Source organism: Dromiciops gliroides, chromosome 4 (assembly GCF_019393635.1).
Source record: "Dromiciops gliroides isolate mDroGli1 chromosome 4, mDroGli1.pri, whole genome shotgun sequence".
NCBI classification, from domain to species: domain Eukaryota; kingdom Metazoa; phylum Chordata; class Mammalia; order Microbiotheria; family Microbiotheriidae; genus Dromiciops; species Dromiciops gliroides.
The window spans coordinates 436303054-436446644 of record NC_057864.1 but is presented as its reverse complement, the minus strand read 5'-3'; the positions used below and the strand labels follow the sequence as shown (position 1 = coordinate 436446644).

Sequence of the window (143591 nt, the reverse complement as noted above, 5' to 3'; positions counted from 1 at the left end):
ATAAAGGACCTCCATCCAAACCTTTCAATATCTTATACTGCTCCACAGGCTTTTCAGATCAATGACACCGACCCCATGGCTGTCCCCATTCCGGGGTATGTTCTCCTTCCTCATCTCTGCCTTCTGGTTTTCCCAGCAAGTCCCAGACAAAATCCCACCTTCTATAGGAAGCCTTTCCCGAGCCCTCTTAATTCCAGCACCTTCACTTTGTGGATTATTTCTGATTTCTCTGTGCAAAGTTATTTAAATGCTGTCTACCCTTTGGTTGCTCAAAAGATTTTGCCTTTTTTTATCTTCCCAGCACAGTCCCTGCCTGGTACATTGTCATTGTTGCTCAGTCATTTCAATCATGTCCGTGATTCCATTTGGGGTTTTCTTGGCAGAGAAATGGGAGTGACTTACTATCTCCTTCTCCAGCTCAATTTTACAGATGAGGAAACTGAGGCAAACAAGGTGAAGTGACTTACCCAGGGTCACACAGCTAGTAAGTGTCTGAGGCTGGATTTGAACTCAGGAAGATGAGTCTTCCTAACTTCAAGGCCAGCCCTCTATCCACTGTGCCACCTAGTGGTTCACTGGGAACATAGTAGGTGCTTAATATTAAATGCCTGGCACATAGTAGGTGCTGAATAAAGGCTTATTAACTAACTGACTGAGGGACCCTTCAGTTCCCTCTGACCTTCACTCATAGATGTGACAGTGAAGCCACCTCAGATTCTCCTTACTCAGAGGCAAACAGCCCTCCCCCCTGCCGATGCCAGACCCCAAATCTCTAGGTCTAGTTATATACCCAAACCTTTCCTCCTCTCGTTTCAAGTTTTCAAAAGGAATTTTATCAGGGAACTAAGGGAAAGTAAGAGAGAACGAGAGAAAGGAGATCTTCTTGAAGATGATGCCAGCAAGTACCAGTCTGTCAGGTCCTGCCAAGCCCAGAAGGTTTCAATGTCATGCTGGCTGATAGATCGTGTATGTGACATCAAAGGACAAACTTAACTAAGGGACTCTTTGTCAACTTGATTATCCCATGATGAATTTTTGGTGCAACTGGAAGACGGTCCCCTTCCATGTGTAAGAATTGGGCTCTTGGTGCCCACACTGATAAATGAAATAGCCATGCCTGGAAGCATGGAACAATTGTTAATCTCATCAGGGTTCCACTTGGCTGCTCCTGCAACTGGTTGGAAAAGTGAGGTATCTTAGGGACACTAAGAAGTTTACTGTCCAGGGCAACGGGTTGGGATCATGTAGGGAGAGCTTCCAAGCAGAATAAAAGCCAGAGTCTTCTAGCCAGGGTGTTTTGCTCATTTTAACTGCTATTATGGGAAGAGCAATCCAGGGGAAAGGCACCAGGAGTACCAACCAATTTGTTTGATAAGAGCTAGGGAACCACAATAGGTAGCAGTTGATGGATGGAAGATGTGGCTCCTTCTAAAGATAAGGGGAGGAGGGAGGAGGGGAAGAAGCGGGGAAGAGAGGAAGGGGGAAAGAGGAAGGGGGGAGAAGGGAACATCCTGCCTGGCCACTTAGCTTCTTCTTGGAGAGACAGGAAGGTATAGTGAAAAGTGATTAACCTGGCAATGTAAGAGCTGGGTACTAATCTTCCCTCTGATACTTATTAGATACATGACCACGGACAAGTCATTTTATTTTTCTAAGCCTCAGTTTCCTCATCATGAAATGGGGGAAATGTAAAATGTACAATACCAACTTCAAGTTGTTTCATAAGGGGAAAACAACCACTTAGGAAAGCTCAAAGCACTATGTAAATGTGAAGGGTTTTTTCTTCTTAAAATGCAATTTTAAATTGTTATTGATATGTTTCTTATAACACTTGATTTCTCATACGTGCTTTCCTATTCTGCCAACCAGAAAGTCATCCCCTTTAAAAAAGAATAAAATACCCCATTGCCTCACCAAAAAAAAAAAAAAAAAGATGAAAACAGAAAGATAAAAACAACCTAAAAAAACTAAAATAAACCCATATCTCGGGTTCAGGCCAGGGTACAACAACCCAACAGAGTTTTTTTTTCTCATCTGTACTTGAAAATCTCCATGACTCCTGACTGCAAAGTTCTGTTTTCACCCCCATTCCATTTCTGTCGGAGTCAGTATCCCAAAACACGTCAGTTAGCCCTTTGTCAAGGCTGGTTCTACTCTTAAGGGAAGCCATCTCTTGCTTCTTTTCCTCTCAGAGCAAGCTGGGTGGCTCAGCAGATAGAGCACTGGATCTGGAGTCAAGAAGAGACCTAAATTCAAATCTCCACTCAGGCTCTTGCTAGCTGTGTGTCCTGGGTAAGTCTTTTAAACTGCTGTCAGCCTCAGTTTCCTCAACTGTAAAATGGGGGTTATAATTATTTTCTAGGATTGTTATGAGGATCAAGTGAGATAATATTTGTAATGTGGCTGGCACAAAGCAGGTGCTGTGTAAATGCTGCTATGGTTCCCCAAGAGGCAGCAATGGGAAAAGCGTTTGATCTGGTATCCGAAGACCAAGGTTCAAAGGCTGACCCTGCTGTTACCAGACTGTAACCTTGGGCAAGTCATCTGGGCCTCAGTTTTCTCATTTGTAAATGGTGGGGACTGGGCCATCTGGCTTCTAAGGTCCCTTCCAGATCTAAGTCTTTAATCTTATCTTAACAGAGACTAGTAGCTGGGCTGATCTCCTCATGGACTCTGGAGCACGTGAGGATATTCTGGAACTAAGAGAGATAGAGTTTTGCTTGGCTGCTGAGCAAGGATGCATTCAAAAAGACACCAACCGGGACAGCTAGGTGGTGCAGTGGATAGAGCACTGGCCCTGGAGTCAGGAGGACCCCAGTTTAAATCCGGCCTCAGACGCTTAACACTTACTAGCTGTGTGACCCTGGGCAAGTCACTTAACCCCAATTGCCTCACCAAAAAAAAAAAAAAAAAAAGACACCAACCAGTCAAAGCAAGCCCCTTTCTCTTTCCTGCCTGGCTGTGTTTGGGTGAGAGAGACCCATAGATGAGGGGGATACATTAAGCCCTTTCTCTATGCAACCTGGAAATACCTGCCTCTTTGCAATGTCAGAATGGCAAGCCATCAAAGGTTTGAGAACCGGAGGCTAGCGTTTGCTGCCATTCCAGGCACCAGCAAAGCCCCAAGTGAGAGCCAAGCCCAGTAGCAGCTCAGGGCTAAGTTCATTGGTTATCCCAAATCTTTTTCTTTTTGTTTTTGTTTTTCAGGGCAATAAGTGTTAAGTGACTAGCCCAGGGTCACACAACTAGTAAGTGTCAAGTGTCTGAGGCTGGATTTGAACTCAGGTCTTCCTGAATCCAGGGCTGATGCTTTATCCACTGTGCCACCTAGCTGTCCTGGTTATCCCAAATCTGGAAGTAAACTTGGAGGGGCAAATGATTTGCAGTAATTGCTTTGGGTTTAAGCCACTTTCCCTAGGAAGTGAAATGGCATAAGGGACAGTATGCAACCAGGAATTGGGGATTATGATTGTATTCCTGTTCTTGCTATATAGGCTCAGTAAATATTCCTTTTTTTTTTTTAAGTGAGGCAATTGGGGTTAAGTGACTTGCTCAGGGTCACACAGCTAGTAAGTGTTAAGTGTCTGAGGCTGGATTTGAACTCAGGTACTCCTGACTCCAGGGCCGGTGCTCTATCCACTGCACCACCTAGCTGCCCCTAAATATTCCTTTTTAAAAAAGCTCATTGATATTAATTCATTAAATGGAATTGGGGCATTAATCACGAGTGGCTAAGGATAAAGGACACACTGAAATGGGGGCTTGAGCTATTGACATTAGAAAATCACCCTTATTCCCTCAGGGGTAGCTCTAGGGGGAGATGGATGTAGCCTTGCTCTAGGGGACCGTACTCAGCTATGAGACCGGCAGTTGGGATAAGGATCTTCAGCACTTACAAGAGTTATACTTATAATCTGCAGCTAGGTGGTGCAGTGGATAGAGTCTGGGGTCTAGGGTCAAGAAGACCAGAGTTCAAATTTGGCCTCAGAAATTTACTAGTTGTGTGACCCTGGGCAAATCATTTAACCTTGTTTGCCTCAGTTTCCTCATCTTTCAAGTGAGCTGGAGAAGTAAATAACAAATCACTCCAGTATTTTTGCCAAAAAAAACCCAAACCCTAAATGGGAGCATGAAGAGTCTGACTCAACTGAAATGACTGAACAGAATAACAAATCTTATTCTAATGAGCACCCAAACCGCGTATCTGTCATGATCTCTTGAGACTATCCTATGCAGCCAAGATCCAATGCATTTCTTTGCCACTGGGAAGCTTCCCAAATTCCAACTTAAAGTCTAAGGTCTTTTCCCCATTGGCATAGCTAAGATAACAGACATACCTAATGTCCAATAGCACCTCTCTTGGCCCATTCTTGGCTCCACCCACTTCCCAATGACTTGAGAATCATCAATAGTTATTCCTCACTCGCAGTGTTGCCCCCTGCTAGAGTCCCATTGCATTCTTTTATAGCAATCCAACACTTTACACATACACATAGGTACATGTGTTTTGCATATAATAAGAATTTAGCAAGTGTTTTTTTCATTCATTCATCAATCAACAAGCATTTATTAAACACTACATGACGGCACTGGACCAAATGCTGGGAATACAAAGAAAGGCAAAAAAACCCCAAACAACCAATCCCTGCTCTTAAAGAGAGTGCCTTCTAATGGGGCAAACCACATGTAAATAATTAGGTACCTACAAGATATGTACAGAGTAGGGGGCAGCTAGGTGGCACAGTGGATAAAGCAACAACTCTCAGGAGGACCTGAGTTAAAATCTGGCCTCAGACACTTGACACTTACTAGCTGTGTGACCCTGGGCAAGTCACTTAACCCTCATTGCCCCACCCAAAAAAAAAAAAATATGTAAAGAGTAGAAGTAGGTGATCTTAAAAGGGAAAGCCATTAGCCACTAGGAAGACCAAGAAAGGCCTCTTACAGAAGGTGGAATTTGAGCTGGATGAATAAGAGGCAGAGACAAGGGGGCAGAGTCTTCCCAATCTAGGAGACTTTTGGCCAATATAAAGTCTCAGAGATGGGTGATGGAGGCTAGTGTGGTGGTATCAGAGTATGGCAAGGAGAGGTGTTAAAAAAGCACCAGATGGGGGCAGCTAGGTAGCCCAGTGGATAAACTACTAGCCCTGGATTCAGGAGGACCTGAGTTCAGATGTGGCCTCAGACACTTGACACTTACTAGCTGTGTGACCCTGGGCAAGTCACTTAAACCCTCATTGCCCTGCATAACAAACAAAAAAGCACTAGAAAGGTAAGAAGGGGCCAGGTTACAAAGAGCTTTAAATGCCAACTAGAGGACTTTATATTTGGTCCTGGAGGCAATAAAGAGCCTTTATGACTCAGTGAATGGGAGAGTGATGGGATCATTCATACAACAGGAAATTTTCACCCACAATGAAATGGATCATTTTGTCACAGACCTGATGGTCCTTCCCACTCCACTCACCTAATTCCCCATCTCAGTCCCAATGTTTTTCACACAGGATCCTCAATAGCCTATAGTATCATTCAGCCAGGATCAATGTGTTCAAAGTCCCATCCTCAGACCAACTGATGAAGATGTAAATTAATCTTTTACCTCCAGTAGAGTGAGATCCTGAACTCTCTTCCAGAATGAGGCTGGTTGTGGATGTGACCTCAGTATTCTAAGGGGATTCAGGGGTGTCTCCTCTCTAATGCTATTGTTTTAAATCCCCCCATTCCAGTATGTTCTTCCCACTATTAGCCACCAATGATTAGTGCCCCAGTTCTGCTTAACCAGTTAACATCAATTCATTTTACTAAAGCATACCTACAAGGGGCAGCTAGGTTGCTCAGTGGATAGAGCACCAGCCCTGGAGTCAGGAGGACCTGAGTTCAAATCCGACCTCAGACACTTAACACTTACTAGTTGTGTGACCCTGGGCAAGTCACTTAACCCCAATTGCCTCACCAAAACAAAACAAAACAAAAAAAAAGGATACCTACTTCAAAGGCATACTGAGAGTACAAGTTACAAACATTTCCCCCCAACCTCTGGGGGTACACTCTCCCCTTTACCACCTTGGTTCCATGTTTGAACATAGCATTCATTCTTCCGAGTTCAATTCCAAATGTGACGTGGCTAATTGGTGAATGCGTCTGCATCTCTGCTAATGCTGGCCTGAGCTAGGCAGGCGGGTCACCGGGGACTTCATTCCCCAGTTTCTGACTTCTGGAAAATCCCACCATATACTTCAGCTTTTAGAGTCCTGGTGGCTTTCTCTTCTGACCTTTCAAAGCTCACACAGTAATAGTCATACCCAATCTTCACCTAAAAGCAAGGGGGGAAAAATAAAACCTTCATACTGGCTCCTGGTGAGCCCCTCCAATTGCCCCCTCCCCATTCAGAGGCTTACCTGGCTCTTTGAATGCATCCTCATTCAGCCACATAGCCAATCAACAGTCAGACTCCTCATCACGTGATTAGCAAACTCAAACATCTGTGCAGGCACCAAGCTGGGGGTCAGGACACTTCCATTATCTGTATTCATGACTTTCAAAAAGCAAGCTCCCCAGGCTCTTTTACATGAGATATTGCATTATCCATTCCACCCCACCCCATTAAAGCAATCATAAAACTTTTACTATCAACGGTCCCTTCTTCTCACAACGTCTTTATAAGGTACAGAGGTTTCACTTCTCCCTAAGAGCAGCTGCCTCACGTTGTAGATAATGGAGAGGCCAGTGAGTTGGGGCTGAAATATCTCCTCAGGGTGCAATCTTGGCAAAAACCACCAGGTAGCACTACAAGCACGAGCTACCTGCCAGACTCCCCTTGCATAGGTGAGATTGTTGTTTGTCCTTCGTTTATTCTAAGAGGACCATGACATTGGGGTTTTAGCATGACTTGTACTGAAGTGGATTTAAGTGAAGGAGGGCTGTGCAAAGTTACCAACCTCACTCTCTCCTCCAGAGTCATCTTGGTCTGTATGTTGAAGGCAACTGGAATTGTGACTTGGCCAGGGTCACACAGCTAGCAAGTGTCTGAGGTGAGATTTGAACTTGGGTCATCCTGACTTCAGGGCCACTGCTCTACCCACTGTGCCACCTAGCTGCCCCTCTAAGTGAGATCCAGGATGCCTGGGCAAGCAGGAACAGTCTGCTCTGGGTTCCACAGGATCCCAGTTTCCTGGTGCTTGCACAGGAATAATCTCTTCTCATTTAGAGTGTGAAATATGAAGAATATCCTCCCATTCTCCCATTCTCATTTAGATCCTAATCTCCCCACCTTTACCTGATGCACTCAGGACATCGCCAGTCATTCTGACCCATGTCTTGCCAGTGGACCAATGACTGGAGGAGAGAGTGAGGCTGATGGCATTACACAGCTCACTTGAATCCTATTCTCTTGCAAGTCAAGACATCACCCTCCTGATGTCATGGGTCCTCTTCGAGAACGGAGGATGAAAAACAAACAACAATCTGTGACTCACAAGCAGAGATGTACTCATATTAGAAGTTGGAGGTCATTTACAGGATGGAATAGTTTTTTTTTTTTAAATTACAACATCGAAATTCCTAAGCAGCTGAACACAGCTGTCCATGGAAAAGTCTGAAATCTCAGCTTCCTATTGGTCGTAGCTATTCCTGCTAAATTCCCGACTTCACTTTCAGCCAAGGGAACAGAGTAGGGGCCTTCATGCACTCTTCCATTAGCAGTCACAAAGCAGGAAAGTGTGTTAACAGTCTCACTATGGGGGCGGCTAGGTGGCGCAGTGGATAAATCACCAGACCTGGATTCAGGAGGACCTGAGTTCAAATCTGGCCTCAGACACTTGAAACTTACTAGCTGTGTGACCCTGGGCAAGTCACTTAGCCCCCATTGCCCTGCCAAAAAAAAAACAGTATCACTACTAGAGGTGGAGAGGTGGTCCTTACCCCAGCTCCTATAAGGGCCACATTTGCTTCCTGACCCGTTCTGATGGTTATCAGAGGAAGACTTCCACAACATTCTGGACTGCCCTCCATGGCCCTAAGCAATTGCCTCATGATACAATTTCTTACTTTTCTTTTCTTTAAATAACAATAATTATAAACATTTTTATTTAAAGTTTTGAGTTCCAAATTCTATCCCTCCTTGCCTCCCTCCCCTCCCACCTCCCACCTCCCAGAGGCAGTAAGCAATCAGATGTGGGTTATACGTGTGTAATTGCGTTAAACATCACCATATTAGTCATTTTGTATATGAAAACTTGAACAAAAGAAAAAAATGAAAGAAAGTGAAAAATAGCATGCTTCAGTCTGTGTTCAGTCAATATCAGTTCTCTCTTTGGAGGCGGATAGTATGTTTCATCATTAGTGCTTTGGGATTGTCTTGGATCATTGTATTGACAGTTCTTCATCAAACAATATTGCTGTCACTGTTCACAGCATTCTCTAGGTTGTACTCACTTCACTATACCTATAAGTCCCATGATACAGTTTCACTGTCCACACTTCATCTCAGGCAGTTTTTGTTCTGTGTTTTGTTCTCTGGGCCTCTTCGAACTATTTCCCAAAAAACAAGTGGCTGTCTGTTTTAATTGTTCTATTTTGGCATAGTATATAACTAATGAGCCACTTGGGCAGATAAGATGGCAGAGAAGTTGGTATTTTCCAGCCCTGAGCAGTCCCTAAACCTCAGAACAGGGAATTATGTGCCAGATATAGAGCAACTAAAGCTGACTCCACAAGAGAAGACCAAAAGGTTAAAAAACTCATTATATAATACTAAAAAACACATCTCTAGAACCCACTCAACATCCCTGCCCTACAACTCTATGCACCAGATACAAAGAATGCAAACTCGGAGTCTAGCCATGAGGATCCCTGCCCACCTTCCTCATGGCTCAAACACCCCATCCCTAATAAGCCACAAGAGTCAGAAGACCCTGATTCTGTCCAGTGACACAGAGGAAAGGGAGAGGGACTGGAGAAAAGGAAATAGAGGCTAAGGCAGTGCAGAAAAGCAATGTAGAACCACCCAGAGGGGAAAAGAACAACAGTGCCTGAAGGGAAAGGGGGTGGAAACCCAACCAGGTCAGCCCTCTCTTGCCAGAGTTTACTCTGGGCAAAGAACTGGGTCAGCCTGATCTTCATACCCACCAACACCAGGAGGATAAAGATTTTCAGCCTAGGGGGCAGCTAGGTGTCACAGTGGATAAAGCACCAGCTCTGGATTCAAAAGGACCTGAGTTCAAATCTGACCTCAGACACTTGACACTTACTAGCTGTGTGACCCTGGGCAAATCACTTAACCCTCATTGCCCCACAAAAAAAAAAAAACCCAACTATTTTCAGCCTTGGGAGTCCTTGTGGCAGTGAAAGATGGAGGGCCAAAAAATGAGGAGAGATACCACAGGCAATTATTTGAGAACCTAAGAGAAAAGCTAAAAGAACAAAGGATGATTCAGTATAGGTACTGCCTTATAACTTCTCCACCACAGTGGCAAACACCGGTAGCAGGTGTATACTGACTGTTCTGTGCCTCATATGATATTTGTGAACAAAGGGCAGCTGAACAGGGCTATTTCCATTATCATATCTTTCAAGGGATCTTGAATGTTGTGTTTTGGGTTTTTTTTGCAGGGCAATGAGGGTTAAGTGACTTGCCCAGGGTCACACAGCTAGTAAGTGTCAAGTGTCTGAGGCCAGATTTGAACTCAGGTACTCCTGAATCCAGGGCCGGTGCTTTATCCACTGCGCCACCTAGCTGCACCCCCCCCCCCCGATCTTGAACGTTTTTGATGTAGGAAAAAGGAGATGTTGATGGAAAAGAGACTTTTAAGCAAATAGTTGGCTTTACCAAATCAAAATTCCACAATCAACAAACAGCAAACTCAGTAGGATCTTATATGTTCTTTATATTTTTAGTCAATTATGAAATGTTAAAGAAAAGATCTATTTTAAAATATTGCTTGACATAGACAATGCCCTCAGTTCATTTATAGATGACTCTCACAAAGATTTTGAAGTGATTTTTTTGTGATCACCCTTTTTAGGTATTAATCATGTATGAAATTTTTTCCCTCATCCTTGGTGTCATCCCCTCCTTCAGATACCTTGTATATTAATCCTTTGATGCCTCCACAATTGTATAATCTCTAGTACAGATCTCTTTTAGATACTTAGTCCAAATCAACTGATTTTCCCTTTTTCTCCTTTTTTTTTCTCTTTAGCTCCATTTCTACCTCTCCTATAAGCACATCTAGGACTGTGGTGTTGGGTTCCAAGTGGGATGGCTCCACTATCTTTGATAGTTGAAATGTTCACTATGGCATTATTTGTAGATCTTTTCCATTTTTCTTCTGTTGTCCTCTTTCCATTTGGGGCCTTAAATGCCCTTGGATTGATTTTACTTAATTGGCTCTCTTGCAAATGTAAGGGCCAAATTTAGTATGGGAAGAGTTAATTGAGTGGCTCGCCTTAATATTAGATAAGAAAAGAAACAGCCTCTTTCAAAAACAAAACAGGTTTATTAATGGGAACAAGTTTAAAACAATATCTGAATCACACAAGTAATATTAATAATACTAGAAACAAAGTATAAATCTCTGGGGTAAAAAAGCCCCAGGCACCCGAACCTGCCTCCAGCCCAGGCAGCTCCAAAGACCTAGCTTTGCCTCAAAAACAAAACAAACTCACCACACCTGAAATCTGCAGCTCTAAGGAGAATTAGCTGTGCATTCTCTTCTGTTTTTGTCAGAAGGTCAAACACCAGCAGCTCCTCTAAATGTCTGCCTTCCTTTCCTGTTTTCCTCAGAACCCTCTCTAACTGCCTTTATTCCAAATTCCCTCTAACTGAATCTAACTGTATCTCTAACTGACTTTCCCACAGGAAGGGGAGGAGAGGTTCTTAGCCATGCTGAGTCTCCAATTGGCTCAGCATACCCATATGGACTGTCTCCATTATAATCTAGCCAGACCCACGTGGCCATGAGAAAGCTATTAGAGGAAGGCTAGTTACTTAGTTTCAATAAATGTTCCCTGTGGTCAGAGTTCCTCTTGTTTGTTCAATTCTCTTCCAAAGTACACACCCAGGCTTCTCTTAGGCTTTTCAAGCCCACATTCTTTTTTAGTCTGACCATAATAAAACAAAGATAGGGTTATGAAAACCCCAAATCACAATGAATTCCTTATACAAAGCATATTTTAAACTGCTCTCATCTTTCACCAATTCTCTATTTTCATCCATCATACCTTACTGTAATTTTTTATAAATGGATTTATATTCTAAACCAATGTTGCCTTCAGCCACCATCTGTCTTCATATGACAAGTAAGGCAGATGTTTGCTGACTAAGCCACTTTTCAGCTCTTTTGATCAGTCTGTCAATACATTATTAAGTACCTACTATGTGCCAGGCACAGTGCTAAGCTCTGGAGAATACAAAGAAAGGCAAAAAAAAAAAAAAAAACAAAACCCCTGCTCTCAAGGAGCTCACAGTCTAATGGAAGAGACAACATGAAAACAACTATGTACCAATAAGCCATATATAGGATAAATTTGAGGTAATCTCAGAGGAAAGGTACGACAATTAAGGGAGATTAGGAAAGGCTTCCTGTAGAGGGTGAGATATTAGCTGGCACTTGTTCAAGGAAGCCAGAAGGTAGAGATGAGGGGGTATGGTATTCCAGGCAGGGGAAACAGCCAGAGAAAATGCTCAGAGTCAGGAGTGGGGGTGTCTTGTTTGAGGCACAGCAAGGCCTCACTGGATCACAGAGTACAGGAGGTTAGGGATGGAAGGTACAAGAAGACTAGAAAGGTGGGGTGGTAGATTATGAAGGGCTTTAAATGCCAAACAGGATTTTCTATTTAATGCTGTCTGTGAAAAGCAGCCACTGGCATTTATTGAGCAGGGAGATTGACATGGTCAGATAGATTTACAACAATTAAAGTTCTACAACAAATATCATTAAAATTGGCATCTATATCACTTCTGTTGTCCATTTCTCATGTTTCATGACCAATTACTTATTTAATTATTTGCTTGAGTTTATATAAATTTAAATGGTACTTGATTGAGTTGTATGCTATATCATTTTCTCATTGTTAATCTTTCTTCTTGTTTTCTTTTTTTTTTTGGTGGGAAAATGAGGGTTAAGTGACTTACCCAGGATCACACAGCTAGTAAGTGCCAAGTGTCTGAGGCCAGATTTGAAATCAAGTCCTCCTGAATCCAGAGCCAGTGAATTATTCACTGTGTCACCTAGTTGCACCCCTTCTTATTTTCTTAATTCTGATCTCTGCTCTGACAAATCAGTGGTGTAATTATACAGATGCTGAGGTGGCACAGTGGATAGAGTATCAGGCTCGGAGTCAGGGAGACTCCTCTTCCTGAGTTCAGATATGGTCTCAGACAATTATTAAATGTGTGACCCTGGGCAAATCACTTAAACACTTTGCCTTAGTTTCCTCATAGGTAAAAATGAGATGGAGAAGGAAATGGCAAACCCAGTCCAGTATCTTACCAAGAAAACCCTAAATGGGGTCATGAAGAGTCAGAAACAAATGAAAATGACTACACAGGGGGCGGGGCGGGGGGGGGGGGCGGCTAGGTGGCCCAGTGGATAAAGCACCAGCCCTGGATTCAGGAGTACCTGAGTTCAAATCTGGCCTCAGACACTTGACACTTACTAGCTGTGTGACCGTGGGCAAGTCACTTAACCCCCATTGCCCTGCCCCCAAAAAACAAACAAACAAAAAAAAGAAAATGACTATACAACCCATAGTTTTGGTGGTGGTGGGGTTTTTTGTGGGGCAATGAGGGTTAAGTGACTTGCCCAGGGTCACACAGCTAGTAAGTGTCAAGTATCTGAGGTCAGATTTGAACTCAGGGCCTCCTGAATCCAATGCCAGTGCTTTATCTACTGCACTGCCCCCCTGAATAACTCATATCAATAGCAAATCTTTTCCTGTCTTGAAATATAACCTATTTTATTTTCTATGATATTATCTGTTGCTCACCATGTTGAGCAATTAGTTAACAATTATTTTCTAAAAGACAGTATTTATGATATAAAGCCATGAGGCTTCTATGTGGCCTACTCATGTTTGGCTTCCCATTCTCTACTCCTGTCCTGCGCCATGATTTTCCATGTATTTACTAGCCTCACTTTTTTCTCATCTTTCCATAACTCACCAAATATCAGAATATATGTAGAGTTAATTTTAGAGGGTCCTATAGGGTTCTTGGTAAAACTTTCTCTACCTCCTCATCCATAGCAACTAATGTTGGAGCATAAGTTGCAATTATTTTCATAGTGATCTTTTTGCAAATTACTTCTCAGTATTGTAATATGAAATGACCAAATATCCCATGAAATAGAAGAGTCAGAAACAAATGAAAATGACTACACAGATTGATGATAAAACCAACCCCAATAACTCTTATCTTTGCCTCCCTAAGGACTACCCCTGAGCCATTTTTCTATTTAGCTGCAATTTCTTTCTTACTTCTGGTTTCATTTCTATCCAGAATGTCAGAATTTTTATGATTCAGCTCCACAGCAGTACGTTCCCTTACTGATTGTTAGACAAGGATTTCAAGTACCAGCAGTCAACTGGGGCGGGGGGGGGGGGGGGGTGTATGATTAGTGAGAAGTTTCCAAGCCATGAGCTCAGAAGTCTGTGTTATTCCAGACTGGTTTTCAGCCATGGGTTATAAATGTGATGCCCTATTATAGTGTCACAAAAACGCCAAAAAACGAATACAAAGAAAAATGGAAAAATTTATAGGAAGCAATACAAAAGGAAGCAGAGTTACAACACATCAACAACAGCAACATTTTACGAATACACAGAAAAAAAAATTTGTTCTAAGACACCTATGAGTCTGAGGGTGTCCTAGAATGAGGAAGTTATTTTGCTAAAGTTTACATCTGTGGGTTTTTTTTTTTTAATCAAAATGTATTTTACCAAAGGATCAGATTTTGTGGTTTTTTATTTTGGATTCTCTCTGCCCCTCCACCTATATGCCCCCTCTCCCAACTTTGTTTATTCGATTGCATTTGTTGAATTTGAGAGATGGCATTGACAGGCTGAATAGTATCCAGAGGGGAAACCCAATGGTGTTGCCAATTGGAAACCAAACCATTGAAGGATAGAAGATTGTTGATCCTGGGTTCTTGAAGACTCTGCCAGCAGGATGCAAGCTCAAAAAAGGCTCCAAGTATGGGCCTGGTGACAAACTCTGTGACCCTGGTTCAAAGACAGGCCCAGATAAATTTGGAGAAGTATGTCACCAGGTTGGCCTCATGATGATGAAATTGTTGGCCCTACTGGCCCTCAAAGGCTGTCTATCATGTCACAGAAGGTTTTCAGAGGACACCAGATTTGGAGTCAGGGGAATTGTTTTGGAATTCCAGCCTTGGGCACTTACTTATGACCCAGGTGAGCCTTGGTTTCCTTTTCTGCAAAAAGAGAGGGCTGGACTGGAAATTAGCAATATAACATGTAAATACCATCTTAACATTTGTAAAGTATTTTGCAAATATCTCATTTCTTGAGACCCAGGTGATCTCTTTTGTTATGTGCAACTGTAATCCTACTTGAGGTTTAATTGGCAAAGATACTAGAGTAGTTTGTCATTTCCCTGTCCAGCTCATTTGAAAGATGAGAAACAGCCAATCAGGGTAAAGTGACTTGACCAGGGTCACACAGCTGGCACGTGTTTGAGGTTGGACTTGAACTCAGGTCTTCCTGACTCCAAGCCAGCGTTCTATCCACTGCACCGCCTACTTCCTAGATGAAAGCTAGTCTCTTCAAATTTTATGTCTATCATCCTTAAAGGTCTTTGAATATGAGAGCTACCTCTAAATATTTGAAGGATTATCATATGGAAAGGAATTAAATGTTTTTCTGTATCCAGAGCAGACCTAAAAATCTTTGCCAAAGTTTATAAGGAGGCAGGTTTCCCATTAATATATAGAAGAACTTAATGTCGGGGCAGCTAGGTGGCACAGTGGATAAAGCACCAGCCTCAGATTCAGGAGGACCTGAGTTCAAATCTGGCCTCAAACACTTGTTGACACTTACTAGCTGTGTGACCCTGGGCAAGTCACTTAACCCCAACTGCCTCACCAAAACAAACAAACAAACAAAAAGTCACCAGTCCTCGTCATTGGACTTCTATGACTGGGAGAGTGGGTGAGGCTGATGAGTTCTTGACTATGCCTCACTTCAATCCAATTTGGGTTCAAGTAATCACCCACGGATATCATTAGTCCTCTTCAAAAATGAAGGATGAACAATAGCAAGAATGTAATACTTAGAGCCATTTGAGAATAGAATGAGCTATTTTTTAAGGTAGTGAGCTCCCCATCACTTGTGTTGTGTAAGCAGAAACTGGATGACTTTTTTTTTTCAGCTTCCCAAGTTTTATTGCGATACTGTGGGTGATCACAGGGACAGAATCAGAATAATGGAAAGGTATCTCTCCCTGGGTGACTACTTTCTAGGGTCGCTACAGATGAATGCTCTTACCCCAGGCAAGGTTGTTAATCCTGTGACCTCTAAAAACTCTTCTAAAATGAAAGTTTTTCTATAATTCTTTTTTTTAACTTTATTTATTTATTTATTTTTGGTGAGGCAATTGGGGTTAAGTGACTTGCCCAGGGTCACACAGCTAGTAAGTGTTAAATGTCTGAGGTCGGATTTGAACTCAGGTACTCCTGAATCCAGGGCCGGTGCTTTATCCACTGCACCATCTAGCTGCCCCTTTTTCTATAATTCTGCAATTTTAATCTTTTAAAATTTAGCACGAATCTTCTGATTTTTCTTATTATCTCCTGCCTATTTCTCCTATGTATCTTATTAATGTTTTATGATATGTGTATCTATATATCCCCTTTCTTGAATTTAAGATATGTATCTACATATAGATATGGTCTAGCATCATATCCAGTTCTTCTGATTCAAGAAAGGGACAATAGAGAAGGAGGGTTATCAATCCCAACTGTGTCCCAGATCAGGACTTGGGTCAAGGGAGACCAATTTCTGGCTTAATCTATCTAGTAGAAATATATAATTTAGATCTACGAATAGCTAACATTACAATGTAATTTACATTTCAGGGCAGCTAGGTGGCGCCATAGTGCATAGAGCGCCAAGCCTAGAGTCAAGAAGGCAATTCTTCCCAAGTTCAAATTTGGCATCACACACGCTTAATGTGTGACCTAGGCAAGTCACTTAACTCTGTTTGCCTCAGTTTCTCATCTGTAAAATGATCTAGAGTAGGAAATGGCAAATCAGTCCAGTAACTTTGTAAACAACAACAACCCAACTGTGTGACCCTGGGCAAGTCACTTAACCCTCATTGCCCTGAAAAAAACAAAACAAAACAAAACAAAAAAAACAAGTAGGGTCACAAAGAGTCAACCACTGAAATGACCAAACAACAGAATATTTACAAAGCACTTTTGAGGTCTGCAAAGCAGCTGACCCATGATCTTCACAACAACCTAATTCAGAGCTAGGTGCTGTCATTATTCCCATTTTACAGTTGAGGAAACTGAGGCAAAACAGAGGTTAAGTGACTTGCCCAGGGTCACACATCTAGTGGATTTGAACTCAGGTCTTCCTGACTCCAAATCTAGTGCTTTGCTTTATCCACCTAGCTGCCTTAATTCCCAACCTCTAATTTTACAGATGAAGAAACTTGTGGTCTAGAAAGTCCCATGTGTTGCCCAAGGACATCCAGGTAATAGCAATTCAAACCCAGGGCACCTCATTCCCAACCCAGTATTCTTGCCACTGAAACCTCTTGGAATCTGGGAACACATCATTATTCAATGCTGAAGTGACTGCTTGAGCTCTGAAAGGCCAGTGGAAAATCTATGCTTTGTGGCAGTGGATAAAGCACCAGTCCTGGATTCAGGAGGACCTGAGTTCAAATCCAGCCTCAAACACTTGACGCTTACTAGCTGTGTGACCCTGGGCAAAATCACTTAACCTTCATTACCCTGAAGAAAGGAAAGGGAAAAGGAAAGGAAAGGAAAGAGGAAGGAAGGAAGGAAAGACAGCTCAGGAAGGAGCCCAGATTCCTTGGGTATGGTGTGTGCAAAGGGACAAGCATGGCATCTTCCTTATATTGTTTGTTGTTCGGTCCTTTTTCAGTCGTTTGATTCTTCATGACCCCATTTGAGGTTTGCTTGGCAAGCCTTGCCATTTTTGTCTCCAGCTGGTTTTACAGATGAGGAAATTGAGACAAACAGGGTTAAGTGACTTGCCCAGGGTCACACAGCTAAGTGTCTGAGGTCACATTTGAACTCAGAAGCTTCTTGACTCCACTCTATAGACCATGGTGCCACCTAGCTGCCCACACTTTCCTATAACAAATGTTAAATCCTGCCTCCCTGCATCCCTTTCTGGAGTCCAGGAGGCTGAGGAAGCATCTAAACTCAATAGCTGAACTTCCAAGAACACTTCACATTGGGGATTCCTGAAGGATGCCATGAAGGAACCAGGCTACACTGGGAGCAGAAACTGGCCAGCCATCTCACTGGAGAAAGCAGTCTCTAGGGAAAGGGTTGGACCATACCCACAGAAAGGGTTTGGGAAGGTGTCTCTTCCTGTCAGGGCCTGCCGGGGTCTTCTATTCTAGAGGCTCTAATCCGAGTCTACGAATTAGGATTCCCGCATCTTGATTTCCTAGGCCTCCTTCATTATCCTTGTGAATAAAAATCCCTTCCTAAAGGAGGGAAACTGAGGGCTGATGGAGAATGGGGAACAGTTGCCCAACATCACCTAGGAGATGCCTATTCTACTTTGGGCACTTTGAAGAGAATGAGGACTAGCTCCTCCCTCAGGTGCCAATCTCATGATGTAACGTGTCATAGAGAAAAAAAGTGAGTGGACTTCAAAAGATCTCCTCCCCCCCTTATTGTCTAAGTGACTTTGTTCTGGTCATTTAACCCCTTCATCCTCTGTAAAATGAGAATGACTAGAACACTGAGGTCCCCTCTGGCTCTACAGCTAGGCTAAGTGACTTAACCTGAACATCAATTTCCACATCTGTAAAATGGGAAAGGGAAAAAAAATGCATTGGATACTTCACAGGGCTGTAAACCTTAGTACTAGGAGAGAGGGTAAACTACAAGGCAGGGAGCATTTCATGTTTCTTTCCAGTGCCCAGCAGAGCGATTGGTACATAGATGTTTAACAAGTGCTTGTTAAGTGCCTGACAGCATCCTTGTCTGCAGGCACAAGTGTGGAAGCTGAAGATCTCCCAGTTCTTGGGAGAAACACAGGGCTCCCAGAAGGGAAAGTCTCCTCAGGCGACAGGATTGTGCTGACTCTTCCCTCCGTCCCCAGATTCCCCTTTGGGCAGTCCTCCTGCCACAGATGCTTCAAGGTAGGGTTCAGCAACTCTTCCCTCCAAGGTTCTATATTAGCACCATCCTCTCTCCCCCACAGCTGCAGGAGCTAGAAGCAAACTGTAAGTGAAAAGTGTGGGGAAGGGGATTGTGATAGGATTGGTTTTAGGGTCTGGGTAGAGCTTGGGCAAGGGGCTAAGGGACAGGGGGTGTGTCCAGTATCAATTCTGACAGTTGATTAGTTGTCTATAGACTAGATCTGGAGGGAAAGGGGCACCCTAAGATCTTACTTCTTCCTCCTTTAGGCTGATGGGGGTGGCAGGGAGATGGGGCCCCCGACAAATCATCAATTCTTGGTTCACTGCAGTTGAGGCCAGGCACCAGAATGCTGGATGGGGGCAGCTAGGTGGTGCAGTGCATACAGCACCGGCCCTGGATTCAGGAGAACCTGAGTTCAAATCCAGCCTCAGACTCGACACTTACTAGCTATGTGACCTTGGGCAAGTCACAACCCCAATTGCCTCACCAGGAAAGAAAGGAAAGAAAAGAAAGGAAAGGAAGAAAGAAAGAAAGGAAGAAAGAAAGGAAAGAAAGGAAGAAAAAGAAAGAAAGAAAGAAAGAAAGAAAGAAAGAAAGAAAGAAAGAAAGAAAGAAAGAAAGAAAGAAAGAAAGAAAGAAAGAAAGAAAGAAAGAAAAGAAAGAAAAGAAAGAAAGGGAGAAGAGAAAGAGAGAAAGAAAAAGAGAGAAAGAAAGGAAGGAAGGAAGGAAGAGAAAATAGGATGCTGGATGGTTGAAGGCCAGTAGTTCCTGGACACCATGGGGTAAGGGAAGAATTCTCAGTGAACTCAGTAGACTGAAGCTGATGGCAGGATAGAATCTTGGGAGTCAGAAATACTTATTAACTATCTGGGTAACCTTGGAGAGAGGATTCACATGGCAGCTAAGAGGCAAAGTAGAAGAGGCCAGTCTCATCTCACTTTGCACTACCTGAAGTAGATAACCATGGGAAGTCCTAGATCTAAGGCTGCAAGGGACCTCAGAGGCCCTCTTAGTAGTCACCCAACCCCCTCATTGAAAAGATGGGGAGGGAGGGCAGGTAGGTGTTACAGTGGATAAAGCACTGGCCTTAGATTCAGGAAGACAGGAGTTCAAATCCAGCCTCATTTGACACTAGCTGTGTGACCCTGGGCAAGTCACTTAATCCTCATTGTCCCACCCACCCCCCCAAAATGAAGAAACTGAGGCCCCGGGAAGGTTAACTGTTGTCCAAGGTCACAACCAAGTGACCAAGGTAGGATTTGAACCCAGGTCCTGACTCCAAAGCCAGTGTTCTCTCCACTATACCAAGCTGTTTTCAACTCAAAGCCTCTGTCCTTGTTTATCTCATAGGTTTGTAGTGAGGCTCAAATATAAAATGCTGGCTCTTATTTCTACTCACCTCGTAGGCCTAAGTGCTGACATAATTTATATACAAATGCTGTTATCGTCATCAGAGCAGGAAGGGAAAGGGGCAATGTCTCAATCAATTCACTGAAGTCCTGCCTCCTCTAAGCAAACCTCCCCAGCTTCCTCATCTGTCTTCCCCTCACTGCCTTCCTCATCCCCACATCTCCTCACCCGCTGTCATCCATCCAAAGCCCAATCTCAACAATCCAACCCCAAGCTCATTCTGGTGCCACGGTAGGGCAGGGAACCTATCTGCCCAGGCAGCAAGGTGTGATGGGGAAACATGGGTTCAAATCCCACCTCGGACACAAACTAATGGTGTGACCCCTCTGTAAAACGGTCTGCTCCCCACAGCCTGTCTCTTCCTCCCCTCCCCCAAAGACCACGTTACTTAAATAATCTTTATTTTTTTCATGCTTTGGAGAGGGACTAGTTTGAAACATCACATGTCACAGCAATGAAAAACAATTCCAGCTTGGCCAGTGACAGGCACCGATGGGGAGGGAGAGCAGAGACAAGAAGGGGGCCTCCCCAGGGATTCTCTCCCTCCAAGGCCACCTGGGTGAACCCGGGCCCTCCCTTCCTTCCCCTGCCCGGTGCTTAGGCCGCAGCAGGCTCCCTCCTCTCCTCTCCTCTCCCCTTCCCTCCTTACAGTGGCACAAAAAGCTACAGCTTGAGCCGGTCTGGGTAGGCAGCAAGGACGGAAGCGGCTGCAGCACCGGCGTCGAGTACCTGGCCTGTCCCTAGAACCTGAACCAGGTGCTCAGCTTTCCCTTCTCCCTGCCCTACCACACCCCGATTAGGGGCTTCAGCCCCCATCCAGGCCCCAGCCGCGGTGCCCACGGCAGACCCCTGGTCTTCTGACAAGACACCATCACGTTTGTCAGGACAAAACAAGACGAAGCCAGCGCCCAGGCCTGGCCAACCTGGGTACCCACCCAGGCAGTGTCTGTGGGCATGGGACCAGTGACTGAGGAGCTCCCCGGGCATTAGATGGGCACGGTTCCCCAGGGACAGGGTCCTCCAGAAGCACCCATCCTTGAAACCAAACGAGGTGCTAGTAACTCCCAGCACGGCTGCCAGGCTCCGACGCACCTTGGAGTGATGGGCCAAGGGAGGTGCTAGCACACAGGCTGCCCCAAAAGTGCTGGCCTGCGAGGGGCAGCACCAGGGCCCAGCCCTGGGCGTTTTGACACGTAATTCAGTCAAGAAGTCCAGAGCAGGGTCCCTGGGCCCAGTGACCAGAAGCACGTGGGCCAGCAATCCCCTACCCCAACAGGAGGTGGCACAGACTAGAGGACAGAGGCAGGCAGACATGCAGGGAAGCCGGACGTGTGGGGACAGTCAAACAGAAAGGGCACAACAGGAAGAGAGAGAGCGCAAAGGATCTGGAGAAGGCGCAGTGAGGCACCGGGCGCCTGCCCAGGCTCAGTGGGGCCCTGGGCTCAGGGGGAGTCCAGGCTCCTCAGGGATGGGCTCCAGCATCTCGCTCTGCACCGCCTGCGTGATGAGGGCCAACTCCTGGCACAATGTTTCGTGGCGGTAGCCCACTCGGATGTCTGGCACGTTGGTGCGGCGGATGTCGTTGCCCTCAGGCCCCTCTTTGGTGTAATTGGGTCCTAGCCAGTGGCTCTTCACCTGGAAGGGAGAGGTGAAAAGGACCATTGATTATAGAACCCATGGAAAGGGGAGGGGAGAGCAAAGCAGCCCCAAACTCCCTGGGTCCTCTAGGAGCCTCTGATCCTTTTCCCTTGAAAGATCAGGCCCTCCGCCCCTCTGCTTGCCTCTCCACATGTCCCTGTGTCCTTGGGGACACAAGAGCCAGGGTAGGGATAGCCTAGGCCAGCCTTACCTTATGGGAGAAACCACTCATGAGGACGCTGTTCCGGGCCAGTTCACACATGTCACAAGAGCTCAATTTCCACACCTGAGTGGCGATGCTGTACTCCTCCATCAGAGGCTCCTGGGTACAGGAGAGCCTGTTTAGGAGCCGCCCCTTGACCACCCTCCAGGCCCCACCCCCAGACGTCAGCAGCACAGGTCCCAAGCCACAGGTGAAGCCAAGACCTGGCTCTCCATCACCTTCAGGACAGAAAAGGAGCCCCCAGTTGTGGGTGGGCGAGGGGGGACCAGTGCTGCTCTCTCACAGCAGAGGGCAGCACCAGCCCTCAATAAGTCCTCCGGCCACAGGGGACAGGGGCTCTGACCTTGGTGAAATGAAACTGCAGGGGGTCATCCGTGGAGAGCGAGACCATGAGCCCCCGGGACAGGTACTCGGGCAGTGGGTTGCGGTGGTAGCTGAGAAACAGGCTGTTGTTGCTGAGCGGGGACATGGCAATGCCGATCTGAGCCAGGTAGTACAGGTACTGTAAGACTGGAGCCTGCAAGGAGGAAGAAAAGTCAGGGGGCCCCTGCCGGCCCCAGTGCTGCTGGGGGGAAGGGGACAGGAAGTTGAGGTCTCTGGTTTAGGGCAGGACTATAGCACAGTCTTGGGTTCAAATCCCGCTTTTGATCTTTACTTCCTGTGTGACTTTGGGAAAGACTCCCCCGGGTTGCAGTTTCCTTATTTGTAACATGAAGGAGTTAGAAGGGTCTGGGGTCCCCTCCTCAAACTCTATATACCTCTAAGTCTATGTTGCTGAGGGTCCAGGGTAGGGGCTACAGCTCCTTGGGATATAGTTTTAGGGGTTAGTTCTTGGAGGATGGTCCAACAGTGGTGGCTGGGGGTATTGGCTGTTGGGGGTTAGCACTGAGAAGTGCTGGATGAAGCCTGGCTGAGAGCACTGATGAGGGAAGCTTCAGGCACAGACTGTGACTGAGCAGGGTGGTAGGCCAATGGATTGTGGTGGTAGATCACAGTGGGGCTGAGTGTTGATTAAGAAGGATTTGAGGGGAAAGGGACAGGACTGAGGCACTCATCGTAAGATGTTTGTTGAAAGAGGGGAAGGGGGGGGGGGCTCAGCAGCTAGGTGGCCTAGTGGAGAAAGCACTGGCCCTGGAATCAGGAGGACCTGAGTTCAAATCCAGCCTCAGAGACTTGATACTTACTAGCTGTGTGACCCTGGGCAAGTCACTTAACCCTCACTGCCCCACAAAAAAAAGAGGATGCAATGCTGGGATGGGGTGTTGGCGGCTGTAGGGATTGGTTGGGCAGGGTTCAAGGTGCTGTCATTGGAAGTTCCACTGGTTGAGAGATGGACTGGGGTATTACTGGCTTTTGGGGGGTGTGGATTAAATAAAGTGTTGGTCATAGCAGGGCAGTTCATTGAGATGGAGCAGGAGGAAAAGGTGATATTGATTTGTGGTTAGGCATATTGATTGAGAAAAAGGAGATTAGGAGTGGAGGAATGGGGTAATGGGGGTCGTGGGGAGTACTGGTTGAGAAGGATGAGGGTTGCTGGTTGTATCGTCCAAGATGAGTAAACAGTGCTGGCTCTTGAGGGTACTGGCTGAGACAGCTGGGGATAGGGTAGTGGTCGTTGGGGGTCTTGGCTGTTGCACCATTGCCTGAGAAGACTGAAGGGGCACTGGCTGAACAGATTTGGGTCGGACTGACCTTTCGCAGCAGCAGCCCATGAGAGATGTTCTCTGCCAACATGAAGGCGGATACCAGATGGTGGATGGGTCCTGCCTCCCCACAGTGGGGCCGGAGCACAAAGGTGTGAAAACCCCGCTCTCTGTGTTGGGGGACAGGATGACAACATCAGCCTTGTGGCCACCTCCTACCTGGGAGCCAGAACTCTCCCACCCTGGGAGAAGGGCTTAGAGATTAAACCACAGAACCCCGGAACATGGCAGGGCCGGAAAGGACAAATGGAAGGGGTCCCACGGGGAGGCCCACACCAGACTATATGGAAAAAGAAAGAAATGACAAAGGTAAAGCTTTTGGGGAGAAGGAAACCTGGTGTAGGGTAAAAATGCCAAGTCCTGGTCATAGAACAGAAGATTTGTGAAAAGCAGCTTAGTTTTGTGGGAAAAGGAGGCGGGATAAAAGACCCGCGTTCTCCATTGCTAACTGGCCTTGTGACCTGGAGAAAATCTGAGCTTCCCCTTCCTAAAACCCTTCCAAATGAAGGGGGAGACATGCTTTGTCAAGCATAAAGCGCGTGGCCAGCAGTGGAAGCCCCCCCGCGGCCGCCACTTGGCACCTCACCTTCGCAGGTGATTGAGCACCGCCATGTTGGCATAGGTGTAATACAGGTAGTAGGAGTAGGGCGGGTTGTCCTCCTCCACCCAGGCCTCGGGGAGCGGGCTTTCCAGATTGAACACGTGGTTCTCAGGCTTAGATTCATCATCCACGCTGTCAAAGCCGTCCACCTGGGGATGGGGCACAGGAGAGAAGTGGGGGGGCAGGGTCAGACTCCCCACCAGTGCCCCGGGGAACCTCAAGGCGACTCCAGGACACTCACGTGCTCCAAGAAGAGATGCAGCTCCGGGTGGCTGGCGGGGTGCACTGTGGCCTCGAAGAGCGGCAGGAAGATGTTCTCCAGCATCTCCTGGAAGTTGGCCAGCTGGCCTTTGGTGCGGTAGACATCACTGGGGGGGAGGGGAGGGGCACAGATCAGAGCAGGGGCATCACACTGGAGTTAGACCTAGGACACATGCCACAAGGCGGTGCAGGCTAGGAGCCTGGGCCCACTCTGTGGATGGCAGACCCATCCACCCTCTGCTGCTCTTAAGAGGCGGAAGCTGCCCAGGGTATGTCTCAAGCAGTGCCCCCTGATGCACCCAGACACAAGGTCTTGGACCGGACAGGCCACATGGATGCCCCAGAATGGTCATTCGCAGTCCCCAGGGGGAGAAGCTGGGGCCTGGGAGCGGGCAGAGGCCGACCACCCCCTCCGCCACTTGGGGGGCACTCACAAAAGCCGAGGCACCTGCACCAGCCAGCGCACATTGGGCGAATGCACACGATGTTCCACGGCCCAGTGTGCCAGCTTGTCCCATTCGTCCCGAGAGCGCCCATACACAGAGAGGCGCAGCTCTGCGTTCTGGTACTTGCTCTCCTCCAAGTCGGACATCACCTCCTGAGGGAGACACAGAAACTGCCTAGTAACGGCTGGAAAGAGTGCTGGACTTGGAGTCAGGAAGATCTGAGTTCAAATCCTACCTCAAACACTTACTAGCTGGGCAACACTGGGGCAAATACAATGATTATTATTATTATTATTATCATTATTGCAATAATAGTAGCTAGCATTTACGCAGCCTAAAGGTAAGACTGACAAAACATTTTACTTTAAATATTATCTGATCCTCACAGCCACCTTATTATCCCCAGTGTACAGATGAGAAAACTATATCATAAAAAGATCAAGGAACTTGTCCAGGGTCACACGGCCATCATGAGCCGATGCCAGGCCTGGCGCTCTATCGGCTTCAACCTCTCAGCCTCGGTTTCCTCATGTTTAAAATGGGCACAACAACAGCACCGACCTCCCGAGGTCACCGTGAGGATCAGATAACACCTGGCATGCTGCACACACCTCACCCCAAGCTATTATTATAAACAGCACCCTCACCTTGATGATGTGGGCAAAGTATTTCCCCGAAACCCTATTGTCTGTTTTGATGAAGATCTCTCGAAGGACGGACTCCCCAATAGGGTTGTACTTGGCGTTGAACTTGTCAAATCGATGGAAGGTGTTCCGGTCCTAGGAGCCAGGCAGGTCAGAGATCCGAGGCCCCTCCGCCCAGAGCCACCCTCCACAGGCCCCGGAGCACAAGCCCTTTGGGATGGCCCGGGAGATTCTTTTCCTCGAACCCCACCCCTTCCGCCCTGGAACCTACTGCGTGCACATCAAGCGTATCCACACTCAGGTCGTAGGCCGTGAGGTTCATGCTCTGGAAGACCTCCCGCAGCGTCTGCTCCCGGCCCTGCTCCACATGCACTATCTCCTCCAAGTGCCGCTTCATGGCCCTCTTGATAAAGCGAAGGAGGTGCTTCTGGTTCATACAGGACGAGGCGTGGATGTGTGTGTCCACCTGGAGGCACCGCAGGGGGCACAGAAGGGTCAGAGTGGTAAAAGGGGTGAGGGGCTAACTAGAAATGTCCCCAGGCTTTGGGCAAGGACAGGATGGGTCCTGGTAGACCCCAGGAGGGCAAAATCCTGCTCAGGATGGGGCAGCACAGCCTCAGGTGAGGAAAAACTGTGTCTCTCCCCAGAAAGTGAAAGAGATTGAGATTACCCTGTGCTGCCCATGCCCTCTGTGCAGAGGGACCAGAAGGAGGTACACCAGGGGATAGATCTGAGAAAAGGTGAGGGAGAGGGGCAGGGGGAGGAAAGAGAGGGACAGAGAAGGGAGGGAGTGGGGGGAGGGAGAGGGAAACAGGGAGGAGAGGGAGAGAGGAGACAGAAAGAAGTGAGGGGGAGAGACAGAAAGGAAAGAGAGAGGGAGAGAAGAGAAGGAAAGACAGAGAAGGGAGAAAATAGGGAAGGGAGAGGGAGGGAGGGAAAAGGAGAGGGAGAAACAGAGAGAGAGAAAGAAGGGAGAGTGGAGAAGAGGAGAGAGACAAGAGAGGGAGAGGGGAAGAGAGAGGGAGGAGAGAGAAAGAAGGGAGGGGGAGAGACAGAAAGGAGGTAAAGAGAGGTAGGAAGTAGGGCCAAAGAGACGGGAGAGAGGGAGAGATACAAGGCAGGGAGAGAGAAGAACAGAAAGGAAGAGAAGGAGAAACAGAAAAGAAGAGAGGGAAACAATGGGTGGGGAGGAAGAGACAGGAAAAGAAAGGAAAGGGAAAGGAGGAAGAGGGGGAGAGAGAGTGAGAGTGAGAGAGGAAGAAAGGAGAGAAGGGGCCAGGCCTCTTGGCAGAGGGAGGGGACTCTGGACCAGGGATGGTCTACAGGCACGGTTGGGGGTGGGGGTGGGGGGTTAACAGATTTGCTGAGCTGCTTTTTACTCCTCTTAAAATTCTTACAACAAGGGAAGGATTTTTGGGTAGGTGAGAGAAGAGAGAGATTTAGAAATTTGGCTGCTAGGAAAACAAAAATCAAACACGGTATTGGGTGATCTTTTTTTAAAAGAAAGATGGCGGAGGGGGAAGGACGCCAGGAGACCGCACCTTCCTGATGTTGTAGAAGTCCCGATGGGGCACTTTCTTCTGTGCGGCCAGCTCCTTCATCTCATTGAGCAGCACGTGCATTTGGAATTTGGAGCTCAGGTACTGCAGCCGACGGTAGCAGAAGGACTTTCTGGGAAAGGGTAAGGGAGCCCGGGTCACTGGGGCTTGTGTGGCCAGAAGGGCCCTGGCTGGGCCCCCGGGAGAGGGTGGCAGGGGGTCTGGTCTAGGGGCTCTTACATGGGACCGTTGATGATGAGGGCCATCAGCACATTGACATCAGCTATAAACTCCTGCAGGTCGGGGTAGGGCAGCTCCAGCTCTGAGTTCCTGCAGGGAGCCCGGGCTGAGGAGAGGGAGCCAACGCCAATGGCCACCCTCCCTCCCTCCCTCTCAGTCTTAGCTCACCCCACCTGCCCCGAGCCCCCTCCACCGCCGTCCCTTCTAGGGTCCTGCACGTCTCCCTTTCCTCTCTCACAATTTGTCATCTGCCCTTTATCATCCCCTCCTCTTCCCTCCCTCCCTCCTTCTCACTTAACTGTTCTTCGGGATCCCTCTTCAGGTAGACGTGGACGACTCCCCGGACCATGCGGAGGCCAAAACCCAGGTCCGCAGGCATGGAGGCAGGCTCACAGTGTTCATAAGGATGCTGTTCTAGCACTGGGGGGTGCACTGGGGCATCTGGTACACGTGTGAGTGGGGAAGAATGCGGGGCTCAGGACCATGGGTATTTCACCTGCTCTGCCTCCTTCTTCACCCAAAGAAGGGTCTAGAGAGGGAGGCCCAGAGCTTCCCTCCGACCCCAGACCCGGAACAGCTGAAGGAGCCTGGGACCACCATGCCAAGTCCAGGGGCAGAGGGTACTAAGCCCCGAAGGCCGCTGGAAGGATGGCTGCCCCCACCCCTTCCCACTCCTATCCTTCCCCCCAAAGGCAAACTTTGCCCATGGGTCTGTCTGAGCCTAAGTCTGGAGGCCCCAGAAACCCATGCAGATATGAACGGGGCTTGGACAGGTGAAAGGTAAAAGTGAGGGAGAAAATGGGCATCAGAGTGAGCAGATGGCCTGTAACAACACAGGGCGGGCCTGGGGTGGGGAGGGTCCCAGGGTCAGGACCATGAGTCCTAGGGGCCCCTAGGATGGAAACAAAAGAGGTCGTCTCACCAGCAGACACGGGGGTATCTGGACCCTGCTCAAAGGCCCTGGTCTCCAGGGGCTTCTCGGCGAGTTGCTGCAGGAAGCGCCGAGTGGTGGGGCAGAAACTCTGAAGGGCCAAGGCCATATACTTCTCCCGGATGAACAGCGCTCGCACCACGCTCTTGGCTGCATCCAGCAGGTCGGTGAATGGTACCTGGGGATGAGGGATGGGGGTGGGGAGAAGGGCTCCTGCTGTCTCTGAGCCCTCCCTCCCCCCCTCATCCCAGGACTTAAGAGTTCCCAGATGGCCAAGCTCAGTGATCCCAGAACCCTGAGGGCAAAGCACAGAGACTAATCCCAGTGACCCAGAGGCTGACTGTGGCCCTCCAGCTCCCTCTACCTGTCTGGGCCACACTCACCCCACACTTCTCCTCTCCAGAGATGGAGACCCTCTGAAACTCTCGCTCCAGATGCCCATCTCGGTCCCTGGGCCCACGGTCACCCTGAGCTTCACTCTGCTCCTTGTACAACCTGGAGAGAGAGCGAGTCCTGAGGGGGGAGGGGGGAAAGAAGGGGGGGCAGCTCACATTCCTTTTCAAAACTTTGTACTTAGAGGGCAGAGAAAAAGATGGCAAGGAACAGGCTTGTAATAATGCCTGAGGGGAGACTGAGGCTGGTGGATCTCCTGAGCTCAGGAGGTCTGGCCTGAACTAGGACCAACGCCGATCAGGCATCTGTACTGAATCTGGCAATACAGGGAGCCCCCGGGAGTGGAGGGGCCCGGCAGCCCAGGTCCAAGCACTTGACCCATCGGGAATGGGCTCAGACCTCTCTGTGCCACCAGTCCAGGTGAGACAGGGAACCTGAGTCTCAAAGAGAAATGGTGGGTGCCTTGAGAGGAGAGTGGGGAGCTGGCGGGGAGAGGGAGGCAGTTATCCTGCCCTCGCCACCACTCACTGCAGGTCTGCATCACTGTCTGTCTTCAGAAAGTCTTGCTTGGCCCTAAGCAGAATGTCTGGTTCCAACCTGGAAGGGAAAAGGTCAGCAGTTGACAAGAGCCTGAAGTGGGTGTGGGGCCTGGAGGCAGGAAGAAACAGGATAAGCTGGAGCCCAGAAGGGCTAGGGAGCACCCACCGGGCCCAGTCCCACATACTCCCTCTGGGGAGCAAGGGTACAGGAACTGATGGAGTGTGGAACAGGAAACCCCTTCCCTCCTCCCATAGCAGCCAAACAGGGAAGGACGAGACAAAGGGGGAAAATCCCCTAACTCTGAAGACACAAAGTTTCTCTACCAAGAATGCTCCAATGGGAGGGCCTCCCTCCCAGGTCGTTTAGTGGGGCCAATGGCTGGCTTGGCTCTGGGGAGCGCTGTCGCTGGGGGCTGGCCGGAAAGGGGGAAGGGGCTCACTTGACATCCTGGCTGATCTGCCGCTCTAGCCGTTGACGTCTCTCCTCCAGCTGTTCGATGGGGCTCTCCTCTGGGAATTCATACGGGGCGCTGCGAAGCTCACTCTCTGCCAACGAGCGGCTAAACAATTCCTGTCAAGAGAGCGAGGGAGAGCAGAGGTGGCAGGAACCTCCTCCGAAGTCCTGCGGCCACGGGCAGCTCTGCCCATCCCCGGCACACTCCTCCCTGCCCGGGCTGTTTGGGAAGGTGTGGGTGAGGACCGAAGTGAACAGGGGCTGGAAAGCAACAGACGGGCAGTCATGCATCAGGAAAGGGAGGAGGGGAGCAAAGGGCCCGGGGCCGGGGTGGGTACCTCAGCGATCTCCTTGTATTTGCCATCCATGGAGGTGCGCAGGTCGATTGGGAAGTGCTTGAGGCAGGGGGGAGGGCCTGGCAGGGAGCGGGCGGATTGCAGCGGGGGTCCCCCCAGCCCGCCCCGAGCCTCTGGAGAGACAGAGACGGTGCCAGGGGTCAGCAAGGAATAGGAAAGGAGCAGGATGGAGCCACCTCCCCAGCTCTGGCTGATCGTAGGCAAGCACCAGGCTCACCACTAGTGACACAGGTGGGACTGAGCTGGAGGAGGGGTGGAGGTCACCTGCCTGAGGTCAAAGGAGAAGGTGTGTTCCAGAGTCATCCCGAAGGCCCAGCAGCCCTTGACCCAACTCAAAGGAAGAGGCTCTGGCTGCTGAGCAAAGCCCTTCCAGGAAGTCACAGCCCAGTCTCGACCCTTATTCTAGCCCAGACTTTCCCCTGTCAAAACAGACCCAAACAGTGATATCACACAGTAGGAACCAGAGTTGCTGGTTCTGATGTGGGAGACCAAGAGGCTGCCGTCTCGGGGGGTTCTGGAGCCCCCCACCCCCGGTCCCCACAAGCCCAATTCTCAGAGCCTCGGTGGTTCCCATCCCCGGCACCCAAAGAGCCTGAACATGGTGGGGGAGGGGAGCAGGAGGCTACTATCACTGGCTGACAGACTCTGAGGGGAAACCACAGTTTGGCTCCCCACATAGGGCACAGCCCACAAGGGGCAGGGCCAGGGAGGAGCGGGAACCTCATTGTGTCCCCTGGGGCCTGTCCTTTCCCCCCCAGACCCTGGAGCCGCCAAGAGGCTGCCTGGCCCCACCCCACAGTTGGCCGCCCCTCAAGGAAGGAGCCACTCAAACAGGGACCAGAGGGTTCACAAAAGGATCAGGGAAGGTCTGGGGAGCAGCTAAGCCCCTTAGAGGAGGGACTGGTGCCCAGAAGCCTCGAAGGTCCTGAAGCAGACATCTGGCCGCACACCCTGGGGCTTCCAGAAGCCCCCAACCTACCTCACTTCTAGCTCTCTGCTCCAGGGCCCACCAACTCCCTCCCTCCCTCTCAACAGCCAGACTCCAGAACCAAGTATAAAGCAGGTCAAAACTCTGGCTCCGTGCCTCTCTGAGCCCCCCCACCCTGGTCCTGGGAAAGGCCAGGGGGCACTGCCTAGAGGAGCTCTGCAGGGGCCACTGTCCCAGGCTAGCCCCAGGTGAGCCCCAGGAAGCCCAGTGCCCTCGCCCAGGCTGCTGACTTCCACTGGCCGGCCCCTCTGCGCTCAGGAGAAGCCCCCAAGCCTGCCTCACTTCCCTCGGCCGCCTGGCCCCAGCTCTTCCCCTGGCACACCCCCCTTCCAATCCGGTCCCCTACCTGCAGAGATCTGGCAGCCCCAAGCCAGGCCTCTGCCAGCGGCTGTGTGCCCCTCACTGGAGCTGCTGCCCGCCCGCCCGTATGAGGCTGCAGTCAGTCCCTGAGGACGGCTCTGGAGCCGGCACGGACCATACCAAGTGCAGCTGCAGACGGGGGTGAGGTGGGGGTGGGGGGTGTCAGGCGGGGGGCAGGCCCTGGGGGCCAGGAGTTCATCAGGAGCCTTCTGGCTCAGCAACAGCGAGAGTCAGGGCGTTGGGAAGAGAGAGGCACCAGAGGTGGACCAGCAAGGGACATCCCAAAGCTGGACCTTGGCCTTAACCCCTGGACTACCACAGCAGAAGCCAGAACAGGGCATCGCAGAGAAGAGTGGGAATGGCTGGCTGGGAGTAGGGACCAACACAGCCCGGGAGGGGCTCTGGGCATTCCTACTGAAAACTGGCTGCCCCTCGGGGCCAGGTAGCCTGGCACTGGCCCAGCCCCAAGAGTGGGCACACCTTCCTAGAGAGATGAGCTAGGCCCTGGCACTCTAGGAGCCAACCTCCCAAAGGAATCTGGTTGGGGGACAAAGAGGGGAGATGAGACAGATGCGACTATCACCTGCCCTGCACGACAGCCCACCCCACCACTCCTTCTATTGTTAGAAGCCCATAGCTTCCACAGCTGCTTCCCTGCCTCCCTGCTGGGAAGGCCCCTCAGCTATGATCTTCATAAGAGATAGAAAGACACAGAAAGAGAAAGAAAGAGAGAGAAAATACAGGGAGAAAAGAGAGAAAGAAAGAGAAGATAGAGGAGGAAGGGAGAAAGAGAGAGGAAAGAGAAAAAGAGGGAAAATAGAGAAAGGAGAGAGGGAGAAAGAGACAGAGAAAAGAGAGAAAGAGACAGGAAGAGACAGGAAAGAAAAAGGTAAAATAGAGAAAGAGGGAGAAAGAGACAGAGGAGAAAGAAAGAAAAAGAGAACACAGAGAAGGAAGGAAGAAAAAGAGAGAGGAGAGAGGAGGGAAGGAGAAAGAGGAAAGAGAAAAAAGAAAGGGAAAGAGGGGAAAGAAAGAAAAGGGAAAGAAGGAAGAAGGAAAACAGAGAGGAAAGAAAGAAAAATAAAGAGAAGGGGGAGAAGAAAGGGGGGAGGGGGGGAGGGAGAGAGGGGGGGGGAGAGAGAGAGAGAGAGAGAGAGAGAGAGAGAGAGAGAGAGAGAGAGAGGCAGGCCGGCCCTACCTGGAACTGAAGAGGAATGGAAAGATAGCCAAGGCCAGTGCCGGAACTAGGAATCTCAAGGTCTCTCAACTCTTCCCCTCTAAAAGCTCCCTGTAACCAATTCATACTGCCCATCCATCCTTCCCACACCCTAGACCACCGCTCACCCCTCACTCCCCATCCCAAGATTGAGAGTCCAGAGACCTGGCTTCCAATTCAGATGCTACCACTTGCTTAATAGAATGGTCAAATCATTTAACCTCTCTAGGCCTCAGATTCATTTGCTCTCTCTAACTCACCGAGCTACTGTGAGGAAACCTTGAAGTCTTCCCAAAACGCGAGCTATTAGCATTCTCCGGCAACAGAAAAGAGCTCCGGAGGAGGAGACTCACAACAAGAAGGGAAAATTGCAAAGCACAACTTCAGGCTCCCTGCAAGGAATAATTGCCCCAGCAATTAGCTCTGGGTGGAGGGCCTTTAATCAAAGGCTAGCTGCCCACCCGTAGGGTAGGCTATGTTGGAAAAAGGAGATGGCCCTAGGAAGTTCCTTCTGCCCCCATCCCCCTAGAACCCAAGGAAGGACAGGGGTCATTCTGAAGCCACCTCTCCAGGGTACACAACAACCTGCTTACTGAAGACAGGAAGAGGAAGAGGACTCTGAGATTCCGGATTCCTTCTGGCTTGTACCTCTCCCAGGGAAACCCCACTGGAGCCCAGAGAGGAACGAGAGCTGACCCAAAAGGCACCGAAGTTATACAGGGAATCCGGTTCCCAGGTCCTACCCCCTAAAAGGATGCATCAAAAAAAAGTCTTCCCAGGGGCTGCTAGGTGGCACAGTGGATAAAGCACCAGCCCTGGATTCAGGAGGACTTGAGTTCAAATTCGGCCTCCAACACTTGACACTTACTAGCTATGTGACCCTGGGCAAGTCACTTAACCCTCATTGCCCATCCAAAAATTTTTTTTATATATATACTGCTACTTTGAAAAAAGTCTTCCCTTTGTGGTCCTGTTAGAGCCAAGGAGGCAGGTTGACAGTGGTGAGGATGCAAGAGGGGCCACATGGGATAGTGCAAAGAATGTTAGCCTTGTGGAGTAGAGGGAAGTAGATTCCAATCCTAGCTCACGCTTACCAGCTGTGTGACCAAAAGCAAATCAATTTACCTCCCAGAAGTGGTTTTCTCATCTGTAAGGCAGGCCTAAGACTCATACTACCTACTTCAGTGTTGTAAGACATAAAGTGCTACAAAAAATTATGGTTATTATTATTATTCTCTAAAAGACGTGGGGTGACCTTGGACCCCAAGTCTACAGGATCTTCTCTTGCCTGGGACAGCTCTGAAGCAAGAAGAATCCTAATTTCCCTTAGAAAGATAAGCTCCAGGCTATGGGTCAGAGGCCAGCCTTGACCTCTGCCTTTGTTTTCTCTTCTGGGTATATCTGCTGGATCCCCAGTGCCCTGGGGCAGGCTGAATGGTCTCCTCAAAGTAAGGCTAGCAAGGCAGGTCACAGGTTGACTGGTCTCTAGGGGTCTAAACAGGCCACCGTCTCATACAGAAGCCATGAGTCAGCCTAACTGAGGGTGAATGTGAGACAAGGTAACTGCTTCTCTTCTGGGTAAAAGAATTTTGTTTTTGACAACACTGGAAGAAAGAAGCTGTATGTTGTGAGTACCGCTGGCCTTATCCATAGGCGCCGGAGATGGTGCCCAGCCTGGTAACATCCTAGGAAGTTACCCTCACCTCAGAATACCTTCTTCAGAGGGAGTTAGGGGGTTCAGTGGAGAGAACACTATACCTGGAGTCACAAGGTCCGAGATCTGGACCAGTCATCTAGCCTGTGTCAGCCTTGATTTCCCCGACTATCAAGTAGGAACAATAATAGCACCTGCCTCTTGATAGGAGAATCAAAGGACACAAATTTTGTAAAGCACTTAGCACAGTGGTTGGGGCAAAAATAATAACGCTTGTTCCCTTCCCTCCTAATGTCTGAAACTCCTTAAGGCTGTAAATTTGGAGCTGAAAAGGGTCTTAAAGGGAATAGAATCCAACTCCCTCATTTTACAGACAGTAAGTGTGTACTCGGGGACACACAGCTAATCTGTCCTGAGACCAGATTCCAAATCAGGCCCTTCTGGCTCCTAGTCCCACACTCTATCCCCTCTCTCTGTGACTCACGGAATCACATAATCTCAAGAGTGGGAAGACTAAATGTCATCTAGCCTAACCTGTATTTGAACAAGAATTAACTCTAAAGCAATCCTAACAAGTGCCTACCCATCTCCTGTCTGAAGGACCTGCATGAGAGTACCTCCAGGCAGCCCGATGGCACAGTGGGTAGAACACTGGGGTCTAGAGTCAGGAAGACCAGAGTTCAAATCCAGCTTCCCAAAAGTGACTAGCTGTGTGATCTTGGGCAAGTCACACAGCCTGCCTCTGTTTTCCTATCTCTAAAATGGGGAGGATAACAACACTTGTGGGGATAAAGAGAGATATGTCTGAAAAACACGACAAATGGTAACAATTAATGCAAACTGTCAGTTCACATGGCAATCTCTGGGCATCTACGAGAGCTACTGAAGTTTCTTCCCCAGGCTAGAAAAAAATGTACAAAATACAAGCAATACCACAGGCAAATACCAGCCCTGGCCTTCTGGGAGACCCAGCTGTCTCCAAAAACCCTGGCACTTATCCTGAGAGTTTCCTACTCATTAGGCCACCCTGCCTATTGAGACCTCCCAGGCAGCCTCTGCTCCCCATCCAGCACTTAGGCAAATAAAATCGGGCTGAAACTCAGCATCAAGCCACCTCAAACATTCTCTTGGCCGGCTTTTGGCCCCCATAGCCCCCTGCCCTTCAGCCTGGCTTCCTGGCCAGCAGCTTCTCCTCCTTCCCAACTCTGCAAGCTGACAGGCCTACAATTGTGCTTCCCAAAGACATCAGCCAAGGAAAGGGTTGTACCCTCTTCCCACACACAGTAACAACACAGGTACCCCTAGGAGCCCAAACATGGGTCAGGGATGGCCCGGAGGCTAGGTAACCCCACCCTCCACCCCTACCCCGGGGATAGCAGTGTCCTGATATTCATGGAAGATCTGTGCACCCATAGTAATGACATAAACCTGAACATTTCTGGGGGCTGGGCACACTCAACAACTGTATAGGCAAGAGCACCCTTTGGGGCTCGGGGTCCTCAGTCAACACCACGGTGACCACAAATGGGTATTCTCAGTAATTCTACAGACAAGCACATCCCAGAGGATAGCACATTCAACAATGGAAAAAAAAGGAGGCAGCTCTTTTTGGGGAGGGAGATCCTCAATAAATACGCAAATATAAGTAAATGTATCCTCTATGCAACACGGGCACCACCAAAGTGGCAGGTTGGCCAGGAACCTCTGGGCAATGTCATACATCCAGGCAGCCCTTCGTCATCTTCCCTATATGGTGCAATGGTGCCTGCCGGAGAGTATATGTCCAGCTCTATGTACACACATATATATGTTCACAGATTCAGGGAACCCTTAGGGGGCAACCGGTCCCACCCTCACACACAGAAACATCCTTCCAGGGTCACAGAAAGATATTCCAAGGGTCATCATGCCCATAGAAAGATATTCCAAGGGTCATCATGCCCATGAGCACAATGACATAGTTCCAGGCATGCCCCAAGACAGGACAGCTGCAAACAGATGGGACAATCCATCAGCAAGTACTCCTCCAGCTGTCACCACCCCTCCCCCCGAAATCCAGAATGGAAGCTGGGGGACAGAGGGGTTCAAGGAGGAGACAGGTTATGAGGAAGAAAGGGCACAAGGCCCTCCTCAGGTCCAGTCACTGCCTCCCAGTGTGGCAAGCCCTTGTAACTCAAATCCACCAACATGTCCCAGTTCAGTTATCACTCCATTCACACACTACACACTGTTTGGGGATACATACACATGGTCAGATGCACATGTGCACAATCACAAATGCCAGGATGTCATACACATAAAGTACTGGTGCAAAGGAAGGTTCCCCTGCAGGACAGTGCTTAGAATCAAACACACCACCAGCTCTCCCCCACTTTCCCCACAAACAAAAAAGCCCTGTCCCCTCCCCACAGACAGGTCTTTAAAGGTGTTCCACTGTCCCGGGACCAGCCTGGCCTCTACCACAACCACCCCCGAGGAGGCACCTGGACAGTGGGAATGCCCACTCTGGGGTGAAATGTGCTTGGCCAGGGACATCGTGGTGGGTACCTGAGGCAGGCCAGGGGAACCCCGACTCACCTGGCGCATTGGCTGCCTGCAGACTGGCCCGCTTCTTAAAGGGGTATTTGGCCTTCGGCTTCCCTGGTGACGCCGAGGAGGATGCCATGGCCAGGGCCTCGGCTGGCAAGCAGGGGCCTCGATCCGCCACATCCAACCCCTTCCTCTGCCCCGCCTCCCTCCCCAGCCTGCCCGCCCCCAATGGGGAGTGACTGATGCAGGAAGCTAAGCCCAGCTCGGCCTGGCAGGCGGAAGAGGCCCAGGCCAGGATTTCTACGGTTGCCCAGGCAACTGAAGAGTGCACTGCCTCCCTCCCACTCCCCCCAACCCCCATCCCCCAGCCCATGCCCCTGGGATGGTGCAACTGATGTCTCAGCTGGGAGGAGGAAAAAAAACAGGGAAAAAAACAGACTGTGTTGGGGGGACGGGGGTGGGGAGAGGTGAAGCCAGAGCCCAGATCTTCAAGAACTGCACCATCCCTAACCCCCAGTCCAATCCCCCCAAGCAAAGTTGGCGGGGAGGGCGGGGGGGGGGGGGGTACTTGGGCGAAGTGAGAAGCTGGTTGGCCAAGCCCCCGCTGGGAAAAGAACTCAAGAACCCACCCTCTATCCACATGCTTAGAACTCAGTCCTTTTACTGCAGAAGGATGCACAGGAAGGTATTTCCCAGGGATTCCCCACGCTGAGTCACAGCCCCCTCCCAAAGCACAGAAACCTCAGCTCTCCGGGGGATGACTCCCCCAGGTGACAAGCGACGGGTCCCTAGCCAGATGGAAAAGGGTCAGTCTGGGGGAAATTCCACAGTTCCTGGCAGGAGCTGCCCAAGACTGGAGGGAGGGGAAGAGTCGGGAGTCCACCATCTCAGGAGTCCAGCCCTTTCTTGGGTGGATGTGTTTTTAGTTTTGTTTTTCTTTTGGGGGGTTGGGAGGGAGGACGATTCTGGGAAATTAGAACTACATACAGAATGTTAGAACTGGGACAGCTAGTCCAACTTCTTAATTTCACAGATGAGGGAAAAGACAGCCCAGAGAGAGGGTGATTTAGGCCCAAAGGCCCCCAGGACTTTTTCTTTCAATAATCTCACTTTTACTTTTCTTTACCTACAACTCCCCACCTCAACTGTGTATTGGGGAAAGCAGGCACTTGATCTTTGCCCAGGAAACGGAGCTAGCTCTCTGCTTCTGATCAGAGGTCACAGAACCATATGGTATGCGAGCTAGATCTTCTAGTGGGGGGGTGTCAATAACCTGGCGTCTGAAAACTTGTATTTTTAAAAATAATTTTGATAACTACATTCCAAAAACTAAATTCAATAAAAAATTACCAAAAAAAAAAGTTTCTTTTGAAATCCCTTGCATTTTATTTTCCACATGTAAGAACATGCTTTGGAAAAGGGGTCCATAGGCTTCCCCAGATTGCCAAAGGAGGGTGTAACAAAAAAGGCTCTAGTCTATCTCTCCCCGCCCCCCCCCCATCTAAGAGTTGAAGAAATGGAAGACCATGACCAGGTGAAGTGACTGGCCTAGGGTCACCCTAAGCATCTAAGCACTGGAGTCTGAATTTGACCTCAGCTTTCCCAAACTGACCTCTTTCCACACCACAGTTAAAGCTGGGAGAGATTTTCGAGATTCCCTGGTCCACCCCCCCCCACACACACACCCCCTGGATTTGCAGGTGAGGAAAAGGAGGCCCAGTTGAGTTGGGAGGTGGTAAGAGGTAGGGGCAGGATCCAACCCAGGTCTCGGGTACTAAATCCTAGGCTCCTTGCACCAACCCAGGCTGCCCCCTCTGGTCACCTGCCAGGGGAGACAAGCATTCGCCCCCCAGACCCCTGGAAGCCACACTCACCTGCTGCCATGCTGGCAGGAAAGGAGGGAGGCGGAGGCTGCCCAGGTGTGTGGACTCTGCAGCAAGGGAAAGAAGGGGTCAAGTAGCTCCGGACCTCGGGGGTCAGTGGCAGGGTAGACCACGTGCTCCCTAGAGAGCAGGGAGACCGGGCCTCGGGCCCGGGGACCCGCTCGGTCCACAGCTTTCCCACACACACACCCCCCGGGTCTGCGGGGCTCGGACTCCGACCCCGGCGTGGGGAAGAAATCAAAAGCAAATGCAAACCCCCGCCAAAAAAAAGCCCCTAAAAAACAAAAAACTGCCCCAGCCCCGGCCCCGCCCCCATCCGGCCGGCTCCCGACCCCGCCCCCGGTTCCTCCCCCACCTCTCAGCCCTCCTCCCGCTGGGCGTGATCACGTGGGCTGCCCCAGCACCGCTCAGATGATGCTCCCGGGCTGGAGCCCGCAGGGATCCCAGATCACGGGCGCTTACCCAGACTCCATATGGGGCCGGCAGGGAGGGAGAACTGCGTGTTCCTCTTCCCCTACTAATCACTCCCTTATCCAGAGGTCAATCGTGTGTCCTCTCCGGCCTCAGTTTCTTCATATATAAAAGGAAAGGGTGGAACCGGATGATCTCTTAAGCCATTTCCAGCTCTCAACCCCGTGCCCGGGAACCAACAAAAAGCTAGGGCGTGGGGGTGATGCTTCATGTAGGAGCTGGGCTGGAGGATCTCTAAAGTCCCTCTCAGCTGTGATTTGGGGTCCTGTTTTTCCATAAACAAGGCCAAGGTCCACCTCGGCCCTGGTCCTTGGGATATCCTCCCACCATCTCCTGGTCCCTTTAGACTTTCAGCAGATCATAACAGTCCGCATTTTTACATCGCTTAAGAAATGAACAGAGCCCTTTTTAAAAATCAGAATTGCCCTGTGCAATTGGCAACCCAGCTATCATTATGCTCAATCTACAGATGGGGAAACTGAGGGGTACTAGAATTGAAGTGACTTGTCCACAATCATCCAGCCTGTAAGGGTCAGAGGTAGTGGTTGAGGGCGGTTTTCTCCAGTGCTTTAACCACCGCAGCCCTACCATGACCCCAGCAGTCTTCCAGAGCCCTAGAAAGAAATGTTGGCAGTGAACTTCCTGTTCCTGGAAGTGCGCAGATTAGAAGGAAAGTGGTCATTTGTCCAAGATACTGTAGAAAGAATTCAGATGAGGCGATTACTAAGTAAACCAAACAGATGAGTACATTGTTGTTGTTTATCCTTCATCTTTGAAGAAATGTCTTGACTTGTCTGTGAATTGGATTTAAGTGTGACACAAAGTCATCAGCCTCACTCTCTCTTCCAGTCATTGAAATCCAGCCGCAGGACCAAAGTCAAGACAACTGGCAATGGCTCAGGATGAGTCTTTGATATCTGACTAAGCTCTAAGCGCTCCATAGGACCTTCTTTAGCTACCTTCATGGCTGTTGGAACATTGTACTCATCCACCCATTCTGCCAGGGAAAGTCTTCATGTGTTGGGGTACTAATCCTACTAATTCGTTGAGGTGTTTGAGGCCTGTTGGTAAGTTACCTTCAATCTGATTTAGCCCTTCTGCCAAGGCAGTTTACTGGGGTATGGCTACTATGCATGCTATAGCTTCTTGAAGCCACAGGTAAGAGTTGGGTAAAGGTGGATACCAAAGTTAGATGAGGAACCCCGAAAAGAGCTGGGCAAACTCTCACACCATGTGCTACTAGTCCTCCTGGAATATTCCATACACCCCCAGGTATATAGTAGACATTCAGTGAAGTCTTTTTTCCAAGCTTAACATTCCCAGCTCCTTCCATTGATCCTTCATGAACTGAAGGCCCCTCATATCACCTTAGCATGTGTTCAGTCCTACAGTGCTCTGAATGTGGCCTGAGCAGGGAAGACTATAGGCATAGAATAGGGTCTGGGCTTGTGATTTCATTGGTTATAGGGAACTTCCTTCCAGGTGAGGAAACCCCTTCTACTGATGCAAAGTCAGCCCCTTCTTGACAACTTACATACAATCTTAGGGCACTGAGGTTGTTGACTTGTCCAGGTCACATAGTCTGCAACAGAACTAATACCTTCCTTGTTCTGTTCACTTTCCTCATACAACCTAGGTGATTTAGAACATCCTTAGAATTTTAAAAGCATCAGCTTTTTGGGTTTCCATGTCACACAATTAATTTCTCTGTAGAATGAACAAATGGACACAGTGACCCTGTAATTTCAGCGGCAGGATGGTAATTGCTACTACTAATAACCACTCTTTTGCAATTTCTGTAACAACCACAGACCTTTGCCCCCCACACCCAGTAGTACCACTAATTTGTATCCAGATCGATTTAACTCCGCCTTCTTCTCACCCACCCCTACTGACCTCTTTTTAAGTTCTGGCCAACTACCTCCTGAACCCTCGGACTCTTGGCCTTAGGCCTTCTCACACTTCCTTTACCATAATCTGTTTTCTGCTATCTCCAAAAAACATTATTCCCAGGCATACTGTCCCTGGTGCCACCCTTAGCTCAATTTCTCTTTAGGAGAGGTCTCAACTTCTGCCTTAAAGTAAGCAATGCTTAATTTGGGTACACAACAGAGCAGTGTGGCATTAGAGAAAGAGCTCTGGGCAGTGAATCAGGAGGGTTAGGTTCAAGTCCTTTTTTGAGATTAAAAAAAATATTGTTGGGGCAGCTAGATGGCGCAGTGGATAGAGCACCGGCCCTGGAGTCAGGAGTACCTGAGTTCAAATCCGGCCTCAGATACTTAACACTTACTAGCTGTGTGATCTTGGGCAAGTCACTTAACCTCAATTGCCTCACTTTAAAAAAATTGTTAAAATTGTATTTATTTTATTCTGAACTTCAGAAATAAAACAAGCATTTCCATAACATAATAGAATGGGGGGGAGAGATGATTTTACATAAAACTGCAAATCTATTATGTACAATTTGCTATTTCTTTTAAATATACAGTTATTATGTAACTTCCTTTTTTCTTTTGTTCCCTCCTCTCTCCTCCCACCCTAGAGATAGTTACCATTAGACAAATATGTATATATATAATGTGTAAAACTATTCTATACATACTTCTATTTATAAGTTCTTTTTCTGCAGATAGCATATTTTTAAAATTATATATTTTTTTCAATCAACAAAAATATGCTGTTCTATCCTTCCCACCCTAGCCCTTCCCCTAACTTGAGAACTAAAGAAGAATAAACCCCATTGCAAACATGTATAGTCAATCAAAACAATTTTCCACATTGGCCCTATCCAAAAACAAAATTTATCTCATTCTGCACCCTGAGTCTTTCACCTGTCTATTCACCTTTTCTGTATAGATGTCTACTTGTGCACCCTAATTATATGAAATAATTTTCCTTTCCCTTCCCCCTCTCAGTGTATTCCTCTTCCCCTTTCATCTCTCATAACTCTCATGCCTTTTCCAATGTTTTCCTCAAGCACTCTCATTTTTTTATAAAAGCTTTTTTTTTTCCACTTTTTGTAGATGCTTTGTACTCATTCTTTTCTGGCAACATAATAGCACATTATGGTGGAATGTTTTTTTTGTTTGCCCATTCTTCCACCCTACCTCCTGATTGTGGACTTAATATTAGGGCAGGGCTTTGCAGCACTTCTGGAGGAAAGGTCTGGGCTGGCCTTATTGCTGCTTTCTTGGGGTATTGAATGCTATTACAGGAATGCAGTGAGACCCCAAGAAACCTAAAGATCTGTCTCCCACCTCAGGAATGGGTATTGTCTAGCATGACCATACCAAGGTCATCAAAATGATATGCAAGATATGGATGGGTGCAGCATATCTTACTGATGCCCTATTATTCCAAAATCCCCTCCCAGTTGCCTTTCCCTCCCAGTTCTTTGTAATGCCCTTCCCTCCACTTTGTTTTCTAAAGATACAAAAGACCTTGTCTTCTCTTACAACAGTGGGACAGTCACCATGGTGATCTGCACCCTGGCCATATTCCTTTCTCCTAATAATGATCTTATTTTGCAAGATTCGTGATGAACCTCCAGTTTTGGGGGGTGATCTAGTCCCCCAAACCAAGTCACAAGTCCCCCCAAACCCTTATTCCAGGATCTCAGGAACAGATGGGGAACTGAAAGCTTTCAGTGCTACCAAAGTGGTCTAATCCAAGGCAGATCTGATCACTGCCCCTCTCATCTGGGTTCAGGTTTCAGTCTGAACTGTAGAATGCTGCTCACTCCCTCTCAACCAGCTGGGTAGTTCTGCCAATTCAGAGTGACAAAATTGCAGGTTTCCTTTTGGTCTTTGTTTCCTGCCTTGGTTATTCTTCTGCAGTTATGGATGAGAGCTTAATGGCACTCCACCATCTTGGCCCCACCTCTCCCTTTATTCACTTTCTATGTAGCTTTGACTAAGTCAATGTAACTTTTCTGGGCCTCAGTTTCTTTATCTAAACTGGAGGGTTTAGATTAGATCATCTCCAGGGTATTTTCTACCTTTAATATTCTCTGAAGATATGAAATTGAGCTAAGACCTTTAGGGTTAGGAACATTTTCTTTCCAAAGTCATAGATTCTCAGACTCTCAGAATGAGGTGATAGAATTCAACCTGTGTTGGCTGGATTACCCTCTGGACCACCAGTTCTTATCCTTTTTTTTTTTTTAAAGGTCATTGTTGGGGGCGGCTAGGTGGTGCAGTGGATAAAGCACTGGCCCTGGATTCAGGAGTACCTGAGTTCAAATCTGGCCTCAGACACTTGACACTTACTAGCTATGTGATCCTGGGCAAGTCACTTAACCCCCACTGCCCTGCCCCCCCCCCCAAAAGTCATTGTGTCACTTTATTGTGGGACTAGCCTGTTTCTGTCTTAATTATGGGGAACTAGATTGGGGTTTACTAAAATATTTCTATTTATAAATTAAAGGCTATTGCAGCAGTTTGGGCAGTAAGCATTTATTATCAAGATCACATATCACTAAAGTATTGACCTTGTGTCTGACTTCCCCAATAGTTACATACATACCTAGCATGAAGAGTCCCAGGAAGGAGAGGAGAGTGCAGTGGTTAGTTCAAGGGTGTCTCCAGCACAAGAGAGAGCAAGCCCTCTATGGTCCAGTCCCCTGGCTCCTTCCACAGAGGTGGCTCTTATACACTCCTCAAAGCTAATTGGCTAGAATCATTCAATTCCATTGGTTGACATGACCTAGGGTGGTCCTTATTAAAATGAGCTCTACCTTGATGATGTCAGGGTCTAGTGAAAGACAGACCCTCTGAGGGCAAAAGCACTTTCAGCTAGGTGTGGTTTTAATCTCCATTTCTATTGATCCACCCATGGGCTCCTGGGCTGGTCCCAAAAGGGCAAGTGGGGGTGAAGAGAAAACTGACTAAGACTGGGTCCCTGTGTCCAAGAAATCCATTGTCAATAATTATTTTCTCACAGTCATGGATCCCTTTGTCAGTCTGGTGAAGCTCTATGTACCCTTTCTCCCAATGTTTTTAAATACATAAAATGAATACATAGGATTAGAAAGAAAACCAATTATATTGAAATAAAGTTAACAATTGTTTTTTTTAAGTTCATGGGCCCTAGGTTAAGAATTCCTGCTTTAGAACAGGCCTTCTTAAACTTTTTCACTCTCTACCCAAGAAATTTTTACATGACCCCAGGTATATAAGTATATAAAATAGGTATACATAAGCTGTTGTCAAATATTTTGTGACTCCCCACAGTTACATGACCCAATATGGGGTCTTGACCCACAGTTTAAGAAGCTAAACTCTAGAACATGCTAGGTTAAGTAACCATCTAACTTCTACTTGATGACCACCAATGATGGGAAATCACTTGTTCCTAAGGCAATACATGCCAACTTTGGACAGCTTTAGTTGTTAAGTAGTTTATTTTAATATGGACCCCAAATCTCCTTCTCGGAAGTATCTGGCTCCTATTTTCCCTTCAGGGGCCTAATAAAACAAATTTAATCCCTCTTTTAATCTCCTCTCCACCACCCTCCCCCACCGATTTTCTCTTCTTCAGGCTAAACATCCTAGTCCTTCAACTGATGACACACCCTCCAGTTCAGTCATCATACTGACCATCCTCCTAAGGAGGATGTATATGCCCTATGTCAACCTGGAAATTAACGAAACAATCAATATGGGAGAAAGAAGGTCTTTAATGGGGCAGAGGAGGAATACCCAAAGATAAGAGCTGAGGTAAGAGAACAAAGGGAACTATGAGGCTGCCCTAGAGTTAAGTATAGAAGCTATTTAATTCTATATAGAAACTACTTAATGTAAATGGACCCTATTACATAATAACCTAAACTCCAGGGAGTAAGGTGGGAAATCTTTGGGAGGGGATAGTTTGTTTGGGAGAGATCCATAAAATAATCAAGAGTCTGAAATTGACAAAGATTGGTTAGCCCCAGGCAATTCATTGGCCTGGGAATGGGGAGTAGGCAGGGATCAGTCAGTTCTCAGTAAATTGTGGTTATCACCCAAGATATATAGTTTATCAAAGGTTCACAGTTGGAATTCACTGAGGACAAGTGGTATTCTCCTGCCATCTCCTCATTTCTCTGCTTTTAGTTTCTTCTTAACCATTTTTCTATACTTTCCAGTCTAATGATCATTCTTCTTGGCAGAGAAATCATTATTTTTGCTTCTCTTTGTAGTAGCAGCCTGATAGGCCTGAGTCCACTTAAGAGCATTCTGGCCCTGAGGGGGACACTCTGACCATAAAGAAATATGGTTGATCAGCTTGTTGGGGTCAGTTAGAGATTACTCTTTCTTTGGAGAAGCAAAGGAGTTGATTAACCGGATAGCCACCCAGAAAGCTGGGCTCCTTGAATTTACAACATAAGCTTAGCTGGGAGCCAGTCATGTTTGCTATGTGATTAGGACCAGGTAGAGACAATAATCTGAAGTTAGAAATGTGGAATTTTTATTATTCATATATCCAAATAGCGAACATGATCATTTTCAAACTGCTGTAACTCTTCAGTCTTAGGTCTCTTCCCCCATCCCTTTCTCACCTCTATAGAATTGTCATCTCCTTGGTTATGGGAGTTGAAGTTAGGCTTCTTCTCCCAGTCATGTCTCTGTGTGCCAAATAATAAAAACTTTTACTTAAATTTTGATTGGATTGTCTGGGCAAGTAATTCTCTGAAAGAGAAATGTTTTCAGGAACCCATCTAGCAGTAACATGTTTGCCATTCATCATCATTTTTCCACCCACCCCAAAGAAGGAACCTAGCCATTCTTTAACCTCCCGTTTGCCCCCAACATGATTGCTTCCCCTTGTCTTTTTTGTTGCTCTTAGCATTCACAGTAACTCCTACTTATAATGCTTTAAGGTTTAAAACTATTTCCTCACAATAACCCTGGGAAGTAGGTAGCCAAAAGAAATATCTTATTTTACTTACTACGAAGTAGTGGCTCAAAGAAATCAAGGAATTTCCCCAAGGTCACTGATAACCACAATTTACTGAGAACTGACTGATCTTCACCTATTCTTCATTCCCAGGCCAATGAATTGCCTGGAGATGACCAATTTTTGTCAATTCCAGACTCTTGATTTGTTTTTATGGAACTCCCAAACAAAATTATTCCCTCCCAAAGATTCCCAAGCTTACTTCCTAGACTTTAAGTTATAATGTAATAAGTTAATTTACATTAAATAGTTTCTATCTGTAAGAAACTTTTCCCAAGGGCAGTCTCATAGCTCCCTCTGTTCTGTTACCCCATAAAACCCTGTCCTCAATCCCCATCTTTGGGTATTCCTAGTAGTCTGCTTTGCAATATTCTGAGTTATAGCTCCTCTGCTCCAATTAAAGACCTTAATTCTCCTATATTGATTATATTATTAATTTTCAGGTTGACATCACAGAGCTAGCATCAGAATCAAAATTCAAGTCTGTCTCCTGAATCTTGTTCCAATATTCTTGCCATACATTACCCAACTCATTCTGCATGTTAGTGTTTCTGACATTCTTAGGACATATATTGCTCTTTTGGGTCTACTTGGTATATATTTTATACTTAATCATCTAAATATGTGCTGCTTTTCCCCAAAAAGCTATAAGCTCCTTGAGGGCAGGGACTGCTTTGTTTTTGCCTTAATAACCCCAGAGTTCAGCACAGTGCCCAAGAGGTAGTAGGCATCTGATTTCTTGTGGAATTGAATTGAATCCTCCATTATCTATTCTTGCTTTCACCTTATGTATGTGTATTAAAAATCTAAGAATAGGGGCAGCTAGGTGGAGCAGTGGATAGAGCACTGGCCCTGAAGTCAGGAGTACCTGAGTTCAAATCCAGCCTCAGACACTTGACACTTACTAGCTGTGTGACCCTGGGCAAGTCACTTAACCCCAATTGCCTCAAAAAAAAAAATCTAAGGAAATAAATAAATTGCCTGTGCATCCACTTCATTTGTGTTTAAATAATCAGGATCAGAGCTGAATCATACAGATAACTCAGAAGATGGTCCACCATCTATAATATCCTTAACAAGTGGTCATCTATCTTGATGAAAGTATTTGGGGGGAACCTGCAACCTGGTTTGGGGGGCTTGCTCACCCAAAGAACTGGAGGTTCATCACGAATCTTGTAAAATAAAGAGATTTATTAGGAGAGAGGCATATATGGCAGGGGAACAGATCACCATGGTGACTGTCCCACTAGAGTAAGAGAAGACCTGGTCTTTTGTATAGTTACAAGACAAAGAAAGGGAAGGGACTTAGAAATTAAGGGGAAATGTAAAAACTGGGAGCAGACAACTAAGAGGGCATCTTTGATAACAGGGTATCAGTAGCATATGCAGCATCCATCTGTATCCTGTATATCCTCTTGCAGACCTTGCTTATCAGCATCCTGGAGTCAGGTCTGCCACACCGCATACCTGAGGAGGGAGAGAGAACTGTTTTTTCCCTTGGCTTTGGGGCTTGGGTTCTTTAGATTTCTTGGGGTCCCATTGCATTCCCACAACAAAAGGACTAATTTATTTTATCATTCATGTACTGCACCTTTGCAGGCAGATACATGAGGCCATTGTTATTATTACCTACCATTCCTAGGACTTCCTGGCTATTGTTTCTTCTGTGTTACTGGCAATCTCCACTGATATTTTTCTTTCATCACACCCACACCTCTCTGTAGTATTCTGCTTAGCTAATGTATGTGGGAAGTGTTGTATTACCCAAGAGGCCATGAAAGGCCATTGAAGGTTTTCTAGCAGGGGAGTAACAAATCTGTAAATCATGGAAGATTATTTTGGTTTAAATCTCTCTTGATCAGATCTACAAGAAGGCCCTGGGCAAATATATTCTTGCTTGGTAATTTAATTGAAATAGTACTTGAGGGGCAGCTAGGTGGCACAGTGGATAGAGCATTGGCCCTGGATTCAGGAGTACCTGAGTTCAAAGCCGGCCTCAGACACTTGACATTTACTAGCTGTGTGACCCTGGGCAAGTCACTTAACCCCCACTGCCCCATAAAAAAAAAAAAAACAAGAAAAAAAAAGAAATAGTACTTGAGTGGATCTGGGATCACATCATTTGGGGAGTTCCTTCCCACAGTGCTAGTGATAACCCATCCTATGTGACTCTAGTCCATGTTTGCCCAAATGTTCAGCGTGGAGGTTATACTCAATGCTCTAGAGGCCTTCCCTCCTTTCTCCCAACATCTCAAGCATCCCAGCAAAGCATTTCTGGATGTCCCTCCCACTCTTCTCATGTAGCTATTTATCTTTTCTCCTCTCATACAATTCAGTGATGGCATCCTTTACTCCAGATCTTCTTTGCAGCCTGCTCGCACTCACTTCCATCTCACTCTCCCACTCACACTCCTTCCATCTTCTGGCTCTACTCACTGAGACTTTGGCTCCCTGCTGATAACACAGCTGCCCGGGCCTCCCTTTCTGGGACTGGCTGCACTTTTGCTCATCTCCCCCTTCTCCTACTCACTAGTGGAGGTGGAAGAGTTGGAATACTCCTTGTTCCCCACTGCCATTTCTAGCCTCTCCCTCTACCATCAACACACTCAGCAACCTCTTCTTGTAGGTTCACTCTATCACCCAATCTAAATTCTGGTAGCTGTTTTCTACTGACCTCTAGAACACTCACCTTTTTTTCCTCAACCAGTTCAGTATCTGGCTCATGGTCTTTCTTTCCTCCTCAACTCCTGCCCTCATATGTAGAACTTCAACATTCATATTGATTCTTCTTTAAAACCCTAATGCTGGGGCACCTAGGTGGCGCAGTGGATAAAGCACCTGCCCTGGATTCAGGAAGACCTGAGTTCAAATCTGATCTCAGACACTTGACACTTACTAGCTGTGAGGCCTTGGGAAAGTCACTTAACCCCCATTGCACCACAAAAAACCAACAAAAAAACCCTAATGCTACAGTTTCTCAACTAATTAATTTCACATGACCTGCTCCTCCACCCCATCTTAGCCTCACATAAAGATGCTTATGACTTTGATATTATTCCCCACAAATACACCACTTCCATATCCATCAACTCTGAAATTCTCTTACCTGATTATAATCTATTGTCCATCAACCTGAAAATTAATGAACAATCAACATAGGAGAAATAAGGTCTTTAATTGGGGCAGAGGAGCTATAACTCAGAGTATCAAAAGCAAGATTGCTAGGAATACCCAAAGATGGGTACATGGTTTATATGGAGTAACAGAACAAAGGGAACTATGAGACTGCCCTTGAGTTAAGTATAGAAAATACTTAACTACTTAATGTAAATGAACCTTTAACATAATAACCTAAAGTCCAGGAAGTAATCTTGGGAATCTTTGGGAGGGGATAGTTTGTTTGCTGGAGATCCATAAGACAATCAAGAGTCCTGAACTGACAAAGATTGGTCAGCCCCAGGCGATACATTGGCCTAGGAATTCAGAATAGGTGAGAATCAGTCAGTTCTCAGTAAATTGTGATTATGATGTCATTCCACCATTCCCTCTGCCTTATAACCACTGACCTTATTCTTCATTCACACCATGACTTCTAATCCCTGTTCTTTCCCAGGACATCACTCCCATGCCAGCTATAGTCTCCTCCCTTCCCCATCTTGACCTCTTGGTGAACCAGTTCAACTACATACTGTCCTCTTCTCTTGAGCCCCTTGCCCCCTTATCTTATCACTAATCTTCTCTGTGAAACCTCAGCCTTGGATCACTCAGATGCTTTCACCCCGTACACATCTGCTACTGAATAAAGCTGGAGAAAATAACAAAACTTTGCTGACTGGGCACCTTAAAAAAATGTTATATAACCTCAATTAGGCTCTCACAGCTACGAGGCAATCCTTGTACACCTCCCTAATTAACTCACTACCCCACTCACCACAGCAGCTTTTCTAAACCTTTTTATCCTTCCTCATATATCCCATGGCTCCTTTCCCCTCCAACTCTCCCAGCTAAGAGTTTTGCCTCATAGATTACTAAAAAAAATTGATGCCATCAGTCAAAGCTCTCAGCCATCATCTCTTCCTACATCTCTGTCTCACATAATCTAGTGACCCTTCTTTTAAAAGCAAATGCCTCTACATGCACATGCAGGTTCTCTCCTTTCTCCTCTCTCTCACTTCCACTGTCTCATTTGTCTTCAATTTCTCCCCATCTACTTGCTGCCTCCCTACTGCCTATAAACATGTCCATGTGTTCCCCATCTTCAACAAACCTTCACTTTATCTATCCATCCCCACTGGCTATTGTCCCATACTCTCTTACCTTTTGTGGCTAAAATCCCTAGGTGTCATCATCAATTCTTCACTTTTTCCCCTATAGCCAACCTATTGCCAAGTCCTATCAACTTTATCTTTATAACATCTCTTGAATGTGTCCCCTTTTCTCCTTGGACATTGCTACCACCCTGGTGGCGACCTTCATCACTTCACATATGGACTATTGCAATAGCCTGGTGATTGTTCTCCCTGCCACAAGTCCCTCTGCATTCCAGTGTCTCCTCCAGTCAGCTGTCAAAGTGACCTTCCAAAAAGCAGGTCTGACCAGGTTATAGCCCTATTCAAGGAACTCCAATTGCTCCCTAACTCCTCTAAGATCAAATATAAAATCCTTTGTTGTTTAAAGCCCTTCATAAAATGTCCCCCCCCCCACCTACCTTTCTTATACCTGACACCCCCACCCCACTCCACCCTTCATCTGGGAACCAATCACATTGGCCTTCTTTCTATTCTGACTGTGAACACCTTCACTGGCTGTCCCTCACACCTGGAATTCTCTCCTTCCTCATCTTAGCTCCTGGCTTCTTTCAAGTCCCAGCTAAATTCCCTCCTTCTACAGGAAGCCTCTCCTGACCCTCTATAATTCAAGTGTCTTCTCCCTGTTGATTATCTCCAATTTATCCTGTGTAGCTTGTTTGCACATAGTTGTTTTCATGTTGTTTCCTCCATTAGACTGTGAGCTTCTTGAGGGCAGGGATTGTCTTTTTCTCAAAGGAGAAATTTCTTCTGAGTTATCCTAAGCCTATGTCAGGAAGCATTCCAATTTCCTGAAGGTAAGCCAGCTCTCTCCTCCCCCTTTTCAGCTCATTGTTCACCTGTCCCAGGTATACCAACTGGTGTTTTAAGTTCTGTAGGGTATCCTGCCAAGTGCCTATTGAGATTGGGACAATATACATTCTTTAACTGCTTGGTCTTTTCCATACAGATGAACAGGCCAAACTCTTTTGAATGGTTATAGATGTCTTCCAGGGTGTTTAAGCTTGATCAAACAAGCACAGTTTCTTTCTTTTTTTAAAAAAATTTCACATGAATATATATATAATATTTAATTTTAGAATTCACTACAATATGCTTAAATATGATTTTTTGTTTGTTTTTGTTTGTTGATTTATTTAAGTTTTCAACCTTTGTTTAGATAAGATTTCCAATTTCAAATTTTTCTCCCCCCACCCCAGACAGCAGGTAATCTAATATAGGTTTTATATATATATTATATATATATTAACATTAAACATATTTCTGTATTAGTCATGTTATACAAGAAGAATCAGAGCAAGAAGGAAAAACCTCAAAAAAAAAAAAGAAAAACAACAGCACTAAAACCAAAAGAAATAGTATGGTCCAATCAGCATCCATATTCCACAGTTCCTTTTTTTTTTTTCTGGATTTGGAGAGCCTTTTCCATCATGAGTCCTTTGGAACTTTCTTGTACCATTGGATTGGTGAGAAGAATCCAGTCTATCACCGTTGATCAACACACAATGTTAATGACACTGTGCACAATGTTCTCCTGGTTCCGCTCATCTCACTCATCATCAGCCCATGCAAGACCCTCCAGGTTTCTCTGAACTCCTCCTGATCATCGTTTCTTAGAGCACAATTGTATTCCATTACATTCATATACCACAACTTGTCCAGCCATTCCCCAATTGATGGGCATCCCCATAACTTCCAATTCCTTGCCACCACAAAAAGAGCAGCTATAAATATTTTTGTACATGTGGGCCCTTTTCCCTTTTCCATGATCTCTTTGGGAAAAAGACCCAAAAATGGTATTTCTGGGTCAAAGGGTATGCACAGCTTTATAGCCCTTTGGGCAATAATTCCAAATTGCTCTCCAGAATGGTTGGATCAGTTCACAGCTCCACCAACAATGCATTAGTGTTCCAATTTTTCTAGTTTCTCCAACATTTATTGTTTTCCTTTTTTGTCATTTTAGCCAGTCTGATAGATGTCAGGTGGTACCTCAGAGTTGTTTTAATTTGCATCTCACTAATCAACAGTGATTTAGAGCATTTTTTTCATATGGGAATAGATAGCTTTGATTTCTTCATCAGAAAACTGCCCATTCATATCCTTTGACCATTTCTCAATTGGGGAATGATTTGGATTCTTAAAATTTGATTTAGTTCCCTATATATTTTAGAAATGAGGCCTGGGGCAGATAGGTGGTGCAGTGGATAGAGCACCGGCCTTGGAGTCAGGAGTACCTGAGTTCAAATCTGGCCTCAGACACTTAACACTTACTAGCTGTGTGACCCTGGGCAAGTCACTTAACCCCAATTGCCTCACTAAAAAAACCAAAAAAAACCAAAAAGAAATGAGGCCTTTATCAGAAGTACTGGCCATAAAAATTGTTTCCCAGCTTTCTGCCTCCCTTCTAATTTTGGATGCATTGCTTCTGTTTGTACAAACCCTTTTTAATTTAATGTAATCAAAATCATCCATTTTGCATTTCATAATATTCTCTATCTCTTGTTTGGTCATAAACTGTTCTCCTTTCCACAGATCTGAAAGGTAGACTATTCCTTCCTCTCCTAATTTACCTATGGCATCACCTCTTATGTTTAAATCATGCATCCATTTTGACCTTATTTTCGTATAAGGTGTAAGATGTTGGTCTATGCCTAGTTTCTGCCATACTATCTTCCAGTTTTCCCAGTAGTTTTTGTCAAATACTGAGTTCCTATCCCAGAAGCTGGTTCCAAAAGGTTTGTCATGCTGGGGCCGGAGTGAGGATAAGCAAACACTCTCTATAAAATGCTCCAATGGCGTGCGTCTTAAATAGCCTCTGACAACCGAAGCCCAACTCCTGGCCTTCTCCTGGCAGAACTGTTTCCACTAACAGGAGAAGGGGCGAAGGCGGGTCACTGGTGCCTTAAAACCAGTCGCTTTGGCACGTGGGGCTCCCTAGCCTTGGCAGGCAACCCGCCTAGGGGAAGTAACCCTGATTTTAAACCTCCACTGCCTTGCGGCTATACCCATATATGGGAAAAGCTTCAGACGTTAACCCCGAGGAAAAATCAGGAGTCGGAGTCCCTTAGGCAGTTGGATGTTGGACATCACATCCCTCTGGCAATTCCTGCAGTGGCACTGGTGCCAAACCGTATTGGCTCTGCCTCTCCTTTGGATCCACCAGTATCTCGGAGAGGGAAAACCTGCTGCATGGGCAACAGCTTATTTTCCATATTTGATCTGCCCAGGCCAGCACCCTGGAGAGGATACTCCAGCTACTCCTTATGGGGCAGATACAACATGGGATGCGGCAGTTACCAGTTATAAGTCACTCAGGAGCTGCGGCTCCCGTATTGGACTGCACCCACACTGTGGCCTGTGGCTCTTCAAGGTGCTGATCCATGGTCATCTGCGACTGGTGGAGGCCTACTACTACTACTACTACTATCCCAGAAGCTGGAGTCTTTGGGTTTATCAAACACTACATTACCAATGTCATTTACTACTGTGTCTCCTGTGCCTAGCCTATTCCATTGATCCTCCACTCTATTTCTTAGCCAGTACGAGATAGTTTTGATGACTGCCACTTTATAGTAAAGCTCCAGATTTGGTACAGCTAACCCACCTTCCTGTGCATTTTTTTTTCATTATTTCCCTTGATATTCTTGACTTTTTGTTTTTCCAGATGAATTTTGTTATTATTTTTTCTAGCTCTATAAAATAATTTTTAGGTAGTCTGATTGGTATAGCACTGAATAAGTAAATTAATTTAGGTAGAATTGTCATTTTTACTATATTGGCTCTGCCTATCCATGAGCAATTGATATCTTTCCAATTATTTAGATCTGATTTGATTTGTGTGAAAAGTGTTTGGTAATTGTGTCATAGAGTTCCTAGGTTTGTCTTGGCAAGTAGACTCTCAAGTATTTTATATTATCTACTGTTACTTTAAATGGAATTTCTCTTTCTATCTCTTGCTGCTGGACTTTGAACAAGCACAGTTTCATCTACGAACAGGAAAACCTGGAGGATTTCACCATTCACAGGGACATGGACTCCTTGACATGGACTCTGCACTGGATCTCCTCCATGACAATGCAAGCAAACATCTCCCTGTCCTATGCCTCAGCTTATGTTTATTATTAGTAAAATAAAAAAAACAAATAAAAACAAAAACAAAAAGTCATCATTTCTGTTTTTTCCGCCTTCAGGGAATCTGGTATGATCTTGATGTATGAATGACAAGAGACACCTTGCTGTTAAAGAACTTGTAAGGTGGCATTTCAATTTAATTAAAATAATAATGGGAGGCAAGGGTGTCTTAGTGAGAGAGAGCTGGACACCAGGAAAACCTAGGATCAAGTCTTCCCTTTGACACAGACGGGCTGTGTGATTCTGGGTAAGTCACTTAACCTCTTGATGCCTCAGGAACTTCTCTGAGACTATAATTGGCAGATAAGGTGCTGATCTTCAGCAGCGAGAGAGTTTTGTCATCTGGAAATTCCTAATACCAATGAAATTATAGGGTGCAGTCTCTATCCCTAAAATAACATGCCAATCAAATGTAATATTGCCAAGAGGGTCTAATCTACCTTAAGCAAGAAGGATCTTGGTTTAGATGAGAGAGGAGAAGCAAAGGACATTCTTTTTTTTTTTTTTTAATTTTTGGTGAGGCAATTGGGGTTAAGTGACTTGCCCAGGGTCACACAGCTAGTAAGTGTCAAGTGTCTGAGGCTGGATTTGAACTCAGGTCCTCCCGAATCCAGGGCCGGTGCTTTATCCACTGTGCCACCTAGCTGCCCCAGCAAAGCACATTCTTGATTAAGGTCTGAGACCTCTCAGGAACCCCCTATACCCTCGAACTTCATGGTAGTATGTTTCCTTGACTCCATTTAGGGAAACCTGTGTACTGTCCCTTCCTTCATCCACTCCAGTGTAAGGAAATGCTGCATTCATTAAGCCATTCCTGCCTTTCACCTCCAATGTACCTACCACCCATACAATTCTCTTCTTTTGCAATCTAGTCAAAATGGTATCACATCTAAGAAACATGCCCTGATTAAAGCCAGGTCTCTCCAGCACCAGTCTTCCCCCATCCCTTACCACCCCCCCAGACTGACTCACTCACTCACTCTCTCTCTCTTTCAGTCATAGCATTCATCTTAAGATAAGGCAGCAAGATGGCATAGTGAATCAAGCTCTGGATTTGGCATCGGGTTAGACCTAGGATTGAATTCTGCCCCAGACACTGGGCAAATCATTTGACCTCTCTTAGTCTCAGTTTCCTTATCTGAAAAATGAGAATAATAATAGCACCTACTTCATAGGGTTGTTGTGAAGATGAAATGAGATAATATATGTAAAGTGCCTCATATCCCTTAAGTATATCTAAAGCATTTTATGAAATCTTAAATATATTAGTTATGACTGTGATCTTGATAGGAGTTTCATTCTCTTGGTCTGTGTAGAAGTTGATAAATAGATTCATCAGTTTGTTTCCTTCCCTTGATCTATTGATCCCCACTAGCCATCATCCTCTATCTTTCTCTTCCCTTTCATTGGTAAATTCTTGAAAAAGCCATCTACAACTGGTGTCTCTACTTCCTTTCCCTCCTATTCTTCTAAACTCACTGCAGTCTGGTTTCTCACCTCATCAACTAAATACTGCTCTCTCCTAAATTATCAATGATCTTGGAACTGTTAAACTTAGTGGCCTTTTTTTTTTTTTTTGGCGGGGCAATGGGGGTTAAGTGACTTGCCCAGGGTCACACAGCTATTAAGTGTCAAGTGTCCGAGATCGGATTTGAACTCAGGTACTCCTAAATCCAGGGCCAGTGCTCTATCCACTGTGCCATCTAGCCGCCCCCAGTTCTCATTCTTCTTGACCTCTCTGCACCCTTTAACACTATTTCATTACTCTTTTATCCTTACTCTTTAGGTTTTCATGACATTGCTCTCACCTGGTTCTCCTCCTATCTATCTGATTGCTCCTTCTCAGTTTTCTTTGGTGAATCTTCATCTAGATCATACCAACTAACCATGGCTCTGTCCAGAACTTTCTTCTCCCTTTAATCTGCCTTACTCGATGACCTCAGAAGTTCCCAAGGATTCAATTACCATCTCTATGCAGATAATTTTCTGATTGATTTATCTAGTTTTAATCTCTCTCTTGCATTTCAAACTAAAAGCGATGTCCTATAGAAGTCTTAAACTTAGCATGTCCAAAACAGAACTCATTATCTTTCCCCACTCCCCCTCCAAAAAAACCCCCAAACCATCCTTACCAATTATTGTCAAGGGTACCACCATCTTCCTAATCACTGAGGCTCACAACCTTTTTGCAAGAGGACTTTCCTGGTCTTCCTCAATGTTCCCTCCTCGGATCACCTTCGATTTACCCTGTTTATATCTTGTGGGTACATAGTTGTTTGCATGTGGTCTCCCCCATTAGAATATGAGCTCCTTGAGGGTAGGGACTGTTTTTGCCTTTCTTTGTATCCCCAAGTCCTCAGCAGATGCCTCCTAATAAATAAATTCTCATTAACCTGACTTGATTGAACTTCATGTAAGGCCCTGAATGCTTACTCTAAGCCTGCAGAATCTTCTATAATCACTATTCTTTACTCTCTGGGTAAAGGACTACTGCTATAGTTGCTTTACTTAGTTTTCTTGCAAACCAAGCCTCCTCCCTTGACCATTGGACTTGGAGTGTGGGAAACCTGAATTTGAATCCAGTACAGTTATTTACCAAGTGAACTTGACCACTACACGTCTGTTTCCTCATGTACCAAATGGATTTGATGATCTCTGAGGTCAATTCCAAGAGTTCTACATATTTGATCCTATGGAAAAATGACCTCTCCTTTCCCTCTCCTCTCACTATCAACAGGGCCGCCTCCTTTGTCAGTTAGACTCTTCTCTGCAGATGCTGGATCCAACAGGAAGAGCATGTGTGTAGCTGTTGAGAAAGATAATTGGCTGGGGGTAATTTCCCAGGCCTCACCCAGTGCCTAGAATATCTCTTTGCCTCAGCTTGCTGAATTTTGCCTCTAATCCCTCCCACCTCTAAGCTTTTATGTACATAGGTCATTCCTCCTTTCTGAAACCCTCCCACCTACCCACCCCATCCACCCATCCACCCATCCACCCACCACAACCCCATTGCCTATCATTACCCTCTCCTCCCCAACCTGACAAGGCTTACTTCCTCCAAGAAGTTATACTGACAAACCTCATTCCCTGGCACATACCACTGTACTTACTGTTTTCTGTGTACTTACTAATATGTTTCCTGTGTGTTTATGATATCTCCCCTATTAATCCCAGAACATAGAAACTGTCTCCTTACTTCCTTGTATCTTTGTGATCGGCCTAATACAGGGCCTTGCCCTCAATCCACTGTGTTGACTTGTCAGTTAATAAACATGCAATTGGGGGGGGGCAATGAGGGTTAAGTGACTTGCCCAGGGTCACACAGCTAGTAAGTGTCTAGTGTCTGAGGCCGGATTTGAACTCAGGTCCTCCTGAATCCAGGGCCGGTACTTTAGCCACTGTGCCACCTCAACATGCATTTATTAAGCACCTCTTCTATGCCAGGCACTTGTGTGATTGATGGACTGAATTTTATCATTAAAACATTTCAAAAGCTCCTGAGATGCCCTGGCTCCCAGGAAGCCTTCTCCAAGTCGATATGGGTGTCTGCTCCCTGCACTCAGCTGCAGTGAATCCTAATGTGGGATGGAATTTGAGGTCAAATTGATTGTGTGTCATCCCAAAAGAATTACAAGGCTCAGTGACTCAGTTTCCCAAGTCTTATTGCAATACTGTGACCACAGAGAGAGAACCAGAATAGTGGAAAGGTATCTCTTGAATAGTGAAAGGAAAGATAGTTATATTTATAGTATAGATAAATTGATTTATCAGTCTCATTATAATAATCTCCACCTTGGGGAGGTACAGGGGAGGGATTATTTTCCTAATTTGGAGTTCCTGAGGTCCTAAGACAACCCCTGAGGTGGGCACCTTTTTCAATGGAAGTGTGTTTTGGGGGTTTACATGTCATAAGGTCAATCTGGGGACAAATTTGACCTTTTCTGCGCATGTCTCTTTCTGGTTCCCATGACTAGTTTCAAAACATCTTCATTTTTCATTTGAATTTCTATAGCCTGTCAATTTTATCATTGTTATATTCTTAGGCCTTCACAGCCTAGCTCCCTCTGTTCCTGTTATGGGTACTGATTACTGTGGGTAAGAGAACCTAGCATCCTGACTTGTAAGTTATCCATTATCTGGGGTCTGAATCCCTTTCAGAGCTAATATCTGAATTAAAGCTTGGGTCTTAGGTTTTTCTATTAACCCCTTTTTTTGCCTCCTACATCAAATCCTTTAGTACTTTAGCTCTCCCCTCCTCCACTAAACATGGCCAGTGTAAGGCTGTAAGACCATTAGGAATAAAGTCCCTAGGTTTTAGCCATCCTGGCTGTGCTGCTTACTTATTATGTGATCACTGGCCAATCACTACTTCTCTGGGCCTCAGTTTCCTCTTTGTAAAGTGGAGTTAACAACACCTACCATGCCTAATTTGTAGGGTCATGTTATGAGATGGCAGATATAAAAGAGTTTTGGAAAGAGGAGGAAGATGAGTAGGGGTTCACAAATGTAAATCATCTTTAAGAACCAGGCTCCCACATGGGTATTCCAAAAACCCTAGGTTTGATCACTACTCCCCTGCTCAGCTAACTTCAGTGACTTTAGGATCAAACACAGACTCATCTGTTTGACATTTAAGGCCCTTTGCAATCTGGCTGCAGCCCAGCTTTTTGGGCTGGTTTCCTATTACCCCCTATCATAGATGCTGCAGTCAAGCCCCCATTGTATGCTTTTTGTTCCTGCTATGTTGACATTCTATCTCCTGTCTCCTAGGCCTTAGCATCGTTCTTTCCCATGTCTGGAATGCTGTCCCCTCACCTCTCCCTCTTGGAAGCCCTAGGTCCTTTCAAGGCTCAGCTTGTGTCACTTCCTTTAAGGGGCCTTTGTGACCTGGGTTCAAGTCCTACTTCTGACAGATATTCATGGGCAAGACACAACTGGGTGGCCTCTGGTATCTAAAACTGTAAGTCAAAGAAGAGTTGTTGATCTGCATTGGTAGAGGGTGTTTTTTTTGTTGTTTTTTTTTTAGTGAGGCAGTTGGGGTTAAGTGACTTGCCCAGGGCCACACAGCTAGTAAGTGTTAAGTGTCTGAGGCCGGATTTGAACTCAGGTACTCCTGACTCCAGGGCTGGTGTTCTATCCACTGCACCACCTAGCTGCCCCGGTAGAGGGTATTTTAATACAAGGAGTTCCCCCACATTGAAGCAAAGTTCCAGACCAAGAAAATTCCCCCAAATCTTCTTCATGCCACTTCCCTCCACTCCACCCCAGCCTTCTAGTCTTTGCCATTTGTCATCTCTAGCTCTTTAATTGGCTTTCCCTATCACATGGGTGGACATAAAGCTCACAATCCCTGGGATAAGAAAATAGGCTCCTGGGAGGGGGGCAGAGAAGAAACTCCCTGTCGAGAGCCTGTAGTCTGCCATCTCCCCTAGACCCAGCCCTACCTCCAGCTTTCCAGAGTGGGGTGAGAACTATCCTTTTATCCCCTTCTTCTTACTTCTCCTCTTCCCTACCCCACTCAAGGGAACCCCAAAGGAGAACACTATTGGAGAGCAAGGAGGTGACTAAGGAAAGATCGGGATGGGGAGTGGAGCAAGTGCTGAGGACAAAGAACTGGCCAAGAGGTCCAAGGAGCTGGAGAAGAAGCTTCAGGAAGATGCGGACAAAGAGGCAAAGACGGTCAAGCTGTTATTGTTGGGTGAGGTACCAGTATTGGGCAGGGAGGGCATCGGGGAAGGGGGCCTCTTTCTGGCGCCGTTCACTCCATCACGCCCTTCTCTGCTATTTAGGCAGCATGCCTCAGCTCTCCTGACTATTCCTGTGGGCCCCTCCTTCCACTGGTGAGTTCTCCATTTTTGAGATGGGCCAGAGACCAACCATCCCTCATTCTCTGGCCTTAGCCATTGTGCCCCCTTCTCCTGATCCAGATTTTCAGCATCCCTTTGATGTTTTGTCCTGCCCCAATAGAACAGAGACTTTCTTTTTGTTTGAATTTGAGTCTCCAGCATTTAGCATATAGTAAGTACCGAATAAATGCTTGTTGATGGACTGACTACTACCCCAAGATTGTTGGTCGATTCTTTCCTAGAAAGAGGGGTTCCCTCATTCTGAGGCTCTTGGCAGAGTGGGATGAGAATGGAAGAACTGGAAAAGGTATCGGGCCACCTGCTTAAATTGAAAACTCTGACCATGCCGTCACCTCTTGTCTTTGGAGGAGGAATGGTCCAGATAAAGGGACTAGACCAAAAGAACCCAAATATGGGGTGGGCCCTAGAATCTCAAGGAGGAAGGGGTTCAGAATCATCTAGTCCAAGTCGAGTAGATTTACAGCATTTCCAACAGGTTTGAACCTTTGCTCAAACCCTTCCAGAGATGGGAGACTCACTACCTCATCTCAAAGTTCATCTTCACTGGTGCTCCAAAGGATGCCACATTGAAACCAACGGTTTCAAAGTTCCAAAGCCAGTCTTATCTGGCATTGATCTTGCCCAGCTTACTTGGACTCCCTATAACAGAAGGGAAGTGGGGAGCAATAGAAATGAGAGCTCTTGGGGGGGTCCAGAAAATCATGGTAGGGGTAAGGATAGTCGTTACCTATGGTAGCCTTCACCTAAGGGGGTGGGAGGAGTTGCTCATCACTTGATGAACTCCTAAGTAGACCTGTTGTCTGAGCTATAAAAAGTCCCTCAGTCTGTCTGACCACATTACGCTTGGACCCAGGGTGGAGATAGGGGGCATAGAAGGCTGAGTCAAACTAAAATGTCTTGATTTCAGGTGGAAAGCTCAGATGGGCCACAGGTACCTCAGGGTTAATTGGCTAAGGAGGCTCCAGACATCATCCCTCACCCAGGTGGTGGAAAGGAGACGTCAGGGCCTCTAAATGATCTTTTCTTAAGCCCAAGCAGCTCCTGGTCAGTTCAGAATAAGCTGCTTAGAGGAAAGAGGTATAATGTGGTGATGAAAGGGAGGAACAACGGGTGAAGAAAACGGAGAAGTGGAAGCAGGTGGAGGGGTAAGAAGATGGAGTCTGCATGGCAGAGGACAGATTAAGGAAGGAAGCTGGGTTATAACTACAGAGACAAGGGAGGGGAAGGGGGAGCCCTGACCCAGAGTTAACCATCTGAGTCAGAAAAGAGCAGAGAAAGGAAGTGAAGTCAATATCCCCAAACCCATCCCACCAATCTAGGTCTATGGGAGTCAAGCAAGGGGAAGACAGGGAAGAAGGAGGCAGGCATCTGGGATGGAAAGTCCCTTCCTCCTTCTTGGGTCTGAACCCAAGGATAGCAGGGATTTTTTTTTTTAATCAGGAGACCCAATTTTCATACAGATTCCACTCTATGGCCTGAAGAATTTACAGGGTAGAGCTCAAGGCAAGTTGTTCTCTCCTTCCAGGCGCCGGGGAGTCAGGAAAGAGTACCATCGTCAAACAGATGAAGTGAGTAGAACCTAGACTTGGGAGAAGTCAAGTAGGGGAGGGGGGAGGAGGGGAGAAGGGCCCAAGACACCCACATGCAGCAGAGGGATATTGTGTCCTATTCTTCCAGACCCATAGAAGTTAACCCCAAATGAATCTATCTGGGCCAGCAAGGACACCAGGTGTGAGGAGTCCCTCTTAACCCACATAGAAAAGCAACAAGTACAGTGAGTTAGGAACTTTTTGGCTCCCCAGTCCTACCTGAGGATTGTGGCTTTGCTCTTTCTTCTAGAATCATCCACCAGGATGGCTACACACCAGAGGAGTGTTTGGAGTTCAAAAGCATTATCTACGGCAATGTGCTGCAGTCCATTCTGGCCATCATCCGTGCCATGTCCACCCTGGGCATTGACTATGCAGAGTCATCTCATGTGGTATTTGTCCATCCAGGGTGCTAGGCATGGGTTCCATTATTGGGAAGGGGGGTGAGGTGGGAGGCCAGGATCATTCATAAGGAAACCTCAGGATGAAGTCACAGTGTGAGGGAAGCTGGCTTTGGAGCCAGGGGACCTGGGTTCAAATCCTCTTTACTACCTGTGTGTCTTTGGGCAAGTCAGGGATCTTCCCTAGACCTGTTTCCTCATCTGCTTCATGAAAGAGGTGAAACTGGATGGCCTCTGGGGTGCTTTCTGGCTCAAAATCTATGATCCTGCAATCTTAAGTGAAGAAACAGACAACAAAAAACCCAGCAACCATTTTCTTTGTATCTTGCTGAAATCCACAGAACAAGAGCTAGAAGGAATTCTCATTTTACAGATGAGAAAACAGAGGCCGGGAACTGACTTGCCTAAAGCCACACAATGGCAGAGCACAAACTGGAACTTACATCTCATGATTCACAGGCCACTGCTTTTGTTTTCCTTTGTGTTTCCCCACCCACCCATTACGGCACACTCCCTTCTCCAGAAATCTAAGCTCAACATCTCTTGTTCAGTCCCTCCCTAATGACCCTTTACAAACCTGCAAGTGGTTATGTATTGTCTCTCCTTGGTCCTTTATGCTCTAGACAATATACATCTGTCAACTGGAATCTTTGTGCATTCAAAATCCTACCTCAGTGATGCTTCTAAAAATGTCCCAAGCAAGAACCCATTAGGAGCTAAATCCAGGGTTGTAGGACGGAAATCCTTTTGGATCTAGGTAAGACAAGATGGAGGGAGGTGATGTCTCTTGCATCCTTACCCCTTCTCAAAGGAATGAAGCCTTTAGATCCTGGCTGTCTATTACAGGGATCCCACTCTCTAGACTGACCAAAGAGGGAAGCAGCACCAGGGAGTATGCAGGAAGCTTCTACTTGTCATCAGACATACAGCTTGTACGATCTATTATCATCTTCTGGATTGAAAGAGGTCATTTTAGTAGCATCACTGAGACAGGATTCTGAATACAAGCCTCAGGGAGAACTTAAAAACAGAAATTAAACCGGCATGACCAACATAGACCCTTGACCTGGAAAAACTGTTTCCATCTCAGGAGTTGAGAAAATTTTAAGTCAGAAGCACCATCCTTCCAGAAGCTCCTCCCCATTAAGCACTTTCTCTGGTTCTCTTAATGGCAGGAGGCTGGAAGACAGCTTAACAACATGGCTGATTCTATGGAGGAAGGAACCATGCCTCCTGAGCTGGTGGCCATCATTAAAAGACTGTGGCAGGATGGAGGTGTACAGGCCTGCTTCGAACGTGCTGCAGAGTATCAACTCAATGACTCTGCCTCGTAGTAAGTGTTTGATGCCAGAAAGCCTGGGAGTGGCTGACCACAGGACTTGTCCCTTGCATCACTAATTCAATATAGATTTAGTAATATTTGGGTTAAAAAAAAATCAACTTCACAGTATTTATTTTAAAATGTAGTCTACGGGGCAGCTAGGTGGTACAGTGGATAAAGCACTGGCTCTGGATTCAGGAGGACCTGAGTTCAAATTCGGCCTCAGACACTTGACACTAGCCATGTGACCCTGGACAAGTCATTTAACCCTCATTGCCCCACACCAAAAAAAAAAATGTAGTCTAAATATAATATTGATATGAGCCCACAGTATAATGTTATGGTGAAAACAAGCTAATGGGCTCTTGGGCTGAATTGAGGGACATTCCTTTCTGGAATGAGGAGACTTTTTGTCTGCTTCATTTGGACTACTGTGTAGTTCTGGGTGCTATGATTTAAGAAGTCCCCCGAGAGAGCGTCCAGAGGACAGCAAACAGAACAGTGAAGAGACTTGTACTTTTGTCACATGAGGACTGGTTAACGGTACTGGAGATGTACCAGGAGAAGATCTGGGGTAGATATAATCAGTCTTCTAATACCTGAAGGACGGTCATGTGGAAGACAGATTAGATTCGCCCTGTTTGACCAGCCACGGTGGGAGGAAGTTGCCAATAAGACAATTTGAGTTGGATATCGGGAGGAGCCTGGTCACAATCCAAGTTGTCCCAAAGTGCAATGGATGGATGGCCTTGGGAGGTAGGAGGAAGCCTGCGAGCAGATGCTAGGTGTTGACTTGTCTAGTGTAAGTATGGGTTAGGCTATTTGGCTGCTAAGGTTCCTTCTAACTTTACATACTGTGATTCAGGAATTCTGTAATGGGAAATCAGGCTAGAAGTGAGAACAGAAATCCAAAGCTAAGATCATTGGGTCATACATTTAGAGCAGGAAGTCAAAGTCAGTGAGTCCACCCCCCCCACCCCACCCCCCCCCCCGTCCTATATAGGAGGAAACTGAGGCCCAGAAAGATTAGGTAACCTTCCCAAGGTCACAGTAACAGAGACAGGTGTCTTCTAACTCTAGTGCTGACACTCTGCGCTCTGTACCAACAAATGCTTCCTTTTGGCCCATGCGACCTTTGTTCTACTCTCCCAGGTTCTACGTGTGAGAGAAGCAGAGTGGGCTCACAAGTCGAAAGGCATGGGTTCAAATTTCATCTCTGCTGCTTCTTACCTGTGTGATGTTGGACAATGTATTTGAGTTTCCTGGCCTCAGTATCTTCATTTATGAAATAGGGGAGTTAGACGATGAATTCTCAGGTGTCTTTCAGCTCTAAATCTAGGTTCATGTTCTTTTGCCATGCGCACCCTTGGGAGTATGCAATGGAGACTTGCCCCACAAGGGCCCCTTCAGCACGGTTTACCATCCAGTACCGATTGGTGCCACACACCAATTTGACATTGGTTTCTGAGAGTCAGGGAATCCTGGGGTTTGAGTTCCTGTTCTGTGACACATTTGGGTTTTTCTTGGCAAAATACTGGAATGGTTTGTAATTTCTTCTCTGGTTTATTTTACAGATGAGAAAACTGAGGCAGAGTTAAGAGACTTGCCCAGGGTCACACAGCTATTAGGTATCCGAGGCTGGTTTTAAATTCAGGTCTTCCTGACTGTAGACCTAACACTCTATCTGTTACGCTACCTTCCCTATTCTACAAATTACTGTTCCTGCTCTATTAAATACTATTAGTGTGACCATGGACAACTCTCAATTCCCCAGTCTCAACTTCCTCTTTTTTAATTAATTGTAAATGGATTGGGGGAAGGGAGGTATAGAAGGAAACATTCAGTAGTGTCAAAGAAGCATCACACAGAAAGTAAAAAATATAGTCGCAGCAAATGTAGGACAAGATGGAATCAGGTATTTTCTTCAAAATCTACTTTTTGACAATATCATGTACTTTCTCTCTTCGTTTTTAATAGTACTTTATTTTTACCCAATTCTATATAAAGAAATTTTTTTTTTTCTTTTTTAATTTAGTGAGGCAGTTGGGGTTAAGTGACTTGCCCAGAGTCACACAGCTAGTAAGTGTTAAGTGTCTGAGGCCAGATTTGAACTCAGGTACTCCTGACTCCAGGGCCAGGGCTCTATCCACTGCGCCACCTAGCTGCCCCTGTAAAGACAATTTTTAGCATTCATTTTTTTTCCTTTTGTGGGGTAATGAGGGTTAAGTGACTTGCCCAGGGTCACACAGCTAGTGTCAAGTGGCCAGATTTGAACTCAGGTCCTCCTGAATCCAGTGCCAGTGCTTTATCCACTGAGCCACCTAGCTGCCCCTCTCTTTAAATTTCTTATAGCACTTTGTTTAAACTCCTTCAATTAAAATTATACATATAAATAAAGCATTTATTAAGTGCTTACTATAAGTCAAGCAAGGGCCTCTAGGTGGTGCAGTAGTTAGGATGCAAAGTCTGGAGGCAGGAAGACTCATCTTCCCGAGTTCAAATCTGGCCTCAGACACTAGCTGTGTGACCTCAGGCAAGTCACTTAACCCTGTTTGCCTCAGTTTCCTCATATGTAAAAATGAGCTCTAGAAGGAAATGGCAAACCACTCCAGTATCTTTGCCAAGAAAACCCCAAATGGGATCACAAAGAGTCAGACACAAGGAAAACAACTGAACAACACCACAAACCAAGCACTGTGCTCTGTTGGAATAAAAATATAAGACAGTCCGTCCCTGCTCTCTGAGAACTTACATTCTAATGAGGAATAATTCATAAACAGCAGCTGGAAGGGAGTGGGGCAGAGAGGTCTTAATCCAGGCAAAATAAGGCAAAAGCTCATCGATCCAAGCCCAGCTAGGGTGGTTCCAGATTCGGAGTCCAAGATTCCATGGAGGAGGTGAAGATGGTGAAGTGGAGAGGGCACGATTTGAAGACAGCCAGGAAGTATATATGTCCTTTCTCCCCTTCTAGATCATTAACCCCTTGAGGGCAAAGTGTGTGCCTTATTTTGTATTTATATCTTCAGTGCCTAGCACAATAGACACTTAATAAACGTTGCTTAATAAATTCCCTTCTATTTCAAATGCTTAGAAAGCCATGGCAAGGAAAAAAGTTCCAAGCCTAGCCAACCCTGGAAAAACAAGCTCAGATTTGACTTTATGAAGCCAATGGCCAACAGCCAACAAGGTCCTGCCCCTCAGGTCAGCTGTTTACCTCCCCCTGCTTGGGTGGTGGGAGTAGCATGGAAAAGAAGAAAGTCTGAAAGACTCCTTAACCAGGTATTCAGAGCTTTCCACAGTTTGGGCCCAACCTACATGTAAGTAGTAGGTGTGAGACCAGAGGAACAAAACTGTGGTTGCACAAGAAAGATGTCTTTCTTGTGTTCTACAGCACAAGGTTTGTGGAAGAGAGGATATATTACAGGAATTAGAACTGGAAGGCACTTAGGGATAAAACAAGAAAACTGAGGCTCAGGGAGCTTGAGCAATGGCTGGTCTAAAATCACAGGATTAGAAGCCAGGTCTTCCAAATGCTTTTCCCTACAGTGCCATGCTTCTCCTTCTGTTAGCTCTGTGACCTTAGACGAGTCACCACCTCTCAAGACCTCATTGCAGGGCAATGAGGGTTAAGTGACTTGCCCAGGATCACACAGCTAGTAAGTCTCAAGTGTCTGAGGCTGGATTTGAACTCAGGTACTCCTGAATCCAGGGCCAGTGTTTTATCCACTGCACCACCTAGCTGCCCCCAGGAGGAGGCACTCTTAAAATTAGAAATTATGTTTGCTCTATTGCATAGAGATGGCAAGGCTGAAATGAAAAAATGAAAGCGTTTTGGTTTTGGTGAGGCAATTGGGGTTAAGTGACTTGCCCAGGGTCACACAGCTAGTAAGTGTCAAGTGTCTGAGGTTGGATTTGAACTCGGGTACTCCTGAATCCAGGGCCAGTGCTCTATCCACTGTACCACCTAGCTGCCCCAAATAAAAGCGTTTTGGAAATGAAAAATCTAGAAATGCAAGAAACTCTTCTTGACTATTGGGTAACACTGGCACAATTATGATCTCTTGTCTAGCTATCTCAATCAGCTGGATCGAATAACAGCCCCAGACTACCTTCCCAATGAGCAGGATGTTCTACGGTCCCGGGTCAAAACTACAGGCATCATTGAGACCAAGTTCTCAGTCAAAGACCTAAACTTCAGGTGGGTGTGTATTTCCCTAGCCCTTTAGGCACACAAACTACAGTTATCCCTTCCATACTGTGGGGGTTAGGAGCATGGAGCCCCCATGATCTGGAAAATCTGCATAAAAATTTTTGGCCCTCCCTTTGTACCAGAGAAGAAGTCTGAATTATTATGGTATTAAAAGATATGTTAAAATTGTACAAGACTATACATATATTTTATGCATTTCCGAGTTTCTAAACTTTTTCTGCGTCTGCTGGCCTTCATGTGTTGTCTGTGGCTTCCGTGAAACTTCCCCCCAAATTCCCATTTAATTTCTTGTGCCGACCCAAGATAGGTCAAAACCTTGATGGGCAAAGTCGAGATGCGGAAGAGATAACTATAGATCCAAATAGGGGCAGCTATGACAGTCCTAGTCCTTGATGAGGCAAAGAGCTGCCAGGTTCTTCTCCAGGATGAGAACGTGGTCTTTCAGGGTCTCAGGTAAGCAGCATCTGTGTAAGACAAGTGGATTCTTCCCCCAGGATGTTTGACGTGGGAGGGCAGAGGTCAGAGCGCAAGAAATGGATCCACTGCTTTGAAGGTGTTACCTGCATCATTTTCTGTGGAGCTCTAAGTGCTTATGACATGGTACTGGTGGAAGATGATGAAGTGGTGAGTAGAATTTGTGCCAAGAGGCTGTAGAACAACCCCCCCCCCCAAAAACAACAACAACAACAACAACAACAACAACAACAACAAAAGAGGCTGTAGGCCACCCAGTTCAGCTAACCCCTGGGTGACTTTTGCTTTAAGATCTCATTCTATTTAATTCCCCAACTTGTGCTGATCTTCAGAATCTGTACACCCACAAAAACAGACAAGATACCCCGCTCTTGATAGCTGGACTGGTATATATAGTGCCCCTGGACATTAGAATTTGAGAAAGCCGGTCATTTCTTTTTGAGCTCACTATGTATCATAGGAATATAATGGCTATGATTTCAAGCAGAGTATTCAAGGACTGAGAATACCACCAAGTTACTAGCAGAATCTTTCCTTTCTGCCTTTGTGTATGGGGGCAGGTGAGGGAGTGGTGGAGGATGGAGGAATAGGGTAGAGAAGATAAAAATAATAACCAGAAAAAAGGAAGCTTGCATCTTTGTTCAAACTTACTAGCAGAGGTTCTACGGTTCTACCAGAAGTCTGATAAAACTGCCCAGGGTGAACAGAGCTAAAGGAGCTAGTAGAATATTAGCTCTTTGCTTTTATCTTTATATCAGTATCTAATACACAGTAGGTTCTCAATAACTGCATGCTGAAATTAATTAAATGCTTCCTGGATAGTAGACAAACAAAATGGTGGAGTGACTTCCCAGGGCTAGTTCTTAATGAACTTTTGGAATTCTGCTCAACAGGAGTGAAAGGTGTCTGGGTCAAACCAGCCCCTTGCACTGGAGTAATTTCAAACTCAAAACACTGGGAAGTGTTGATTTCCCGTAAGTGTATACTCCAGAAATAGGAGGGCCATCTCCTGAACCCGTTCCTTCTGTGTGACCTCAGTGGTCTCAGCCTACATTAGGTATCAATGAAACAGCATCCTTATTTTGAAATTATGTATTCCAGTCCAAGATTCTCAGTGGGCTTTGAAGCAGTTGTTCGATGTCTTCTGGCTGCAGTGGATGAACACAGACCCGGCTTAGCACACTATGTAAACCAACAGCACATGACACCATGACTATTGTAGCCTTGGACACAAGTTGGTTTATAACAGGCTGAGGTGACAGTGTGTGTGTGTGCTCATAGAACTCGGATCACAGGATCATTCTATTTAGAACCAGAAGTTAAGGGGTTCCATCTCCCAGCTCATCTCTGTCTCCCAGAAGCTTTCTCTTCCTTCAAGGCTTTGTTGAAGTGCCATTTATCCTCCACCTTCCTGCTCTGGGTGCATTCACCCTCCTCAGATTATCCTGTATCATACTTATTGTGTAGGAGAATATAAGTTCCCTGAGAATAGGGACTCTTCATTCTATCTTTTAAAATGTGCCTAGCACAGCACCTGGCCCAAGGGAGGCATTTCATGCTTGGTAAAATGGATTGTATATAATTTAAATGGATTTCAACAAGGAAGAGGGTGCTCTGAGCTCAGGTACTACTGTGGCCTCTACCCTGAAAGGCATGAGCTCTATCAGGGAGCCCCATGCTCCAAAGGTAAGCATACAAACACCTCCATGAAGGGCGTATCCTTTGTTCCATCCTAGAGAGAAGAGTTGTTTCTGGAATGCCAAAGGGTAAAACCCATGGCTTCCCCCACTGATGTAGTCTCTGAAGCCCCCAACATTTTCTTCTGCTTTTGAGGTTCAGGGAGAATTTGCCTAGAATCCATGACAAACATCTGAGGCCCCAGCAAGGCACCCACTAACTGGAGGCCAATCTCAACCCCATCCATATCTGGGTTTAATGTGTATACACTGTCAGCTAAGCACAGTGCCTGGCACATAGTAAGCTCTTAATAAATACTTGGTGACTTGTTGTTCCAATAACACTCAAGAACCTTACTTAGGGATGGGGTTGGAATCTACAGCCCACAGCTGTGCCCACAACTCCTCTAAACAATACACAGAGAAAGGAGGGAAAGCAGAAATAGTAACGCAATCATGTTTATAAGCATCTTTTCTCCTCCCTAACCATCAAGCTGGGCTGGGTTCCCAGGGAGAGAAATTCCTTAACCATTCAGCAACCTGCAATACTACTGTTGACTGCTGACTTGACCTCCTCCCTACAGCTGAAGTTACAGCATCTGTGCTCTCCCCAATAATAATCCCTGTAGGAGATGGAGATGTAGCTATTGAAAACAGTCAGGCAGCACCTCCCTCACCCTCTCCATTTATAGGAGACCTTTGTTTTCCTGTTCAAAAGAGCTGGTTAAAATCAAGTCCAGCCTATTCTGTAAATCCACAATGATAGAGTAACTAAAACTCAGCAACAAGATTATACGTATCTGGGCGAGATAAGAAGTTACCTTGTCCCTCTCATATTTGGAGAACTCAGGATTATAGATTTAGATTTGGAAGGGACTTCGGGGGCTATTTAGTTCAACTGTGTTACTTTACAGATGAGGAAATTGAAGACCAGAGAGGACGAGTAATTTGTCCAAGATCACATAAGTATTAAGTGGCAGAGCCAGGATTCAATCCCAGCCGACTCCAAATCTAAGGGTCTTTCCGCCCTCTCATGCTGCCTCATTGAAGGGAGACTCGATATCCTCAAGTTATCCCATTATGAGCAATTAGATTTGTTCTGTTTGGTCCCAAAGGCAAGAAGAGAAATGAGTGGAAGCTGAAGGGAGATGGATTTCGGCAGCAACGATCCCCCAGTGGGGATTTTGAAGCAAAGGTAGAGAGATGACCAGGTTGGGTAGTTGTTACAGGTTGGCCCAGATCACTGCTGAGGTTTCTCTCCGTTCTGAGGTTCTGTGAGCTTGTAAAGCCGTCACGGTCTTAGTTCCAGCTGCTCCTCTGCCTGTTTTGTTCTACCTCCAAGAGGAAAGGGGCCAGGGCCAGGAGTGAAAGGTGCCTCTCTTCTAGTCTGACCTTTTCTTCCACCAGAACCGCATGCATGAGTCTCTGCACCTGTTCAACAGCATATGCAACCACAAGTTCTTTGCTGCCACTTCCATTGTCCTCTTTCTCAACAAAAAGGACCTCTTTGAGGAGAAGATCAAGAAGGTTCACCTCAGCATTTGCTTTCCTGAGTATGATGGTAAGTGTCAAAAGCATTGGCAATGAAGCTGAGAACCTTTGGCTAGCAGTGGAGTGGTGGCTTTGTAAAAGACTAAGACTCCTGACTTGGGGCACAAAGAACTTGGATGAAAGCAGCAGGCATGAAGGTGCTGTTCAGCTGCTCCTGAAGAGGTGTACGTGTTAGTTATCACTAATTTTTTTTTCTTTTCGGGGCAATGAGATTAAGTGACTTGCCCAGATAGCAAGTTTCAAGTGTCTGGATTTTAACTTGGGTCCTCCTGATTCCAAGATTAGTGCTCTATCCACTGAGCTGCCCCTATCACTAATTTTTTTTTTTAGTGAGGCAATTGGGGTTAAGTGACTTGCCCAGGGTCCCACAGCTAGTAAGTGTGTGTTAAGTGTCTGAGGCCGGATTTGAACTCAGGTACTCCTGACTCCAGGGCCGGTGCTCTATCCACTAGGCCACCTAGCTGCCCCCCCCATCACTAATTTTTGAAGATGCGATCATCTGTCTCCTAAAACAGTGACCAACAAGAGAAGGTAAAACAGTTCAAGCCCCCACTCATTCTTCATTTTTTTTTTTTCCTGGAAAACCAGGGAACAACTCATATGAGGATGCGGGAAATTACATAAAGAGCCAGTTCCTTGACCTAAACATGCGAAAAGACGTCAAAGAAATCTACAGTCACATGACTTGTGCAACAGACACACAGAATGTCAAATTTGTGTTTGATGCAGTTACAGATATCATCATCAAAGAAAACCTCAAGGATTGTGGGCTTTTCTAGTTCTCACCAATTAGCAGGTACACATCTGGAAAAAACAAGCTGGGCTGGACTATTGTTTGGGAAATTTGGATAATTTGAAGTGATTGGGATATAAGAAATGACAGGCCAATGTATAATGGGTATCATATTGCTTGCCTTTCTCAGTGAGTTGGGGAGGGCCTGGAGGGTGGGACAGAATTTGGAATTCAAAACAAAACCAAAAAACCACCCACCCATCAACTGCTAAAAGTAAGTAAGTAAATAAATAAATGCATGTTTAAAAAAGATTAAAGTCCACACTGTAATTTTTGATTTGAACTCAGGTGCTCCTGACTCCAGGGCTGGTGCTCTATCCACTGTGCCACCTAGTTGCCCCCCTAATTGCCTTCTTCACAGCAATCTGTGGCAAAATCTTGGCATTATCTGCTTCGGGTGAAGGTGATTAGAAGCAAATAGACCTTTACGGCTTCCTTTCTCTAAGTTGTCTCATGCTTTCACCGTGGAAGAGCAGACAAATGGTGCCATTTTAAAAATTCGCCACTCAGTTTTGTGGGATGAGGCATTCCAAAAAACATCCTCCCAGCAAAACAGCTTACAAAATGCCCACCGTTCTGCAGGTTTCCACGTAACACATTCTTTGGAGACCAAGGCCCCCATTGTTCAGTTTTGCATATGTGTTAGTTTTCAAGGCAAGGAAATTATGTGGGGGTTTTTTTTAAGTCACTCTAGAAAGTCCAAGAGATGTGAAGCTGCAGTCCCCATTTTGTGTTGCTGTTATTTTTATAAAACACCAAACCAGGCTCACCAACTAGTCCAAAGGTTACATTCATTCGAAATGCTGAGGAAATGAGAGGCACCAGCAGCCGAGAACCTTAAAGTTTTCTATACTTTTGAGGCAAGGAAAAGTGGATACAGACACACAGTTTTATCAGTTTGCAAAGGAAGCTTTGGGTACGTAAACTCTAATAGACAGCAACAACTTCCAGTCAGTTATCTGGAGCAATGAGAGGATGATGCGCTCATGGTCCCAGAATCAGAGTGTGTTAGAGATGGGACTGCAACCCAGACCCTCTATCTACTACATAACACTGCCTTTTTAGGTCCATAATAGTTATTTAATAAATGGCTATTGAATATTGTATTGAAACAATTATTATTATTATTATTTTTTTTAGTGAGGCAATTGGGGTTAAGTGACTTGCCCAGGGTCACACAGCTAGTAAGTATTAAGTGTCTGAGGCCGGATTTGAACTCAGGTACTCCTGACTCCAGGGCCAGTGCTCTATCCACTGTGCCATCTAGCTGCCCCTTATATTATTATTATTATTTTTTTTTTTTTTAGTGAGGCAATTGGGGTTAAGTGACTTGCCCAGGGTCACACAGCTAATAAATATTAAGTGTAAACTCTCTGATACTCCTCTTTTTTTTTTTTTTTTTGGTGAGGCAATTGGGGTTAAGTGACTTGCCCAGGGTCACACAGCTAGTAAGTATTAAGTGTCTGAGGTCAGATTTGAACTCAGGTACTCCTGACTCCAGGGCCGGTGCTCTATCCACTGTGCCATCTAGCTGCCCCTTATATTATTATTATTATTTTTTTTTTTTAGTGAGGCAATTGGGGTTAAGTGACTTGCCCAGGGTCACACAGCTAGTAAGTATTAAGTGTAAACTCTCAGATACTCCTTTTTTTTTGTTGTTGTTGTGAGGCAATTGGGGTTAAGTGACTTGCCCAGGGTCACACAGCCAGTAAGTATTAAGTGTCTGAGGTCAGATTTGAACTCAGGTACTCCTGATTCCAGGGCCGGTACTCTATCCACTGCGCCACCTAGCTGCCCCCTGAAAACAATTAAAGGAACCTCATCTAAAGAGTCACACAGCAAGCAAAAGTAGATAGCCCGGGGCAGCTAGGTAGCACAGTGGATAGAGCACCAGTCCTGGAGTCAGGAGGACCTGAGTTCAAATCCGGTCTCAGACACCTGACACTTACTAACTGTGTGACCCTGGGCAAGTCACTTAACCCTCATTGCCCTGCCCCCCCCCAAAAAAAGTAGATAGTCCTCTAGGAAAGGTCTAGGATCATAAAATCAAAGCTGCCCATAGACTATACCCTCTACCTCTCACAATGTCTCATGTATAGAGTGACCTATGCAAAATACATCAGAGTGTGAGGGAAGCTGATTTTGGTTTAAACAGAAATGAAATCAGAGAATTATAGTGTGTTAGAGCTGAAAGGGACCTTGAATTCATCCAAGTTCAACCCTCTTTTCACAAATGAGAAAAACAAGGCAAAGAATCTAAGTAACTTGCCCATTGCTAGTAAATGGAAGAGCTGGGAGTCTTTTTTTCCATCCAGTAGAACAATGGGTACAGTTCTTGGGGCTGCCTGTTCTACACTCCCTGCTCTCTTTAGAATTTGGGAAGAGACTGTAGCTTTAGAGACTGGCTTTTCACATACCAATCATGAAAAACTTGCATTTCAACTACTGCATGCTCCTAGAGCACAAACAGGCAGCAAGTGTTGATTTAGACAACAGAAATCTCTGCAACAGGGCCCACGTAATGTTGATTGCAAACAAATAGTATCCCCAGTCAGGCCAAGGAAATTGCTCCCTTGAACTTTTTTTTTTTGGGGGGGGGGTGGGGGAAGGAAAGGAACCTTGGAAATAACAGAAGGTGTTTAAGTAAAATCCAGATTTAGCCATTGCAAATACCAGTGAGGAATGTTCTTGGCAGCCAAGATTGAGTATATAAAGGAAAGTGTTGATTAAAATGAAAACCTGCTCCTTGCCAGAAACATATATTCACACTTTTGTCTGCTACTACCAATATTGATACCATGGAGCCATATGAGCCTGAGATTCGCTGAAGAATAAATTTGTTAAATTTTGTATATTTAATGGTCTTTTTCTTTTTCCATTTTCCAAAAAAGAAACATATTTGTGAGTAGGATCACCACAGAATTAGGTGAAAAAATACTCAGACTATTTTTTTTACAACTTGCCAGACACCCTAACTTATACATACCTCCAAACACCAAACCAAATCCACCCAAAGCTCCCAGTTTTCCCAACTTCTATTAAACTCTAGCTTATTTTTTGTTTACTGTGTCCTTTAAACTCCCTCTCTCTCAGCTGCTCTAAGCTCTGAGATTCAAAAAGGAGTATGCAAGTTTAGGTTTCTTTAATAGTATCATTAATAATTCATATCACTACTGATGTTGCAGCAATCTGGGGTAGTAGAAAACATGCCAAATTTGGAATAAAAAAGACCCGAGTTCAAATCCTAGTTGTGCCATTAACATGTATGACCCTAGACAAGTCACTGTACCTTTCGCCTACCTATTTCCTCATCTGTAAAATGAGGGGATTGAACTGGATGACCTCTGAGGTCCCTTCCTGTTCAATCTATGCTCCACTCATCATATTATTAATGTGATGACAAATCTCCTAAACGCAAGAACCACAACTGGCCTGTCTTTTAGAGTACCAAGCAGAGATGTTTAATGCTTTTGAGAACAATAAACTATATGTAAACAAAACTGAAGCTTAAATCTTTATACCAAAGGGTCTCAAAATATCAGAAATAATATTCTGTGGTTTTATGCTTAAGAGAGCAGGAAGTGACAACCAACAATCTTAAGCAACAGACAAGAAACTCTTGCTCGAAACAGTTCTTACTCTTGACACAAGACCCATCAAATTTCTTCAATCAGTCTTCCTGGCTAGATACAGTGGCTGGCATAGTCACAACAGAGTCCACATGAACACGGTGTGCTGCAGTCCAAAGCGTGCTGACCATCACGGATGAAGTACTAACAGGGTGACAAAGAACTCCTGCCTTACCTTTCCTACTCTGTCTCAACGGCCAGAGCTGATGACAGCACTGCTTCAGTGTTGGACCCTGAACCCCAAACATACCTAAATCTACATTCTCATAGTTTTTAGCCTGGAGAAGGGGCAGAAGTTTTCTGGTTAGACAAATAAATAGGAGGCTGGGAAGAGAAAATTATTGTTTGGGGTTTTTTCCCCCTTAAGCCAACAGTGATATGATTGAAGATAAGCAAAAATTGGATTTAAATGTAAAACAAACAAGATTCTCTGTCCCACTTAAGTCAAAAAAGTCTAAGGAATAACTAACTACACACAAGTAGAATTCCATTTTTAGTCTTCTACTTCTGGTATGATTGGGGTGGGGGAGGGCAAAATACGACAGTTCATTTGCCTGCCCTACAACTTGACATATTGACCAGAAACAGATAACTCTTGGACTAAGGAGAGGTCTCAGGCAGCTTTGTGGAGTAGTGGATAGAGCACTGGACCTAGAGTCAGGAAGACCAGGGTTCAAATCCTGCCTCAATTATCGGATGACTCTGGGTAAGTCACTTAACCTATCTGCCTTGGTTTACTTGTATGTAAATGAGAGGACTGGATTTGATTGTCTCCAGGTCTCTTCCAGATCTAAGTCTATGATCCTGATTCTAAGACTCCATAGCTATGAAAGGCTGAAAAGGTCAGAGGGCAATATTAAGCATGGGAATCTCTCTGGTACTCAAGGTGATCAAGTATTTGGCCCTAATAAAGGTTCTTTTTGGCAAAAGCCCGGATGAACCAGAGAAGTAAAGATCACTGGGAAGAGAAACCAAATTGTACCTGTCAAACCAGTGTAACAAAGAGGAGAATCTTTCCAGCTTAGGATACTAAAGGCAGAAATGATCTGCCTCAAGCACTGTGGCAATTGGTATTTAAGAAATATATTCACTGGCATTGGCTAGCTGTGTGCCTTGGGCAAGTCCTAGCTTCTTTAAACCTTTCTTTAAAAATGGGAACAATAAGAATCGTCCTACCTACCTCACAGGATTGCTTTGAGTCTCAAGTGACAGTCTATGGGAAGTATTATGTAACTGAGTCATTTTTATTCCTTTTGCTGATCCCATTAGTTTTCAGAAAGACCAAAAAAAAAAGAGTAAGCACCAGGATTTACCAAGTCCTTTATACCCAGTTCCCCTCCCTCATCCATACCATCCCCTTTGACCCAAGACAAAATAAAAGAACAGCAGAGAGAATGAGGGAGCAGCACTGCCATAGGATATCAATGCCCCTTTATCTTCTCAGTGATTCTGCCATAGGATTCTCTTTGATCTTTTCAGTTCACCCTGGCATTGGCTTTCAAGAAATGTTTATTCTTCCTTTTAAGTAGTACTATTCTAAAATGAAAATTAATAATAGCTAACATTTGTATAGTGTTTACTTACTATGTGCCAGGCACTGGGCTAGGTACTTTACAATTATTACTTCATTTGATCTATACAATGACCCAGGGAGGTAGGTGCTATTATTATGCCATTTTACAGACAAGCAAATTGAGGTAAAATGGGGTTAAGTGACTAGGCCAGTGTCTTTTGAACTCAGTGAACTCAGGTGGTACAGTGGATTAGAGCACTGGGCCTAGAGTCAGGAAGTTCTGAGTTCACATCTGGCCTTAGACACTTACTAGCTAGCTGTGTGACCCTGCCAAGTCACTTATCTCCTATTTACCTCAGTTGTTCATCTGTAAAATGGGGACACACTGGAGAAGGAAATGGCACACCACTCCAGTATCTCTGCCAAGAAAACCTCATGGTGTCACATAGATTTGGACTCATCTGAACAACTTCTTAATTCCAGGCCCCACACTGTATCCAATCTGCCACCTAGTTGCCCCAAAGTATGGAAGAATACAGTATTTTTTTTTGCAGGGCAAGGGGGGTTAAGTGACTTGCCTAGGGTCACACAGCTAGTAAGTGTCAAGTGTCTGAGGCCAAATTTGAACTCAGATCTTCCTGAATCGAAGGCCAGTGCTTTATCCACTGTGCCACCTAGCTGTCTCCAGAATACAGTATTTTAGAAACAAACACGCACTTTTTACTAACTAGTTCCACATGAATTTTTTAGGGGAGAAAACAGTGTTAAGCATACATATATCAATCAACAAACCAGAGGAAAGAGCTTATTTGTTTGTTTGGGTTTTTTTGTGGGGCAATGAGGGTTAAGTGACTTGCCCAAGGTCACACAGATAGTGGGTATCAAGTGTCTGAGGCCAGATTTGAACTCAGGTCCTCCTGAATCCAGGGCTGGTGCTTTATCCACTGTGCCACCTAGCTGCCCCCCCAGAAAGAGCTTATTTGTTAGTGAATACTGGGAGAATTAGTTGCCTAATAAAGTTCTTTTTGATGTGTGCTCAGCTACCTTTAGTTACTGGCATATTTCACTGGCCTTTAAGGGATCTCCTTTAATAACTCTTACATGGCCAGTGGAAGGGCAGAGAGAATTAACTGCTCGCCAGGAGAAAATGGATGGAGAATAAACTTGAAAAACAAGAAACATCTGGGCAAACTACATTTGAGAAAAAATTGTAGGTGGGGTTTGTGAATTTGGTTTTATGTGCCAGCGGAGGACTCTCCTCCACAAGCATCCGTCTAGTGTCTCTACACTGTCAGGTGCTGTGGAGACAGCAACAAAACTGAGAAGAGTCCATCCCCCCAAGGAGCTTCCTTTCTACGGGCTATGTTACAAACATGCCTATTCTCTAATGCCCCCCAATATTTACTGATTTAAAGTTGTTAGGCACTCCTATTGTATTCTGTTAGTCAAAGTAGTTCTGGAAGCCACATTTTAAGAGGGACATCAACAAGCTGAAAGGACAAGTGAGGACAACCAAGGTGGTCACCAGATTCAAACCCACGTACCCGTAGGCACCGGGCATATTTAGCTTGGAGACGAGTCTGTGGGAGATGTGATAGGTGTGTTCAGCCTATGCAGTGTGGCTAGAGGGGGCCGAGCTGGGACTAAAAGGTCAAAATTGCGGAGGCATATTTTGACTCCAAACAAGAATGAATAAACCATCTAACACAACTAGGAGAACTTCCAAAGAACTCTAGTTGTTCAAAAATAGAACGAGATGCCTCAAGAGGTAGTAGATTCCCCATAAATGGAAACAGAAGTCTTTAAACAGACACTGACCACTCACTGGGGATGCTGTAGAGGGGATTCTTGTTCTGTGTATGGACAATCTTTAAGACACCTTTCAATTCTAAGTAGTTCTTTTTTTTTTTTTTTTTAAGTGAGACAATTGGGGTTAAGTGACTTGCCCAGGGTCACACAGCTAGTAAGTGTTAAGTGTCTGAGGCCGGATTTGAACTCAGGTACTCCTGACTTCAGGGCTGGTGCTCTATCTACTGCGTCACCTAGCTGCCCCTGAGTAGTTCTTAATTATTAAATAGTTAACTCCCTTGTGTCCGGATTCCTGGGGAGGCTTGAACCAGGTTGGTCCCCTTACTGTAAGAAGTACTATCACTACTTATTCTGAAGTCTGCTAACCTTTGGCTGAAGACAAATTTATCAGGGGAATAAACAAAATGAAATAAAACAAGAAAACACAAAGTCCCTGCTGTTGGACTACATTGGAATCTAGTGTAGATTAAGGTCCAAATAACAGGGCAATTGGGCTGGGGGCGGTGGGTGTGCAGTCCAGGGAGAAGGTAGGGTGAGAAAGTCTATCCCTGGAAGGTCATGGTGTTCCCTTCTGTCACATACAAAAATATATTCTCTGTAGACAAATATCCTCCAGCATGCATCTGGCTGAGGTCAAGTCAACTAGTAAACTCTTAATCTAAAAGACTTTGTGCTTTGTGAAGGGAAATGGGATGGCCCTTTGTCATCCCATGCTGGGGGCTTGACTTCACCTACCCTTAGCATGCATAGGGAGACAGAAGTTCCATTGGGTTGGACCCCATGGCCAAGCTAGTCTAGTTGGCAGGAATAATTAAAACAGCTCTCCCATTCCCATCCAAATTTCCAGAAAAAGCTGTCTAGATCCCTTGTTTTTATTTCCTCTTCTCCAATGAACTTCCCAATCTCTGGTGATCTGGCTTCTGACCTCCCCACTCAACTGAAACTGCTCCCTCCTAGTTAGATGATAATAGTAGCAACTAGCATGTATATAGCACTTTTAAGTTTAAAAGCACTTTTCAAATATTATTTTACTGGGTCCTCACAACCACCCTGGGAGGTAGGTGCTATTATCACCCCCATTTTAAAGTTGAGAAACTGAGGCATCCCCATGGATGTTCCATGGGGATCTCAAACTCCCCATCAAAACAGAACTCATTACATCTTCCCCCAAAGCCATCCCTTCAAGCTTCCCTATTTCTCCCCCTTCTTCATTGACCCCTCCCACAAATATAAAAGCCTGCACATCTCTCACCTCTCCACACCCTTCTCTTCATCCACAGTTAGCACCTACTACTTCATGCCCTCACTGCCTCCTGCCTGGACTTCTGCAGCCAACAGCTTCCAGGCCTTTCTTTCTTTTGGCTCTCCTCCACACAGCTGCTCAAACAATTACCCTGAAGCACAAGTCAAGCCCTGTCACACCTCTACTCAAGAAGCCTCAGATAAAATCACTCCTATGCCTGGTGTTTAAAGCCCTCCCCATCTGTCTCCAAACCGCCTTTCCATCTCTTCTCTAAGCTTCTCAGAAGGCTCGAGCCAGGCCGACTCCACCGCTAGGTGCTACCCACTTAGAAAGAACCCCCTGCTTATTCTGAAGCCCGCTAAGCCTCTGTTGTCGAGGGGAAAGATAAGCATGCTGCAATAAAACAAGAAAACGTTTCTTACTACTTCCCTTTATATATGTCGTGTTCCAGTCCCTTGGACCTGCCATGACACTCTCAAGGCTCTGCCGAGTCCCCTATATTTGGAATGTACTTCTTCCTCATCTTCTCTTAGGATGGCTGTCTTCTTTCACAGGATTTCCCATGTTAATACATTCTCTTCCCTCAGACCATCATGCATACATTTTAACTGTTTACACCAGCACAACAGAAGTTCCTTGTGGGCAGGGCCTGCCTTTCATTTTCCCTTTGTATCTCCATAAGCTAGCACAGTGTGTTATACATAGCAGGCACAGAGTATGATTGTTGGATTGGACTGGAAGCTAACTGATGATCTGCAGGGGGTCTCATGCCTGTGTCCTAAGGTATCTGTCCATGGCCAGTCCTTCACTAACGGAGGGTGATCTCCATTTCTGCCTCTTGTTCCAGGTACAAAAATTCCTTGTTATAGTGCTGCCCAAAGTTTTTGTTTTGAGGGTGTGGGGAATGGGAGATAGGGCCAAAAATGGGGTGGGTGTCTGCCAACAACAAAATTATTGAAGTTGTTCCTGTTAGGGCATGTAAAAAACGTTCCTAATTTAGTAAACATTTATTTTCTTACCTTCTGTGGTTAACTTATTAGGCAGTTGACCCTAACTACCCTATTACCAAGATCATCCTTGCTAAATCTTCAGATTCTCCCTGGAAACTTGGGCAGCCTACTTTATTTTCGATATCTTTTAGGATATTGCTTCCATTGTTAGTTAGCTCTCTGAAATTCTTCTAGTCTAATAGGTAGAAAATTCCTTCCATATATTCTGGCTGGGACCTGAAGAAAGAACTTTTAATCCTAATCACTTAAAATTACTTCTCTTTACCCTGAAGAAATATGTGCAAAAAGCACATACCCAGAACATTAGAGAGCTGCAATCAAATGAAAATGGACTCAAACCCAGCCATCTTTGATAACTGGTCGTTTTGGCCACACATATCAGTATTACACTGACAGGAAGGTAAGGTATTCTGTTAGTGCCTATGTTTTACAATACCATAAGGGAAACCCTCTTCTCCCATTTTGGCTAAACCCCTCAACACCATCTATAGACGGTATCTCCACTTCCTCCCCTCTCACTCTCTTCTCTGCAGTCTGATTTCCCACTCATTCCACCAAAACTGCCCTCTTCAAAATCACCAATGACCTCTTAGTTGCCAAACTGGATGATCTTTTCTCAGTTCTCATCTTTCTTGACTGTTCTGCAGCCTTCAACACTGTCAATCACTCTCTTCCACTTGCTGATGTTTATCCAGGTCATGCCCACTAATGTGGATGTCCCCAGAGACTCTTCTCTTCTCCCTCTATTCATTCACTTGGCAATCTCATCAGCTCTCATGGATTCAATGATCATCTCTATGCGGATGATTCTTGGGTCTGCCTATGTAGCCCTCTTTCCTAATCTCCACCCTCACATCTCAAACTGGGCATACCACAGACATTTTAAACTCAACATGTCTATCAAAACTTCCCTCACTGTCTCTTCCCCTGAAACCTCTCCTCCTAACTTCCTTATTGTTGTGGGCACCACCACCTTCCCACTCCCTCAGGTTAGAAACCTTGGTGTCATTCTAGACTCCCCTCTTTCTCACCCTCCGTATCTAATCTTTTGCCAAGGCTTGTTGATTCTACCTTCGTCACATTTCATATATAACCCCTTTTCTCTTCTACACTGCCAGTATGCTGGTGTAGGACCCTCATCACCTCACATCTAGAGTACTATGATAATTACCTTCTGAATGTTCTCCTTGCTTTCAATCTCTCTCCACTCCAGTCCACCCCCCAACAACCAAAGTCATTTTCCTAAAACGCAGGTCTGACAATGTGTTCTGCAATGAATCTCCCTCCCACCGCTCCCTAGTAAGCTCTAGTGGCTCCATATCACCTCAAGGATCGAATACAAAACCCTCCGTCTGGCTCATAAAGTCTTTCCTAATACAACATCTTCCTACCTTTCTCCCTAGCTCTCTTAGTTCTGTTCCCTTCCACATACTCTAGGATCTAGTGCATGGGTGTCCTTGCTCAAGACACTCCACCTCCTGGCCCCAGTGCCTTTTCTCCAGCCATCCTCAGTGCTCAGAATTCTCTCCACCTCTTGGATTCCCTGGCTTCCTGTCTCAGCTCCAATCCCACCTGTTATGAGAAGCCTTTCCTCTGAGAGCACCCCTAATTTATCTTACAGGTACCTTGTTTGTGTAGAGCTATTTGCCTGTCTCTCTCATTAGATTGGAGCTCCTTGTGCACAGGGGTTGACTTTTACTTTCCTCTGTATCTCCAAAGGTTAGAATACAGCCTACTGAACTGACCGGCCCAGCAAGGACAAATAAGCTACCAAACCTATTTACTGAGGAGACCAGTCATCTGTTGTGGCTACAAATCTTTTCCATCTTTAAGAGACCACTATTAAGTTATATCACCTAATACCAACCACAGTTAAATTTTTTCACCCAGAAAAACCTAAGGCTATGTCACCAAGTGTTGAAGTGACCAAAAAAAAAAAGCATACTACCAAAGCATGGTAGTATGACCACTGTCCCCTCTGACTACAGCAAAGTTATATGGCTAATAGACAAAAAGGACTATGACCCTAAAGGCACTGTTGTTTAAACTAATGATTTGGAATCAGTCATAACCATGGAGACTCTTTTTCTTTTTCCTCTAGAGTATTTGATGAAAAATACCACATAAGTTAATACAGAAGAACTGGCATCAGGCAGTAGAAAGAGTGCTAGATTTGGAGTCAGAGGGCCTGGGTTCGAATCCTGCTTCTGTCCTTTACTACCTGTACGACTTTGGACAAGTCACTCGGACTCTCTGGGCCTCTGCCAGTTCGGCTGAATTATATAAATTCTAGTCTTTTTCACCTATAACTCAGTTACCCTATGATAGTGAAGCACCATGGTGATTTGGCACACAGCCAGAATGTGAATTTGGAAAATGGCACATGATTATCACTTGTATCATTATGGTATAGGCACACTGGTTGGAAAAAGGGGTCCCCCGTACCCAACTTAAGCCTTCTCAGATATCAGCCAAGTCAGGGCTGGCAAGGACAAAAGAAACGGAAAAAGATATTCCCAGGAAGGACTTGTTATACATCAGGAGCAAAGCTGGGCTCTTATCTCACCATTTTAATACTGCTGACAACTATAACAGATGGAAATTTGTACAGACTGACAAAATATAGGTGGGGATGGGGGGGGGGGGAGACCAAACTGCAAGTTTCGGCAAAAGAAGATACTGACTCAAGTTTACTAGAGTTAACATTACTACAGTAAAAACAATGGCAAACAGGGATTTGGCACCACATTGACAAAGCAAAGGCATGCACTGTTAATACAGATTGGATATTTCTCAACAGAAAAAAGGACATGGCAGATGGAAAACAAGGTGCACCTTTTACAAATCTCCCCCATTGACTTAAGACAAACACACAAGAATCAAAGTGGTCAATTTAGTAGATATGTAGCAACAAAGTCTCTCATCCAGTTTGGAATTTAGCAGTTTGTCTCTCTAATCGGCAGCTGTCCAGGGTGCGCCTATGCCCAAAAAGCTGGCTTTTGCATACTACAACAGTCTCGATCTGAAACGTAGTAATTTGGTAATCAGCATAAACCAGGTCAACCCTCAACCATAAGCTTTAAAAAAAAAAAAGAGCTATAATCCTACTGCAGAAATCTTCAATATCGTTTCCTTTTAGAAATTATTGTGGTCCTTGGGAACAGGATGGAAACACAAGCTTCATTCCAAAAAGCCATCATGGACACAAGAACTCAAAACCACCTTCGGTTATGGTCCTATGAAATTCTGACCATACCAAGAGTTAAAAACAAAGAGCTCCTACTAAGAGGAAGATTTTCAAAATGATTTGCTCATATCATGTGCATAGTTAAGTGTTTGTTTTTTTGGTGTTTTGGTTTTTTTTAATAAAGTTTCTTTTGCAAACAAGGAAATAGAATTTAGTAAAGTTATACTTTTTAGATGGAAAAAACTTTAAAAACAGACTAGTGGTGGTTTGTTAAAAGAAAAAGAAACAAGAATAAGCTACATATTGAAGTTGTGGAACACAGCACCTCAAATTTACACCAGCAGTACGCGCCTGAGGTTGGGATGATCAAGTCACACTTTGGAGCTGCTCCATTGCAATGTCTGACTTTAGCATCTCGTGTCAATCAAGAGATCCCTATTACAGAAGATTGTGCTAGAGAATGTGAAGATTCTGCATGTTGCTGTCATTCCCCTGGTCCCCCTTCATGCTTGCACAGCTGCCCTACGGGGCAGAAAAAGAAGTCTGGTTCTCACACTCCACACCATGATCCCTGGGGGAAAAGGATATTGTTTTTAGCCAATAAAGGTTTACCAAAGCGGGCAAGAATATTATTATAGTACAGATACTAAGAACAAACTCTAGAGTCTTACCTTTATGAATCCCCCTTAATAAAGCCCACATTCCTTTAAGTTGTTCTTAATGATGACATCTGTAACAGCATCAAAAACAAACTGCACATTTTTGGTGTCAGTGGCACAGGTGAAGTGGGTATAGATCTCCTTGGTGTCTTTTCTTCGGTTTAGATCTTCAAACTGACACTGAATGTACGCAGCTGCCTCCTCATATGTGTTAGAACCTGAAAAAGTAGGAGGTATTTGATACTTCTGATTCATGTTTTTGTAGCTGCAAATAACTAAATAAGACAAAGCTTCCAAATAATAATACCCTTTGTTTGTGATGTTGGAATATAGGGCACATTACCAAGACTGGAGTCTGTCTTTTTGTCAAAGTACTATGTGAGTGAACCTGAATAAAATGTATAGGTCAAAAATAGGAGTTTCCCCTTGAAACAGTTGGTACCTGATATTAGTTACCATTCCCTCCCCTGCCCAATTTCATCTTTCCCCCCTTTTGTTTATCTGGAATGTCTTAGTCTCTCTCTCTCTCTCTCTCTCTGTGTATATATATATATATATGTTTAGTGAGGCAATTGGGGTTAAGTGACTTGCCCAGGGTCACATAGCTAGTAAGTGTTAAGTGTCTGAGGCCGGATTTGAACTCAGGTCCTCCTGACTCCAGGGTCGGTGCTCTATCCACTGCGCCACCTAGCTGCCCCACTTAATCTATATTTTAAAGCAATAGACTTGATGAAATTAAATAACTAAACAAAGAATTCTAGAATAGTAATGAGCTAGAATAGACATGAAGACTTTAAGCCACCAACATTTACTAAAACCATACACAACCTCTAAAAAGTAAGGAAAAACCCTTGGGTAACAACCAGATTGGGAAAAAAAAAGGGAAATTGCTTCAGATCTAGGAGCGGGGAAAGAAACTGGGAGATTAGAAGACAGTTTAGCAACAATCAGAAAAACAGTGGATTGTAAAGCTGTGTACTTTAGGCTCATATTAAATCCTTTTCCTAGTATTCATAATAAGTGAATTAAAATTAGTTTACAAGTCATGCATACCACCACCACCTTCAAGGGTCAGTTTTATGGGGACTTAGTAGTGGAGCCTTATGTTAACCGGGGAAAAGTCTGATAATTCCTTATTCCAGCCACACGTCCAATCCCTACACACAATGCCTCTGTTACATATTCTCTACTTGTGGAGCTATGACTACAGCCTGAGAGTCAATGAAGTATGAGGGAAGGAAGATCAGTCTAAACATCAAAATGCTACTTCACTGTAATTCTGATCACAAATGGCAAGACAAAACACACACAAATAATTTTATAAATGGGATCATATGCCAAAGCTAGAGAAATTAGCCACAGTGCAGAAGGGAAATTGCAGTGCTCTTAAGAGGTTTATGAAAGCTGGAATTCAAATTCTATTTAAGACAGAAAAGCTTGAAGGAACAGAGAAGTTTTCATCAGAACAAGGATTTCAAAACTAGAAGGAGAAAACCCCGGTGAGCATTAACTACAGAAGAGATTTCTCAAGGTATGAAGGAACCTGCTAACAGTCAGAGAGAGGCAGCTGAGCACATTGTGCCTGATGGAAGTGCTGGCGGGGGGCCAGGGAGCATCCATATGCAAGATCCAAGCACTATTTAATAGATGCTAAAGTCTATAGGCAGGAATTAGGCCTTAAAACTACAGGCAGCTCCTCTGACATATGTGTAGGAGAGAAGTGACATGATCAGAGTGGTGTCTGAAGAAAATGGTTTTAGATGCCTAGAGTTGGGAGATGGATAGAGGCTTTAATCTGGAATAAGACTACAGCAGCTACTTCTTAAAAGAAGGTGAGCTAAAGCCTCTAAGAGTTCCCTGAAATTTCTGGTTTTTCATACTGATGGAAATCCACAATTATATAAACTCTACAATCAGTTCAGAGCTAGTTAACAGACATGTTCAGACATGGCCTGAAACATATTTGGGAGCATGTTCAAAATACAACATAATGCAGAATTAAAAGCTTTTTTATTACCTAAAATGTAAGAAAACATCAGATGAATATTGTGAAATAACAACAAAGAAAATTGTTGAAGAGGAAATGGATACTTTTTGGCAAGAGTGAACCATATGATGACAACATCTCCCCAAAGAAAGAACATCCCTCATCTTAGTCTTATCATATGTTTCCTGGATATGTTGAAAAAAGCAGGCAAGCTCAAAAATCTAGATCTAATGGAAGAAATGGATTCTAGCCAGCTGGATCATGACCCCACTGCTTGACCAAAACTTCCCTCTCCATGATCGCCATCCATTTTTGATCTAATAATCCAATATAGCCTCTTAGAATCTCCTCATAGCTTCTGACACGGTTGACCACTACCTCCTCTTGGACACTCTCCTTTCTTTTCCACAATACTGATCTCTCTTGGTTTCCCCGCTACCTCTCTGATCATTCCTCCTCAGTCTTCTTTACTGATCATCGTTCATGTTCTTTCTTCTAAACTCCAAAGTTCTGTCCTGGGCCCCCTTATTTGCCCTCCCTACATCCTCTCCACTGTTTGTTGCATATCTTTTCCTGGATGTCCTGTAGACATCTTAAACTTATTTAGATCAAAAATGGAACTCATTATCTTTTCCCACTAAAGCACCTCCTCCTTCAAACTTTTCTATTTCTGTTGAGGTCACCACCACCTTCCCAATTACCCAGGCTTCTGACCTTGAAATCTGGCTTAACCCATCTCTCACTAACCCTCAAAGCCAATTTTCTGACAAGTTTTGTGGCTTCTACCTCCACAAGACCTCCAGCATCTGTCCCCATTTCTCTACTCAGCTATCCTCACATCTCTCCCCTAGACTGCTGTCACAGCCTCTCAACTAATCTTCCTGTTGCAGTCTCTCTCCTCTACAATATATCTTCCACATTGCTGTCAAAACAATTTTTTCTAAGGCATAGATCCTACCCTGTCATCAGTTCCCCACTGCTAAAAGGAAAAAAACCCCAAAAATGATTCTTTGCCCTAGCATTTAAGGCCCTCACAATCTTGTGGCAACTCTCTAGTCTTATCTTATATCCCCATTCTACATGAAGTCTATATTCCAGTCAAATGGGAACACAAGTCATTCCCCAAATTCAATACTCCATTTTCTAGCTCAGTATATTCCACCCAAGCCAATCCCACACCTGAAATAAATTCCCTTCTTAGTTTTGCTTCTCAGAACTTGTCTTCCTTCAAAGCTTGCTTCAAGTGCAACCACTTCCACAAAGTCTTCTCTGGAATCCCAGTTGTTAATATTTTCTTCTCCCTCCATTTTCCTTTGACTATGTGCTTGTTTGTGTAGATTACACATCCTGGCCCCAGAGTATGTAGGCTCCTTAAGAGCAAGGAATGTTTTGTTTCTGCCTTTGTATCCTCAATGTGTAACATAAAACTTTGAATACAGCAGGTATTTAATAGATGTCCAATTCAATTGAATTATTAAAGAGACCATTTACCAACCGAATATATAAACATATAAAGTTATTTGTATAAGGAAACAATTGTTAACCAAATAATGTAACATTCATAAAGCACTCTGAAAATCATAAAGTACTGTATACATGTTAGCTATTAGCAGTAGTAGTAAAAATCCTCAATAGGGGTTACATTTACATTTCTATTATCAAATAAAAACGTCTTAAGTAAAATCTACTTATTTTATTAGCATCATTATTGCTTCTTAAGTGGTAATAAATTTTAATTTTACAAGTGTGTGTCACATCTGTGACAGGTAATCTACATTCATATTTATACTGTGTCTATATTTTATCAATGTCCATTCTCAAGATGGCAAACTTGCTGAAAATAAAGATTATGTCTAAATTAAACCTGAGACTCTATCATGACTAGAATAAGCACTTAATAAGTGCTTGGTACTTTTGATTGCACCAAGTCCTGTCCTACACAAAAGCACATACATAGTTCACAATGAGATGTGGTTCATATGATCAGAAACGCTAAACTAAAACTATTCTTCTGAACCAAGTCTTTTTCTGATCGTTACCTGTATACTCTGGGTAACAGATAGTTAGTGGGCTCCTTCTTATCTTTTCCTCAAAAAGGTCTTTCTTGTTAAGGAAGAGAATGATTGATGTGTCTGTAAACCATTTGTTGTTACAAATGCTGTCGAACAGTTTCATACTTTCATGCATTCGGTTCTGGAAAATTAAACACAGGATAATGTTTCATTAGCAAAATAGGCAAAAAGTTGTAATTTTAAAATACTATCAAGTTTTAAGAACACAGACTATCAGAGAATAAAATTCAAAGGAACTCAAGTCAGGCAACAAGTTACACAAATTATTCCCCAAATACAGAAATTATTCTGCATTTTTGCAATGAAAAGAGGATTTAATCCTGTCTGTATGCTGAATGCTATTAAACATGTCACTATATTACAACTAGGCATGGGCAAAATCAATCAATTTTGGATTAGATAACTTGTCAAATTGCTTCTAAATCCATCAGTGCCTTTTGAGCAGTTAACACAATGGGCTCTATGTGGAGAAGAAGCAGGAGGCCCAGGCACAAAATCACGACTGATAAAAGGGAAGAGATTAAGAAGCTAAGCCCAGAGAAGTATAAAAGAAGAACGAGAGAGCTTAAATTGACATCAAGGCCTTGCAGATTAAAGAATGTTGTAGATAAAGAAACATGGCTATAATGGTGGTCACTGCCAAAATAGCTACAATTAGAATTTATAGTATGATATATACAGACTAGTTACCTATCAGTACTTAATAAAGGCTTGTAATTGGTAGGGTACAACCAATTAAAGCTAAAGACAAAGCCTGATTCCATTTCTTGCATCTGTATTGTGAATAGGATGCTTCAAGGCAGAATATCTGGCTCACTTAGACGTCACAATAAACAAGGGACAGATGTAAATAAAGCATCATTATCTACATTTATTTGTTCAAAGGGATCCTTGCATAGCACTGAAGCAGATTATCTAATGTGTAAATTCACAAGGGGAAGAAGCAGTAAGTGCATAATCATATGGCCTGGTCTCCTACTCTTGGAAGTTTAACATAAAGACATAAGTTTTCAGTTCAGTGAGAAATTTATATACATGAAATAACACAAGTTCTACCTAAGGAAAGACTTTCTAAAATATTCTTTTCCTTCTCTACTCCTCATGCCTTACACTTTTTGGCTCTATTTAGAAGCCTTTTCGTTGTAATTTTCTGCCACATACCATCTCTTCGTCTTCTGCTAAGACAAGGTCATAATCGCTGAGGGCCACACAGAAGATGATTGCTGTCACACCTTCAAAGCAGTGAATCCACTTCTTTCGTTCGGATCGCTGACCTCCAACGTCAAACATCCTGAGAGAGTATAAACAAGAATTCAGTAAAGTTATACACCCACCCTTGCCTAGGTCCAAATAGTTAGAAAATTTCCCACCAAAACCTTATTGAAGGGAAAGGAAGACAAAACAATGAGCTAAATACAGCCAAACCCAATTATCTAAGACTACAGAAAAAGGGAATTACATAAGAAAATTAAAGGCAAAAACAAACCCCATGCCTAAACTGGCATTTTTGCTACTTCTACCCACTGTTCTTGGTTTGGTCCTCTGGATTCAAACAACATAAATCTAATTTCTCTTTCACATGACAGCCCTTCAAAGAATTAAACACGGCTATCACATCGCACCAACTCTTTTCTCTAAATTTTTCTAGTTCCTTTGACCCAATCCTCTTATATCACAAACTTCAAGTCTTCACCATTCCAGCTGCCAGCCTCTGGATATTCTAAAACTTATAAATGTTGTTCTTAAACTGTGGTGCCCAGAATTAAACACACTACTCCACATGAAATGTGACATGGGCAAAGTACAGTGGGATTATCACCTCCCTATTCCTGGAAGCCATGCTCTCTTAATGCAAACCCAAAATTTCATTGGCTTTTTTGGATGTTTCATAATGCTGACTCATGATGAGCTTGCTGTCAATTACAAACTCTCGAACTTTTTCAGAACAGCTTCTGTCTATCCATGCCTCAATCTTATATTTGTGGCACTGATTTCTTTATATCCAAGTGCAAGACTTTACATCTACCCCTATTAAATTTCATCTATTAGATTTAACCCTATGCTCTAGCCTATCAAGATTCTTTGGAGCCTGACTATCCATTATGTTAGCTCTCAGTTTTGAGTTATTTGCAAATTTGATTAGCATACCATCTATACCTTTATCCAAGTCATTAATAAAAATGTTAAACAGTGCAGGTCAGGCACTTGGACTCCAATGTAGAACTCCTGCCATACTGACGCTGAATTCCTATTGAGTCTGGAGATCCAATTAGTTCTGAATCTAATTATATTCTCATCTGGTCCAAGTTTCCCCATCTCCTTCAGAAGAATGAGGCACCTTATAAAAAGCTTTGCTAAAATCTAGGTAGCCTTTATTGACAGCACATCCTCATCTATAAGAGTGTAGTAACACTATCAAAAAAAGAAATGAGGTTATTCTGGCACAGTAGTCATACAGGCTCTATGTAATCACCATTTCCCTTTCTGAATACTCATGGTCCATATTTCTTTAATTATCCTTTCTATAACTCCCAGGAATCAAAGTTTACTGGCCAGTAGTATGCAGATTCTACTCCCTTTCATTATCTGAAAATCAGGACATTTGCCCTTCTCCAATTTTGTTTTTCCTTTCCTATCTTTTAAATATCACCGACTGGCCCAAAAATCATGTCAGCCAATTCCTTCAGGATACAAAGATAGATTTATCTGGCCCCCAGAAGACTTGAATTCATCAAGGGCAGCTAGGTGCTCTCTATTTCCTAATGTTTTGGAATCAACTTCCTCTTAGTCATTTTTGTTCTGCTGCAGAGAAAGCAGAACTGCCCCCCCCCCCCAATATTCAAGCAGCCCTGCTTTATTTTCTGTAATTATCATCCCCTCTACTGATTAATTCTACATGGAGGGGTAGTCCTCTTTCCCTTAGAAGCTCACAAATCTACTATAGCAACATACTTTGTTATTCTTTGGTTTGTTTGTTTGTTTGTTTTTAGTGAGGCAATTGGGGTTAAGTGACTGGCCCAGGGTCACACAGCTAGTAAGTGTTAAATGTCTGAGGCCGGATTTGAACTCAGGTACTCCTGACTCCAGGGCCTGTGCTCTATCCACTGCGCCACCTAGCTACTCCGGTTATTCTTTGTTAATCAAATTCAGTAGAAATTGCTTATTCCTTGCTTATTCCAAAAATGTTCAAATAAATGACAATCTTACCAGCAGGATCTTTCTAGATTTTTTCATAAATTTCAAAACCACAACTGATGTCTAATAGTATCCCAAAGCCTTCTGTAAACTCTAAATTTAAATTCTATAAAGGAACAAAAAAGCCTTTGTTGATGACAAAATTGCAATCTCTTAGAGTGGAATTACAGTGGCCACTGAATTTAGCCTATACCTGAAAAGGGAGCCCTATGATAAATCCTCAGCAAGCAGTTATTCAGCCTAGAGAATCCACCCCTTCCCAAAGCAGCACATCTCATTCTGGGATAGACATAATTGGGAGAAGTTTTTTCTGATTGTCAAGCTTAAAGCTGCCTCCCTGGGACTTCCACCCACTGCTCCTGGTTCTCTGTCCATTGGAGCCAACAGACCAAGTCAAAATCCTTTTCCACATAAAAGGCTTTCAGATATTTGATAAAGGCTAACATGTCCCACTAAGTCTTTTCTCCTTCAAGCAAAATATGCCCATTCCCCAACTTATCTTCATGTGACATAAACTCAAGGCCTTTCATTCAGGCTGTCCTCCTAGACTCTAGTTTAATGGTAACCTTCTTAAACTCAGAACCAAGCACGATACAGGGCTCTCACCTCCTCCTTCCCAAATGGTAGGAGAGGAGGGGTGCCATAGGGGAAGAGAGTGCTTACAAAATTACCAGAAAGATGGAGAGATTTAGTTTTTAAAAAACCCAAAACAACAACTTTCACATTATTTGTATATTTATTTAGGGCATTCTTTTCTTTTTAAAATTTGAGTTCCACACTCTCTCCTTCCCTCTCACCCCTCCCCAAGTCCTCTATTTTATTCCAGATAACATCACATTAACTTTCTTGGCTTCCACATCATGCTGTTGCCTCATGGAGAGCTTGTGGGTTCCAGAAATCCCAGCTCTTTTTCAGACAAATACGACTGTCTAACAGTGCTTCCTCAATTTATCCTCGTGTAGTTAATTCTTTTGGACCGAAGAGTAAGACTTTACATTTATTCTTACTGAATTTCATCTTATTAGATTGAGCCCAGTACTCTAGGCTGTCAAGATCTTTTTGGATCCTGACTTTGTAATCCAATGGGTTAGCCTTGTATCATATGAAAATGTGATGGGTATGCTATCGATGTCAATATAACACTTCAAAGGAAATTATTTTATGAGGTGTTATAAATTAGCCTTTGCAAACAGTAAGCACTATAAATATTTTTTTACTCATTTGTTATTGAAGAACAAAAAGGATTCTACCAATTGACAACAGCTTAACCAAAACCTGAATATTAGAACAAGAAATTAATTTAGGAGTGAAGAACTGGATTAAGGGTGAAAAGACAGGGCATAGAAAAAGTGACTCCCAGTCTTAGAAATAAAGAATGCAGAACAAAGAAGGAACCAAAAAGCCAGCTCTGACACATATAAAAGTTACATAAAGGATAATGTTAAAGTGTCTAAATCTAAACTACTTGCACTAACTTACTTTATGCAAAGCTACTGTATTAGACCAAAATAATTTTCTCCATCAATATTTCCCTTTCCCAGAAATACCTCCATTCTTAAGCTATCTCACCATATCATTGTTTGAGAACTTTGCCACACATGATGCCGTGCACAGTAACAGTCCAAGAGCCAAGACAGTATCAGCTCCATTAGAAGTAAAGGAAAAAGTGCCGAGCAAACAGGAAAAGGATAAAACAATTGGCAAGAAAAAGCACTGATCTTATAAAAGCAAAAAAGGCAGGACAATGAAAGCTAAATAGTTAAACCAGAGAACGGATAATCAGAAGTTCCCTTTAATATTTTTATGCTGTGCAACAGCAAACCATTCAATACCTGTATTGATGATTCCAATGAAAAAGCAGCTGCAAAGATTAAAATTAAAATAAAATAAACTAGTATTCCACTTATAGGTAAATTTAAATTTCATTTACAATCTAAGTCCAAAGAATGAAGTTATTTAAAGTTATTTAGAGGTAGAAAGAATGAATAATGAATGCTTGCTTCATTCACCATCATGGACAGAGTGAGAAGTAAATTAATAATTTATAATTATTAAAATAATATTCAAATTAAGTGGGAATATCCCCCTTGGAAAATTTTGCTCCAAAGAAAAACTACTCATAAGGAAATACAGTTCTGGGTTCAGCACATGCAGGAAAACAAAACAAAAAAATCACTTACTTGAAGTACAGGTCTTTGAAAGTGAAATGAGTCTCAACTATGCCTGTGGTTTTCACTCTTGTCCGTAGGACATCTTGTTGAGTTGGAATATAGCTGGTTTGGGATATTCTATCCAAGTCATTTAGGTAACTAAATTAAAATACAATATACTTTATTTTTAATTTGTGACACCAAGCAAGTTAACAAAAACTTGTCAACAAAACAAACGCATTCCTTCTTCTTCTTCTTTTTTTTTTTTAGGGCAATAAGGGTTAAGTGACTTGCCCAGGATCACACAGCTAGTAAGTGTCAAGTGTCTGAGGCCAGATTTGAACTCAGGTACTCCTGAATTCAGGGCGGGTGCTTTATCTACTGCACCACTTAGCTGCCCCTTTTTTCTTTCTTTCTTTTTTTTTTTTTGCATTCTTTCTTTATACTTCACTAAGGCAGCAGTACAAAATGATGTTCTTTAGTGTCTCAATTAAAATAAGGGATGAAAAATTTGGGATAAAGCTCAACTGGAGACTCATTTCCAATCTTACATCAATTTGAATCTCCAAAGTGAATTTCATGATGCCTCAACTATACTGTAATACTCACTACCTCTCTCCATCTCTTAGTTAACCACCTGTAACTAGAATTAGGGATAAGTTTTATTTACAAGTGACAAGTGTAAGAGGGTTCTACACAGAAGCCAACTACAAGTGTCAGTCACAGGGAGTGGGCTATGAGAGAAAAAGAAAACACAATTTTAATTTCAGTATGGACTGAAATAACTGGCTATTGGTGTGAAGTACGGATATGCAGCAGTCCTCAATGAGCTGGAAGATAGCCAAGACCCCAGGTGCAAGGGATTTTCCCCTCCTCCACTTGCTCATTAGAGTATCATGGTTGTATTTTCACTATGCCAACAAGCTTCCTTCAAGTTCCAGGAAGGGTTCTACAACACTAAAATAAAACAATGTTCACAAAGGATGCTATATGGCTTTCTTTTTTTTTTTTGTGGGGCAATGAGGGTTAAGTGACTTGCCCAAGGTCACACAGCTACTAAGTGTCAAGTGTCTGACGCCGGATTTGAATTCAGGTCCTTCTGAATCCAAGGCTGGTGCTTTATTCACTGTGCCACCTAGCTGCCCACTATATGGCTTTCTGTTTGTTTGTTTGTTTTGGGGGGGTTTTTTGCAGGGCAATGGGGGTTAAGTGACTTGCCCAGGGTCACACAGCTAGTAAGTGTCAAGTGTCTGAGGCCGGATTTGAACTCAGGTACTCCTGACTCCAGGGCCGGTGCTTTATCCACTGCACCACCTAGCCACCCCACACTATATGGCTTTCTAAAAGATGTGTTATACAGATTCCTCTTCAAAGATGAACTCTGGAACTTCTCTAAGGTTCAGAGCCACAGTTACTTCCTGTTATGTCATCACCAAGGAAAATTACTTACTATGAGGCAGAGTCATTGAGTTGATATTCCCTTGATCTGCTGAAGCAGGCTTGCACTCCACCATCTCGCCATAACCGTTTAATTACTCCTGCTAGTTCTGGAGTCATAACCCCCTCTTCAGCACTACCAGCTAAAACAAACAACTGCCGAGCATCATCCTAAGGAAAAGGGATTAGAGCAGAGATAAATATTAGGTATTTATTTCCTAAAAGACTTCAAAAGCTGGTTCAAGTTCTATATAGAATAAGATTTGTCTCACTGAATCAGAAAGGTATGAAAAAGACCACTTGCCTCTTCTTCCCTAGGAAGACAGTTTGGGAGAACTTAAATCCACTTACCTTCTTTCCTCAAATCAAAGTTAGCATTTCTACCTAAAAGATCTATTGTCACAGAGAAAATCTTGTTTTGGGTGGAGAAATGATGATCTCACTAAAAGGGAGCCCCCTTTTGACTGGCCCATGGGTTCCTGCTGTGGCCATTGAAGGTTACTTATATAGTGCAGAACAGAAAAACCAATGTGCAGTGCTTATCTCCAGTTTTGCTAGGGGGGGCAACAGGGTTTTTTTGCAACAGGTCTCCATACAGAAAACTGGAATAGAATTTCTAGGATTCATGAAAGGGAAAAGTAAATTTCTAATAAGAAGATAGGTCAGGGCTTTCAGGTAGTCCAATAGTTTGTAAATTATCTCTCCTCAATCTATTTTCCAGGCCAATTGTTTTTCTTATGTGATATTTTCATATTTTCTTCTATTTTTTCAGTCTCTTGACTTTGTTTTATTGTTTCTCGATGTCTCATGGAGTCATTGGTTCCCACCTGACCAATTCTAATTTTTAAGACATTATTTCCTCAGTGAAAATATCTCCTGTACCATTTGGCTGATTCTAATTTTTAGGGAGTTATTTTCTTCAATTGTGTGTATCTGTACATGCACGCACTTTTACCAAGCTAATTTTCCTTTCACAATTTTCTTGCATTGCTCTAATTTCTTTTTTCATTTTTTCTTCTAGCATTTTTATTGTATTTTTTTTTTGGTTGAGGCAATTGGGGTTAAGTGACTTGCCCAAGGTCACACAGCTAGTAAGTATCAAGTGTCTGAGGTCAGAATTTGAAACTCAGGTCTCTATCTACTGCACCACCTAGCTGCCCCTACCACTTTGATTTTTAAGACTTTTTTTTCCCCCTCTTTTAAAAAATCTCTTTAGCTATTCTAGAAATTCTTGTTGGGCTTGTGTCCAAACTTTATCTTTCCTTGAGGCTTTGCTTGTGGATGTTTTCAAGTCATTGTCTTCTGAGTTTGTCTTGAGCTTCCCTGCCACCATAGTAAATTATGAGCAGATTCTTTTTGTTGCTGTTTGCTTATTTTTCTAGCCTATTTCTTGACTGCTCACCTTTTGGGGGGTGGGGAGGGATGCAGATTAATGTCTAGCCTGAGCTTCTATTTTATCTTTCTGCTTTCACAGCTCAATCTGGCATCCTGTAGGTTTTTGGTGCCTCCAAAATGGTTGTGATCTGGGGAACAGTCTGGTCACTGCCCTCTTGGTCTGCATTTTGGTCCCTTACCAAGTAGGGCCACCTGCTCCCATGTAACTGCTACCCATTCCTCCTCTGCCCTGAAATTGTGACCTAGAACCTGGTAATGAGCAACTGAAAAAGCAAAATGATACCTGATCCTACCCCCAGTGCTAGTATAGGGGTCTCCAGCATCTCTTTCTGACCAGGTATTTGGTCCCCTTACCATCCGTAGACCCTGGAGTTGTGTCTCCCTGCTGCTGCTACCTTATCTGTTATGCTCAAGGATAGCCCCAACCCTAGTGGCCATAGTGGGCTGGAAAAATAACTCCTTGTGACTTTTCTTGGCTTTTCCACTCAGAATTTTGTTTAGTTTTTTTAATCTGTGGTTATTTTTGTAGGAGAAGTTTTGGGGGAGGTTTGGCATGTATGACCTCTTACTCCACCATATTGACTCCACTCCCTCACCAAGAACGGGAATAGGATAAAGTTTGAAAAGAAATAAGACACTGTAGCACTATAACAAATTTATGTAAACAGTTAATTCCCCTTAAAGAACTTAAGTCTAGAACACTTAAAAGTAATGAAATAAAAAAGAGAATACTACTATAATTTTAATCTTTTTTTTTAAAGTGAGGCAATTGGGGTTAAGTGACTTGCCCAAGGTCACACAGCTTGTAAGTGTTAAGTGTCTGAGGCCAGATTTGAACTCAGGTCCTTCTGACTCCAGGGCCAGTGCGACACCCTAGCTGCCCCGATAATTTAATCTTACTGTTTCATTCCTTTCCTAAATAAACAGACTTCCAGGAGTTATTTCCCTAGCTAATCTCTAGGTTTCCCTATATCAGAAAGAATAGTATCTAACTAATCTTACAAGTGTACACAGGATACTGAGAGAAGAAATTTTATGCACTAGGAAGATAGATATAGGAAGGAAGGCCAATTTATATCTCTTACATATAATTCTAATAGAAACAAGCCAATCAACAAGTAATGCGTTCAGAAAGATGAAATCAAAACTGGGAGTTTATATGACTTGTTTCTCCCAAGACTTCATCAAAATGAGCTTCTAGCACCATCTTTCTGTTTTCTCTCTATCAGAACATTCCAGTCAACACTGACAAACTCAATCATGTTTTACTGTGATGTTTTCTATCTAGTATAACCTCCTTCATCTTCTTCTTTCAAAAAAAACCTTCTCTGACACTTGTGATATATACTCTCCTCTTTTTGTTGATAAGGAAAAATTGGAATAAAAGTATTAATCTTGGAAATGTTGAAAAATTATCTACACCCTCAAAATAACTGTGCATTTACTGTTTTCGTCTACAGGTACAGTGTTGTGTCTAGAATGTGAGGCTCTGAAGACAAAGCTCCTTATTTTTTTTAAGTTTGAGCCATTCCCAAAACAATATTCAAAATATGTTACAAATAAATCTTACAATTATATAGTATTCTATTTTACAAACTGGCTGTAAAACACTTCTCCTTTACTGTCCAACCAGCTCCCTTCTGGCTTAGTAAAGCCTTCTAACTACAAACAGCCCCCTCCCAGTGCAATAAACTCCCTACCTGTAAGTAGATAAGCAAGAGCAGCCCCATCCTGCAGCTGGCTTCGTTCCTGGCCTTCTCTCTTCCAAACCAATCATAAAACAGCCTAACTTCTGACCTCTTTTAGGCAGAGTTGGGCAGCCAACAGGGAGGAACAGAGAGGGGATAGAATAACACTGTGTGCATGTATAAAAGAGAGAAACATTAAAAATAAATTATAAATGACAGCAGGGAGTACTTTGTGTGTGCTAGAGAGCTCAAGAGACATACAAAGTCTAGGAAGAATTAATGGTATCAACAGTGGTGAAAAGAGTAGCCCATAGATTAATAAAAAGTAATTTCATCAAGTTGAAAAGACTGAGAAAGAGAAGGGGGTGAAAGAGATAAAGGAAGAGAAGAATAAATAGTGGGTGATCGATCAGAAGGATTACTGTAACCTAAATGGAGGGGAAAAGGTGGGTTGTTGCTCAGTCATTTTAGTCATGTCCAACTCTGCAACCCCATTTGGGGTTTTCTTGGCAAAGACAAAGAGTGATTTGCCATTTTTTCTCCAGCTCATTTTACAGATGAGGAAACTGAGGCAAACAGGGTTAAGTGACTTGCCCAGGGTCACACAGCTTGCAAGTGTCTGAGGTCAGACTGGAACTTAGGTCTTCCTGACTTCAGGCACAGGAGAGGGAAAGGATAAAAGGTAATACAGAAGAAAAGAGGAAAAGGGAAAGAAAAAAAAGGGAATGGTGGTAATGAATCTACTCTGGTTTCTCTGATCATATAATTTTTTTCTTTTCTCATGAGCTTGGAAAATGGGGTGTGTCTCTTAATGTGATGCTTTCTAATGGGGGGTATGGGGAGAAGCATTTATAGAGCATCTTCTGTTGTGCCAGGCACTGTGCTCAGCATTTCCCAAATATGATCTCATGATCTTCACAAGCCTGGAGGCAGTAATAGCCAACAGCTAACAGATACAGCTAGCTCAGTGGATAGAGCGCTGTGCCTGAAGTCAGGAAGACTATCTTCATGAGTTCAAATCTGGCCCCAGACACTTACTAGCTGTGTGCCCCATGGCAAGTCTGCTTGCCTCAGTTTCCTCATCTGTAAAATGAACTGGAGAAGGCATAGCAAACCACTCCAGTATCTCTGCCAAAAAAGCCTCAAATGGGGTCATGAAGAGTTGGAAATGACTAAAACAACTAAACATTTATACAGTGCTTACTATGTGCTAGCTTCTCTGTTAAGCACTTTACAAATATTATTTCATTTGATCCTCACAACAATCCTGTGGAGTAGGTTCTATTATTACCTCCATTCACAGATGAGGAAAAACTGAGATAAACAGAGATTAAGTGACTTGCCCCATCACATAGCTAGTAAGTGTTGGAGACCAGATATGAACTCAAGGTCTTCTTGACTCCAGGTCCAGTGCTCTAACCATTGTACCACACCAGTCGCCACCTAATGCTCAAGAGCACAAATGTGATTTTTCCTTCCATTCTTAAACCTGTCTCTGCTCATCTTTCTTCCTACTTTAGATTCTGGTTCTCTTTTCTCCCCTTCCACCTACCAAAAAGCCTGCCATGATCACTTGGTTATAATGCCCTTTCCCAATCGGGTACCAGCCCACTCTCAGCTGACTGCCACCTGTAACTCTCCTTCACCCACTCTACACCCCATAGCCACTGGCACATTGGCTTCTCTCTGTACACTGTGGTTCTCACCTCTACCTCTCAGAGTCCCTGGCCTCCCTGAAGGTGCAGTTTTAGGTGCCACCTCCTCTTGTCTATTCCCCCAGAAATCCCTTTGTATTGGCTTTTTTACATTTGTCACATTTTGTACATCTTGTTTTCCCACTAATGTAAAGATTCTTATCTGGGGTCCATGAATAAATATATATATATACCACACACACACATACATACGTATATATTTTAAAATATTTTGATAACTATATTTAAATATAAATTTGGATTCCTCTGTGATCTTATGCATTTATCCTATGCATTTAAAAAACATAATCCCAAGAAAGGGTCCAGAGGCTCCATTAGGCTGCCTGAGGGGGCCATGGCACCCAACAGGGTGAAGAAGCCCTGCCCATATGAACAGAATGTCGGATCCTTGAGAACAGGAAAAGATTTTACTTCCTGCCTTTGGACCCCCAGAGCCAGGCATCACCGCTGGCTTAATAAAATCCTGTTGAATGAATGACTAACTACTAACCCAACCCAGCTGAGACAACTCCTTCAGCAATCACATACCCAATGTGTTACTAGATTAAACGACTTGTTTGATGCAGTGCTTTGTAGGGGGACGTATTCTTGTCATTTCGTGTACACAAGCTATGCTCCATCTATGCTCCAGGTGCTACCCCCTCCTCATCCCTACCCTGAAAGGGCCGTTTCTAGCCATCACAATGACTGATGATGCCAACCAACGCACCACACTTCAGGACAACATTCCGGATTAAAAGACTTAAGCAAAATCATAGAGCTGAGTCAGAGGATCACAAAGTCTAACCTGTGAAAGTCTAATCCAAAGTCTCATTTCTAAACAGGAATCTTCTCTATAACATCCCAGCAGGTGATCATCCACTTAATGCTTTAAGACCTCTAAGGATAGAGAGCTGGCACCTCCTCAGGCTAGACTGCTCCATTTCTCAATAACTCTACTTCTTAGGAAGTTTTTCCTTACATGGAACTAAAATCTGTCTCTGCATCTTCCACCCATCAATCCCTAATCCTACCCCTTGCATCACACTGAACAAGTAATCTCTCTCTTACATGTCAAACCTTGAAATATCTCAAAATAACCTATAATAGCCCCAAGTCTTCTCTTTTCCAGGTTTAACATCCCCCCCGCCTCGGGCCCAGAGCAATGAGGATTAAGTGGACTCGCCCAGGGTCACACAGCTAATAAGTGTCAAGTGTCTGAGCCAGATTTGAACTTAGGTCTTCCTGAATCCAGGGCCAGTGCTTTATCCACTGTGCCACCTAGCCTCCTCCCCTTCCCCTCTCCCCCAGTTTTTCCAATGGATCCTAGAGTGACATTTTTTTTCAATTTCTGTCCTATATGGTTGTTCCCTAAAACTCCAGCTTAATAGCCTTCTTCCTTTTTTTTTTTTTGGTGGGGCAATGAGGGTTAAGTGACTTGTCCAGGGTCACACAGCTAATGTCAAGTGTCTGAGGTTTGGATTTGAACTCAGGTCCTCCTGAATCCAGGGCTGGTGCTGTATCCACTACGCCACCTAGCTGCCCCCCTAATATCCTTCTTAAAATGTGCACACACACACACCACACACACAAACACACACACCAGCTCCCAGAACTGAACACAATAATTTATGTGTATTTTGGCTAGTAAAAATACGGGGGGGGGGGGGGGGGGGGGGGGGGGGGGGGCCGGCAGCTAGGTGGCACAGTGGATAAAGCACTGGCCCTGGATTCAGGAGGACCTAGGTCAAGTCCGACCTCAGACACTTGACACTTACTAGCTGTGTGACCTTGGGCAAGTCACTTAACCCCCAATTGCCCTGCCCCCAAAAAACAAAAACAAAAAAACAGGGGGACTCTCACCCACACTGGGCATTATACTTTTAGTAATTGTAGTACAAGACTGCTTAAGTCTTAGAGCTCAATAGTAAGTCAATCAACAGATTAATGAACACCTAGTCTAAAGCATAACACAGTACAAGATTCTTATAAAATCCAAAAATCTAGTTTATTTATTGTATACTTTTTTTTTGTGCAGGCAATGGGGGGTTAAGTGACTTGCCCAGGGTCACACAGCTAGTAAGTGTCAAGTGTCTGAGGCTGGATTTGAACTCAGGTACTCCTGAATTCAGGGCCAGTGCTTTAACCACTTCGCCATCTAGCTACCCCTTATTTGTATACTTTTCAAACTTAGTCCTAATCTGTCTTTTCCTGGAGATCAATTTTTACCATCGTTTCCACTCAGAAGTGAGTGGCAACTTTTCTTCAAGATATCAAAATTAAAGGGGACCCCTTCAAATAAAATGAAGCTTGACTATGAAATCAGAGAAGTGGTTGAAGAAAGTGGTGGTTAATTCAGGGTCTTCAGAGAGACTGAGCATTCTAAGCTATTACAGCTTTTTGGGACACCTTGCATAGAAATATCCATTTGCACTTTCCAGTCTCCTCTTTGTAGCTGGAAATGTGACACCTTCTACGGCGGGCTAACGCTTCTTAGGTTGCCCCATAGGCACCACAACGGCCTATGCTATTGCTTCAAATTCTCTTTCCTGACAGATTGAAGCAGTCATGTTCTGCCTCTCTATGAAGAGGATCTACTCAACAAGAGGCAGCCAAAGGAAGAGGAGAAATACTCACGGCTCTGGCAGCTTCCCCAAAGTCAATCTTTAGTCGTCCCATGGCTCTTATAATTGCAATGATGGACTGGATGGTGTTGCTGTAAACAACTACTTTATACTGTTTGCATTCTTCCTCAGAATAACCATCTTCATGAGATGATTCTTAAATAAAAAAGAAAGAGAAACCAAAGCTGATTAATACTGCTAAAATGGAAAAAAAAAAAAAAACAACAAAAAACAAACCCATAGATTTTAAAATACAAGTGAGAAAATTTAGCTTTACAAAAGGTGTCTACGTTCTAACTTACTTCATTTGTTTCACAATGGTACTTTTACCAGATTCGCCAGCACCTGAAAATAAACAGAAGATAGTCTTTAATTTCTCATTATCAAACATTTTAGATAGGAAAATTCTTATCAAATTATCTGTCACAAAACAATATTTATTAGACTTCAGGATGTGGTGGCTGCAACTGCCAACTTCAACTTACCACACGTCCTTAGGGCCTTGTTTCTTTTTTTTTGTTTGTTTTTTTTGGTTTTTGTGCTGGGCAATGAGCGTTAAGTGGACCTGCCCAGGGTCCCACAGCTAGTAAGTGTCAAGTGTCTGAGGCCCGATTTGAACTCAGGTACTCCTGAATCCAGGGCTGGTGCTTTATCCACTGCGCCACCTAGCTGCCCCCTTGTTTTCTTGATATATATATATATATATAGATATATATATATATTCCATATAAAAGGATAAGCAAATAATGGTTCACATTTACATAGTGCTTGAAGCTTTAAAAAACACGCCACACCAACTTTCTGAGACAGGTACTTTAAGTGTCATTATTTTCATTTTACAGATGTGGAAACTGAGACCCAGTAAAATTAAGTGATTCACCAAAGCAATAGCTAAGTAAATGTCAGAACTGCCCGTCTGAAGGTATGCCCTCTGACTATCCAATGTTCTTTCTGCTACACACCTGAAAAATACTTTCTATGCTGGTCACCTTTACCATGGCCGAGTCTGCTATTATTGCATGACCCCAAGAAGTTGAGGAAGTCTAACTCCCAAGCATATGTTATCCACAAGTGGATAACAAGTCTACAAGTAGGTGGACCTCAAAATGGGGGTCTAACAAGGCCTACCAATTATTCACTCACTACAACCTTTAACACCACTGCCCCAAGTTAAGGCAATGCAATCACTAAGGCAGATGCTAGTTATAGCATCTCAATTTACCAACAGAAGAAACAACTCGAGAGATTCTCTTTTGTTTGTCAGCACACACACATCTATCTCATTTGTTCTTGGGACTCACGGTACTGGAGTTCAGAAGTTAGGAATTAAATGACAAGGCAGAACCAAAAATATCCAGCATAGTATTTTTTTTTCCCATTACATGTAAAGATAGTTCTCAACTTTTGTTTATACAAGCTTTCCAATTTCAGATTTTTCTCCCTCCCTCCCCCCCCTCCCCTAGACAGCAGGTAATCTGATATAGGTTATATATATATATATATATATATATATATATATATATATATACACACACACACACACACACACACAATAACATTAATCCTATCTCTGCATTAGTCATGTTATAAGAGAAAAATCAGAGCAATGATGAAAAACCTCAAAATAGAAAAAACAACAGCACCAAAAACAAAAGAAATAGTATGGTTCAATCAGCATCTATACTCCATAGTTCTTTTTTTTTTTTCCTTGGATTTGGAGATCCTCTTCTATCATGAGTTCCCTGGAACTCTTCTGTACCATTGCATTGGTGAGAAGAATATAGTCCATCACAGTAGATCAACACTCAATGTTGATGATACTGTGTACAATGTTCTTCTGGTTCTGCTCATCTCACTCACCATCAGCCCATGCAAGACCCTCCAGATTTCTCTGAACTCCTCTTGCTCATAGTTTCTTACAGCACAACAGTATTCCATTGTATTCATATACCACAACTTGTCCAGCCATTCCCCAATTGATGGGCATCCCCTCAACTTCCAATTCCTTGCCACCACATAAAGAGCAGCTATAAATATTTCTGTACATGTGGGTCCCTTTCCCCTTTCCATGATTTCTTTGGGCAAAAGACCTAAAAGCTTCTTAAATTTTGGGTCCACATATGGGGTCGTGTAGTAGTGTGGGGTCATGAAAAATTTTGCAACAGTAAAAGGTTATGTATACCCCTATTTTATATGCCCATATACCCAGAGTTGTGTAAAAATTTCTCAGGTGAAAAGAGGTTGCAAGTGGAAAAAATTTAAGAAGCCCTGATCTAGTTCAACCTCTTCATTTTACAGATAAGGAAACTGAGACCCAGATATGTACAGTGACATGCCCAAGCGGCAAAACTAGTATTTGAACCTAGACTGTGTAAGATCAGACCCAGTTCTCTTGGCACCATCTGTCGCACAAGGCATCCCTGCTCATACACTCGTCTACTTTTCTCTCAGATGATCTCTAAAAATGAGACTTGGATCACAAAATGCTTTGTCCTCTGATATCCAACAATATGATATTAAGAGTGAAAGGGTTTGTTCTAATATAGTTAAAGCACCATGATGTGTTTTTGTACAAATGTGTCACTGTTATAAATTATGCATTTTTCCCCTAGTCAACTATAAGAACACTATCCAATGAGTATGGCTATCTCACTATAGGATTCAAAGCTTACGTGTAGAGAAAGAGTGCTTCCCCCATCAATGGTGCTAAACTCAAATAGAAACAGCTCTTAGCACCATATATTGATTTAGAAAACCACAAATTAACATTATCTATATTCTATTGTGTTTTTGTTTATTTTGTTAAACATTTCCCAATTGCATTTTTGGAGGTGGGGCAATGAGGGTTAAGTAACTTGCCCAGGGTCACACAGCTACTAAGTATCAAGTGTCTGAAGCTGAATTTGAACTCAGGTCCTTCTGAATCCAGGGCCAGCACTTTATCCACTGCACCACCTAGCTGCCCCCAATTACATTTTTTTTTTTTTTTGCGGGGCAATGGGGGTTTAAGTGACTTGCCCAGGGTCACACAGCTAGTAAGTGTCAAATGTCTGAAGTCGCATTTGAACTCAGGTACTCCTGAATCCAGGGTCGGTGCTTTATCCACTGTGCCACCTAGCTGCCCCCCAATTACATTTTAATCTGCATATTCAAGAATTCTGCACCTCTGTTTTATACCATTTATTCTATGTTTGAAAACTATCAGCTCAGCAAAAGGAAGAAAGAGTACAGATAAAGCACACAGCTAGCATCATCAAAACAATATTTAAGGAACACGTGGTATATGTCTAGTACAGCTTTAAACACTTTATGAAGGAAAAAAAAGATGAGCTCATTAGACTGTTTTCTTATGTTCTGGCAAAGCTAGTTACCTTCTGTATATATAGCCCTAAGACCAAAAACAGTGAATTTAATTAAAGGGCTACGGAATACCCAAGTTGTTGAGTACTACTGCTCTCCAGAATGGCTTGGATCACTTTACAGGTCCACCCATGATCCATGAGTGTGCCTGTGTTCCTAATGATCCCTCCAACAGTTGTCATCTTTGCCAATTTGATGAGTGTAAGGCAGAACCTTAGAGTTGTTTTAATTTGCACATCTCTTATTAGGGATGTGGAACACTTTTTCATACTACTACTAAATACTGTACAATCTATTGTTCATTTCCACTATCTTCATTATAAATGTGATAGCCTTTTTCTCAGTGTCTGTACTCCTACATTCCTCAGAAATAGCAATAGTAAGGCCACTTCTGAATTCACTCTTTCTGACTGTGGCATAATCAATCACCCTGACTCCCACATTCACATCTTCAATGTTATCTCTGACTCTCCATCCAAATCACATTTCATGTCTTTGCTACCTAGTCCAACTGATTCTATTTTTCCAACATCGATGCCCCAATCCCTATCATCTCTTATTTCCAAATGTACCACCCTAGCACAGACCCTCATTATCACTCATCTGCACTATTGCAATAACTTCCTAACAAGTCTCTCCACCTCAACTCTTGTCACCCTCCAACCCACTCACTTGTTAAGGCTAAAATTCTAGCTAAACTGTCTAAAATATCTAATGAGTGGTCGCCAATAAATTATAAGCTTTAGCAAGAGTTAGACTTTTAAGCATTTATTAAGGAGAATAAGAATTTGGTAAAGAGAGAGAAAAAGGCCTAGATTCCTATCTATTAAAGGGAGAGCACATTTCTAGCTCCCTTCTCCGCCAGAGTCCAGAGGAAAGAGAGCGAGACCGAGCGCCCGTCTCTTCCTTCCTCCTCCCACTAGTCCGCGTCACTTCCTGAAGCCTGGTCTTGCCCTCAAAGACCTTTGCTTCATGGGCAGAACTCTTCTACAGTAAGTATCCAGCAGGTGGCGTCATTCCAATCGTTACAGTCCCCCCTGTTGTTCCTCAAGAAACAAAATGTTTCCTTGACGGAACACACTCTTTTGGGCTTTGCCACTGTTGGCTAACTTTCCTTCTGCATAGATTTAGTTGTATTTACAGGGCAGCTAGCTGGCACAGTAGAGGGCCAAGCATGAGTCAAGAAGACCTGAGTTCAAATCTAGTCTCAAACCCTTACTAACTGTGTGACCCTGGGCAAGTCATTTAATCCCGTTTGCCTCAGTTTCCTCATCTGTAAAATGAGCTGGAGAATATCACAAACCACTCCATTATCTCTGCCAAGAAAACCCCAAATGTAGTCATGAAGAGCTGGACACAAATGAAATGACGACAACGTCATATTATTCCTCTGACCGATAATATTCAGTGGCTTTCTACTGCCTGCCAAGTCAAATAAAAACTTCCTTGACTGGTACTCAAGGAATTGAGGAATTCTTTTTCTTTGATATCTCCTGACCATTTCAATTTATTTTATATTCCCCCCCCCATTACTGTCTACATTTCAGTTATGCTAGACTACTATCTGACCCTTTAATGTGACCTGTTATTTATGTCAAATGTATCACCACCCTGCCAATCACTCAGGTTTGTAACCTTAAAGTTATCCTAGATTCCTCACCCTCCTTCACCCCACATGTTGTTACTTCTCCATCTACTTCTCCATCTATCACCAGTCATCACCCTAGATCCAGGACCTCATCATCTCTACCCTGGCCTACTGCAATAGCCTCCTAATTGGTTTCTCTGCCTCAAGTCCCTCTCCACTCCACTCTATAATACGTAACACTTTTAACTCCCGGTCAGTACGCACTTGCACTGGCTGTCCTCTATGCCTGCCTCTCAAAATCTCTAGACTTCTCAGCTCAAGCATCACCTTCTGCATGAACTCTTTTCTGAACCTCAGCTGATAGTAGCTTCCCCCCCCCAATACCTGGCATTTATTTTGTATATGTCTGTAAATGAACACGTCTTCTCTGATATAATGTAAGCTATTTGAAGGAAGGAACTGCCTGCTACGAAGTAGGCACTTGATAAAGTTTGTTGACTGATTTTGCTCTCCTGCCTCTGTTCATGCTGCTCCATATACCCAGCATGTCTTCCTTATCCTATGTCTGCTGAAACCTTATCTATCCTAACATGCCACATTTCCATGAACATTCCAGTTACCTTTCCCTTGGCCTTGAATACTACTTTGTTTTGTACTTCTCCAATACACTCATCATGTATTACTGCATATTTTAATCTGTGCACATGTCTCATCCCTCAACTAGAATATAAACACCATTAGGGCAGGAACTATAGCTTATCTGAACCGTTATCTCCCCCAAAACCTAGGACAGTACTCTACACACAATAAGTACTTAACAAATGCTTAAAACAAATTGTTTTATCCCTTTATTAGTTTTCATTTCTGCCATTCACTAAGTCAACATCTCAGGCTACTCAAAGGATTTATTTTCAAAGTACCTCCCATGACAATTTAATAATAAATTATGCCTTTTCCTTTATTCCAAAAAACAAAACAAAACAAAAACCCTTTACCTACCCAGCTCCTTTCTTGATCACAACATCAAATTCCTTGTCTTTCAAGCATGAAATCTAGTAGCCATCTGTGACTCCTCACTTCTCTTCTTTCCTTACACCAAACTGTAACAAAACCCTGCCTCTTATGTATACTTCTCATATCAACCCTCCCTTCTCCATCACCCCTGACAAGTCTCTGAGCCAGGCTTTGGCCATATGATGTCTTTTACTACTGTAACCTTTTAAATCTCCTACCCTTATGTCTCCCTCATCCCTCTAATAATGTCATTATAAAGGAGTTAAGAGGTACTTTATCTAAATAATCATTCTCCAAACTCTTTAAGGGGTCCCCCCAAATCCTCTGCACTAGATACCGGCTCAATTTTTATTTTATGGAATTCCACTGCTTCCCCTATTTTGATTCTCTTCCTATGTTTACTTCCAACCTCAAGTCTTTGCCCAGACCCCCTGCCCTATGTCTACTTTGTATTGCACATTTACTTATTTCTCTTTCTAAATCTACTACAATACTAGAACATCTTCCCATTTTATGTCTGTCTCCTCCTATTCCTCAGCACCTAACCTATTCCTCAAGTATTTAGTGATCTCTTTAACTACTTACCCTATTCCCGCCTCATAGCCTTTATTCACTGTATATTATCTTCCTACTTTTCTATTTGGCAGCTCCAAGACGTTTATGTCCTTCAGGTTATTTTCTTAAACAAATCAATACAATCACTCTTGCCTTGCATAAATTCTTATGTCTACTTACAGGGTTTAGTTGTTTAATTCCTCATCTAGTTGACTTGGTTCATTTAGGAATATATCTTGGAAATGAGATCTTTATCAGAGAAACTTGATGAAAAAATGATACCCCTCATTTGTGTCATGGGGCACAGAGCACCCCAGAATTTCTCTGGGGCACACCGAGGAATCTTCTCCTTGAGAAACTAAACCAGGACAGATAACGCCTAGAGGAACCAAATCGGACTGAGCTAGCTTGGGATTCCTACCCTTCATTCTGGTCTCCCTTACCCTGGGGAGATAAGTTTGGGTGTGGCTGCGGCCTTTGTGTCCTGAAGAGGGATCCATAGCCACCCCTCACCCAATTCCTCTAGTCACTACCAGTGGGGGATGGTCCTCCACTCCTCACCCAATTCCCCCAGCTACCACCAGTGGGGGATGGTCCTCTCTCACTAAAGGAACTTTTCACGGGCAGATGGTCCACCCCCATCAGTCCTCTATAAAAGTACCTTCCAGTCTCCTGTTCGAGGAGATTTGGTACCTCTGAGCCATGTGCTTTATGCCAAATCTCCCCATGAAAAGTCTAAGGATTTCTTTCATGGTTTCCCTCCCCCCACCCTTCCCTTCCCTTGCTCCTAAATAAACTATCACCTTATTCTAACTACGTTTTGTGTGCAAGAGGGTGTAATTCTTTAAAGAGGAATTCCCAAGAACCCCAACTCCCACCAACCCATACCCAATTTCCCACCATAACATGTTTCCCTTCAAATTTTCACTACATTAAATTGTGTAACAACTTTTTGATTTTATGTAATCAAAACTGTACATTTTATCTTATGTGATTTTCTAAGTATACCATCATATCATCTATAAAAAAGAAATAATTTTGCTTTTTCTTTGCCTAAGTTTATTTTCTCAATTTCTTTTTCTTGTCATTTCTATAGCTAGTACTTCTAGCACTGTATTAAATAGTACTGATAATAGGCATCCTTGCTTTTACTCCTGATCTTACTGGAAAGACCTCTAACTTTTCTCTGTTTACATGAAATGTTTATTCTTGGATTTAGAAAAATATCATTTATCATATTATGGGAATATCCTTTTGTTCTTGATTTATGGTTTTTAATTGAAATGAGTGTTGGGATGTTTGTCAAAAGCCTTTTCAACATTTATTGATATAATCAAAATGGTTTTTGTTATTAGACTTAAAATTATTATTATATCTATAGTCTTATGTTGAACCAATTCTGCAATTCTGGCACAACCCAACTTGGTCTAGTGTATAATCTTTCTAATATATTATCATATCCTTCTTTTATCTATCTATTTATTTTTGTTATCTCTTGGTTAGTTTATATTTTTGTAATTATTCATCTATTTCCTCTAGGTCATCAGTTTTGATGGCATTTAAATTGGGTATAAAGAGAAGAAATTGAATAAACTAGGAGAAATTTTTTTACTATTGTCATAACAAGTACCAAATTACATTTCCTAAGCAGATGAACATTATATAGTTTGTTTTGTTTTGGGTTTTTTGGTGAGGCAATTGGGGTTAAGTGACTTGCCAAGGGTCACACAGCTAGTAAGTGTTAAGTGTCTGACGGCTGGATTTGAACTCCAGGTACTCCTGACTCCAGGGCCAGTGCTCTATCCACTGCGCCACCCTAGCTGCCCCCCATTATATAGTTTTTAAAAATGTGAATTAAGCAATTACTTGCAAACTAAGATTTAAATTAAATGACTAGGTTTCAAAGATTTCCTCTTTATGCAACTCTAATAGAACTTTATAAAAAGCCAATAAAATGGAATTCGTAGAAGTTGGTTAAATTGAAAGAGAAAGAACCTATCCATTCATCTGCTTCTAGCTACTGCTGAAATCTGAGATCACTTTAGGCTTTGCTCTCAATCTCCCCTACACTGATTCTAAAATATTAGCAACTCCTTCACACCACATTTCTGAGCTCCACTTGTAGCCTCTTGCTCTATACCAAGTAATTTTCTGGCCCCCAAAGGTACCTTGTATTGCTTTAAAACATTAAGGATGATTCCATGCCATACCAGTTATATTACCAACAGATTACTTTAGGAGCTAGGGAAAAAAAAAAAAAGAAATTTTATCTAGAGGAAAAAAGATCAAGAATCTCAAGGAAAATATAAAAAAAAGGTAGGAAAGAAGGGTACTTAGCAGTACCAGATATCAAAACTATATTACAAAACATTAATCATCAAAATTATTTCATACTGGTCAAGAAATGGCCAAATCCACTAGTGGAATATATTAGGTACCAAAACATATAGAAATAAATGAACACAGTAGTCTAGTGTCTGATCAACACACCAAATCCCCCAGCTACTGGAGTAAGGAATCATTTCTGACAAAAACTGCTAGGAAGAGTGAAAAGAAAAATTGCCTGGTAGTAGAAGCCAGGTATAGAACAACTACTCATATCCAAATGGATAAATATCAGATATATTGGGGGATATTTTTTTTTTTGCGGGGGCAATGAGGGTTGTGACTTGCCCAGGGTCACACAGTTAGTGTCAAGTGTCTGAGCTGGATTTGAAACTCAGGGTCCTCCTGAATCCAGGGCCAGTACTCTATCCACTGCACCAACTAGCTGCCCCATATTGGGGGATTTTTAAAAAATAATTTTCCAATTAGCAAAAATTGATTTTTTTTTTCTCCCTCCCTCCCCCCAGTGAAGAAAACAATTTTTTTTAGCGATTATTCATAGTCAAGCACATTGGCTATGTCCAAAAAATATGTCTCTAATTGTACTATAAAAGGTGCTAAATTTGGGAATAAGAGAAATTACCGTCTAGGTCTATGGATAAAGGGTTCATGATCATGACATGATGGAGAGATAGAGAGGAGCACAGAAGATAAGATGAATAATTCTGATTACATAAAATTTTTAAAGTTTTTTACAGCCAAAATTGAAGGGAAGCTGGTTACTGTGAAAAGATCTTATACCAAATTTCTCTGTATAAAGTCTCATTTCCAAGATATATGAAGAACTAATTCATATTAATAAGAATAAGAGTCATTTCTCAATTGCAGCAATGTTCTAAGGGGAAAATCTAAGCTATCAATTTTCTATATGAAACAATGTACTCAAGCAATAATTAGAAAAAATACAAATTAAAGAAATTCTAAGGTTCCACTTGCACCCATCAGATTGACAAAAACTGATTTTTTTTTTTTAAAGTTAAGTTTACAATTGCCTGAGGGATTATAGTAACATAGGCACACTAATGTACTGTTAGGGGAGCTATGAATTGGTCTAGCCATGCTGGAGAGCACGTGGAACTATACCCAAAAAGTCACTAAGAATTTCAAATTAGTCCTATACCCCCAAAAGATCAAAGAAAACAAGGCTATTTGTGCAAAAATATTTATAGCAGTTGTTTATTATTGCAAAGAACTGTAAACTAAGGAACTCCCTTAGGGAATGGCTGAACAAAGTACAGTACATGAATATTATGGAATAGCAGTGTGTCCTAAGAGATGAATAAAGGGAAACTTGAGGAAAATTTTATAAACTAATGAAGGTAAAGTTAAAAAGAACCAGGAAAACAGTTTATACAATAATAATATTGTAGACAAATATTTTGAAAGACTTCTAAATACTCAGATAAACTAAACGGCCAAACATGACTAGAGGAGCTAAGAACATGCTGCCCACCTCTTAACAGAGGTGACTGACTCAAAGTGAAGAATGAGACATATTTTTTGAATATGGCTAATGCAGGAAATGAATTTGATTGTATATTTGTTATAAGAACAATACACATTCCCTTACAAGGTAATTATAATAGCTCCAAGAGACAGGTGCTAGAGGTATTCTATCCATTTTACAGGATCCAACCAAACTGCCCCAAAGAGGTTAAGAGACTCAAGCACCCTTTAGAGCCATGTTTGCCAAGTACCACGTAAAACAAAAAACATGATCCCCCCTCCTCACCAACTGCCCCACTCCCCTACATACTCAAAGGGCTTTCTGGGGTAAAATTGACAATGGCCCACAACTTACTAGCACAGCTCAGCAGCTAGTGGACTTGAGCGCTGGCCTGGATATGAGTTCAAATCCAACCTCAGATCCTGGGCATATCACTTAAAAAAACAAATCAACAAACAAAAAACTCTAGCTCTATCTGCCTCAGTTCACTCAACTGTAAAATGAGGATAATAATAGCACCTACCATCATGGCAGGAAAAAAAAATTAAGCCCCTAGTTCTAAAATCTTTTCTAAAAGCTGTGTAGGACACTACTTTTTTCAAAGTCTTGCTTCCTTTAACTAGGGGTGCTCACAATCCCACTTGAGCCATTCAAAAAAGCAGGTTAGTCATTTCTACATTCATAATCATCTGAAGAAATATTAACCGATGAGCATTTAGTTGCTTAGAGTCAAATATGAATTAGGATTTCTTAAGTGCTGAAGTGAAATGGCAAAAAAGGAGGCAGCCAAAAGGGAAAGAAAACTTAAGGGTCAGAATTAGCCACAGAATAAGAACTAGAATCTAAACATGGCTACCTGGAAAAAGGTCTAAAATGCTGCCCAAATTAACCATAATACCAGACTATCAGTTGTATGCCCATAGCACAGAGGGTAACATGTTTCCTTTAAACAGTCACTGACCCAAAGGTTACTTTCTTCCAAAACAACAAAGGTCCATAGTAACTCAAGTTTGTAGATTCAATTTTTGCTTGGAAAAATAACTGTCATAATGCAAATCAAGGTGGAAAAAAAACTTCCTCAAACTTATTATGACATCACATTCCCTGAAAAAGCCACCCTGGTAGCCACAGGCTACCCACCTTCCTACTCCCAGTCAAGAAGTAAAAAAACCACATCCTACACCAAGTCCTGATACTTGAATACTTTCCTTAGAGTTACTGTTCTACATAGTCACTTCTAGGGTATGTTTAAAAAGTCCTATTTCACTTTTTTCAGAGGTTCTTAAACAGTTTTATGTAATGGACACCCTTGGCAGTTTGGTGGAAATCTATGGATCCTTCTCAAAGTAATGTTTTTTAAATGTATACAAGACACATAGGTTATTATAAAGCAATCATACTGAAACCATGAAGTGTTTTATAAAAGTTCACAGGTCCCAGGATAGGAACTCCTGATTTAAGAAAGACTATGAAATCTCAGAAGTCTCCCAGGAATACTCTAAAAACCAAACTTTGGTAGGTGGGACACAGTATCTATCAGCTGTGTGCAGCTTCCATTTGACTGGCATAGTGAAATTAAGCCAAAATTGTGCTACCTAAAAAGTAACCAGAAAGAATGTTAACAGGAGAAAGATTTTTTTTTTTAAAAAAGGGCAAGAAAATTATAAGGCTCTTCAGAGGAAATCTTGTGGATGTTCAAAGCAATGAAAATAGGAGAACAGGGTGGGAGAAGGGAGTTGATTCCAGCGCCATAGAATAAAACAAAACATGGGGAGGAAGTGGTCTGGGACTTAATTACATGACACTTAAAAATGGCAAAAAAACACTTTCTTCCCACTGAAAATTTTTCTTCCCACTTAAGAAGAATTTCTGTTTTGACTTTCAGACTCTGTTACTACTTTAATATTTAAATAACTTCAAGAAAAATAATTATTATAACACCATAATAAATAGTATAAGAAGAATTTCTGTTTTTGACTTATAGGATGGACTATTACTATTTTCAGTATTCTGAGACATTAACTACTTTTCTGTACCTGATGCAGAGAGTGGCCTTGATCAAGTTAACTCCACTAAACTGAGGAAGAAATTCAGGTCTAAAAGTTGAATCCTCCTAAAATACCGAAGAAGAGAACTGGGCCATAATTCAAAAACAAGCCCAACATAATGAAATTCTTTTGGAATTCTTCTTTGTTTAGTTTGCATCAGATATATTAACTCTGTTACAGCACAACAACGTGTCATGGAAAAATAGGACATTTCATTACATAGGGCACTGTACCAAAACTAGAACAGCTCAACAGTTGATCCTAACACAATGTTATTCAGTTCAAAACAGCTTCAATTACAGAAATGATATGATTGGTCACTAAGCAGGTAACAGGATAGCCTGGGATAGATACAAGGGTTTAAAGATGACTAAGTTGCTGAGCACCAAAATAAGATTACACAAAACTGAAAATAGAAAGAAAATTGAGAACATCATAGAACACTTCTCTATAAGCACAAAGTTGACAAGAGAAACTATCTCCCAAAAAGGCATTCTTCTTATGAACTTATGTCCTAACCACTTTTTCAAAATAGCATCAGGTTTTAGAAACAATGCTTAGCAAGGAGCTTTACAAGGAAGTTACTACTGATAAAAGGAATCTTTGAGACTCGAAGTCAGGGAGAGGCCTCAGTTTAAATTCGTTTTTTTTTTTTTTGCAGGGCAATGAGGGTTAAGTGACTTGCCCAGGGACACACACCTAGTAAGTGTCTGAGGCCGAATTTGAACTCAGGTCCTCCTGAATCCAGGGCCGGTGCTTAATCTACTGAGCCATCTAGCTGCCCCAACCTCAGTTTAAATTCTAGCTCCTTAATATTAGTGCCTTCCCCCTGTTGATTATCTCCAATTTATCTTGTCTATAAGTTGTTTGTATATCATTTTTGAATGTTGTCTCTCCCATTGGACTGTGAATTCCTTAAGAAACAGCAGGATTAATTTTGGTCTTTTTAAAAAAACATTCTAAGTGCTAAGCACAAAGTAGATATTAAAAAATGCTGGTTGACTGACTGATGCTGACAAGCTGTGTAACCATGGGCAAATCACAACCTAGCCTTTTCCTTTCCTTATCTGTAAAATGGACATAAAATCTTTAGACTCTTATCTTACAAGGTTATGAAGTTCAAACTAAAGGGTCTATGTAAGTGTCAGTTATTAGTACAGATCAAATTCAAGCAAAATTTTCAGAATCAAACACAAGTTTCAATAATAGCTAAATTATTCCATCTAATTATAAATCTTAGTATTATAAAATCACAGAATTGTATCAGTGAAGGAGACTTAGAGACCTACTTTAATTCCTTCCCTTTATAAATGGAAACTAATGAGTCAGAAGGTTAAATGTCTTGTCCAGTCATATAGCTAGTTAATAGTTGAGTTGTAACTAAGAAAAAAATCTCCTGACTTGCAGGTCAGTTAATGCCACTATGCCTATTTAGAGGATAATACAGATTCAAGAGATGCACTCAGGTCCTCCGAGTTTGAAGAGGACTGCCTTTACTCAATCTACTATATTTTACTGGATTTAGCAGAAAGTTTTAAAAAGTTTAAAAACAAATTAGTGTAATCTCAGAAAGTCAGTATTTCTCTTGCTTTTAATACAATTAGCATTACAGTTAAAAAGCTTTATAAGCACTTTCTATTTGTTCTATACTGTTATTTCATTCTGTATATACTCCTTGACTACTTAAAGATTCCTGGGGACAGAGATGATAGGGAGTCTGAACAACCAATATTCGTAGGCTATAAAAAATAAAGTTCCATTCTTTAAAAATGATTCAGACTCGGGGGCAGCTAGGTGGCGCAATGGATAAGGCACTAGCCTTGGATTCAGGAGGACCTGAGTTCAAACCCAGCCTCAGACACTTACTAGCTGTGTGACCCTGGGCAAGTCACTTAAAACCCCATTGCCCTGCAAAAAAAAAAAAAAAAAAATGATTCAGACTGGGGCAGCTAGATGGCGCAGTGGATAGAGCACCAGCCCTGGAGTCAGGAGGACCTGAGTTCAAATCTGGCCTCAGACACTTAACACTTACTAGCTGTGTGACCCTGGGCAAGTCACTTAAGCCTAATTGCCTCACCCCCCAAAAAAAAAAAAAAAGATTCAGACTGACTTGCATGAACTGATGAGTGAGATGAGCAGAACCAGGAGAACACTGTACACAGTATCATCAAAATTATGTGTTGATCAACTATGACAGACTAGATTCTTCTCACCAATCCAAAGAAACAAGAAAGTTCCCAAGGACTCATGTGGAAAAGGCTCTCCAAATCCAGGAAAATTAAAAAAAAGGAACTGTGGAATAGGGACACTGACTTGGACCATACTATTTCTTTTGGTTTTGGTGCTGTTTTTCTTTTTTGAGGTTTTTCCTTTTTGCTCTGATTCTTCTCATATTACATGACTAATGCAGAAATAGGTTTAATACTTATAGTGTATATATATATATATATATATATATATAAATAAAAATACACACACATATAAACCTATATCAGATTACCTGCTGTCTGGAGGAGAAAATTTTGAAAATGTTGAAAACTAAAATAAATAAATAAAATTAAAAACAAAAACAAAACGATTCAGATTTATTCTCATAAAACTGCACCAAAGCCAACAAGTAGCAAAAATGACAGAGTTTTGAGATTTACTTCTTCTCTACCACCCCCTGTCCCCTCTTGATGACAAGCAGTGAAACTGAAAAAAGTAGGCAGGAAAGGAGTATAATAAAGGGCTTAAACTCGGGACAAGCTGAAAAATCAACTTCTAACACTTCTGTGCTGGCTATTTCTGACAATCATTAAACACCTCTATACTCTGACTAATTAAATTGTCACATGTAATGCAATATAACAATATCATACTCATAATTTACTGGTACTTTTCTTATTAATTGAAACTAGGGTCATGCCATAATGTACAAGGTCCATAATATTTCAGTTTTATCAGTGAAAAACTTTCAAGTGAAATTTGATAATATTTCAAGAGGAAGTAGTTCCTCTCCAGGCACATGAGTAGATCATCACATCCCATGTTTGCCAGGATATACGTATCTGTGTGTTTATCTGTCTCTTGTCAGTATCACTTTCCCCTAATCAAAGACAGAAGATCTGGGGGGTTAGAGAAAGAGATAAAAATGGGGATAAGTAAAGAAAGAATGTGGAAACGAAACCCTATTTCTCTCTTTCATTCACAAGCAGGCAGAGGAAGAAACAGCTGAGTTTAAGATTGGGAGAGTGGAATTTACTATCACAGGTGCCTATGTATCCAGAAAGCACCTTTCTGGAGGAAAATAGAACAAATTTTAGGTCAAGGTTAATAAGTTAAATCTCTCTTGATACAGCTGTTAATTTCCTAACTTTGCAATAAAGTAAAGAAACTAAGAACTGCCATTCAAGAAAACGAGCTGCAGCCCTGATCACTACTTATTAAATATGTTTGGTTCTTCTGTAATTCAAATATCTATTGAAGCAACTACTATTTGTTCATTTTCCCTTAAGTTCTATGGAAGATAAAAGGTCTCTAACTCTCCTAAAGGAGTTTAACACTCTAGCTGAAAAGATAAGACATGCAGATCAAACAGTTAAGAGCACAATATGATTAAATGTTAATGTAAGTGGCACAAATGATAATGTTATAGGAGTTCAAAGGAGAGATCAATGTGAGTTACAGTAGACTGAGGGCCTCGGTCTTCTAATTCTCCAAAGTGGGATTTACTTATGAAATATAGAAGTATTGACTGAATGTCAATGTACTAGACAGGACCTCAGGGACCATATAGTCTGAACCGCTCGTTTTCCAAAGAGGAAACTAAAATTCGGGGATGTTATGTGATTTATTCAGTCACACAAGTAATAAATATCAGTGGTGGGATGGCCCTTATGGACTAACACAAATATAAGACACCAACAGACAGTATTACATAAGAGCTTTAGGCTGTTACAAAACAAAGCGTTCTAAGGAGACCAGGAAAGGTTTTATGAAGGTGTCTTCTGAGTTGGACTCTAAAGGATGAGTAGGAATGGAGGGTGTTCCAGAGGAAATAGCAGACAAAAAAGACAGAGATATAAGTACAGAGCATATTCAAGGGCCAAATTGGCTAAAGTAAAGAAAATACGTATGGGAATAGAAAATAAGGCTAGAAAGAAAAGATGGCATTAGGTTATAAAGGGCCTTGAATGTCAGGCAAATGAGTTTAACCTTCACTTGCTTTGCACACGCAGTAGTGAGTCACCAAAGATTATGGGGCAGCCTTCTCACTCTGGAGATGCCTCCACCACTATAGCTTTCTCCTCCAATTGGTGAGTTCCTGCCTTGGATACCTATTTCAGGAAGTGCCAGGCTTAAGCATGCTCATTTGTCTCCTAGGTCCTGATCTGGGCTCTCTAAACTGCTCAACGATTCACCCTCCCCATCCTCCCCATTTTCTTTCATTTCATCTTCCTTTGTTAGAATATAAGCTCCTAGAGGGTAGATTGCCGTTTTTTGCTTGTATTTGTATTCACAGAGTTTTGTATAGGGCCTGACCCTAAGTAAACCCATAGCAAATTATCTATGAATGACATGCTCAAATTTATGCATAAGAAAAACTATTCAGGCATATGGAAGATGAACTGAAGGGAAGAAAGTGGAAGACAGATTAGGAAACAATTATGCAGGTAAGTGATATTGGGATCTCTCTTAGGGTGGATGGTTGCAATGGAAACAGAAAAGAAAGGACAAATGTGAGAAATTTAACCATCCCACAAATATTTACTAAGCACCTACATATGAGGTACAGGAATAGGCAAAAACAAATATAGTCCTACCATCAAGGAATTTATGTTATGGGTTGACAGCATTTTATAAGTGATTGGATATAAAAGGTTAAGAGAGGAAGAAAAGGCAAAGGCAAAGAACATTTTAAACAAGGAGACAAGATGAAAGGCCATGTCATATAAAGAGGGGAAAAAAAGAAATTCAATTTTAGATATGATGAATTTAAGGTGTTGGGAAGATACCTAAGTATGGAGGAATGATAAAAGATATGGGATTTAAGTTCTAAGAGATCAGAACTAGAGATATACACGAGAGAACCATTTGTATAGTGGTAATATCTGAAACTGTGGAAGTGATTAAGATTGCCAAAGATCAGAGCACAGAGAAAAAAAGAGGGTTAAGGATGGACCCTCAGAGAATCCTACATCAAAAGGTCAAGGAAAGAATAAGAGGCAGCAAAAGCTAAAGGATGGTTTGAGAGCTAAGAAGAAAACCAGGAGAGTATAAATAAAAGAGAGAAGACGGCCAGGGAGAGACTTCTGAATTCTTTCTCTGCCAAAGTGATAATCAATGACAATGCAAGATGTGTCTTCAGAAACAAATAAAAATGTTTTCTAGCCATTGAACCTTTCCACAACTAATGACAAACAACACATTAAACAAGAAAACAATTCATGCATGAGAAGGTTCTTAAAATTTAGATCCTTAAAATTTCCTACAATTAGAGTTATCCAAAAGTCAAACGGGCTGCCTCAGAAAGTGGTGGGATGCCCTTCACAAGAAATCTTCAATCAGCTGGATTTGTCAACTGTGTTGTATGTTAGGTTGGACTGTCCCTTTTTTTGTCATAGACTCCTTTGGGAGTTTGGTGAAACCTAAGGACCCTATTCTCAGAATAATAGTTTTAAATTCATAAAATCAAATCCAAAGGATTATAAAGAAAACCAATTATAATGAAATAAAGATATACATTTTTCCCCCATTCAAGTTCATGGACCACCTGAAATCTATTCATGTTCCACAGACCCCAGGTCGGTGGTAGAGGTAAGAACCTGTAGTAGACTAGAGGATCCCTGGAATCTCTTCCAACTTCAAGATTCTGTGATATTCATCTAAAGAAATGTCAATCTATAGAACAAAAGATAACATCATTTTAATGAAATTATAAAATTATTTCAATTAATAGATAATGTGTAAAACAGCAAGCATAACTGGCCATTAAGTTTTACAAATTTAAATGTGTATAACCAGTTTTACAAAACAAAGACTTTAAATGAGTCAGAGGACTCAAGATTCTCTGTATATTACTTCACTTTGCTGAACTAGTCCAACAACAAAATCCCACAGAACTATTCACTAGTTATATGGTTCCCTTACAGTGATGTTTTTCCAGAGAGACAAAAAGTAGGGGGGAAAAAAGAAAAAAGAATGTAGATGTAGTACCCAAGAGCTAAGTATCTAGCAGATACAACTATTAGAAAACCGCTATCTAAAAAAAAAAAGTCTAACAACCAATCAACAAACATTTCTTTTTTCTTTCTTTCTTTTTTTTTTGTGGGGCAATGAGGGTTAAGTGACTTGCCCAGGGTCACACAGCTAGTAAGTGTCAAGTGTCTGAGGCCAGATTTGAATTCAGGTCCTCCTGAATCCAGGGCTGGTGCTCTATCCACTGCCCCACCTAGCTGCCCCCAACAAACATTTCTTAAGCACTTACTAGAGCCCAGGCACATAAGCACTGGGGAATAAGAAGATAAAATCAAAATAATCCTTGCCTTCAAGGAGCTTATATTCTTCTCTCTTTTTTTAATGGAAGCTTCCCTTCTAATGGAGGGAGAAATCTTGTCTAAATAAACAAATATTTATGAAATGAAGACTGTACGAGGTAGTTTTAAGAGGGAATGTATTAGCAGCTGGGGGGAATCAAGAAAAGATTCACAGAAACTGGTGCTCTCGTTGAATCTTGAAGGAAACCTGAATTCCAAGAGATGAAGGTAAGGAGGAATTCCATGCATCTCAGGCATGAAAGACAGTTAACTTTAAGGCATTGAGATGGGAGATGGGCTCTGAGTGTACAGAACAGCTTAATAGAAGAGTGCAGCTGGAGCATACCGTGTGCAGGAAAATAATAGGATACTGGAAAGGCAAAAGAGAGTCTAATTTTACTCATAGTCAGAAAAGGAAGGAAGGAAGGAAGCAAGGGAGAGAGGAACACCCACAAGCATAAAACCCAAACTTACCATAACAGTTACATACATTCCTTGTACAACTATCCAGAAAAAGGTAAAAATGGGAGGAAAAAGGGGGGGGGGGAACAGAGGATAGAACTTTAAGTACAGAATAATGACTATAAAGATATACAGAATGGGGCGGCTAGGTGGCGCAGTGGATAAAGCATGGGTCCTGGATTCAGGAGTACCTGAGTTCAAATCCGGCCTCAGACACTTGACACTTACTAGCTGTGTGACCCTGGGCAAGTCACTTAACCCCCATTACCCCGCAGAAAAAAAAAAAAACAACAAAAAAAAACAAAAAAAGATATACAGAAAATCAGGCCCTGGAGATAAGTGCCTTACATTTGACTATAGGGGCAGCTAGGTGACACAGTAGATAGAGAGAGCACTGTTCCTGGAGTCAGGAGGACCTGAGTTCAAATCTGACCTCACACACTTGACACTTACTAGCTAAGTGACCCTGTGCAAGTCACTTAACCCCAACTGCCTCAAATGTCTGGGGCCATCTCCAATCATCCTGATGTATATCTTGCCACTGGACCCAGATGGCTCTGGAGGAGAGAGTGAGGCTGGTGACGGTGCAAAGTGCACAGCTCTTCTTCACTTAAATCTAAGTCACTGCAAGTCATGACATCACCTCCTGAAGTCATGGTCGCCTTTGAGAATGAAGGGCAAACAACAATAACATTTGACTATACAGTGAAGCACAAACATCTGAGCAATATTTTACTGATGATGATAACCAAGTTAATCATCACATCTTATATTTCCTGACTTCGAAATATAGTCATTTTAATGTTCTGAGATGAAGTAGTCTTCACAGAGGTAACATTCATTGGCTTCTAAGACAACAGAGGATTCTTGATATCAGAAGAAATTAATTTAAAGGAACACATTTAAAATGCTAATGAAACTGGTTTTGTCTTAAATTTGATAGTAATAACTATACTATTTTATTGGTTACACTGGTTACTTTAAAACTTCAAGGATCTGTGATTGAATTGAGCCACTGGTACAGTGGGAAAAAAATAGTGGACTTCAGGTCAGGAGAGGCCTGGGTTGCGATTCTGCCTCTTAAAAGAAGCGAGTCACTTAAGCTCTGTGGGCCATGATTTCCTAATTTGTGAAATAGGCAATACCTGTAGTTCTTACAACACAGGGTTGTTGTAAGGAACAAATAAAACAAAACACTATATACAAATGAGCTCTTGTTATTATTCACTCCACTAACAACCTCTCTATAATTCTGCAAATGATCTTAGTTGCAGTGGACAAAAGAAAAAAGATAAAACCATCATCCTGTAGTCAACCCTCTCAGGACTTAGGCTGGTCCTCCGGCAACAAGTATACAGTTAGTCCAGCACAGGAACACACTCATTTAAACTTTCCAGTATGGGAGTCCTGCCAAGGCTAGTGAAGAATCACCCCACTGGCATGGCCTTTAAAGATCACCTGTACATCCATGATGAGGCAGCAGACTATGACTTTAGAGGAACAGCAAAACTGAATACTAAATAATAATTCTCTAAAAAATACTAAATTACTAATGACATATACATGTTTGTCTAGTAAACAACTTAAGGGCTGCTAACCAACTTAGTGAATTATTTGCATAAGTGTACTCTGCTTTCTAACATTGCACTTAACCGTTGTTACTAGCCTAAGACTATACCAGCTTTTGTTAAAAATCTAAATTTGTTAGAAATCTACATTTTTAACAAAATTAGCTTTTTCTTAGTGTGCTGATTCACTATTTAATATCTTTTTTTTTTTGTTGAAATGAATTCTCTTTATCCCCTGACAGACTGCATCTACAATCCCCAGATCAGTGCAGAATAACCACAGGCTTCGCCACAAAACAGGACTATCATGTTTAGAGGATTTAATGTGCTTTATTGGATCCAAGAGCACTTTTACCCAACGCAGTGCTAACTATCCAGAGCATTCTACCAAGGTTTGTTGGTATCACTATTTCCAAAGCATAAGCCTATCGAAAGCATACACTTATCAAATAAAATATGTGATATATGAAGTTAATTCAGAGTGGAGATGTACATATGTCTGTAAGGCATGTATGTATATGCATGAATATTATAAAAGACAAATTTAAAAGACGTGATGTTTTAGTATCTAATTTAGGGGATCCCTTTGATCTTTCTTGAATACTTTATCAATTAATAATAACAACCATAAAGACAGTGTTGAATACCATGCAGCCCAATGAGAAAAAGGTGCTCCCCAACACAGCCTTCTGCCCTCAGCAGAAGGCCCAGTTGCCTTCTCTCCCAACTTTACCCTAGCACAGCCAAAATGTCTGTCTACACAACCTTCAGAGGAGCTCTCCACACCAATAAATTAAACTAACCATCCAGCTCCTTGTGAAGTATTTCCTGTATTATTACCCTAGGCATTTAGAACAATGTAGATTAGGCTCACTTCTGCCTGTGTGGGGCAGGTTTTGCTTATGGACAGAGCAAAGAAATCCATTTTGACTTTGTAAGAAGACTGGAGAATCTGACTAGTCTATCTGCAATCTAACCAAGTGAACTTGGCTAAGTAATACCAAATTTTAAGAGTTTTAAAATGATGAAGTAAAAGTTTAAAAGTAAAACAATTTTCATTTTTAAAAATATGAACTCATAAAAACTTGAGTCAGAGGTTTTTATTAATTTCACCTGCTTTTAGAAGCACGTTTCTAAAGTCTGTTTAAGCTTTACAAAGGTGCTTTCCTTACTACTCCCCTGTGCAGAAAGTAGTACAAGTACTATATTCATTTTACAGCTAAAGACACTAAAGACTCAGAGAGGTCTGAGACTTGTCCAAGGTTTCCGAGACGAACTTTGATTTGAATCCAAGTCTCTGGACTCCACATACAGCCCCTTTCCATTTAAATATACCACATCCTTTCGAACAAGGGTACATTGTATTCCAAAGGATCAGATTAGACAGAATAGAAGACAGCAAAGTACAGCCAGTACAGATGTACAAGAAGATGATAAATCTCACCTCTGTGGAAAACTTAAAGGCAAAGAGGTATGCTGGGAAACATTTGGGTAAGAATTAAAGGAAGACAAAACATTAGTGATATAATGGCCACTATTGGGGAATGTCTAAACAAACCATGATAAATAAACATAGGAGAATATTACTGTCCTAAATCATAACAGCTAGCACTTATATAGCACTTAAGGTTGATGCTCACAATCACCCTAGGGCTAGGTGCTTTTGTCATCTTTTTTTTTTTTTCCCCTTCAGGCAACGGGGGTTAAGTGACTTGCCCAGGGTCACAGAGCTAGTAAGTGTCAAGTGTCTGAGGTCGGATTTGAACTCAGGTACTCCTGAATCCAGGGCCGGTGCTTTAACCACTTCGCCATCTAGCTGCCCCCTGTCATCCCTTTTTTACAGATGAGGGAACTGAGGCAGACAGGTTAAGTCCACGGTTACACAGGGTTTGAAGACTTGAACTCAGGTCTTCCTGACTTCAGGTCCCCTACTCTTATCCACTGTACCACCTAGCTGTAGAGGAAATGGAAAAGATTTTTATGAACTAAGAGAACAATTTGTATAATGATAACAGTACAGAGAAAAACAACTCTGAAAGGATTTAAAACCCTATCAAGGCCATGATAAACTATGAGTTCAAAAGAATGATGAAATACTCTGCTCACTTCCTGACAGACGTGATGAACCTCAAATCCAGTCAAACACTGATACAGCTAACGTGGGAATTTGTTTTGTTGAACTATGTAGCTAGCTATGTATTGAGGAACCGGAGGTGGGAAGGCACCTTTGTTTTTTAATTTGCTCAATGGAGGGTGGGAGGAATAGATTAATAATAATAATAAAAAAACCAATGTTACCCGAAGAATAAAAACAATAAATTATTTTTTAGAAAGATATAATGGTGAGAATATATTACAGACCATCCAACCTAGAGGAAATAATTGGTTGATGAATGTCTGACCCAGCTCATAAAGTTGGTAGAGAGAATAGCTGTGATATGGAAACACATCAATTATCCTGTAGGAGGTCTCTCTGCTAAAACTGGAGTAGATGATAAAGGCTTTTACTTTCCTTGACAGTCTTTCAAAAGAAGAAATGAGAGGTGGTGCTACTATGCTGGACCTGATTAATAAGAAGGTAAAGAATGACAGCAACCTTGGAAGCTGGTGACCATTACATCTTTTTTTTTTTTTTTAGTGAGGCAATTGGGGTTAAGTGACTTGCCCAGGGTCACACAGCTAGTGAGTGTTGTGTCTGAGGCCTGATTTGAACTCAGGTACTCCTGACTCCAGGGCCGGTGTTCTATCCACTGCGCCATCTAGCTGCCCTGACCATTACATCTTAAGAGCTCATGGAAGATAAGGAGGTACACGAATATTGGCAGCCACACAATCTAGATTTTCGGAGGGCACTTTTTAAAGCATTCAGAAATAGGCTAAGTGAGAATCCATGGATTAAGACTCTAGAATAATATTCTAACAACATAGTCACAACTGATCCAGATGAGAAAGGAAAAGGGGGTTTGGCTACAAGAGGGAGCTCGTTTTAAACTTTGATTTTCTTTTCTTTCTTTCTTTTTTTTTAAATTAATTAATTTTATTTTTGCAGGGCAATGAGGGTTGTGACTTGCCCAGGGTCACACAGCTAGTAAGTGTCAAGTGTCTGAGGCCAGATTTGAACTCAGGTCCTCCTGAATCCAGGACCCGTGCTTTATCCACTTTGCCACCTAGCTGCCCCCTATACTCTGATTTTCAAAGGGCATGCATAAGAATGGGCACCGATCCCGCCTTCCTCAGTATCCCTAGCTGCCTTCCTTTGGGAAGTTACTCTGATCACATTGTTTATGTACAGAGTTTTCATGTTGTTTCACCATTAGAATGTGAGCTCCTTGAGGGAAGACCTTGTTTCTTTTTCTTTGTATCCTTAGGCACAGTGTCTGGCACATAGAGTTAATGAATGTTTGTAGACTGACTGACACGAGATAGAAGCAACAAGTAAGTAACTGTGGAAAAATAAAAAGAATGGTAAGGTAGTTTCATAAATACAATAAAGCCTTAAGCCCAGTATGAGGTTTACAATAAATACTGAAGACTATAAAAAGACTTGAGGGCAGGGGGGAGGTACGCTGGGAGCGAGAAGAGCAAGGAAGGCTAGGGCTTTGGCTTGGGAGGGAAGATGAAAATGGACCAGAGATTCTTGTATCTCTACTCAATTTGCTTTTCTTCTTTCTTTTTCTCTCGCATGGGAAATGATCTTCAGACTGGGAAGTACAATACAAAAATGATTAACAGAAACCGAAACTCAAAATAAGTGATGAGATAGTGACAGTGTACAGTAGGGATGGTTATGGTCCATACAACCTGAATGGTTAGGTGAACCAAATTAATGAAATCCCAGGGTTCTCAAAGAATTGTTGCAAGTGACTATCTACTGTCAGTGATTTATTAGCTAACAAGCTTTTTTTTTGGGGGGGGGCAGTGAGGGTTAAGTGACTTGCCCAGAGTCACACAGCTAGTAAGTGTCAAGTGTCTCAGGTCGAATTTGAACTCAGGTCCTCCTGAATCCAGGGCTGGTGCTTTATCCACTGCACCACCTGGCTGCCCCCTAACAAGCATTTTTTAAACAAGCCTTTATTATGTGGCAGGCACTGTGCTAAGCACTGAAGACAGAGACAAAAGTGAAACGAATGTAAGCCTTCTAAGTGCTTCCATTCTAACAGGGGAAAGAACATGTGTGTATGTGCCTCCATAGATACACACTAACACAGACAACATTAATACCATACAATGGCAGCTGGGGGAGTCAGTAAAGGCTTCATGTAGAAGGTAGTGCTGGATCTGAATGATGAAACAAACAAGGGATTTCAAGAAGTAGAGTATGGGAAGGAAGGAGGACATTCCAAGGATGGGAGATGGCCAATGAAGGGGTCCTGAGAAAGGAGATGGTTCATTGTGTATGCACAGCACTGAGCTGACCAATGATCTCTGAGTACCTGTGATGCCCAAGAGAAGTACCAGGGCACTGACAGCCATATAAGGTCCCAATTTTCAAAAAGAGGAAGGACTCACAAATGTCTCAAATTAGAACCTGTGAGCCTGAAGTTGATTCCAGACAAAACTCTTAAGCAAATGATTAAACCTGTGAACACTTAGATAGGAAAGAGATTGTTATAGAATCAAAAGACTTAGAGGTAGAAGAGATATCATCTAGTTAAATCACATCATTTTATAGATTAGGAAACAGAATCAGGGAAGCAACCTTACTTAAGGTCACAGAAGTGGGACACAGCGGTCCAGGATTTGAACTGACATCTTCTGACTCCAAATCCAGTGATCTTTCAATTATACAATTCTGCTTCCCAACATGGATTTATTAAAGTCAAGCTAGTTTAACCTAATCTTTTTTTTAAAACAGAGTTAACTAGACTGATGAATTAGGGGAATGATGTAGAGACAGAACACCTGGACTTCAATAAGGCATTTGTCAGTTTTTATTGCTATGCTTACTGATAAGATGGAAAAGAGTAAACTAAATAAAAGGATCGGTGTTAACTTAGAGGGCCACAGGACTTTGTTCTGGGACCGGTTTTGTCCAACATTTTAAAAAATCACCATTCTAAATGAAGGAATACATACAAGGCTTATCAAATTTGTAGAAGACACAAAACTAGGAGGTACAGTGTACTGCATGGATAAATTAGGATTCACAAAGAGTTTGACAGGTTCGAATGCTCCAATGGAACCAATATAATGAAATGTAATAGAGATAAATGTAAAATTCTGCATCTGGGTCAATAAACAAACAAAAAAAACCAACCAAACAAATAGAGGAAGGAAAGGATAAAATCTGAGAACACAGTATATGTGTTCTCAGAAAAAGATGGAGAGATTTAATGGCTTAATATAAATTGGTAGTGTGCTGTGGTAGCCCAAAAAGCTAATGCTGATCAGACCAAGTCTAGAGTGCTGTTTTAGAGCTGATGGCCAGGATGCTTAGGGGACTCAAAACCATGAAACGAGGATCAGTTGTAGGAAATGGAAATGTTTAGCCTAAAGAGGAAAAAAAAAGGCTTAGGAGAACAAAATAACAGTCTTCAAATATCTAAAAAGGTGCCACGTGAAAGGATTATTTTGTTCTGCCAGGCCCCCAAAGGCAGAACTAGGAAAAATGAGCAGAAATTAGAAGGAAGTAGATTTCAATTCAACATAAGGAAAAAATGTTCTAATAATTATGGACACTAAAAAATTGGAGTGGACTTCCTCAGGGCACAGTTAGTATTCTATCGCTGGAAATCTTCCAAAGAGGTTGTGGAAAGGTAGCATGACATAGGAGATAGAGCACTGGCCATCTTGTTAAGAAGATCTGGGTTCCAAGCTTATGTCTAGTGCTAACTGCCTGACTTTGGGCAGTTCTTTTAACTTCTTTCAGCCTCACTTTTGTGTGTGTGTGTGTGTGTGTGTGTGTGTGAGGCAAGTGGGGTTAAGTGACTTGCCCAGGGTCATACAGCTAGTAAGTGTTAAGTCATACAGCTAGTAAGTGTTAAGTGTCTGAGGCCGGATTTGAACTCAGGTTCTCCTGAATCCAGGGCTGGTGCTCTATCCACTGTGCCACCTAGCTGCCCCTCAGCCTCACTTTCTTGATCTGTAAAATGGAGATAATAGTAGTTGTATGTACTAGTAGAGCTTCCTTCACAGGGGTTTTGGGAGGCTCAAATGAGATAATATATGTAAAGCACTCTACTTTAAAAGTTGTATTAGTTATTACTATCTCCATTATCATTATTAGGCATGTTGTAGAGGGATGCATGACTTTAGTAAGGACTGAAGTGCAGTTTCCAGGACTCTGATTAGTCTGGTGAATTAAATTGCTCACATCTCAAATAGGGAATGTTTTTTCATAGTCTGATCTATGAACACTAAACATTAGACTGTGAGGTCAATGTCCAACATCAGCTGGCCAATGTTGAACTATATACAGTTTACTACCAAACAGTTGTAAAAAAAAAGGGGGGGGGGGAGAAGGGAGGAATATTTAAGAAATAGTTCTAGGATTAAATCTGATATTTAAATAGTCAAACTTTAAGATTAGGATTCAATATTTATTTTTAGCACTACATATGAAAAAAGCTTTTACCAAAAAAGTGTGGAGGGGGTGAACAAGAGTAAATGTGGACATACAACAATGTTAAAGGATAAAGTTTTAAGACTTTAATAGGTGTGAACATTCCCCATAAACACCTCATTTCAGACAGGGTTCTAGGAATAAGGCTTACGATTGATCTGGCTACCCATTAATACTTCATGGTGGCCAAATAAGTGCATGATGGGATGTGGAAGAGAGAAAGGGATGTTTTGACTGGATTAGGGCTTTCATAAATTCATAGATCTCAGCTGCAAAACTAGATATGGCTTTATAAAAAGAAGCAAATGCATTTATAACGGGAGATAAAACTGAGTCAGGACAGGGACTAGGGAATGAACTAGGATCCCTGGGAGAAAGAGTTTATTCACGAAGTCCACTCCAGAGACAGCAGATGTGCTAAGAGGAACCATATTATTCATGGCAAAAGAGATGGCAATAGACAAAGCAGTAGTAAAACAACAAGAACTCCTTGGCCTAGCCTTCTGGAGCATGGAAGATTTCCACTGGAGTTCCTGAACCAAAACTCTTGGAAAAGAAGAGCAGTAATCATATGGCCCTAGCAACCAGAACAGCAAGAGACAGGGCCATGACATGGTGTAACAACCTACACCTTTTCCTCTACTACTGAGCTGGTGCAATGGGAAAGAAGTTGATTTGATTTGACTTGGTTTTCTTGTTTTTTTCTTCTTGGGGGGTGGGGGAGTGAAAGGGAGAAGTTAGGGAAGGCATGACTGAGTGGAGACCACTAAAGGGGCAAACTCCATTATGGACAGACACACAAAGTCTGACCTGCTCTGTTACCAGTATGGGTCAGTTCTTCCTCACACCCTCCCAGCTCCACCCCACTGCCCTCCATGGGATTCACCATAATGATGCTAGACTTTTTGCAGACACCAGAACAGTTTTAGCCCTATTGCAGCTCAGAACTCCTGAACTCAAGTGATCCATCAGCTACAGACTCCCTAGTAGCAGAGATTTAAGTGTATGCTACTATTTATTCATGGAAGAGGCTGACCTGAGGGGCAACCTCAAGTGTAAAATTCTCTTTTGGGGACTGGGGTAGCATTCCAAGTCTGTAAATCTGTACAGGTTCCTCGGGGACAGAAGAATAAGTGAATCTTTTTTCCAGGGTGTTTCAACCATAGGATTGTGACTAGAGCTCCTGATGGAAGATAGGACTAACCAAAGAAAAAGAGAAATATATCTTGTATGTGTATGGATCCCTATGATTCTTCTGTGGTTTTTAAGTCTTTCTGGAAGATAAAATAAAGGCTGTTCTATACTTGATATGTAGTGGGGTTTTTTGTGGTGGTTTTTTTTTGCGGGGCAATGGGGGTTAAGTGACTTGCCCAGGGTCACACAGCTAGTAAGTGTCAAGTGTCTGAGGCCGAATTTGAACTCAGGTACTCCTGTATCCAGGGCCGGTGCTTTATCCACTGCGCCACCTAGCCGCCCCGATATGTAGTTTTCATTAGTAATTGCCCTGGAGTTGAGGGCACTTTTATTCACATGTACAGAAACCTAATATGAGCTATATTCTGATATGACTCCTGGGGATGAAGCTGAGTAGAGAGAGGAATAGTCAAATTCTGAGGTTCCCAGGAGAATCTCAAAATGAGCAGGTGAATCAAAGGGTGATTTATGAGAACCTTCAGATGGAACCTAGTTATGTAAATCCAGAGTATGAAGTAGTATACCCTAGGCTAGATCTGTAACCTGAAAATATTCAAACCATGAAAATAAATACAGTTGGGGTGTATGGCAAATCCTTGAAGGTATAATACTACTATAGTTGTGCCCTATACCAAGTACTATAAAGTTATTTTACAACATCATGAGATTTATGTAATTTCCCTTGGGGGATTACTCCATTCTCAGGAGTAATTCGGTTTCAAAGAGAGGGAAAGGGCAGCTAGGTGGTGCAGTAGATAAAGCACCAGCCCTGGATTCAGAAGGACCTGAGTTCAAATCTGACCTCAGACACTTGACACTTACTAGCTGTGTGACCCTGGGCAAGTCACTTAACCCTCACTGCCCCACCTAAAAAAAAAAAAAGAGTGGGAAAAGCTATTCCAAACCTTCAGATTCTTTGATTCCTCTCTAATGAACCTATAGAAACAATAATATTAAAGTATGTGATCTGATTTACTAGAACCCTAAATGTCAATATGCTCTGGATGATTATTAGAATTTTTGATAACAAAATACTTCAAAAGTTCAAAGACAATCTTGCTGAGTGAAAAATATATTTTATTTCAAAGAAATTCCACTAAAATCAAATTTTAAGTATCAGGACTACTGATTTGAGACCTTATTTTAAGGCTATCAGAAAAGATAAGATAAACAGTCCTGGGAAAGTCTGTCACTCTTTTAAGAGAAAAAAAATCACTTTATAGTTTATTTCAAAGTTTCTACCAACTTAGATAACTAATTTATGTAAATCATCCCTTTCCTTCAGTTCCACCCACTCTTACAGGAAAGCTATCTTTTCTCTTCACAAACTCCTGATCAACCAACCACTCCTTGAAGCTTACTCAGCCATCCTCCCTTCCATAATACAAAAAGGGGAAAAAAGAACTTGCCTGACTGAAAGTTAGACTCCTAATACTTCTGCAGCAATTGCATCAGACTTACAGAAGCAGTAGTACCTCAATACCAAGACACTATCTTCTACCTGCAGAAGGTCCTGCCATTTTTATCCCAGCTGGTATTAACCTCTCATCCCCAAGAAGGTATTTCTCTCTAGTTTTCCTATATTCCTTTTCATCTTGCTAACTATCTCCAAAGCCTATTCTCTACACAATTAAGCAAGGTAGAGGAAGAGAGCGGCACTCAGAGTCAGGAATGAGTTGGGTTGAAATCCTCCTACCTCTGACACTAGCTAAGTGATCACGAGTCACTGAACTTTCTTGAGCCTCAGTTTCCTCCTCTGGAAAACGTGGGTAACGACAGTACCCATCTCACAAGGTTATTGTGAAGCTCAAATGGGGTTCTTTGCCACATACAACAAAAATACCACAACCCTCCTCGACCATTTTGTCCCCAGAGGAAAAAACCTTTCTTCTGTCTGGTCATCCGCCTGTCAGCGCATCCCTCATATACTTGTCAAGTATTTCGCAAGTTTTCGAGCAGTCCGTGAAAAAGCATTTACCCGGTTGCTACTAAGTGCTAGGCGCTGGGGGATACAAAAAAGGAAAAAAAAAGACCAAAAGCGTGTTTCAGCTCTCAGGGGGCTGATGGGGAACGGCAGCAGGGGGAAGGCGCCAGCAGAACTGAAATGTCAGCTACTGTTAGCAATGGTTATTAATGAGACGGCCCCGGTGGGACGGTCCTGTCCCTCCCCTCCCTTACTGCAATCACGCAAACCCCCGGACGCCCCTTGTCGGGAGCTCTGGCCTTCTGAACTTGGACCTCAGAGACCACAGCCCTGGCCGGGCACCTCACCTGGGCTCTCTTCTCTTACCCTGGAGCCCCATCGGGTCTCCAGCCCCCAGCCCCACCCTCGACAGCCGGAATTCTTCTCCCTCCAACCCGGCCACGCCCTCCCCGGCCCCCAGCCCTGGTCACGCCCTCCCCAGTCACGCCCTCCCAGACCCTCGGCATCCCCCGCCCCACCCGCACATCCCCCCCCCCCCCCCGGCCCGCTCGACCCCCGCGGAGACTCCTCACCGAGAAGCAGCAGCTTCACCTCCTTGGCCGCCTTCTCGCCGTCCTCCCGCAAGTTGCGGTCGATCATCTTGCTCCGCTCCACCGCCGCCTTGTCCTCGGCGCTCAGCGTGCAGCCCATGGCGGCGGTGAGAGAGGGGACCGGGCCCGGGGTCACTCACTCAGCGCGGAGACTGCGGCTCCAGCTCCGGGGGATGGGGCTGGGGCTGAGGCGGCGGCGGCTGCTGGGCGGAGGCCCCGTCCGTCACCTTCCGTAGCGCCCGGGGAACCGGATATCCCGTGGTGACGACATTTCCGGCGACGCCCCGCGGCCGTTAGCGTTCGAACTGGGCTCGCGGAAGGAGAAAAGGAGGGGAAGGGAAGTTCTGGCCGGCGAGCCCGGGGAGCGAGCGGCTCCCCTCCATCTGTCGGGGTCTCCTGCGGGAGAGCACGGTAACGACCCCCACGTTCTTGGATCTCGAACCCAGGCCCTTCGACTCCGCAGCCAGGGTTCTTTTCGATCCTCAGCAGAAAGACCCAGACTCCCCTCGGCCCCTTCCTCCCCAGGGGGAAAATCTTCCGTCCGTCTGGCTCCTTATCTGTCAGCTCATCCCTGAGTACCCGAACCCTAAAGCATCTTAGACATCATCCAGTCCCACCCTCTTGTGTTGTAAGTGAGAACCGGAGGGTCAAATTGGATTTGAGGTCAGGGGCCCTGGATTCAAGTCCTGCCCTTGTGACCGGGAGAGTCACGGTGCTGTTGCCAACCCATCCCTTCTAGATTGAGAAGGTGAGTGTGGGTTCAGACCCCTCCTTTTAAGCCTAAGGAAACTGAGAGGTAGATTGACTTGCTCGGGGACACTCAGATAAGGGGGCTGGAGGCTTAGGCCGCTAGGTCCGAATCCAGTGTTCCTGCCTTTATACCATCTTCCCTGGTTGTGCCCCGTGGGCAAAGCACTTCATCCGAGCCTTAGTGTCCTCAGCTGTGAAATGAGAACAGCGATCGATCCTTTTACTATCTCATAGGGTCCTCAGGGAGAGGGGATGAGAGCTCTAGGTAAGCAGGTATGTTGTAAACCGTGGAGAGAGGTGTCCAAACCTTAGAGGGCTAATATTACAAACACCTCCCCAGGTCACACTATACCATAGACATTCTTCGTTCCAAGCCTGAACCAGGCCTGCCATAAAATCCTTCTTTCTCTCAGCCAGTGAAGGTTCTGGTGCTTTGTGCAATTGGAAATCAGTCAAATCACCCGGGTGGGGACTAAGTTTAAGTCCCTGCTCCTTAGCTCACATCTTGTCCTGGTTCACACAGCTCATTAGTGACCAGGCACCCCTAGAACTCGGGAGCCTTTGGATCCCAAGTTCCGTGCTATTTTTATTATTCCATGTTGTCATACCTTCATTTATTGAACTTATGTGCTTTGTGCTATGAGCAATTCCACTGAAGTAATATAATAGTCTTTACACCAAAGTTCTATACTTCCCTAATACAGTCATATTACTTGTAGTACAGTTAGTGCCACAAACTTCAGGGGCATAAGAAGAACTTGGTAGAGAGACCCTTGTGCACCTATCTTTGAAATAACCCAAGGTATGACATAAAAAGGGTACTCCTTGACAGGGCAATACCCACTATGAGCATGAGCTATTTATTTTGCCCTTCCCAGTGCATCACTTGTTTTTTGTTTTGTTTTGGTTTTGGTGAGGCAGTTGGGGTTAAGTGACTTGCCAAGGGTGACACAGCTAGTAAGTGTCAAGTATCTGAGGTCAGATTTTAACTCAGGTCCTCCTGAATCTAGGGCCGGTCCTCTCTCCACTGCCCCACCTAGCTGCTCCGAATTACTTGTTAAAATATGTCAGCTTCAACTTCCCAACAAGATTGTAAATTTAAAGATAGAGACCATATCGGCTGACACAGAGGGTTGATTCCTTTAGAATTATTGTAGGACACTCAAAGAGACATAGCCTCGACTACTCTAATTGTAACCAAGCAAAGACAATTCTACCAACTTCTTCACATTTAAACATTTCATTTCGTTCCTAAATAGTGTTCATGCTAGAAAGGACTGGTCCAAATGAATTCAAAAAGAGATCTGATTATAAGACATTTGCACTGGATAGAGAGTTGTTATTTTTGGTTGAGAGTAACTACAACACTGAAAGTTAGGAAAGAGGTGGTGCAGTAAGAGTTGCCCTTCTCAGTCACTTCTTTGGCAACGAGAAAGAGAAGTTCAGGGATTGAGGCAGGAAAAGCTTTCAGGATACAGGATGACAGTCTCTCTTCATGATTATCTTGGTGACAGAAAAATATAGCAATACTGACATTTATTAAGTACACACTATACGCAAGGCACTGAGACATGGTAGAACAACTAAGAGGGGATCTCAGGACTGTAGACTAGTCTTCAGCTTCCTTCATGGTCCATCCAGAGAGAGACAGCCCAAAGAGCAAACTAATCCATGCTTCCATGTACACTGGAAAGACCACTGGCCCTAGAATCAGAGGGCCTGGGTTCATATGATATAGTCTCTGCCAGTTGCTACTTATGTGATCTTGGACCTCATTTTCTCAACTAAGAAAATGAGGGGGAAAAAAAAAAGAAAAGAAAACAGTGGGGGCAGCTAGGTGGCGCAGTGGATAAAGCACTGGCCCTGGATTCAGGAGGACCTGAGTTCAAATTTGGCTTCAGACACTTGACACTTACTGGGCAAGTCACTTAACCCTCATTGCCCTGCCAAAAAAAAAATAAAATAAAATAAAATGAGGGAACTGGGCTAGTTGGCCTCTGATGTCCGTCCGAGCCCTAGATCTTTAATCCCATGTGCTTTTCCCATAACATAGCACCAATAATACCATCTGTTTGTCTTTCAGTTTACAAAGCACTTTATCACTTTTGACTCTTAATAAATCTATAAGATAGAGTAGGTATCATCTCCATCTTTGCAGATGAAAATACTGAGGTTTAGAGCAATTAAAGAAGTTGCATGAGGTCACATGACTAATAAATGGAAGAGCCAAGACTTGACCCTAAGTGCTACATCTAGTCCAGTGTTGTTTTCCCAAAACTCCACGGCCTCCCAACACCATTGGGATTGTGGTATGAGAAAACTTGAGATGGCTCAGTGCTAAAAGAATAGAGAAACCCTCACCCTTAATAAGTTCCTGGTAAATATAAAAGCCAAAGGTTGGGTGAAACAGCCAATTGAGTGGGATATTTAGTTAACAAAATGGCTGACAGGAGTTGGGGGCAAGGGCGGAGGCCACTCTTCTTATTTCTATGTCTTACAGTGCCACCTGCTGGCTCTTTGCAGGACTACAAGCTAGCTGCTGTTGAGGAAGCCGCAATTGTTCCACATTCGTTAGGAAGGGTATCAATACTCTTGTCATAGAAGGGAAGAATAGGCAGTATTTCCAAGATATAAACTACCTCCCTTACTGGCTCTGTCTCCTGCTAAGTGGAGTTCCTCAAGGGGATAGATGTGGGTTAGGTGCTTAATAAATGCCAGAGAGCCTGGAAGGCCTGTCACTGTCTGGGGGGCTCACCTCCCAGATTTCTTTGTCTGCCCTACCTATCTTTTGGACATTTACACTTACCACAACCACCAGAGCTCCTTATGTGAATGTCTTAAGGGGCCTGTTAGCTCAGAATTCTGGATAAAAGAATCCAGGCCGTTCTGGACAAGTAGTGATTCAGCCTCTGCTTGGATGTCTGGTGAGGGGGAACCTGCCGTGCTGCGGGGCAGGCCATGCACCAAGTTTATTCTAACATCCAATCCAAATCTTCCCTGCGATTTCTACCACTTGTTCCTGGTGCTGCCTTCTGGGGCCAAGCAGAACAAGTTATTCACTTGCGTTTGACAGCCCTCCAGATATACCCTCCCCACCCCATTTACTTCATCTGAAGTAAATGCCCTCATTTACCTCATTGGAATCTTATAGCATGTTCTCCAGCCATTTCACTACCTTTGGCCTATGACTCTATGAACAACATTAGTTCTTTTGCTTCCATGTTATGCTGTTGACTGATATAGAGCATGCAATCAACTAAAACTCCCAGATCTTTTTCACATCAACTCTCATCTAGCCAATATTCATTAAAAGGTCAGGTTTTTGAGCCTGACTGTAAAGCTTTGCATTTATCTCTGTTCCATTTTATCTTATTCAATTTGGCCCATTGTTCTAACCTCTTGAAATGTTTTGGATCCTAATCATCATTCAGCTTGTTAGCTAATCTTACTGTTTTATCTTAAAAATTTGGTAAGCGTAACTTCAATGGATTCATTCAAGTAATTGACAGAAACATTGAACAGTATAAGGCCCAGGACAGTTTCCTTGGGCACTCCACTAGAAACCTCCCTCTTAAGTTGGCATGGAGTGACTGATTACTCTTTGAATATGATCACTCAATCAAGTCTGAATCTACCCAGCTATGGTCTTATTTAGCCCACATACTCTATCTTGTCCACAAGAAAAGCAAAAGACTAACAAATGCTTCGTTGAAATCTAATTATGTCATGTATACAGCATTCTCTGATGTAGTTATCCTTCCAAAAACAAAAATCTTGGGTCATTCAGCACCTTGAGGACAGGAACTATACATATCTTCCAAATGCTTTCTATACTGTTACCTAATTTGTGAGTAAAACTACTTGCTAACTGATAGATTAAACTGAACTTTAATTTCTGGGGGGCAAGAATTACACAAGCTGTACCACCTGCCCAAAAATGCTCTGTGGGTATTCAATAGGTATGTGTTATATTGAATGGATGGAATCATTGGTGGCTGCAACATAACTTTTTAAAAACCATTTATTGGCTGCTCATTTTCCCATTTTGTTGAATGAGCCAGAAATTTGGTCAGATGTTGGCCAGGTCACACTCTAGACCTGATAGGGCCCTGTGACCATGCTGAGATCCTGTGGTCTCCCCCTAATCCCCAGTGAAGCCAGGAAGAATAGAGTGCACAGGAGGCAACAAATCGCTTTTCCTGTTCTCACTTGTCTCCTTCCTTCTAAGATTTGGCAGGTCCATGCTCTGGCCACCAGTAGAGACCATCAGACACACTATTACTCAAGTCCCAGTTAGTCAACACCTGAGCCCAAATGTCCTGTTTTCTCTCCTCTGCCCAGGGCTCTTGGTAGGAGAGACACTTAAGTCTTTGTCACTGGAGATGTTTCTGAGATTGATGGGCAGGAGTAGAGAACTAACTGGTAATGCCAGTGTCTAGAAACCCCATTTTCCCCATACCCCACCTTTGTCTCTTGTACCAGATTGTCCAGGGGGTGGAGGTGGGTCACTGCCATGAGGAGAGAGATCAGAGGCCAGTCCTGGAAGGGAAAGATCATCAATGTTACTGGTCAGGGTGACCACCTGGCTACTATCCCTACAATTGTTCCCTTATTTATTTGTCACCATTCTCTCCAGTATCTAGTTCCCAGCCTCCCAGTACCCCTACCTTCTAACTCACCAGATCCCCTGTCTCCCCACCTAAAAGTTAAGGGGTAAGGCCATGCTGTGTTCTTTTAGTTAGATAAACACCTAAGCTCTTTGCCCTCATGGTAAAAGGAAGACGGGGACAACATAAAGATTGTTTTGGTGGGATAGAAGAGAAGGGAGCCAAGGGATTGGGAGGAAGTTGATAGGACCAGTGGGAGAGTATCTTCTTTGGGAGCCTCTTTTCTCTTTTTCGGGAGGTTTAGATTTTTCCTGCCTCCTCAGAAACCCTCCTTACAATCTAAGAATGGGGTCTAGGATCCACTTTTCCCTGTGTTCTATCCCTTGCTCCCTCCTGACTCCCAGCTTTCTGCTTGACTCTGGCTAGGTTCAGTCTTGGAGGGGATAGCTCCAGCTAGTCCTCTGAGGGAGGAAGTCTTAGATATTAAGGTAAAAGAAGTTAAAATCTGAAATAGGAAGGCATAGCTACAACTGTTTTTGACTTAATATAGAAATGAAAGGAAGCCAGGGGCCATTCTTTCCCTCCCTTGGTGCAGTTCTTGCTTTAGGAAATACCACTAAAAATGAAATGCCTCAGCTGGGCCCGGAGTAACTCTGAAAGTCCTCTGGTATGCATACTATAGCATCCCCTTCAAGCCTGAATGCTAGAGTTTCCCCAGTCCTAAGACAGATGGGGAAGTTCACTAATAGAGGGGCTTTCCCTTTATGTCTCTTTGCTCTTTTCACATACTATAACCACACCTAAGCATCTTCTTCTAGAGATCCCTAGCTTCTGCACACCGATGCCAAAGGCTCCCCTCTCTTAGCTCTGCTTCCTCTCTGCTCCAGAAAGCTGCCATAACAGGCCATGTGTAGGACCCCCTCACTGGCCACAGCTGGCTAAAAGAAAACTACCCAGCAAAGCAGTCCTCCCTCTCATCCCCTACCCCAGCCCCATCTCCCTCAGGTGCTCTGGGGTGCATCATGGTTCAGGCTGGGGTGAGAGAGTCGGATGGAGGTAGCCATCTGACACAGTGATGTCACTAGGAAGCTGCTGCTCCAAGAACTCAGAAGTCTCTTCGGCAATCTGGCCTGGGATTCGGAAGTCCACAGCTGGTGGTTCCTGCTTTGGGCTGACTGGGGTTTGAGGAGCCCACGGCTCAGTGGCACAACCAGTCCCCTGAAGGAACTGCAGGAAGTTCTCCTCTATGGAGCCCTCCCGGCTGGGCAGCCTCAACTCTTCCTCTGGGGACGGCTTGAAGAAGCAAACAAATTGCTTGCTGAGCTCCCCCCTGATCTGTCGATTGAGGCAGCCATAGAAGAAAGGATTGGAAGTGAAACAGAAGTAGCCAATCCAGGTCACCACACTCTCTACCTGTTGTGTAGGAAGGGGCTGGGCACTCAGAGCAACATAAAGGTGGAAGGAGAAATAGGGTAGCCAGCAAAGAAGGAACTGGCCCCCCACAGCCAGCAGGACCACAGCTGCCTTCCCCCCACCAAACGTCCTATGGGGGGTGGTCCGAGGGGGCCCTGAGCTGGTGACCATGGTAGAACGGCTGCTGAGCGACTCAGATCGCCGGCGTGGAGTCTCCATCCATGTTGGCAAGGGCCCATGCTGCATGGCAGCCACTCGGGCCACACGGAACATACTGCAGTAGGCCACAAGAATGAGGAGCAGGGGCAGCAGGAAATAAAGCACAGCAAAGACTACCACAAAGAGTTGGCAGTAGGCACTGTGGCTCCACTGGAGGGAGCAGCCAGGAGGGAAATGAGGGGGCCCACGCTCTGGTGAGGCCCTCCCCAACACTGGCACAGAGGCCATGGCTACTGCTTTCACCCACACACACACCAACACGGAAGCCACCAGCCCTAGGGTCATGCGCACCTCATAGCGCATGGGGTGCACTACATAGTAGTAGCGCTCCACATTGATGGCGGAGACCGAGAGGATGGCCAAGCTGACGAAACAGACACTCAGGAACAGGTAGAGGCGGCAGGCGGTCTCCCCAAAGAGGGCATGGTCAAAGAGAGCTGAGCTGGAGAGCATGGCCAATGGCATGAGGGTCAGGGCAGCCAGCAGGTCCACCAGGCAGAGGTGGAAGACAAAGACAAATTTGCGGAGGGCGGGTGTCTTGGCAATGACTGTCATCACAGCTGCGTTACCTGCCACAGCAGTCAGGTCCAACAGGAGCATGAAGAAAAGGGCCACAGATTCCGAGGCCACATCCCGATGCCCTGCCTCTGGGCTGCCATTGACCCTTGGGGGGCCCTGGGGTAGAGGGAGCAAACCCAAAGTAGAGGAGTTCCCTGATGGTTGGGGGATAGGGGAGGACTCCATGGGACCAGAAGGGGATGACGGGGGCACCTCCTGTCATAAGCCCATCAGCCATCCTAGTTCAGTGCCCCCCAGGGATCCAAGAAGAATAGACAGCTGGCACAGCATGCCCAGAGTTCAGCCTTCTTAGCTCCGTGCTGGGTCGCTTTTCCAGTGGTCTTTCCCACAGTGCTTTCATCACCAGCCTTCTTGCTAAATGGCTCTATAGTGACAGAAGGTCTCTCGGTCCGGGTCAGCCATGAGTTACAGGCAGTACCAGACCAGTCATCTGAGGGCTCAGGGGAATATGTACTTCCACCTTAGCAGATATAGCAGCTTCAGGGTCTGACTGAGAGCCTACAAAGAAACATAAGATACCAGTGACCATGGGCCCTCTAAATTGACTATCCCCACTCTATGCCACTACACACATACACACAACCATCCTTTCTCTTCCCATCCATTCCCTTGTAACTCTAAGGTTCATAGTGAACATACATCCTTTGTCTTTTTTTCACAAGGGCACTGAAAACTTTGAGGGAGGACTACAATTGTTAGAACTGTTGAAGAACGGGATTATCCCAGTTTTTAAGGACAATGTCAATACTCTTATGTTCATGGCTGTATATGTCCCTAATAAACCTAGCCTTCCACCACAAGGACATAATTGAGAGCATACAACCTAAAACTTTTTCCTCAAGAAAGGAGGGGAGGTGCTATGGGAGTTGTTTTTCTGCCTCGAGACCTTGCTGTCATACAATAAGCATGATGTGGACTGCTAAAAGCAATTTATAGTTCTTCCTAGAGTTCTTCAGCTTTAAAAGACTATTGCTGCCCTTGCAGGCAGGAGAAAGACAACTTCCAGATTCCCCTGTCCCCTGCTTCTAAAGTCCTCTTCATTGTTAGGAGCAGAGGGAAAGGAAGATGGTTTTTAGTATTGCCAATGGTATTGTTGGACCCAGTGTGCCTGGGGGAAACAGGAGAAGGGGCATAGGTCAGTCTATAAAGAAAGGCAATTGTGAACATGGGTAAATGATTATGATGTTCAGAGTATGTGAGTGTAAGTCATAGAGGAAAATACAGAGAGATTGAGAGAGAAAAAAAGTTTCTCTCCCTGTCCGTGTTTCTTGATCCAAGATGGGAGAAACAAATTGATCAAAATATTTGATCTGTTTTTATATATCTTTGTCCCTCCTGTGCAATAGCCCTATTTTGTATAATCATTTGTGTACTTGTCATCTCCCAAATTAGATTATAAAGTCCTTGA

The 143591-nt window shown here is 43.5% G+C and overlaps 4 protein-coding genes across 10 annotated transcripts; 1 reads left to right on the top strand and 3 right to left on the bottom strand.

Moving 5' to 3' along the window:
- Positions 1–20168: 20168 nt before the first annotated feature.
- Positions 20169–38861, bottom strand: AMPD2 (adenosine monophosphate deaminase 2). 4 transcript variants are annotated; one of them, XM_044003393.1, is made up of 19 exons: positions 38844–38861; positions 38373–38428; positions 29734–29864; positions 29382–29512; positions 28931–28999; positions 28393–28504; positions 28001–28187; positions 27378–27519; positions 27079–27168; positions 26842–26971; positions 25572–25766; positions 25304–25435; positions 24645–24808; positions 24191–24317; positions 23935–24098; positions 23338–23458; positions 21989–22162; positions 21634–21744; positions 20169–21419 (listed from the first exon to the last, which is right to left on the bottom strand). In XM_044003393.1, exons 1-19 carry the CDS (start codon positions 38852–38854, stop codon positions 21210–21212), a joined length of 2457 nt encoding a protein of 818 aa, XP_043859328.1. In that variant the 5' UTR covers positions 38855–38861; the 3' UTR covers positions 20169–21209. The 4 variants fall into 4 exon arrangements, with proteins under 4 accessions (XP_043859328.1, XP_043859331.1, XP_043859329.1 ...); XM_044003396.1 differs by lacking the exons at positions 38373–38428; positions 38844–38861 and adding an exon at positions 36547–36712; XM_044003394.1 differs by lacking the exons at positions 38373–38428; positions 38844–38861 and adding an exon at positions 32576–32593.
- Positions 38862–59806: 20945 nt separating this feature from the next.
- GNAT2 (G protein subunit alpha transducin 2) lies at positions 59807–72225 on the top strand. 2 transcript variants are annotated; one of them, XM_044004313.1, is made up of 8 exons: positions 59807–59924; positions 61619–61661; positions 61933–62071; positions 63259–63416; positions 67474–67602; positions 68109–68238; positions 71172–71325; positions 71904–72225. In XM_044004313.1, the coding sequence occupies exons 1-8, from the start codon at positions 59807–59809 to the stop codon at positions 72092–72094; spliced, it is 1062 nt and encodes a 353-aa protein (XP_043860248.1). In that variant the 3' UTR covers positions 72095–72225. The 2 variants fall into 2 exon arrangements, with proteins under 2 accessions (XP_043860248.1, XP_043860247.1); XM_044004312.1 differs by having other exon boundaries at positions 61933–62074.
- An 11759-nt stretch (positions 72226–83984) lies between these two features.
- Positions 83985–134715, bottom strand: GNAI3 (G protein subunit alpha i3). The gene is made up of 8 exons (XM_044003534.1): positions 134598–134715; positions 103414–103556; positions 96013–96170; positions 94593–94721; positions 90379–90508; positions 89185–89338; positions 85171–85376; positions 83985–85070 (listed from the first exon to the last, which is right to left on the bottom strand). Exons 1-7 carry the CDS (start codon positions 134713–134715, stop codon positions 85186–85188), a joined length of 1023 nt encoding a protein of 340 aa, XP_043859469.1. The 3' UTR covers positions 83985–85070; positions 85171–85185.
- Positions 134716–139767: 5052 nt separating this feature from the next.
- GPR61 (G protein-coupled receptor 61) lies at positions 139768–142311 on the bottom strand. 3 transcript variants are annotated; one of them, XR_006356269.1, is made up of 2 exons: positions 142174–142311; positions 139768–139904 (listed from the first exon to the last, which is right to left on the bottom strand). XR_006356269.1 is itself a non-coding variant. In XM_044000689.1 (2 exons), the coding sequence occupies exon 1, from the start codon at positions 141830–141832 to the stop codon at positions 140993–140995; it is 840 nt and encodes a 279-aa protein (XP_043856624.1). In that variant the 3' UTR covers positions 139769–139904; positions 140958–140992. The 3 variants fall into 3 exon arrangements, 1 of the variants encoding a protein (XP_043856624.1); XM_044000689.1 differs by lacking the exon at positions 142174–142311 and adding an exon at positions 140958–141832 and having other exon boundaries at positions 139769–139904; XR_006356268.1 differs by lacking the exon at positions 142174–142311 and adding an exon at positions 140773–141832 and having other exon boundaries at positions 139781–139904.
- Between the last annotated feature and the right edge of the window lie 1280 nt (positions 142312–143591).

Excerpts from the sequence above, each read along its gene's own strand:
- AMPD2 (XM_044003396.1), bottom strand. The coding sequence starts at position 36,634 with ATGGCATCCTCCTCGGCGTCACCAGGGAAGCCGAAGGCCAAATACCCC. Across the intron at positions 29,000-29,381 it reads CAGATCAGCCAGGATGTCAA|GTTGGAACCAGACATTCTGC; the intron begins GTGAGCCCCTTC and ends TTTCCCTTCCAG. Across the intron at positions 24,099-24,190 it reads TGCATCTCTTCTTGGAGCAC|GTGGACGGCTTTGACAGCGT; the intron begins GTGAGTGTCCTG and ends CCCCATCCCCAG.
- GNAT2 (XM_044004312.1), top strand. The coding sequence starts at position 59,807 with ATGGGGAGTGGAGCAAGTGCTGAGGACAAAGAACTGGCCAAGAGGTCC. Across the intron at positions 63,417-67,473 it reads CTCAATGACTCTGCCTCGTA|CTATCTCAATCAGCTGGATC; the intron begins GTAAGTGTTTGA and ends TCTCTTGTCTAG. Across the intron at positions 67,603-68,108 it reads GTCAAAGACCTAAACTTCAG|GATGTTTGACGTGGGAGGGC; the intron begins GTGGGTGTGTAT and ends TTCTTCCCCCAG.
- GNAI3 (XM_044003534.1), bottom strand. The coding sequence starts at position 134,715 with ATGGGCTGCACGCTGAGCGCCGAGGACAAGGCGGCGGTGGAGCGGAGC. Across the intron at positions 96,171-103,413 it reads TTGGGGAAGCTGCCAGAGCC|GATGATGCTCGGCAGTTGTT; the intron begins GTGAGTATTTCT and ends CCTTTTCCTTAG. Across the intron at positions 90,509-94,592 it reads TTCAAAGACCTGTACTTCAA|GATGTTTGACGTTGGAGGTC; the intron begins GTAAGTGATTTT and ends ATACTCTCTCAG.
- GPR61 (XM_044000689.1), bottom strand. The coding sequence starts at position 141,832 with ATGGCCTCTGTGCCAGTGTTGGGGAGGGCCTCACCAGAGCGTGGGCCC.